This window comes from Leptodactylus fuscus, chromosome 9, assembly GCF_031893055.1.
Source record: "Leptodactylus fuscus isolate aLepFus1 chromosome 9, aLepFus1.hap2, whole genome shotgun sequence".
Lineage (NCBI taxonomy): Eukaryota > Metazoa > Chordata > Amphibia > Anura > Leptodactylidae > Leptodactylus > Leptodactylus fuscus.
Genome location: NC_134273.1, coordinates 49,610,231 through 49,712,384, shown reverse-complemented (window position 1 = coordinate 49,712,384; position 102,154 = coordinate 49,610,231). Strand labels below are relative to the sequence as shown.

The 102,154-nt window shown below is 44.3% G+C and overlaps 2 protein-coding genes across 2 annotated transcripts; both read left to right on the top strand.

Annotated features, from left to right (window-relative positions):
• Positions 1 to 8,856: 8,856 nt before the first annotated feature.
• Positions 8,857 to 53,451, top strand: SLC25A38 (solute carrier family 25 member 38). The gene is made up of 6 exons (XM_075286362.1): positions 8,857 to 9,169; positions 10,152 to 10,233; positions 24,174 to 24,353; positions 31,395 to 31,563; positions 37,209 to 37,375; positions 53,119 to 53,451. The coding sequence occupies exons 1-6, from the start codon at positions 8,970 to 8,972 to the stop codon at positions 53,239 to 53,241; spliced, it is 921 nt and encodes a 306-aa protein (XP_075142463.1). The 5' UTR covers positions 8,857 to 8,969; the 3' UTR covers positions 53,242 to 53,451.
• Positions 53,452 to 60,277: 6,826 nt separating this feature from the next.
• On the top strand, positions 60,278 to 77,091 carry FMC1 (formation of mitochondrial complex V assembly factor 1). Its single transcript, XM_075287697.1, has 2 exons — positions 60,278 to 60,498; positions 76,819 to 77,091. Exons 1-2 carry the CDS (start codon positions 60,367 to 60,369, stop codon positions 77,020 to 77,022), a joined length of 336 nt encoding a protein of 111 aa, XP_075143798.1. The 5' UTR covers positions 60,278 to 60,366; the 3' UTR covers positions 77,023 to 77,091.
• Positions 77,092 to 102,154: the final 25,063 nt, after the last annotated feature.

Here is a 102,154-nt window from a genome sequence, read left to right as displayed (position 1 = left end):
TTATTCGTTTCCCAGAATTCCTCTTAGAGGATTCATGGCATGTAAAACAAAGGAGTAAAGTTGTTGTGTTTTTTTTTTTTTGGTTTTTTTTTTGGGTCTAGTAACAAAGGTGAGTTGTCAATGTCCTAAAATAGCAATGGTAACCTCCAACTATAGATAAAGCCAATGATCCGCATGGAGTATAAGCTGTTGTATACTGGAACAGCTGATTGGCTGAAACATCTGATCATAAAGCCTTGTTCAGTTTGTCTTCAGGAATCATGGATGCTGGGACCATTCGGGTGCTTGAGGCGTGGTTGATTAGGTATTGTGATCAGGTGGGAGTAGCCCACTCTAGTGTATAAGCATAAGTGCTTATAGAATGCCAGTTCAGACAGCCAGTTGTCTAATGCAAACATGTTTAGCAAGAATGCTAATATTTATTATAGGAATACAAACGGGGAAGAATTTGTCCCTAAATGGGGTGAAGATGTTTATGTAGGGTCTGATAGCACAATAATGCACTACCTAGTCATAAATTATAAGGTGATGGTTAAATTGGATGAATAGATAATACATAATGAAGATGGTTAACTGATTAAGGACCACCAACCTATTGTAAAAATACGACTGGCCTTCAGAGACCCCCTTGATGGAGATAGGGAGCGGGTGTTAACTAACTCCTAACACCCGCCTTGATGACGTCCGGTCTGAGCTCAGCTCTGACCGGGAGTTTTAACCCCTTGGATCCCACCATCAAACAGTACCAATAAAAAGCACAGATTGTCCCGCAAGAAATAAGCCCTCAACCAACACTGTCAACTGAAAAATAAAAATGTTAAGCCTCTCAGAAGATGGTGATGCAAAAATCACTGATTTATGTCCCCAAAAGTGTCTGTTCTGCAGAATTAGTATCGCATAAAAATTGAGGTATCGTTGTAATCATACCGGCCCTGCAGAATAAAGGTCACATGTTACATAAACTGTACGCTGCATGGCAAAAAATTTAAAAGGAAAAATGCAATGCCAGTATTGGATTTCTTTCTTTCTTTTCTTACAAATCCAGCAGAAAAGTTAATAAAATGTATTCAATAGGTTGTAGGCAATCAACATGGTATCAGTACAAAATGCATCTCATCCTGCAACACGTCACCAGAAAAATAAAGAAAATAAAGCTTGGATGATGTGAAGACAACCCCCCCCCCCCCCCCCCAAATTCACCAAATCATTAGAACACATCTGGCTGCAGCAGGAAGGGAATGTTTAAGCTGTGTGAGCGTATATCAGGGGACTGATATCATAGCAGCTATTGGGGACATAGTAGGGAATTTGTGTACGCACCGCTTTGTATTTACATTTCACTATTTGCTGTGCAGTCCTGCGTGGGATACTAATGCTCATTACACCACCTGATGAATTCTGTGACTGGTGTAGTTTCCAAAATGGGGTCACTTTTTGTGGGTTTTCATTGTTTTGCTACTCTAGGGGCTTTGCAAATGAGACATGGCGCCTGAAAACTATTCCAGCAAATTCTTCTTTTCATACCCCCAGTTATACGCCTTCTCTTCAGTGCGCTGCAGTCTGCCCAAAAATCAGTTTACATGTGGGGTATTTCTGTGCCCGTGAGAAATTGTATAACAAACTATGAGATTCATTTTCTCCTTTAACCCTTTTTGTGAGTTCATTTTAGGCATAAAAGAATATATATTAGATAAAAATGAAATGTCGAAATTTCATCTCCATATTCTTTTAATTCCTGTGAAATGTTTAAAGGGTTAAGTCTTCTCAAATTCTGTTTTGAATTATTTGAGTGGTGCAGTTTAAAAAAAAAAAAAAAAATCTGGTGATTTTATGAGGGTATCTAATATATAGGCCTTTATAATCCTCTTTAGGCTTGGGCCCCACGGAACGTAAACGCCGCGATTTGCCAGTAGTGGAAACGCTGTGGGAAAAATCGTGGCGTTTTACAGTGTAAGCAAAGGGGATGGGATTCATGCGAAAGCCAGTGACTTTCCCGTAGATATGTTAACCCTTCCCGACATCCGCTGTTATAGTACGGCGCTGCCGGGAAGGACTTCCTGCAAACCTGCCGGGAAAGACTTCCTGCATGGTGCGCACACAGAACCTGTGTGTGCACCATGCTCTGTGAGTGTCAGCCGTATGTTATGACAATGCCCTGTAATACCCGTGGTCGGAACCGGGTCTGATCGCAGGTGTTAACCCCTGAGCTGCTGGCGGTCACACACAACCGCCGGCATCTCAGGGGTTTCGGTATATAATAGTGTCGATTTCAGGGGGTGTTGGTAGTGGGCAGCCCGAGGTCTGCCCCATCACTTCCCCCCCTTCACGTACCTGGTTGATCCTGCCAAAATGGAAGCTGTCAGCCCCGTGCGTGTGCACGGGGCTGAGAGCTTTCTGTACACTGCAATACACGTGTATTGCTGCGTACATCTAGTTAAGCAGAGATCAGAAGATCACTGCTTCAATCCCCCATGGGGGCAGAAAAGTGATTAAAAAAAAAAGTAAAGCTAAAGTTTGTTTTAAAATAAATTAGAAATAATGCCCCAAAAATCCCATATAAAATGTTTTATGTAAAATAAAGAAAAATAGAAAAAAAAAAAAACACTTGGTAACCTGAACAATAAAATTACATCATTTAACCCGAACGGTGAATATCATTATTAAAAAAAAAAAAAAGAGAAAACCGCACAAAATAAGTCAAAAAGTGCCATCGGTGGGAAGGGGTTAAGAGAAAGTCCGCAGAGGAAAACTCTGTAAACTTTCTCTTAAAAGCACTGCGGAAAGAACTGCAATGCGTTCACGCAGCGGCTCTTCACACAGCACTTTAGTGCTGCGGATACGGCCCGTGGGGCCTTAGCCTTAGAACTGAAGTCGTCCCTAAAAAATGAGTTTGGGAAATTTTCTTGTAAATCTGGAAAATCACTGTTACACTTCAAATCCTTCTAATATCCAAAATAAATTAAATGACGATTAAAAGATTATGCCAATGTAAAGCGCAGATATGGGAGATATTTATTCATGTTTTTGGGTGGTATGACTATCTGCCTGTAAAGCATAAAATTTCACATTTTGAAAATTATTTTTTTCCAAATTTTTTTAGAAATACAAAAATCAATGTTTACCACTAACATGAAGTACAATGTGTCATGATGAAACAATCTCAGAATCACTTGTGTAAGTTAAAGCATCTAAAAATTGTTGCCATTTAAAGTGATTACATGTCAGTTTTGAAAAATGAGGCCTGGTCCTTAACCGGTTAAAATGAATCAAACTGATTCAAACAGATGTATGTATATAACCTCATATATAAGGAGTAAGCTTGATTGTTCACATGTCCTTAATGTTGGTCCAATATAATTAATAAAAAAAAATAAAAAAAAAAATGGGACCCTATGGGGAGATCTATATAAGAATACCAATACCGCCCAAATCATTGATCATTTTACACAAAACTCCAAAAATGGGCCGGACAAAAGTATTGGCACCCTCAGCCTAATACTTGGTAGCACAACCTTTAGACAAAATAACTGTGAACAACCGCTTCCGGTAACCATCAATGAGTTTCTTACAATGCTCTGCTGGAATTTTAGACCATTCTTCTTTGGCAAACTGCTCCAGGTCCCTGAGATTTGAAGGGTGCCTTCTCCAAACTGCCATTTTGAGATCTCTCCACAGGTGTTCTATGGGATTCAGGTCTGGACTCATTGCTGGCCACTTTAGAAGTCTCCAGTGCTTTCTCTCAAACCATTTTCTAGTGCTTTTTGATGTGTGTTTTGGGTCATTGTCCTGCTGGAAGACCCATGACCTCTGAGGGAGACCCAGCTTTCTCGCACTGGGCCCTACATTATGCTGCCAAATTTGCCGGTAGTCTTCAAACTTCATAATGCCATGCACACGGTCAAGCAATCCAGTGCCAGAGGCAGCAAAGCAACCCCGAAACATCAGGGAACCTCCGCCATGTTTGACTGTAGGGACCCTGTTCTTTTCTTTGAAGGCCTCTTTTTTCCCCTGTAAACTCTAAGTTAATGCCTTTTTCCAAAAAGCTCTACTTTTGTCTCATCTGACCAGAGAACATTCTTCCAAAACATTTTTGGCTTTCTCAGGTAAGTTTTGGCAAACTCCGCCAGGCTTTATTTTGTCTCTGGGTAAGAAGTGGGGGTCTTCCTGGGTATCCTACCGTACAGTCCCTTTTCATTCAGACGCCGACGGATAGTACGGGTTGACACTGTTGTACCCTTGGACTGCAGGGCAGCTTGAACTTGTTTGGATGTTAGTCGAGGTTCTTTATCCACCATCCGCACAATCTTGCGTTGAAATCTCTCGTCAATTTTCCTTTTCCGTCCACATCTAGGGAGGTTAGCCACAGTGCCATGGGCTTTAAACTTCTTGATGACACTGCGCAGGTAGACACAGGAACATTCGGGTCTTTGGAGATGGACTTGTAGCCTTGAGATTGCTCATGCTTCCTCACAATTTTGCTTCTCAAGTCTTCAGACAGTTCTTTGGTCTTCTTTCTTTTCTCCATACTCAATGTGGGACACAGGACAGAGGTTGAGTCAACTTTAATCCATTTCAACTGGCTGCAAGTGTGATTTAGTTATTGCCACCACCTGTTAGGTGCTTCAGGTAAGTAACAGGTGCTGTTAATTACACAAATTAGAGAAGCATCTTTTTCAAACAGTGCCAATACTTTTGTCCACCCCCTTTTTTATGTTTGGTGTGGAATTATATCCAGTTTTGCTTTTTGACAATTCTTTTTGTGGTTTTCCATTAAAGACAAATTAAATGAAGATAATAATACCAAAGAATTTGTGATTGCAATCATTTTCTGGAAGAAAATGAGTATTATCTGACAGAATTGCAGGGGTGCCAATACTTTTGGCCAACACTGTATGTGTCACAAAATAAAAATGCAGAAATCAGTTGCATAACCAAAATGATAAAAATGTTATAGCTCTCAAACGGAACATACAAAAACCCGAAAATGTGTCTTGTCCTGAACCAGAAAATTGACCCATTATAGAAGTGGTTAACAGTTACAGCATTTCATTGCAATTAAATCAAAATTGAGGTAAAATTTCCACTTTTCAATTTCTATTGCTAATATATTAAAGTGGTTGTCTTAAGAAAAAAATTTCCCACTAAGCTAAACCCCCTCCCCCTGCCTAACTTCTAATTTTTTTTACATTTTTTGTTTACATATTTACCCATATGCCTGGAGGGGTCATGTGATCGCCCCAGGCACATTTTCTGATTTTCCAGTTACATTCCATTTCAGCGTTTCCAGAGACTGGAGGCCACCAGTACTCCACCCCCCAATCTCCTTCATACTAACCAACACTAACTTCCTCTGCTGCTTTTTTTTTTTTTTTTAATGTAGATTGTGAGCCCCATATAGGAATCACAATGTACATTTTTTTTCCTATCAGTATGTCTTTGTAGAAAGGGAGGAAATCCACGCAAACACGAGGAGCACATACAAACTCCTTGCAGATGTTGTTCCTGGTGGCATTCGAACCCAGGACCCCAGCACTGCAAGGCTGCAGTGCTAACTAGAGATGAGAGAGTACTGTTCGGATTAGCCGATCCGAACAGCACGCTCGCATATAAATGAATGGATGTAGCCGGCACGCGGGGGGTTAAGCGGCCGGCCGCCGTCAAAGCGGAAGTACCAGGTGCATCCATTCGTTTCATTTCGGATCGGCTGATCCGAACAGTACTCGCTCATCTCTAGTGCTAACCACTGAGCCACCGTGTTGCCCCGGCTTCCTCTGCTTCTAACGGACATCGCTTCCTTCACAAGGGAGCCGGACCTGTGCCACAGAACGTTGGCAAAAGCAAAAAGAAGCAGTGTTCTATTGCACAGGATCCCAGGTGTGCACAGAAGAGGGGACAGTGGCACCTCATCTCCAGGACATGAAGACTGGTAAGTATGTTAGGGTGGGGAGGGGGTTGGGGGTTGGGGGACTGAATTAGCTAGGTAGGTAGGGCTAGTAGCGGGCTAGCTAGGGGGGGTGGGGGGGATCTGAGTGAACGGCAACGCATCATGGTAGTTGTAGGCTAAGACAACAGGAAGCTACCCATATAAACAAATGCAGAGAACACTGGGAGCTCCCAGAGAAATCCAGAAATCACTCAAAATGCTGCTAAAGGTATTTGGGTGCACTTATTAACCCACTGATAACACTAACAGACCTTTTTATAAAATATTTTTTTTAGCCCAGAAAACCCCTTTAATTTAGCCCTAGAATTTACAGTCATAAGGGGTTAAAGAATAAAATACATTCCACAATCTATTATGCAATTTCTCCTGAACATGAAATGATCTAGTATGTGGAAGCAAACTAATGTAAACACACAGGAAGGTAAAAAACGGAAGTAGCGCTATTTGGATTTTGGAGGGAAGATATTGCTAGAATCTGTGTACCATGTTGCATTTGAGAGAGGGACTTTCTCTTTCAATAGCAACTGATTCTAACTGCTATTTGGTATTAAAAAAAACAAACAAACCCTGCACCAAAAAAAATTCGGCACAGGTACAATCAGTAACTTCGTCACTGACGAGAGTTCTGTGGCAAACATGATATGAACAAAATGATGGTTTGTGCCAGTAAAAAAATAAACAAAAAAAAACAACCTATGATGAACTATCCCCAACTTGTTCTGGTAGAACTCCTCGCCCAATCAGCGGCCACAGAAAAGGAACTGGGAATATTGCAGGAGACATATGTGACTGACGTCCTATGTCCTTTCCTTCGGTTCGTGATTGGCCCCAGCAGCCAAGTGCGGTGAGGACTTCCATCCGAACAAGCTCCCAGACAATCTTGGACATCGGAGTGCTGGGGATGGGAAAGTATGGTATTTTTATTTTTTTTACCTTTCTTGGCCTCCTGGGAGAAAAAAAAAATTAATTACTGGAAACCCATTTAAGCCTAAGGCCCCACGAGCTGGAACCGCCGTGCTAAAGTGCTGCAGGAACAACCGCGGCGTGAACGCATTGCGGTTCTTCCCGCAGCGTTTTGAGCAGAAAGTTCACAGTTTTCCACGACAAACTTTCCGTTACAATTATATCTATGGGAAAGCCGCTGGCGTTTCCGTAGATATAATTGACATGCTGCGATTTTCAAAACCACGACGATTTTGGAAATCACAGTGTGTCCGCACTGCGATTTTTTTCTGCAAAGTGGGCATGGGATTTGCATGAATCCCATCCACTTTGCAAGTACTGTACAAAGCTGCGATTTCCACCCCATGCGGCCTAAGGCTAAGGCCCCACGTTGCGGAAACGCACATTTTTTTGTTGCAGATTTTGCGGCAGTTTTTTGAGCCAAAGTTAGGAGTGAATTTAACAGAAGGGAAACATCTAAGAGCTTCGTTTATATCTTCCATTCCTTTTCAATCCACTCCAGACTTTGGCTCAAAAAGCCGCAGCAAAATCTGCAAAAAAAAAGCTGCGTTTCCGCAACGTGGGGCCTCAGCCTAAAGGAGTTGTTTGGGATAAATATAAATCCCTACACTGATCTAAACACCCTTCCCCCCTTTTACTGTCCATAGCCCTGTACTGTCAGGGGTGGTGTTCCTTACCACCCAGCCTGGTAAGCTGTGAAGAACGCCCCCGCTCCTGACTGTACTAGTCTATGGAAGGGTACAGTCAGGAGGGGCGCTCCTCACAGCCCAGCTAGACTGTCAGGAACACCCTTCTGACAGTGAAGAGACACTGGAGACGGCACTGATATCTCTTGCCCCAGGGCACATCACAGGAAAGCCAACAATGTGCTGAATTCAGTGCACTTTCGGCTTTCTAGTGGTACACAAAACCGCATGTGCCCGAGGATTTGAATGGTCCTCTATAAGCCCTCACACAGCTCTGAGTGGAAAATAAAAGTTTTTAAAAAGTTACAGCTTGGTAAGCAAAGATAAGCGCCTATTGAGTTTAATGGGCAAATTCTTCAAAAAGAATGGATAGGCGGTCTATTTTGCTCAGTTTTGTGAACCATGGAGCTCCATTAAAGCATGTAGATAAAAAAAAAAAAAAAGAATTCTTCACAGACCAAGAATTAACGATAACAAAAGTACTAAAAATTAAAAATAAAATCGCATGACTCCTTTATCAATATGTGATAACACTTTCTTATTTTCTAGGGCACTTAGGGCTAGTTCACACGTGAACTGCCCGCGCGGGTTTTGACACAGAGAGAGACGCAGCGAGCCGCGTCTCTCTCTTGTCAAAACCCGCCCACTGCGACCATCGCTGTCGCGGCTTAACCCACTGCTGTCGGCTCAAATGAATGAGCCGACATAGGAGGGAGCTGCGGGGGGCGGAAGCCGCGCGACTGAGACAGCGCGGCTTCCGCCTGAAGAAAGGACATGTCCTTTCTTTTCTCCGCTAGCAGCAGCTCGCCGCTAGCGGAGAACAGAAGCCCGGCAGTCTCCATAGACCACCATTATAAGGGGAGGTTTTGGACGCGAAATCCGCTGTCAAAAACCTCCCCTTATACTCACGTGTGAACTAGCCCTTAGAGCTTTTATTATGCCCTGTTGTAACCATCAGCCACAATCCTAGGCTATGACCAGTGCCGCAACTCCTCCAATGGCAAGTATTACACACATGCACAACAGCCCCTATGTGTACTAACATACATAACACATTCAACTGTACGAGTACCAGAAGACCGTTCCACAACCCCCTTCCCTAAACAGCACGGGACTACAGTATGGAGCACCATCAGCTCAACAGCGCATTCAACGTTTCACTGTATGTAACCAATAGCGCTCCAGGCACGCCAGGCCTGCGGGAAGAAAGGACTGAAAAGTCACGTGCCTGACGTGACTTTACGTCATCACGCTAACCAGGAACAATTCCATTCTACAAACGAGCGAGCGGTCGAAGCGATGCACGTTACTTAACATTAGGTGTTTGTATTAGCGCGCGTCACTGTCTCTCATGGAAGTCTGGTAATGACAAGCATATGAACCAAATGTGTAACGCTGAGGTAATGGCAGCGGATCCGTTGGTATCTAGTAACCGAGTCACGGCTCTGTCTCATATGCACCCAGTGATGAAAGCGTTTGTGTGCGGCTCATTGAGCGGAACCTGCTCTACTCTTCTCTTCCAACCTCTAGATCTTGTGAAAACGCGGTTACAAACGCAGCAGATCGTTTCCACGGGGTAAAGACTTTTTTAAAGCTTGTTTGTTGGTTACTGTGTTATAGACTGCAAAATTAAGTTTTGTTTTTATAGTTTTATGGCGGTAAAATATTTGGTACTATTCCGTTATCGGGCCAGCAGCAGCGCAGTTCAGCAGCAGCTTTCGGGACAGCAGTTCAGCAGCGGGAATTACAATGACATCCGAGGACTGCTGGCCCGATGCTTGTGCCCAGTAACCAGTACATCGATGACCCCCCTCCCCCATCCTTCTCCTCCTGCCAGTGCTGCCCCCCAGCTCTCCTTACATCTTCCCCGTACCCTCTCCCCGCCACACGACTAGGCCTCACCTCAGCGCTAGTACCGAGACCGAAAGGAAAGACACCGGGGCTCAATCCAGGCCCTGACAAGAAACACGCCGACTATAGGAACGGTGAGCTACAGCGAGCCGGAGGGACAAACTTTCTGCAGCGTCCGGCGGCTATCTAGTAGCATTCATTGCTCAAGATTTACGGTGAGGCCTATTACAGGGAGAGGGTACGGGGCAGATGTAAGAAGAGCTGGGGGGCAGCACTGGAAGGAAGAGGAGGATGAGGGCATCGATCGATGTACTGCCTACTACACACAAGCACGGCCTCTATCATCGGGCCAGCATCGGCTTAGTCATGTGGCGGGGAGAGGGTACGGGGTAGATGTAAGGAGAGCTGGGGGGCAGCACTGGAAGGAGGAGGAGATGGAGGGGGGGTCATTGATGTACTGGCTACTGGGCACAAGCATCGGGCCAGCAGTCCTCGGATGTCATTGTAATTCCCGCTGCTGAACTGAACTGCTGTCCCGAAAGCTGGTGCTGAAATGCGCTGCTGCTGGCCCGATAACGGAATAGTACCAAATATTTTTCTAGCTATTTTTAAAATAAGTAATAAGGCTTCACCAAGACTTAGGAGCTTCATCAAGACCACTCTAACAATAGATGTTTTGTCCACATCTATGTCTTGCCTCTCTACAGGAGCCGAGTAGGGATGTTAAAGCTTTTCCTAACAGTCATTCGCAATGAAAACTTCTTGGGACTGTGGAAAGGGGTGTCCCCGGTAAGTAACTTATTATACAGAGATCTTGTGACCAAGTTTCCTGTGACACGACTAGTACAGTGTCTGTGGTTAGTTCTGTTACCAAGGCTGTAGCTAGTGTGGGTTTAGAGGTTGTAATCACACCTTATTCCTGATGTCTGAGGTGGCCCAAAGACATCTGTGCTCTATAAGAAGACTCCAAGTAAATCGCATATGGTGGATGATTTTGAAGGGATTCTACCATTAAAAACTTTTTTTGAGGATAAGACGTTGGAATAGCCTTTAGGAAGGCTATTCGTCTCTTACCTTTAGACGTGGTCTCCACTGCGCATTCCTTAGAAATACCGCTTTTTACCGCTATGCAAATGAGTTCTCTCGCAGCGTTTGGGTTGTCCCCACCGCTGCCAGAGAAGTGTCTTCAAGCGCCGCCTCCTCCTTCGTCCGCAGCATCATCTTCAGTGTCTTCTTCTGACGCAGACTCGTAACTTCTAGGCCTTGGGCAGAGCAGGCGCGCAAGTCACGGGAAAATGGCCGCTTGCACAGTATTGTTAGTGGCCATTTTCCCATGGCCTGCGCAGTCTGCTCTGCTAGAAGTTACGAGCCTGCGCCGGAAGAAGACATTGAAGATGACACTGCGGACGAAGGAGGCGGCGGCGCTTGGAGACTCTTCTCTGGCAGCGGTGGGGACGCCCCCATCACTGCGAGAGAACTAATTTGCATACCAGAAATAAACAGGCATATGTGCTGTTTAAGGGGACATTCGCACTACCGTAGCTGTCCGTGGCTATTGTCTGTTATAGGATTTTATCAACAGACACTAGCTGAACCATAGAAATTTTCATTAATTTCAATGGGATTTTATCTTGTGTCCGTTTACACCCAAGTCTGTTTTTTTTTCCAGTGGACAAAAAAATCCTACATGCAGTACTTTTCTGTCTGTTAGAAAAAAAGACAGCAAGTGTCTTATTTTTTTAACATCAAAGTCTATGGCCAACGGACAGTAACTGATAGCCATCAGTTAGTGTCTGTTATGATAGGTGCCTGTTTTTTGTTTTGTTGTTTTTTGAATGGACACCTTCATAACGGAATTCAATGGTAGTGTGAACCCTACCAAATGTAAAAAAATAAAATAAAGGGATAAGCTTTATACGACTTGCGCAATACCACAATACAAAGTGATGCGATAGCTGCCTCATTCACCTGAGGTTTTTCATATTGTGACTGAAATAGGGGACTCATTTCTATACTTTGAGTCAATTTGAAAAATTAAAGGGAACCTCAGTACATATAACATCAAGTAACAACCTTTCCTATGGTACCCGTGATGCTAGGTTCACAATTTGTTTGGATTTTCGTTTAGGGAGGTCCCCAAGTGGACCCACTGAACGGAAACCTAATCCACTTAAAAAAGTGGTTACCATTGGAAACCTGCAGACCCCATAGATTATAATGGAGTCCATCTGGTTTCCGCTTGATAAAGGTGGAAAAATGCGTGTAGGACTCCTCTGTCCGTATTTTTAAATCTGAATGGGGAACGGAATTCCCGAGTGGAGACCAAGCTCTAGTTTGAACCTAAACTGGACAATACTGAAAAGCGGGGAGGAATACTCAGTATAAAAACATAAATTTTATTAGAAATTATTAAAAACTTGGGAAGGATAATTACCAACAGACAAGAAGGGAGTCTGCTCCTACACAGGCATAAAGGGAATGCAAAGGTAGCACAATGTTCATAAACATACAGAATTAGTATAATATATCGATCTATCTGCACCTCTGCCTATAGTTAATGAGTACAATATATACCAAGAGCTACTCAGTATGAATCAACATAAAAGTCACAAATGTAACTAGCTCAGGTAAAAAAATATGGTGATAGCAAATAGCAGAGATACCAGGTATAGTACAGTACATAAATATATATATATATATCTAATCTATACGATAATTGACTAGTACAGTATATAACCAGAGCTGCTCAGTTAATAAACATAAAGATGACAGAAGTAACTCAAAATAAGTGCTAGCAGTATGAAGTAATATCAAGTACAAATCCATACGATCAAATAAATGCTAGTAGTATAAATAGACATCATATACAAATTCATAAAATTGGAGTGTAAAGTAAATGGATATAGTATCAGAGCAGACACAGAAACAGAAAGTCTCAGAGATGTTCAGTAAAGAAGTGAAATAGACTGTATAATGAATAATCAAAGATATAACAGTGAACACATACCCATAGTAAAATTGTAGGGAGCAGATACCCAGAACCCCCGCTTTTCAGTTTTGTCCAGTTTATTTTGGCTATAGGAATACATTATTACGATGTGACCCATACAGAAGGAATATGGTATGTTCTGGTACTTTTGATGTTCCTTTGATGTCATGTTGGTTGTATAGTTTGAACCTAGCCTAACTAAGATTTCCATTGCTGCAAGTTATAAGTCAAGTTATAAGATTTTAGAACCCATTCACTAATGTTAGTGAATGGAGACACAAGTCACAATGTGATTTTATTCACTAACATTAATGAAGCAATTGCAGGGTGACCTGTTTGCCTCTGTTTGAGTGATGTGGGTTGCTGTGAAAATCACTGTGTAGCCCTAGCAAAGTTTCACCCTGTGAGGCCAGCAGTTAGATAGGGTATAATGCTAGTGAAAGCTAGGTTAGGGGCACCATTACAGGGTGATTACATGATGATATACTTGTTGGGGCCAGTATAGGGTGGATAAAAGACCTGGCAGGTTCCCTTCAAAGGGCTATTCCATATCATAGGTCATATTCATACAGTGGAATGTGGCTCTGAATTTGAGGCAAATTCTGCTTCAGAATCTACTCCAAATTCTGTCTGAAACCAGCCTTCATTGATTTAAATGTGAGGAAGGTTCTGAGTCTTACCTCCTAACTGATTTTTCATCTAATGGAGAAAAAAAAAAAAAAAAAAAAAAAAAATGTCATTCCAGAAGTGAGTGCAAGGCAGAAAATTCAAACTGGCAGATACAGAATTTGGTCAAATGGGAAAATATAGCTTTAACTTAAGAGTTTTTCAGCTAGGAAAAATTCCGCTGTGTGAACAGCCCCTGTTGATACTCTCCTAACATATAGTCCGCTTCCACTCTTTTCTAATATCTCCCTTCACCTCCCCTTGTAGACTGTAAGCCATCATGGCCAGGGTCTTCTCTCCCACCATACCAGTTCAGTTGTTTATGTACTATAGTTTTGTGTTTTATTTATTATGTGCCTTTGTACTATGTATTTGCAGTCTTTTTATATGTACAACACTATAATGTAGCTTTAACATGGCTTTACAGGACCCACAAGGAAAGGTACCCTACAGTGTACGTATGGAACCTACACCCATATCTTGACATCTTTGGGAACAGCACAATGGCGATATATCAAATTTATGGTTCCAGGGCATTGAACTGGTTACTAGACCAATTAGAGGGGGCAATTTTGACCGAAAGGTCCTGCAAAGGGAAGCACACTGGACCTTTGTCCTAGATACTGTGCATCCAAAGGGCTTGAATGAGGTCATTTCTTATAGTTGCTTCTTATGACTTGTCCTAGCCGTTCATAGTGCATTTGGGATCTTGACTGTCTTGATCCTATTGATTCAGGAGGGTTAACCCATTATATTCTCTTTATATTCCCCCAATATTTCATAGTCTTTTAGACCAATTTATGGGTGACAATTGAGCCTGTGTGGGGTGGAGGGTTTTAAATAGGAGGGAGTGACAACCACATTCCCTGCTAGTGTGTGTTTGGTCCTAATATCGGCCCAGCCCGATTGTATGCATGCCTGTCCTCTAGTATGTATGTATGCGTGTGTGTGTGTGGGGGGGGGGGTTGTGGGTGATTCATGAAATCAAATAACAAAACCAATTAGACCAGTAACCCAGCCTAAGGCTATATAGTCTGTCAGGTAGACTATATGGGTCGAATATAAAGGCCTTTTCCTGAGAGACTTGCATACCTAGGACGTAAATACCACTCCATTCCACTTTTATATATATCCTATTTTTGGTGGTAGTCAAATGGTGCCACTATTTTTGGGGCTTTTAAAAATACAGATACAGGTCAAGTTTTAGTGCATTTCACTTTTGGTTTGTTACTTATGACATCCACTCAATGTCTGTGAGCAGAGAAAACACTGTTTTAGCCCCTTAGATGCCACCATCAATAATAACAATGGAATCAATGGGGTCTGCAAATATATCAACAACAATAATAAATACTCACTATTACCTTGTGCAGCCTTTGTTATACTTTCTGCTGCTTGTATTGCTGTTATCTACATGCATTTAATACATGGGCAAACTACATTTTCCATGATTCATCTCCCTGCTCTCACTCTGTGTACCCCTCCCTTCTCTACTGTCCCCTGCATTGAAATCACAGGTAATGCATCACTCATACATCTGAGATCACATGCTGTTGCGATGTTTTGTTTGTAAGCTCACTCCACTCCCACCTCTTCTGTGAACAGCAGTTAGATGAATCATGGGAAATATAGTTTGCTGTATAAGAATACAAATAGCCAATATATATAAAAAATATTGCATATACTTTATCAAATATATAAAAAATTCATTGTGATCAGCAGATATAGATGGAACACCAGTAAATACACGGATGAAAACCAAGCAACGGACCAAGCATTCATAAGGGGAGGAAACAACTAAAAAATTGTCATATAAATAGATTAATTTACAATACAAATAAGATTGAAGACAATATTTGTTGTACCTCTACTCATCTGGATGTATGTATAAATATATTTTTTGCAGGGAAAAATAGGGGCAATCCAATATCATACAATGCAATGCATGTGTGGTCAGAACAATAATGTATTCCTATATACACACACACCGTGAATAGTATCAGAAAAATAGCAAAAACAACCAAGTGTAGTCACCAAATAATTGTATCACGGGGTGTGTAGAATGCCAATGAAAAAGAGTAAGAATTACCACACATACATATAGTAGCAAAAAGATGCAGGGATTATTAACCCCTATATTGAATAGATCCCATTACCTGTAGACATGACATCAGGCGAAACGCGTCGAGGCGGACACAACATGTCTACAGGTAATGGGATCTATTCAATATAGGGGTTAATAATCCCTGCATCTTTTTGCTACTATATGTATGTGTGGTAATTCTTACTCTTTTTCATTGGCATTCTACACACCCCGTGATACAATTATTTTTCTCCCCGAGGCGAGATGGAGGGGGTGCCGATATGTATCAACTGCAACCTGAGGTCTGGCCAAAAAATCATATGCACCCCAAAACAGCTGAAATTTACCTTATGAAATTTGCATTTCCTGGAGTCCAGAGGCAGTACACAAATGGGATATTTTTCCCCTAGGTACAGTCAGAAGAGAAAAAGTTAAGAAGCAGTTAAACCATCAAATGGACAATCAGGACCTGCCTTTAAGAGGCCCACTGAGTCCTTGTATAGTATAAAAGCAATAAAAAATAAGGAGGGTAAGCCAGTGGTGAACCTAGCCTCTCTGCTGCCTGTAGTACAAGGGGAAGCGGGGGCGGCAGTGAGCAGGTCCGGGGAGGTTTGTAAATAGGCCAGTACCTGCTGGGGATACTCCAGCAGGTGCTGGCCTATTACAAAAAAAAAAAAAGTTAATTTACTTACCGATCTCGCTGCTGCTACTGCTGCCGCCTCCTCTTCTCCCGGCAGTAAGACATTTGCGTCTCAACGTGATGACGCCACCTGTGCTGAGAAGCAGACGTCTAAACCAGTGCAGGAGAAGGCCGCTCGGGTTGTTTTAAGAGTGGCCTTCTCCTGCGTTAGTTTAGGTAAAAAAAATCGCCGGTGCTGCTCCCCTCCGGTCGCATCAGCTCGCCTCATTAGAGGTGCGGTGCTGGGGTAAGCTGTACTGCCTCTGGAATACAGAAAATGTAAATTTCAGCTTCCCTGTTCGTCCATCGGCAGTACACAAATGGGATTTATGAGGCAATACTCTCTGGGTGGGAATTCTATTGTCTACTTAAGTACCACTTTGAAAAAAGGCCATATCTTTTGAGACCATTATGCCCAACCTGTAGTACTTAAAAAACGTGATAATGGAAGACCATATTTCCACCATGCATATTTGGTGCAGTGGTACCCTGCCAATTCTGCCCTGATATTGAAATTGCTTCGGCAGAGTGCACCCTCACAGATTTTGGTGGGGGTTGTTTTGAGATGTCATAGCAGATCCTAGTGGAGTCTGATAAAAAAAAAAAAAAGAGGCTTGTAAGAAAGGCAGGATGGCCATTCTTGCATCCAATGCATGTACAAGCCCTTTGTTGGTCATTTTCAAGATGAGACCAGAACACAGGTAAGGGAGCGTTCACACTATCTTCGGTGTCCGACAGCTAGAGTCCGCTTCTAATGTCCGTTCAAAATCTTGTGCGGACATTAGCAGCGGACACTAGCTGTGTCTGTGACATTTTGCATTGATTTAAATGGACATCGTCATGGACAACTGTCCGCTTGAAAAGTCTTTCCGACTTTTCAAGCGGACAGCAAAAACCTACATGTCGGGTTTTGCTGTCCGCTTGAAAGGTCGGACATCTTTCGGAACGGACAGTTAAAGGGGCTCTATCAGCAAAATCATGTTGATAGAGCTCCACATATGCATGAATAGCCTTTATAAAGGCTATTCAGGCACCGTAAAAGTTATATTAAACTACCCCCCCCCCCCCCCCCCCCCCCCGTTTTAAAATAAAACCCTAAAAAAAGAATGTTATCTACTTACGCATCGTGCATGGTGGGCGGGCATCTAGGGTGTGTCTTCATCCACGCCTCTTCTTCCTCCGATGTCCTCCGGTCCCGTCCTCCGGCGCTCGCGAGCGGACACTGATATAAAAAAATGGCCTGGGCGCATGCGCAATAGCATGCAGCTTCTACTATGGCTACTGCGCAGGTGCCCAGGCCATTTTTTTTTTTTTTATCAGTGTCAGTGGGGCATATGTGGGGCTCTATCAGCATGATTAGCTTGTTTCCTGTTTGATGTTGTAAGTAGAAGAAATGAATTCTGGTAATATTCTCATGGTTACACAGTCATCCCGATTCCTAGATCTGAATCTCTAGAACAGAGAACTTGAAATTCACTAATGCTCTGGGCTGACCTAGTTGCAACCAAAAAGATTTTTAATGAGGTATCTTTTCAGCTTGCTTGATGAATGTTCATATTCTATTACATACTGAGAAAGTAGTGTGTCTTTGTGCAGATATACAAGAAGTTAATATAACCTGTATGAGTCAAAAATGTATATTTAGTTTTAATAGCTTCCTAGCCCAACTTCAGGCATCAGTTGTAGTCCGTGAACTTGCACATGAAAGATCCGTATGTGTAGAATAGATCTCTCTGGACTGGAAGCTTCCAGACTTTGACCCTTTGAAAGATATAATGTGAGAAAAACCCCTACCCGACCGGGTCTTTACAGCATGACTGCAGTTGCTTCTGCTCTTCTCGTCCTGCAATTTTCTCAGGACCTTTAAGATAAGAGACTGGAGGAACTACATAACTCGGATTACTGGGCCGGTTTATGGAGCCCTCATTTGCTACAGGGTTCTTATTTGGATAAAAGATCCCAAATCTGTTGATCCATGACACTAGTGTATCAATCTGGGGATGACCCATCTTCTGGGTTCAAACCTCCTTCTCCTGGGTTTAACCCATTTATGCCTAGAGTTCCATTATTGGAACTGAAAAATATATAACCTCCGTTATAAATGGGTTAAGACTTTTGACAGTTGTTGACTCCTGAAACCTCTTTGTAGGTTTATGTAGTAAACTGAATTGTACAGCACTGCGGAATATGTTGGCGCTATACAAATAAAAATTATTATTATTATTATTAAACTGAGGCTAGGTTGCCTGCTTGTACCAGGACCTTGCGGCTTGCCAGCAATGTTCAGTAACAATGCAATGTCAGCTTGATGGCTTTTCGTCCTCTTTTGTTGGTGGAGAGGGTCTTTACTGGATGACCATCACTGTGGAATAATTTCCAATCTGGGTTGCACTGAGGAGATAGAGAAACTCTTGTCCCGGTGGCGGACTTAATTTCCCATATTGTTACATTGTTTGTAAATCTCTTATGTGGCTTTTTCCCAGTGGACTGTAGCTGAGGTCAATAGACCTAACACTCTTATGTTGGTTCTTAAGGAACTCTTGTATACTTATTGTATTCAATATATTTCTGATCTCTCTCACTAGAGAGTTTCGCCTCTATGGAGTGAATTAACGAGAAGCCCCTGCTCCTTCAGAATGTTCAGAGTTATCCGAAGATTTAAAACAATACACTTGAGGGAAATATAGAAAGCCCATTGTCCAGGTATGGTCAGGGGTGAACCTGCCTTTTTTGCCGCCCGAGGCAGACGACAGAAAGGACCTGCTCTCTGCCTGAACGTGAGAGGAGGCCGCTGGAGCAGCGCTGCTCCAGCGGCCTCCCCAATCCACCGCTCGGTAAGCAAAAATGCCACCCTCCCCAGGGCCCTGGCATAGTGCCGCCTGAAGCGGTCGCTTCAGGTCGCCTCATGGGAGGTGCGGCGCTGGGTATGGTATAACTGCAATTCCCTATAGATGTAGGGCTGCTGTTAGGACTATAACAACCTTCATAAACACTGGTGGGGCTGAGATGATCCTAAATTGAAGATATCTGAACTGGAAAACTAGCATTCCTGCTCCCCTCTGTAAATTCTCAGAAATCTGCAATGAGCTTATCAATAGGAAATAATGAGAAGTTAATTGAGCACCATCGTCCTGCATCGGTCCGCTCTTCACAGCTGGCGTCACACTTATTGCTCTGGAATAGACTCTGTAAATCGTCCACTTTAGCTAGGGTCCTGGGTCCCTTAAGCTCCTTATTTGGGAACCCCATGTTTCCACCGTTTCTTGGGTTTCTGATGAAGTCTGCTTGGGTTCGCTGTCCGGCCCCTCCTCTTCCCTTCCTCCTTTCGACCAGTTGCAAGCTGCCTGCCCAGATTCCCCCCCCCCCTTTCTTGGTTGGAATATCCTTAATTAACCACCTTCTGGCGCAAGTTCTCCTTGCAGTCTCTGCTTTCCCCAGCTCAGACGGCCTTGGAGAGTTTGCTGGGACAGGCCGAGGCTCCTCCTCACGCCCTCTCCTTATTGAAAGCCGCTACCCAGGGCCTTCCTTCCTATGTTAGATCTTGGGAGTCTGACTTGGGGACTCACCTTTCTGCTGCTGATTGGGATCGCTGCTTCCTTCTTTTGCACAAATTGCCCTTACCCTGTAGTGCCCAGGAGAAAAATTTTAAAATACTTACCCGATGGTACCGCTGCTCGACCCTCCTTCATAAATTTTATCCTACAGTCTCCGACCTGCTTTGGCTCCACGGAGGGTACTTTTCTCCACATTTGGTGGGATTGTGGGGGAATTCAACCCTTCTGGTTAACTGTGTTCTCCCTGTACGAAAAGGTTACGGGTCGCCCTGCGCCCCCCTCCCCACAGGGAGCTCTCCTTTCCCTTATCCCTGGTAAACGTTCAAGGGTGAAGGGCGACCATCTGTACCACTTCCTCACGGCCACCAGGACGGTTATCCCTCGCCACTGGCGTAGCTCCACTTCTCCCTCCCTTCTGGAATGCTAAATTGGAAGCGTAGACAAGAAAAACCGCGCTTCTTCGGGATCTTTGACAAACAGATATATCTTCTGTCACTAGAGCATATACCTGTATATGCTTAGACTAATAAGTCGAGTTTGTTGGCAGCCTATTAACTAAGGTGACCTCAGGTCGATGAATGCAGCAGGTAGATTTTGGATATACTAAAAAAATTAGTTGATCGCGCTCACTCAGGGTTACAAAGATTGCTTCAATAAGGTACCGTATTTTGTGGACTATAAGGCGCATTACCCATGAGTGCCTTATAGTCCTGCCTAGGCTCATATATAAGGCGCAACGGACTATAAGGCGCAGCGCTGTCCGGTGCGCCTTATATGTGATTGAAAGCGGCGGCACGCAGACTTTGCCAGCGGCCGCTTAACCCCCCCCCCCCCCCCCCACTGCGTGCCAGCCGCTTCTATTCATTTCAATGGCACGCTTCCATTGAAATGAATGGAAGCGCTCGGCACGCGAGGAGTTAAAGGGATTCTACCATTAAAAGAAGTTCTTTCCTCTTGACCACGTCGGAATAGTCTTAAAAAAGGCTATTCGTCTCCTACCTTTTGCCATAGCCAGCGCCGCCTTCTTCCTCAGCTGCGTCCGCCCCTTCTGTGTCTTCTTTGGGCCTCATGGATGACGCATGTGCAGTCTGCATTAACAGGCTCTCGCAGCCAGAGCCGACTGCGCATGCGTCATCCATGAGGCCCAAAGAAGACAACACAGAAGGGGAGGACGCAGCTGAGGAAGAAGGCGGCGCTGGCTATGGCAAAAGGTAGGAGACAAATATCCTTTTTTAAGGCTATTCCGACGTGGTCAAGAGGAAAGAAGAATTTCTTTTAATGGTAGAATCCCTTTAAGCGACCGCCGCCGGCAAAGTCTGCCTGCCGCTTCCATACATAAGAAGTTACAATTGAAGTTAGAGATGAGCGAATACTATTTGAATAGCACGCTCCCATTGCAATGTATGGAAGCGGCAGGCAGACTTTGCCGGCGGCCGCCGCTTAACTCCTCGCGTGCCGCCGCTTCAATCCATATATAGGGCGCACCGGACTATAAGGCGCACTTTCGATTTCTGAGGAAATCGTAGGATTTTATGTACGCCTTATAGTCCGGAAAATACGGTAAGTATTCGGATGATGCGTTTCAGGGTATAGGATTCAAGACAACATACTCCACCCCTTCATCAAATCTAATCTAAAAATATACATAAAAAGGTTTCACTAGTACCTGCATTAGTTTAAAAATGTTAAAAAAAAAAATTAAATTAAAAAAAAAAATACATTGTATGCATAATTTCATATAGTTGTCAATATTAACAATCATTGTGTACATAAATTAACAATAAAGTACATAAAAACGTGAACAAGTAATTAGGAGATCAAATTGGAGTGTTTGGGGGGGGGGGGGCAAGAGGATAGGTCCCATACTGCATTTTTTTTTAATATACATTGGAATTACCCTATAGTTAAGTCATTGTAACCAAAAAGTAATGTCCCATTACACATGTAACCAATTATTCACAAACAAAATGCGCAGTACATATTTTGTAATATAATTAAAGTGGTTACCTTGGTTTTTCAGCTGAACAGCATGCAGTACTAACTGCACACTGTTCAGCGCCTTTTTAAAGGCAGAAAAAAACGCGAAGATAACGCCAGCATCGTGCCAAGCCTCGCTGCCACTGCGAGGTCGGCACTATGTACATGCGCAGTTCGCATATAAAAAAGAGACCAGCAGTGGCTCAGAGATGTATTCATGGCCGCTGTCTCTTTCCCACGCATGCGCAGCCTTTTTTTTTCTACGGTACGCATGTGCATCGGGGCTCCGATGCTATTACGGAGATACCCGATGGTTGTGCGAAGAATATGTCTGGCGGTCTGGAGATTTCTCTCGGCTGCCGCATTCTCCACGCGCATTCCTTCCTCTATACTGCGCATGCGTGTCGAAGTTACTATGGAGAGATCCGATGGCATGTGGGGACAGCGAAATTGTGTTAAAACACATAGGCAAATGATCGATTCTAGGCTACAGAATCAAGGTGAAAATATTAATATATAATATAAAAATTTATAAAAAAAAAAAGGGTTATATTTTGGCTATTGTTAGTTCATATTAAACCATACGGATATACTATTGACATATACTAATTATATCATATTGAGCATAAAATTAAAACCAGTACAGGATAACTCACTAAAATAAAATTAACATATAGATGTTTAGTGAGTTCTTTTGCTTCATTTAGTCCTCTAGGGGTGAGTGTATTTAGTTTAAATATCCAGAACATTTCCCTTCTCTTGAGTTTTTCAAACCGATTAAACTCAGACCTAGGGATCTGTTCAATTATGGAAACATGAAAATGTGCGAAATTGCAATTATGTATTTCATATGCATATTTAGATAAACTATGTTTCTGATAGCCCTTCTGTACATTATGTCTATGTAAATAAATCACCATAGACAGCCAAAATATAACCCATTTTTTTAGGAAATTATTATTATCTACAGTTTTAATACTGTTTTAATACTATTTTTCTGTCAGTTTCACCTTGTTTCTCTAGCCTAGAATCGATCATTTGCTTATGTGTTTTAACACAATTTCGTTGTCCCCACATGCCATCGGATCTCTCCATAGTAACTTCGGAACTTCGACACACATGCGCAGTATAGGGGAAGGACTGCGCGTGGAGAACGCGGCGGCTGAGAGAAATCTTCGGACCGCCAGACATATCCTTTGCACAACCATCGGGTATCTCCGTAATAGCATCGAGGCCCCGATGCACATGTGTACTGTAGAAGAAAGGCTGCGCATGCGTGGGAAGAGACAGTGGGCATCTCTGCCATTGTTGGTCTTTTTTTTTTTTTTTTGTAATAAATGCGAATTATGCATGTACATAGTGCCGACCTCGCAGTGGCAGTGAGGCTTGGCACGACGCTGGTGTTATCTTCGCGGTTTTTCTGCCTTTAAAAAGGTGCTGAAAGGTGTGCAGTTAGTACTGCATGCTGTTCAGCTGAAAAACCAAGGTAACCACTTTAATTATATTACAAAATATGTACTGTGCATATTGTTTGTGAATATCTGGTTACATGTTTAATGGGACATTATTTTTTGGTCACAATCACTTAACTATGGGGTAATTCCAATGTATATATGAAAAATGCAGTATGGGATCTATCTATCCTCCCCCCCCCCCCCCCCAAACACTCCAATTTGATCTCTTAATTACTTGTTCACACGTTTTTATGTACTTTATTGTTAATGTATGTACACAATGATTAATATTGACAACTATATGAAATTCTATATAATGTATTTTTAAGAACAATATATATAATTAAAAAAAAAAATGTTTTAACATTTTTAAAGTAATGCAGGTACTAGTGAAACCTTTTTATGTATATTTTTAGATTTGATGAAGGGGTGGAGTATGTTGTCTTGACTCCTATACCCTGAAACGCGTCATTCGAATGAATAAATAAATACTTACCTTATTGAAGCAATCTTTGAAGCCCTGAGTGAGCGCAATCAACTAATCAATTTTTGGTATATCCAAAATCTACCTGCTGCCTTCTGGAATGGCTACAAGAGTTTATCCTTATTCACAGAATGGAGAGCCTCGTGTCGGGGGACTCCCTTGATCCTTCAAAGTTTGAAACCCTCTGGCGGCCGTGGATGGTGTTTCGTGAGTCGTCTGAGTTGTCCTCCTTATTCGGGTGATTCCCCTCTTTCTACGGTCTAGGACCCTTTGGGCCTGACCTTTTTCTTCTTCTTGGCCTTGTTCATGACCTTTTTTTACCCTCTCCTGCACCTGTTGTTGTTTGTCCGGTCTTCCGTCCCCCACCTCTTGTTTCTTGTCTGTCTGATATTGTCTGTTATATAGCGCCAACATATCACTATTATGCCAAGTTCCCTTTTTTGTGTGACACTGAAAATATCTTAATATCTTGCGAAACATCAAGCATGGCATATGCATTATAATTCTGGTGGGTTTTTTTTTAATCTTCTCCAGTGTTTTATTTTGTCCCTGTTGCTTTTACTATACTTTAGGTTCACACCTGCGTTCAGGGTTCCGCTTAAAATCTATAATGGGGTCTGCCAGGTTTCTGCCTGATTTCCACACGAAAAAGGCGTAAAAGTGCGAGAGAAAAGGCCTGCTTGCATACCTTTTTTCTCCACATTAAGTGGATTTGGGGGACGGAAACCCCGAATGGAGACTGGGTGCAGGGGTGAACTTAGCCCTTACTATGTCGACAAGCAAATTTATTTTGTGTCACATAACTGTTTAGTTTAATTTTAATTTTAACAATTTATTCTACAGTCCTTCATGCGATGCATTCCTGGGGTTGGTCTCTACTTCAGCACACTATATTTCTTGAAGCAACATGTTTTATCGGGTCAAGAACTCAGTCCCCTAGAGTCGGTTCTTTTGGGTGCAGGATCCAGGACAGTAGCAGGAATATGTATGCTACCATTCACAGTAGTAAAGACTCGATATGAGGTAAGTCTTAATATATAAGTATATTTATTTATTTCTTACTATGAGACACTGAATACCTGGGACAGCAGCACAGTTCAACTGAAAAGCTGAAAAGTTTATCCACAGCCACGTATTTCCCCTACACTTCTGGCTAGACTGTAGTCATTGCCTCCCCCTTTCCTGGCCCCAGTAGGGGAGACTCCTTTATTTACCCCTTTTATTTTTCCACATAATGTTACATACAAGTCATAGCTATGAACAAGTCACAGCCACAGTTTTGGGACACTGATGGGCACCTTGCACTCATAGAACCCCTATTTTCCTGGGATCTAGTGTCACTTTCTCCTGGGCTCCAACTACTTCAATCAATCCATGTTCCAGCCAAAACTTACTTTAAATGTACAGTGGTGTGATGTATATTAATCTTTTGGGTGTTTGTCACACTTAAATTTTTCAGATCATAAAACAAATTTAAATATTAGGCGAACATAACACACACAAAATTCAGTTTTTAAATGAGGGTCTTTTTACTATTAAGGGAAAAAGTAATCAAAACCTACAGGGCCCTGTGTGAAAAATTAATTGCCCCCACCCACATTTAAGCATATATTAACTGAACTTGGCTTCCCAAAGATGTGAGAGAACACATTCTCTGTGCTGCCGTTCGGTATAAATCCCGGTTTCCGTCGGTATGCAAATGAGTTCTCTCGCAGCATTGGGGGCGGTCACCAGCATTCAAACAGCCCTGGGGGCATCCCCAATGCTGCGAGAGAACTCTGCAGCGCCACCTCCTTCTACAGGAACAGCCTCTTCATGCGTCTTTTTCCTGCGTTGGTGGACAAACTTCTAGGCCTTGGGCATGTGTATAGATTTGGCTCAGTCACAGCTCCAGAACATGCCTTTGAAGGCAAGGTTTCCTTTAGTGGCTCCATCTCAGCAGGATGATGATGGTGAAGCTTGGTTAAATCTGGTGTCGGAAGGAAAAGTGGTTTCTGATCTACATCTAAAGTACTGCAGCGTGTTGTTTGGACTATTAACACCTGATCAGAACCCTGTAGGGGAAATGTAGAGTCCGATATTAGAGGACCATTACCGCTAGTAGTGGCTGCAGCCAATTCTCTAGCTTTGCGGTCCTCTAAATAAAAGTTACCCCCAGGACTTGATGCCAAAAAGTTATCAATTTCCCAATCAAAATCAAGGTTAATGTCTGGGTCCTCAGTCCAATCCACTGCATCAATTCAACACAATGAGAGTGATGGTTCTGGAACCACTGTTTTAGGGGCAAAGAGTTTTAAAGGGGCTAACACTCTGCTGGTGCAAGCCTTTACTCACTCCAAGGGCCAAAAACACTGCTGGTGCAAGGCTCTACTCATGCCAAGGGCCTCAATCTCTGCTGGTAACTCAGCTTAAGGTCCTGTAACTTTGTTTGGAAGGACTCATGTTAAGGGCTAGAAAAGTGAATTTTGGAATTCACTTCACACACACACACATCTCCACAATGACAGTTCAGGGTGGGGACTGAAGGATTTTCCATTGCCTATTCCATCTGTGGTTGTCATGGGGAATGTGATTTAAAGGGGTGGTTGTTAATGTTTGTTGAGCTTAAATTGGAGTTTGTGTCCATCCATTTGGGGAGTAAAGAAGATTTCCAGGTATTTTCCCACTTTGATAGTTTTTTTTTTGAATGTGTAAAGTGTGTAGTTGTTAGGCTGTGATGTTGGGGTAATAGAGGGTCTTTGGTGTGTTAGATGCCCCCAGGCATGCTTCCCCTGCTGTTCCAGTTGCATTCCAGAGGTGTTGGCATCATTTCCTGTGGTGTCATAGTGGACTTGGTGACCCTCCTGAGACGGATTTGGGTTTCCCCCTTAACGAGTATATGTTCCCCATAGACTATAATGGGGTTCGAAACCCGTTCGAACACACGAACAGTGAGCGGCTGTTCGAATCGGATTTCGAACCTCGAACATTTTAGTGTTCGCTCATCTCTAGTGCTTTTTAATGCCACCATTTTGGGGTGCCTGTAACTTATTGACTACATTTTATTGACTCTTTCTGGGTGGCTTGTAAAAGGAAACCTCAATTCTAGCATTGCTTTTAGCTTTTTTTTTTCTTTTTCCCCGTGCAGAGTACAGCATAAGTAACATGTTATCTTTATTCTCCGGGTCAGTACGGTTACGGCGATACCTCATCTATATTTTCAAATTCAATTTGGGGGAAAAAAAAATCAATTATTTTTGCATCTCCATCTTCTGAAAGGCATAATGTTTTAATTTTTCGCTAGACAGAGCTGGTTGAGGGCTTATTTTTTGCGGGATGACCTCTGCTTTTTATTGGTACCATTTCTGGTTTTCATCTCACCATTTGATTAATTTTTATTTTTTGTAAGGCAGAGGTGGTGAATAATCGTTATTTTGTGCGGTTTCGTACGTTTTTTTTTAAATGATGTTCGCCGTTCGGGTTAAATAAATAATGTTTTAATTTTATTGTTCAGGTTATTACAGACGTGGTGATACCAAATATGTAACGTTTTTTCTATTTTTCTTTATTTTACATAAAGAAACATTTTATATGGGAAAATGGTATTTTTGGGACTTTATTTATTTCTAATTTATTTTAAACTTATTTAAACTTTTTTAAATTCTACTTTTTTAGCATTTTTTTTTTTTCTGTCCTCATGGGGGATTGAAGCAGTGATCTGCTTATCACTGCTTCACTAGATGTAGCTGCAATACACGTGTTACACGTGTATTGCAGAGCACAGGAAGCAGTCATCCTGTGCAGACTCACGGGATGACAGCTTCCATTCCTGGCAGGATCAACCAGGTACGTGGAGGGGAGGGCATGGGGCAGACCCGGGGTCACTGATCAGACCCCAGGCTGCCCATTTGCAACACCAGAACCCCCCAAAACCGTCGCGGGGGTGCCGATCGGCACCATTGTGTTTGACCGCCGGCATCTCAAGGGTTAACACCCACGATCAGACCCGGTTCCGACCGCGGTTGTTACAGGGCATTGTCAGCCGTATGTTACGGCTGACACCCGCAGGGCATGGTGCGCACACAGTTTCTGTGTGCGCACCATGCAGCCTACGGCGGTTTCCAGGAAGTCCTTCTCGGCAGCGCCGTACTATTACAGTGGATGTCGGGAAGGGGTTAAAAGAGGTTGTCCATAAACTGTAGTGATCACTGTGCTGCCCACCAGGGAGGTGTAAAAAAAACCAAAAAAAAAAAAAACCTTCTCACCTGTCCCCTGCACCCCGTTGTTCCCCACCTCTATTTGTTTGGTCTTATGGTGGCGCCTCATTTCTGGAAATCTTGTACCTAATTGGTCTTAGCAGTCACATGAGGTTCAGGACTCCCAGCAAGAAGGCGACAGCACAAGACTGGCGGTGGATTTTACATCTCCTGCCTGGCACATGGGTTGCTCCAGTTCCTGGACAACCACTTTAAAGGATTTATCCATCTTTCTAAGGGCTAGTTCACACGGGGACATGGAGGAGGATTTTGACAGCGGAATCCACGTCATAATCCACCTCCATACAATGTTCGTCTATGTAGACTGCTAGCTTTTTTTTTTTTTTTTCTGCTAGCAGAGAAAAAGAAGCGACATGACCTGCCTGAAGAAAGCAATAGAAGTGAATGAGAAGCGTTTTTTACCGCACATTTTTTTTTTTTTTGCAAGAAACCACGTCGTGTTATTGTACAAAAAAAAGCGCGGTAAAAAATGTGACACATTTTTTGCGGCCCAATCTTTTAAAACGCTCCACAGGAAGCATGCCAAGGTCAAAAAAACACTTCCTAATTAGGAAGTGTTTTTTTCCGGTGCCAAAATAAGCCACACGTTATTTACGTGTGAACTAAGGCTTATATTGATGGCCTGTCCTTAGGATAGGCCATCAATATTTCATTTGTGGAGATATAACAGCCAGGACCTATGCAGATCAGTTTCCAGGCCAGCGTGGCTACAGGTAATGGTAACATTTCTAGGAGCCACGCTGTTCACTTGCCATACAGGGTGTAGCAGTGGGTTTAGGTAGTGCAGTGGTGCACATTGTATCGCGGGTGACAGCATGGCTCCCGACATGTTATTACCTTTAGCTGCCGTGTCTTGGTACCGCTGATCTGCAGGGTCCTGGCAGTGGGCCCCTAGAAACAATTCCACTGGTGGGCCCTAGACACCCCAGTCCGACACTGGCTGTGACACTTGCTAACTGCAGTGCATGAGACTTTCTAAGACACTAGAAAAATGTTTGCTCTTATTGAAGTGGAAGTTAACCTAATTATTAGAGATGAGCAAATACTATTCGAAACTGTCATTTTAGATAGCACGCTCCCATAGGAATGAATGGATGCAGCCGGCATCTGGCCGATTTAACCCCCTGTGCGCCGTCTGCGTCCATTCATTCCTATGGGAACGTGCTATTTGAAACGGCCGTTCGCTCTACTAATTATAGAAGAATTAGTACCCGAAGACTCAACCTGTAAAATTATTCCCTACTTTCCCTAACGATTCCGTTATGTTTGTCTCCATGTATTGTGTATAAGGGAATGAGTGTCCGAACTTAATTGTTGAGTGTCCTCTGGAATATTTTAATATATTGTATCAGTAAGTATTTACACAAAGCAAGTGATGCAGATTATATGTACCCTGTACAACTGCACATATTAGGCTACTTTCATGTTACCATTAATTATGTCATTTGCTATCGTTCGTCATAGGATGTCATTAACCGACTTCAACAGTGTAAGGCTAGGTGTACATCTGCGCCTTTAATTACTCATTCCACTTGAAGAATGCAAGTAGCGCTTTTCTCTCCACATTTTTCACCCTTTTTGGGTGGAAACCCAGTAGACCTCATTATAGTCTAGACTCTAAAGGGTCCACAACTAACCACCTTTTTAAATGGATTTGGCCCTCCCGAACAGAAACCTGAACGCAGGTGTAAACCTAGCGTAAAGGACACAGACTGAGCTCCCCTCCTTCTGTGTTATTTTCCTTTGACTCTAATGTAAAAAAACATGACTAACACTGTTTTCCGCCATGTTTGTTTACTTAATGCATGCAGTGGCTTTTTATTCCATCGAAAGAGTGAAAAACATGACAGAAGAAAGTTTCATATTTTTTACATTTGTAGTGAATGTAGATAGACACCTGATGGAGGGGACTCTGTGTGCATCTGTCACTGTCATTTAACCACTTCCGGACCGCCCATAGACTATATACATCCGGAAGGTGGTTGCCTAGTTCTGCCAGGACGTACCTGTACGTCCAGCAGAAGTTGCTCTACTGCGCCTCCCCCATCGTACTGAGCTCTGAGTTCCCGCTGTCAATAGACAGTGGAGACCTCAGAGCTTCACCCAGGGACCACTCTGTGTGGTCTCCAGGTACGTGATCCCTGTGACACACAGTCACAGGATCACAACGACAGTCGGCACATCAGCAGATTGCTCCGCTGTGCCTCCACCCCCCTCCTGTACTTTGCTATGAGGTCCTGCTGTCTATTGACAGTGGAAACCTCATAGCTTTGCCCAGAGACCAGCTTCTGTGGTTTCTAGGCATACGATCATCGCTGTGACAGCCTGTCACAGCGATCAGATCGTATGGTGCATGAGCAGAATATACTCCTCTGCTCCACTGCACCTCCCCCTCCTTCCCTCCACCCCCCTTGCACACAGCTCCGAAGTCTCCACTGAACAGCGGAGACTTCAGAGCTTATCCGGAGACCAGCCTGTGTGGGTGTGTGATAGCTGTGACAGCCAATCACAGCGATCACAAGGAAGTTTGTCACAGAGACAAACTTCAATGGCTGAACGCTGATCTCCCTCTCCTTTAGCTTATCAGAGAGGGAGATCAGCACTTCTGCCTCCACCCCCAGCAATGCTCCGTGGTCAGCTGTCAGAAGACAGCCTGCCACAGTGCTCACATAAAGTAATAAAAGTATATAAAGTGGCTACCAATCTCCCTCTCCTCAGATCCTGACAGAGAGGGCAATTGGTAAATAAAAATCACTACACATACACACACTCCCCCCCCACCCTTTAGTGCCCCCCACTCTATTCTATCTATCTGTCTATCTATGCTTTTTTATCTATCTCTCTATTTTTATACATAAATTCATATTTTTTGTGACCCATAAATAAAGATTATTATTACACTTTGAGGCTAAAACCCCACGGGCCGTATACGCAGCACTGAAGCGCTGCAGGAAGATTTGAAGAGAAAGTTCACAGAGTTTTCCTCTGCGGACTTTCTCTTCCCATTATATCTACGGGAAAGCAGCCGGCGTTTCCTTACATATAATTGACATGCTGCGATTTCCAAAACCGCAAAAGATTTGCAAATCGCGGCGTGTCCGCGCTGCGATCTTTTCCGCAAAGTGGGCATGGGATTCGCATGAATCCCATCCACTTTGCCAGCACTGTACTACGCCGCCAACACTGTGCAACGCCTTGGCCTCAGGGTGCAGAAACACAGCGGTTTGCACACCATTCATTGCAGGCTCTTCTGTAGGCCCAAATAATGGATAAAATACTCAAATGTGGTATTAATACAAACAGCAGAAATAAAATATATTTTAGAATCTATATATTTATTGCATATTTTTTTTTTAGGCTATTGTGTATAAATGTAGGGAAAAGCATTTTTTTTTTACACATTTTTTACCCTTTTCCCTCTATTTTTTTTCTAAAAGGTTAAATTTATCACTTATTTTGTTATAAAACGTGAAAGCCCATTATGTTCCGAGAAAAAGGAGACCAAATACATATAGGTTGGCAAAGTAATAGAAAAACAATTTGCAGTTAAACTGGAACATGGCTAAAACCTGAAAATGTGCCTGGTCTGGAAGGGGGGTAAAGGATCTGGTATGGAAGTGGTTAATGTCCGTTGCTTTCATACCGTCATGAGAGCAACAAACATTGACAGTAGTGGGAACCTACCATTATTTTGTATAGTTTTCTGTTAGAGAAGAAAAAAAACATAAAAATCATATAGCTTTGTGTTTAAAATATCAAATTCAGTAATTTGTTTCCTTAGCTTAAATCCCTTCAATATGTCTTTCAGAGTGGTAAATTTCGCTATAGTGGTGTGTTTCGAGCAATGGGGAACATATACAAAACTGAAGGTACCCGTGGTCTTTTCAGCGGTCTAGCTGCTACCTTGCTACGTGATGCTCCCTTTTCAGGAATATACCTGATGTTTTATACGCAAGCCAAGAGGTTCACCCAGCCTTGTAAGTAGGTTTTCTTATTATTATTATTTATTATTATTATTATTATTATTATTATTTTATTTTTATTTTTTTGTACAAATTAAGAATAGAATTGTTTAAAGTTATATTAGGACTATGACTCTCAATCACACCCAGGGTCAGAGTGGCCCACCAAGGAATCGTTGAATCCACTGGTGGCCCCTACCGGACCCCAACTGTTTTTTTTTTTTTTTTAATAGGCCGGGGCACCACGGTACCGGGATAGCAATTGGGATTAGCCTGACTGCTAATACATCTTATTAATAGAAAGGGTCCCAGGGTTATGTCGGACCTTTTCCAATGGTGCTATTATTATACACCCCAGAGTATAATAACTGAAAGCCCAGGGGAGGTGATTACATATAACAATTATATTCATCTCTCCTGCGACTCCAACAGCTGTCAGCATCTTATTTAGGGCTCTTCCAGCCTATGACTGAGATAATGATTGTGGTCATAATCACGTGACCACTGAGGTCCAATCTTAGGCCCCAGCAGTGACGTCTGTGTGACCACAGTTGCAGACAGAAGATGAACCAAGAGGATGCTGGAGACCACTGGATGGAGCAGGGATGTCCAGGAGAGGTGAGGTAATAATTGGAGGCCCAGGGGAATTGATGAAAAATAAACCCTTATACTCACCTTACCTGAGGCTACCCCAGTGTATAATAATAGCACTAAAGCTACTCGGAGTGCTGAACCTCACAAATATTTGTCTAATTTCATGAGATTCACCTTAAGCAGCTTAAGGGGGGAATCTTAGGAGTATTTTGTACTGAGTGGGGCCACTATGGAGCATATTATACTATGTGGAGACCACTGTGAAGCATATTATACTGTGTGGGGCATCCATTGAGCATATTATACTGTGTAAAAGCTACATTGAAGCATATTATGCTGTGTGGGGTCCCATCATTATTTACATTACATTTCATCTATTTTATAGCAGACGTGATATCACAGACTTTAATTACATTGCATGGTCACTCTAAATCAGATCTGTGCAATTATATAAAGTGAAGGTGTTTGCAAAAGCATGATGATCTCTTCAACAGCTGATCAGCAGGTGCCCTGGGCATTAGATCCCCTGATCTCTTACACTGTAAGAACACTGTATAACAATGTCAAAGAGACAGAAGCACCGTAAAAATTAAAAAAAAAAAAAAAAAAAAAAAAAAAGCTTTATTAAATTAAATATATTCGTAAAAGTGATTGACATTTATAGACCTATATAAACATGTAAGACCAGGGGAACAATCCTTCAATATTAATATTGGTGGTGGTGTAAATGATAGAATAGGGCAGGGGTGGGCAATTAATTTTCCCATGGGGCCACATGAGAAATTATAACTGTTCTAGAGGGCCATACGCGCCGCTGCAAATTTAGCTCCACCCACTTATCAGCTGACTCCGCCCATTCTCAATCATTTTTCTATGTGCCCCACAAAGTAAAATCTCCTACAGGCACCTTACATTATATATCCCCACATTATAACGTTTCCCTCCAAATGTCCCACAAAAAAATCAAAATTTTAATTATTTTGTAAATCCACTTTTTGGCTTTCAACAGTGCTTGAATATTTCTGGGCATGCTCTTTATCAGATTCAAACATGTCTCGACCAAAATCCAATCTCAAGTCTATTCTTCATATTCCCAATGTTGGTGCATACTGGTCCACTCAGGCCTCATTCATATCTGCGTTGGTAATCTGTTCGGGATGCCCCCCCCCAACAGAATACCAAATGCACTGGTAAGCGGTGTGCAGTGAAAGCACATGGACCCCATAGACCAGGGATAGGGAACCTACAACTCCCATCATGCTCCATTCACTTCCATGGGAGTTCCAAGAACAGCAGAGCAAGTATGCATGCTGGGAATTGTAGTTTTGCAATATCTGGAGAGCCATACGTTCCCTACCCCTGCCATAGACTATAATGGAGTCCATGTGCTGTCCGCGCGGTGTCAGCACGGAACATGCGGCCAGAAAAGGCTTTTAATTATCTGCCTGGACCTATCTTGCTTATGTTCTGCGGTTTATGGTCATAACTAGTCACTCACTGGCGAGCCCCCCATGATTTCTTTACTCCGACCCCGTCAAATACTTGAAACTTCTGACGGATTCTCTGATAACCATCTGTAGTGGTTCCAAGGCTGTCCTTTGTCTCCTGGGTCTTCTCTTGCTATAGAGCCACTAGCAATTGCCATGAGCCCTAACCATGACATTAAGGCCTCTTGCACATGGGCGAGGGTTGGCTGCTGACTGTGATTGAAAGGGACTGGCAGCACACAGTTGTTATCTGTGTGCCATCCGTGCTTTGGCGGTCCCAGTCATTCAATGATTAGGAGCCATGCATGCACAGCTGCAAAAAAGGAATAGGACCTGCCCTTAGTTTTGCGGCCCATACTGTTGGCCTGTGCACGGAACTGTGTAATACACAGTCATGTGTGTTGGCTGAAATTAATGGGTTATTTGTGCTATCCGAAAAAAAAACCAGATAGCACACTGAACTCACCCACAGCCGACTGCTAGGAGCATAAGGGAGGTTTGGGAATCATGATCATAAATGTAGCCTCTTTGTGGATGACATGCTGCTAACTATCACGGGCTCTCTGGGCTCGCTCCCCAATCTGATCTATACAATCTCACAATTTGCTGTCGAGCCGTAGACTCAACATTTACAAAGCCGAAATTATTATTATACAGTATATATAAGGGGAACAAGGGAAATATTATTATAATTGTGATTATTATTCCTTACTGTAAACCCTGACACACTCAGTGTTTTTGGCCATTCTGTATTTGAACAAACTATTAATTTTGAATAAAAAGCTGCTTTAGTCCGGGGCCCCACGAGACGTAAATGCCATGATTTCTGCTGTGGGAAAAATCACTTCGTTTTACAGTCAGGGCAAAGTGTATGGGATTCTAGGGAATCCCATGCCCACTTTGTGGTAAAAAAAACTGCGGTGTGGACAAACCGTGATTTCCAAAACTTAGGCTGAGGCCCCACATTTCAGAAACACAGCTTTTTTTTTTTAGTTGTTGCAGATTTTGCTGCAGTTTTTTGAGCCAAGAATGGCTACAACATGAATGGAAAATATATAGGAAACTCCAACTCTTTTTTGCTCAATCCACTGGTTTTGGTTCAAAAAACTGCAACATAGAGTCTTAGTCTTAAAATATTTTCCTTATCAACCACTGAGTAGTAAATTCAGTTTTTTATGTTGATTATAGGTATTGTCAGGGGTGTTCTCAATGGGACCACTTAAGTATATTGGATGATAGTCAAATTTAAAGATAGAGACTCGAGTCAGTGATGCGTTCAACACAGAGACAAATTGAACCTGGGTAGAAGCATACCTTTATTGCATGCATCATGTCTTCTTATACCAATTCTCAGTAGGCGTATATGGGTGTATTATAGAGTAATCATTAACTTGGTAGGCGTATATGGGTGTGTCATTGAGTAATCATTAACGGTTAGGATTCAGCAATTTCCATGCATAAGTATTACAAGAATATCCCTCCCCTAATATGAATATTCTATGAATATTGTAACTATTCCTCTTACTCACGCTAGATGACCAGAGGTTATGTCAGTTCGTGGCCATCTTTACTGTGTGGCATACCAAAGTCTATTTTGACATGGGTTTTTCCATTATTCTCATCTTAAGCTATTTTAATAACCATCTTATCACTTTATTATGATCTGGTTTATTATGGGGTGCAGCATTCTGTCTGCACGTGTTCTGATTAATATGGAAGATGGGTCAGATTGACCCAGAGAGATGCATGCTACAAGCTTAAGTATTATTGAAAGAGTGTATACACATAGGGAAAAGAATACATTCTATATATTTCCTATGTCAGTATTATTTTGAAAGTGACTGTCACCTGCACAATGCTTGACAGGGAGTTTTATCAGGTGCTCAATACTTCCTCAATCAATAATAGTTTAATACTATCATCTGCCCGCGACTTCGTCTGCAGGTTGGCGGTGCTGCAGACCCGCTTATATGTACACAAACACTGGCGCTTCTGATTGGCGGTGCGCACACGTGCCAAGCTCTGCACGCCCCGGCCCCCATTGCCCCTCACTGGGCACCGCGGTCTCTGTACCTACCTATACATCCCAACTTGCGAAGAGCCAAAAGAGGGACAAAATATGCGCCGTGAGAAACGTATGGCCGCCCACTTTTATGTGGAGTCTGCTTATTGTCATGCATTTTTTATGTGCCCCCACACAGTGTAATCCTGCTACAGTCACCTGTAAATTATATTCCACCCCTCCATCTCTCCACCAGTTTATATAGAAATTCTGAAATTTCCCCAACGTGGGACTATTAAAGGATTAAAGGATTATCTTATATAGCTCCTTCATCTGTCCCCAGTTTCATGTTCATCTGCCACCAGTGTCATAGGCCCCCTACATTATGTTCCCCTCAACACAAATACTTCTACTCGCCTTCCAACGCTCCCCCGCCGCTGTCTCCGCTCTCACTCCACTGACCTAGTTGTCGGGCCAATGGTTGGGAGGTATGCCTAGCAGCTGAGTGTGGCCCCCTCCCGCCGTTCCCCCACACACTTGACCCCTGCGATTCCAGAGGCTGAGGCACCTTCCTCCTCTGGCGCCCCTGTCCCCGCTCTGTCTCGCATGGGCCGGGCCTCTCCCACCGCAGCAGCCCCGTGCCGACCCCAACCGCGCAGGCCCCTCTGTCTCTCCTGCTGCACCCCGGCTGTCGCTCACCAGCCCCTCTCTCCTGCAGCACCCCACTGATTATCCCGTGGCGTCCACCCGTTTGCCACCCTTAAACCCCCCTCTGAAGCGATCCTCCCTTCCCCCCTACCCGTACGCTAGTGTCCCGTAGTACTTAACGCTCTGGCCGAGCCGATGCAAGCGGTGTCTGGTGGTGAGTGCCGCTGCGCAGGGAGGCTGCACACTTGCTGCCGCCGTGGAGAGTGGTGTGGCTAGGCAGAGCAGGCAGCATGGCTGCGGCGCTCCGAGTAGGCGCCACGCTGGCTGGGCTGGAGAGCGGCCCACCCACACACTGCCTTGGACGTATCGGGCTGCGCCGCTTCTCCACAGGCCCGCCCAGAGCCTGTCGCACACCAATGGGAGCGGACAGACCAGCGAGGACGCCATCAGAGGCCATACAGCGGAGCTGGAGTACTGTTTCGCCAGTCCCGTCGGGGTTGTAGGGGGAGTGCGCGCCTCGGGAGGTGGCCTATCTTTCCTTCCGGCAAATTATCTAGGTATGTGCGAAATCTCAGCCAAATCCGTACAGGCTGTGATAGTGGAACAAACATCCAAACACACAAACCTACAAACATTCAAACACACAAACTTTCACATTTATAATATTAGTAGGATATTGGCTTATTTTCATATCATATATTGATCATTTCAGCATTGTTTCATCACTTTGTGGCCACAAAAGTAGCTTCTGCTCCTATTGTTTTAATTTTAATTAGCTTCCTCTCCTATTAAAGGCCCTCTTAAAACACTATTATTGCTTTGGGATTTATTTTGAAGACTCCCTTCAAATTTATTTCATAGTATAATAATTACAAGTACAATAATGTAGTATTTTTAAACCTGAATTTGATTAATTTGTTTCCCTGCAGATAATATGGACTCCACATTCATCCCTCTTCTAAATTTTTCGTGTGGGATTATAGCTGGTCTTCTGGCATCTATATCTACTCAGCCTGCTGATGTCATCAAAACTCATATGCAACTTTCTCCTGAAAAGTACAGATGGACTGGTCAGACCGCCCACTATATTTATCAGGTATTAGATTATTGCTACAAATGATAGTAAGGATTAGGCCCCACATTTCAGAAACACGGCTTTTTTTGTTGCAGATTTTACTGCAGTTATTTGAGCCAAAATGCAAGAATGACTACAAAAGGAATATAAAAAAACTTAAACATTTTTTAATGGCTAACTCATAATGATGACAGAATATGACGTTTCGAAGCTTACTCTGGGCCTCTTCAGAAATATCTAAAAACACTTTCTGCAGGTTGGATATTTATGCACAACTGGACACATAGGGATAAGATTACAGGAGGGGGGGAGAGGCTTATTACTATATACATATAAAAACAAATAATCAATTCCCACTTCCCAGGTTCTTTATCATTATGGCTTAGTTCAGTGATTTGTATAAAATGACATGAACCCACGTGATGTATTCATTCCATTATCCAGAGTCTTAAATAATGGGATGAATACATCACGTGAGTTCATGTCATTTTATACAAATCACTGAACTAAGACAGCCATAAAGATAAATAAACTGGGAATTATTTGTTTTTATATGTATATAGTAATAAGCCTCTTCCCCCCCCCCCCCCGTAATCCTATCCCTATGTGTCCAGTTGTGCATAAATATCCAACCTGCAGAAAGTATTTTTAGATATTTATGAAGAAGAAGCCCAGAGTAAGCTTCGAAACGTCATATTCTGTCATCATTATGAGTTAGCCTTTAAAAAAGGTATCACCCACTGAAGACTTGCAAGTTTTTTGTTTTTTTTTTTAGATTTCATAACCACTGGCTAACACGGTACGAGAACAAACATTTTCCTTATACAAAAGGAATGGGAAATATATAGAAAACACTTCCTACTTTCTGTTGACTGTGGATCAAAAAAACGCAGCAAAATCTGCAACCAAAAATCTGTCTCTCCACAATGTGGGGCCCCAGTCTAGGAGCCTTCTTGCAAGGGCCATGGATTAGTTGACCATTTATTTCCTAATGTTGCTGTTATGCCCAGTGGTCATCTGTCAAATAACAAACACAAAGTCTTGATGATCACATTTTCTTTTAATGCAGATTTAATAATGGTTGCTTGTCTTCTCCACATTCCCTGTTATCATGGGAAGATGTGTACTATAGTAAGGTTATTCTCCTACCTTACTTTTTCTGATCTGCGTCGCCGTTTCTGAAAATTTTCTGTTTCTGTATAACAAAGGAGTCTTCAGAAAGAATGGACATTCCCCCTGTGCTCAGAAACCACAGGGGGTGTCCCCTCTGTTCAACGAAGATGCTCCAGCGCCGCCTCTTTCTTCTTCTGCTGACGCCTCCGTCATGTCATCAGTCATCATTCTGTGTTCGGAATTCAAATCCCATGCATGCTCAGTCAGCTCTGCCATGTCACGTTGGGAAGAGCCAACTGCGCATGGCCGAACAGACATGCGCAGTCGTCTCTGTCCAACGCAACATGGCAGAGCCGACTGAGCATGCGGTAGAGAAGCGTCGGCAGAAGAAAGAGGTGGTGCTGAGTGTCTTCATTGAGCACAGGGGACAGCCTCCTGTGCTTTCTGTAGACTCAGTTGCATAAAGAATAAAAAATAAAATTTTCAGAAACTGTGGTGTATCAGAAAAATAAAGGTAGGAGAAGAATAGCCTTTCTAAAGGCTATTCCAATGTGGTGTTTGTAGAAAAAGGGAATGATAGAATTCCTTTAATAAAGTGAAATGTCTTTAATATAGCACCTGATGACCTGTAAAATTTGTTTTGCCATTTTTCCAGCAATGTGAAATTTAAAGACTTAACCTCTTAACGACCGGCCCATAGTAAAATTACGTTGGCACTGACAGGTCCTTCCTGACTGCCCTATAGTAAAATTATGTCGGGCAGTCAGGGAAGGTCTTCCCTGTCAGTGCCGACATAAAGAAGCTGGTGTTAGTTGTTAGTGACAGCCAACACCTGCTCTATAAGCCCCCATCGGAGATCAGCTCCGATGTTTTTTTTTTTTTTTTTAACCCCTTAGATGCAGAGATCAAATACGATCGCTGCATCCAACGGGATGCGCAATCATTCTTCCCCCAGGCACCCCCCGCAGAGTGATCAGGCAGCCCTGAGCCCCACATACCTTGGCTTGTGACGTGACTGTGATGTCATCAAAGGTCCTGTAGCCACTGGTATGTAACATCTGCAGATAAGGGTCTAAATCCTAGTAGCTCCACCCACACCAGAGTCCGATCACATGGTCATGACGTCATCAGAGGTCCTTTAGCACACTAGGATTTAGCATCTACCCTGCAGATGAGTCCCCAGGATTCATTGTGTCTTATGGAAGATGTCTGTTGTATGGAGGAGAGGAAGCTACAGTAAAGTGAAACACACAGGTACCTTCCTTTAGTTACTCTGCTTATTAAAGTCAGGCATTTGGGGTTATTAATTTAGTTTCAGTAACTCCCATGTGCATCACATTAATAACAGTTAACCCCATCATGTCCCTCATATTAACCCCTGTGCCCCATATAAGTGTTACTAATATGTGAGACACATGATGGTATTAATGAAGGATCTTAATTATGAAGATACCTAACTATTACCTCCATATGTCCCACATATCAGTAACTCATATGTGAGGCACACAGGGGGTTAATGTGAGGGACATGATGGGGTTAACTGCTATTACTATGATCCCCATGGAGTTACTAAGCTGTAATGCACATGACCAGACTTTTTTTCTGCAATGGTGGATTTCCCCCCCCTCGGCTTATACTCGAATCAATAAGTTTTCCTAGTATTTGTGGTAAAATTAGGGGGTCTCAGCTTATATTCGGGTCGGCTTATACTTGAGTATATACAGTATGTTAATCGCCTGACTTCCTGTATAGGCTGTGAGACACTGAATGCTGTGTCTCATAGCCTATATATTAATAATGAAATCATTGCTGAATCAAGTGTCCTAAAGGGACATATGAAAAAGTAAGTAAATTGTTTGAAAATAATTAATAAATTTATAAAGCCCCAAAAATTCCCTTTTTTCTAAAGAAAATTAATTATATAAAAAACCACCTAAAAAATTAATAAAAACAATGCATATTTGGTATCGTCGCGTCCGTAACAATCTGTACAATAAAATTGAAACAACATTTAATGTGAACTCCGGAAGTAGTGTTATTTCACCATCTGTTCGGATGTTTGGCGGTCAATCACGCAAAACCCGCTCCACCGATTTGGCTGAAATTTTCCACAAACATAGTTAATACACCCACATAGGGATAGGCTACTTAGGGCACATAGGGCACAATAGGCTACTTTTCAACACAGTAACCCACATACGTTTTCCACACAAATCCCACAAAAAAGAAACTGACATCACCATCTCTGCAATCTCACACACTTTGGACCATAGCAAGCCCCTAAACTTCACATTACCCCATACAGCCTAGCCCCTAACCCCACACACTCACATATACTTTCCCACTTTCACCCTCACCTTTACCATCCTGCAGGAGCCTACCTCTGTCACTCTCCGGACCAGCCATATTTGACGACCCCCACCGCTGGGCGGATCCGCGGCACCGCCTACCACACTTCTCCACTAGCTTCACAGGAGCATGCGCACTTTGCACACATAAACAACGTGTTACTAGCACGCCACCATTTTGCGCCTCCACCTTAGGCCGCAGCACACGAAATCCTGCCTCCAGCTCGCAACAGTACCCGACGCCGCTATCACCTCCCTGCTGTTTCCTCTGCACAATCCATCCACCAGTTCGACACTGGTTAAGTTCACGTACGCCATAGCCCTTCCCTTACACAATCGCGCATACACTGCGCTACCCCCGTCATGTCTCCGGTTCCTGCCAACTTTGCGTCCTCTGCCGCCTTCTCTTACCTGTCCCGCAGCTCCCGTCTGTCCGTTGCTGCGCAGAGGCATCCTCCTGCTCATCTCCACCGCCTACACAGGGCTAGGCTGCCGCCGTGAAGGTCCCTATAGCAGCCGCTAGCTCTCTCACGCAGCTCAGTGTGTCCAGGCTGCTGCAGGCTATGCTACGTACCCTGCAATAGCACTGGCACGATTATGCAATACATTACGATTGCAATGCATTGCATTGTTCAGGACACCCCCTGCTGGTGTACAACGGTATTGTTTTGCAATTCAGGACACCCCCTGCTGGTGTACAACGGTATTGTTTTGCAAGCTGCTGGATGCAGCCTGCAAATCTCATTAGCATTAAAATAAAAAATAAAAAAATACTGTGAAACACACACATTACCTATCCCCGCCTCCGAAATCCCCCACTCTACTAACTGAACTAAACATTACGCCTGCATACACTCACACTATTAGGCAATGCATTGCAATACATTACTATTGCAATGCATTGCATTATTCAGCGCACCCCCTTCTCTCCTTCACACCCACTAAACGCCCATGTATTTGCTGAAAATACACGTCTACAAATACACGTGTAAGGGTCCATTCACACGGCGTAACGCGGTGCTAATTTGGTGCTTATTTTTTACGCTGAGCGCCGCGTTACGGGAGCGTTTGCGCCGCGCTATTTACAGTGCGCGTTTATGGTCGCGTGTACGCGGCGTTAATGCCGCGTAAACCCGATCGTAAAATTTCACCCACGACACTATTTACACACTTCTACAATCACCGCAGACGAAGTCGCGGGTAGCAGCTAGTATGCTATAAAAAGTGATCAAAAAGTCATATGTACCCCACAACAGTACCAGTAAAAAGCACAAGTTGTCCCGCAAAAAATAAGCCCTCAACCATAACTGTCAACTGAAAAATAAAAATGTTACGCCTCTCAGAAGATGGTGATGCAAAAAAAACCCCATTGATTTATGTCCCCAAATGTGTTTTTATTCTGCAGAATTATCACATTAAAAAAATAATATAAATGCGGTATTGCCGTAACCATACCGACCCACAGAATAAAGGTAACATGTTACCTATACTGTACGCTGCATGGCGAAAAATTTGAAAGGTAAAACACAATGTCAGAATTGATTTTATTTATTTAAATCCAGCAAAAAAAAAATAAAAGTTAATAAAATGTATTCCATAAGTTGTAGGCACCCAAAAATGGTGTCATTACAAAATACATCATATCCCACAAACAACAAGCCCTTATATGGCCACGTCACCAGAAAAATAAAGAAAATACAGCATCTAGAAATGTGAAGCCAAAACCGCCAAATCATTAGAACACAACTGGCTGCGGCAGGAAGGGAATATATAAGCTGTACGAGCGTATATCAAGGGACACCCAAGATTTAGAGCTTATGAGGGAAAAGACATCAGAAGTGACCCCCAGAGTGTTCCAGTAGCTCCTATGATTGGGGGAGTCATAGTAGGCAATTTGGTGTTTGCAATGTACTACGTATAGCTTACGTATTCCCTCTTCACTATCCACTGTGCATTCGCGTCTGGGATACTACACTCACTACACCCACTGAAAATTTTTTGAGGGGTGCTGTTTTCAAAATGAGGTCACTCCTTTGGGGAATCCATTTTCTGGTATCTTACAGGCTCTACAAACATGACTTGGCATTCAGATACCAAATACAGTGTTGGCTAAAAGTATTGGCACCCCTGCAATTCTGTCAGATAATACTAATTTTCTTCCAGAAAATGATTGCAAACACAAACTCTGGTATTAATATCTTCATTTATTTTGCTTGCAATGAAAAAAACACAAAAGAGAATGAAAAAAAAAAAAAAAGTCAAATCATTGATCATTTTACACAAAACTCAAAAAATGGGCCGGACAAAAGTATTGGTACCCTCAGCCTAATACTTGGTAGCACAACCTTTAGACAAAATAACTGCGAACAACCGCTTCCAGTAACCATCAATGAGTTTCTTACAATGCTCTGCTGGAATGTTAGACCATTCTTCTTTGGCAAACTGCTCCAGGTCCCTGAGATTTGAAGGGTGCCTTCTCCAAACTGCCATTTTGAGATCGCTCCACAGGTGTTCTATGGGATTCGGGTCTGTACTCATTGCTGGCCACTTTACAAGTCTCCAGTGCTTTCTCTCAAACCATTTTCTAGTGCTTTTTGAAGTGTGTTTTGGGTCATTGTCCTGCTGGAAGACCCATGACCTCTGAGGGAGACCCAGCTTTCTCACACTGGGCCCTACATTATGCTGCAAAATTTGTTGGTAGTCTTCAGACTTCATAATGCCATGCACACGGTCAAGCAGTCCAGTGCCAGAGGCAGCAAAGCAACCCCAAAACATCAGGGAACCCTTGCCATGTTTGGCTGTAGGGACCGTGTTCTTTTCTTTGAAGTCCTCTTCTTCTTTTTTTTTTCTTTTTTTTTTTTTCCTGCAAACTCTATGTTGATGCCTTTTCCCAAAAGCTCTACTTTTGTCTCATCTGACCAGAGAACATTCTTCCAAAACGTTTTTGGTTTTCCCAGGTAAGTTTTGGCAAACTCCAGTCTGGCTTTTTTATGTCTCTGGGTAAGAAGTGGGGTCTTCCTGGGTATCCTACCATACAGTCCCTTTTCATTCAGACGCCGACGGATAGTACGGGTTGACACTGTTGTAGCCTCAGACTGCAGGGCAACTTGAACTTGTTTGGATGTTAGTCGAGGTTCTTTATCCACCACCGCACAATCTTGTGTTGAAATCTCTCGTCAATTTTTCTTTTCCGTCTACATCTAGGGAGGTTAGCCACAGTGCCATGGGCTTTAAACTTCTTGGTGACACTGCGCACGGTAGACACAGGAACATTCAGGTCTTTGGAGATGGACTTGTAGCCTTGAGATTGCTCATGCTTCATCACAATTTTGCTTCTCAAGTCCTCAGACTTTGGTCTTCTTTCTTTTCTCCATGCTCAATGTGGTACACACAAGGACACAGGACAGAGGTTAAGTCAACTTTAATCCATTTCAACTGGCTGCAAGTGTGATTTAGTTATTGCCACCACCTGTTAGGTGCCTCAGGTAAGAAACAGGTGCTGTTAATTACACAAATTAGAGAAGCATCACATGATTTTTCAAACAGTGCCAATACTTTTGTCCACCCCCTTTTTTATGTTTGCTGTGGAATTATATCCAATTTGGCTTTTTGACAATTCTTTTTGTGGTTTTCCATTGAAGACAAATTAAATGAAGATAACAATACCAAATAATTTGTGATTGCAATAAGTTTTGGAAGAAAATTAGTATTATCTGACAGAATTGCAGGGTGCCAATACTTTTGGCCAACACTGTATCTAAATCTGCGCTCCAAAAGCCACATCACACTCCTTCCCTTCTGTGCTCTGCTGTGTTCCCAAACTGCAGTTTATGCCACGTTTGACACTGGTGTACCCAGGATAAGGAATGTAATGTCATATGTGGGTATAAACTGATATTAGTACACAGCCAGACACAGAAGGGAAGAAGGGTTATTTGGAGCACAGACTTGGTTTGGTTTTTGAATGCCATGACACTTTTGCAGAACTGAAACACCAGTAAAGTGGAATTCCCCGATATGTGACCTTATTTTGGAAACTACACCCCTGAATGATTTGTCCAGGGCTACAGAGACCATTTTTTACTCCCAAGTGTTGCTATAACTTATTATCCATAAATGAATACGAAGCTGATTGTGAAAGGTGAAAATTACAACTTTTCCAGGAATATGTCATTTTAGTGCATAATATGTTGTGCCTGACTTGTATGAGAGATGAACGCTCTAAGGGCCCCTTCACACGGCGTAAGCGCGCCACTCCTTTAGACACGTGTCCGAGTGTGGCGCTTCAAAACAGAGCCCATTGATTTCAATGGGAAGCGCGTGTATATCGGCATATACGTGCGCTTCCCATTGAAATCAATGGGCTCTGTTTTGAAGCGCCGCACTCGGACACGTGTATACATGTCTAAAGGAGCGACGCGCTTAAGCCGTGTGAAGGGGCTCTAAAAGCTGTTGTGCCCGAGATACCCGCTTACCAGTTTTTGCAGTGTGTCTCTCTGCTGACATAAGTTGAGCACAACCTATCGGGCACTGAAGTGGCGAATATCTGGAAAAATTTCATTTTTAACTTCTCATTATTAGCTGCGCATTCATTCCTGGAAACTAAAGAAATGCAACACTCAAGGGTTAAAAATGCTTGCTACGCAATAAATCCCATCAGTGGGCTAGTGTCCAAAATGGGGTGACATGTCTGCAGATTCCACTTTATTGGCAATTCAGGGGCTTTGCAAACGTGGCATGACATCCGAAAACCAAAATAGCGCTTCTTCCCTTCTGTCTGTGCCCAAACAGCCGTATGTACCCAGTACGTTATCTGGGGTACACCAGTGTCATACATGTGGGCATACACTGCCATTTGGGTACACAGCAGGGCGCAGATGTGGAGGAGCGATATGTGGTTTTTGGAGTGCAGATTTAGATTGTTTGTTTTTGGACACCATGTCACATTTGCAGAAATTACCCCTACAAAATGGGGTCACTTCTTGGGGAATTCCAGTTTACTGGTACCTCCAGGGCTCTGCAAAAACAACATGGCGCCCAGAAAGTCCCTCTAAATCTGTACCTCAAAAGTGCAGTGCTCCTTCCCTTCTGAGCCCTGCTGTGTGCCCAAGCAGCAGTTTACACCCACATACAGTACAGACCAAAAGTTTAGACACACCTTCTCATTCAAAGAGTTTTCTGTATTTTCATAACTATGAAAATTGTAGATTTACACTGAAGGCATCAAAACCTATGAAATAACACATTTGGAATTATATACTTAACAAAAAAGTGTGAAACAACTGAAAATATGTCTTATATTCTAGCTTCTTCAAAGTAGCCACCTTTTGCTTTCATTCCTGCTTTGCACACTCTTTGCATTCTCTTGATGAGCTTCAGGAGGTAGTCACCGGAAATGGTTTTCACTTCACAGCTGTGCCCTGTCAGGTTTAAGAAGTGGGATTTCTTGCCTTATAAATGGGGTTGGGATCATCAGTTGTGCTGTGCAGAAGTCAGGTGGATACACAGCTGATAGTCCTACTGCATAGATTAGCTGCTTTTTGTTCTTGCCATAATACAAATTCTAAGTAAAGAAATACAAGTGGCCATCATTACTGTAAGAAATGAAGGTTAGTCAGTCCGAAAAATTGGGAAAACTTTGAAAGTGTCCTCAAGTGCAATTGCAAAAACCATCAAGCTCTACAAAGAAACTGGCGCACATGAGGACCGCCCCAGGTAAGGAAGACCAAGAGTCACTTTTGCTGTGGAGGATAAGTTCATCCGAGTCACCAGCCTCAGAAATCGCAGGTTAACAGCAGCTCAGATTAGAGACCAGGTCAATGCCACACAGAGCTCTAGCAGAAGACACAGCTCTGCAACAACTGTTAAGAGGAGACTTTGTGCAACATGCCTTCATGGTAAAATAGCTGCTAGAAAACTACTGCTAAGGACAGGCAACAAGCAGAAGAGACTTGTTTGGGCTAAAGAACACAAGGAATGGACATTAGACCAGTGGAAATCTGTGCTTTGGTCTGATGACTCTAAATCTTTGGTTCCAACCACTGTGTCTTTGTGCGACGCAGAAAAGGTGAACGTATGGACTCTACATGCCTGGTTCCCACTGTGAAGCATGGAGGGGGAGGTGTGGAGGTGCCTGACTGGTGACACTGTTGGGGATTTATTCAAAATTAAAGGCATACTGAACCAGCATGACTACCACAGCATCTTGCAGGGGAATGCTATTCCATCCGGTTTGCGTTTAGTTGGACCATCATTTATTTTTCAACACGACAATTACACTAAACCCACCTCCAGGCTGTGTAAGGGCTATTTGACCAAGAAGGAGAGTGATGGGGTGCTACGCCAGATGACCTGGCCTCCACAGTCACCAGACCTGAACCCAATCGAGATGGTTTGGGGTGAGCTGGACCGCAGAGTGAAGGCAAAAGGGCCAACAAGTTTTAAGCATCTCTAGGAACTCCCTCAAGACTGTTGGTAGACCATTTCAGGAGACTACCTCTTGAAGCTCATCAAGAGTGTGCAAAGCCTATCAGGGGTTACTGCTCATGGCTAGGGGTTGCTGCTAATTGCCTAGGGGCTATTAGGGGTAAATGCTCATTGCTAGGGACTACTGCTCGTTGCCTAGAGGTTAATGCTCATTGTTTAGGGGCTATTGGGCTAGAGAGATAATTCAAAGTGCCCCAGAGTCTGTGCAGCTGTGCCTGTAACATGGTGCAGAAAACTGCACACGCTTGGGGTGATGAAAGGTCCTCTTTAAAATGAGATTTTGCAGTGTAAGCTCACCCGGCTTGTGTAGGTGGGACATCAACAACCTGAAAGTGGAAGCTGTGAAATAGGGTACTAGGTCACAGTCCTTGCATGGCACAATAAGCATCCCAAGGGAACCAAATAGAGTTGAAAGCATCCCAAGTGTTGTTGAGGCTAGCCGTCAAGGATTCAAGGACATCCTTAATGCGTGCCAAGAGTTCTGTGACAGAGGGGGGTGTAGAGCTTCTCCAGTGCTTGGCAATAAGGGTCTTAGCGGACGTGCAGAGATGAAGGAACAATCTGGAAGTCTTACTGCTGAGATGCCTGGGAGGGAGGTTCACAATTTATGTAAGGGGATCTAAGGAGACTCCTTGCAAAAAGGAGTCAGTTAAAGCTCTGACCTTCTGCCAAAACAAAGTATAAGGGCGCAAGTCCAAAATATGTGGTACAACGTACCCACGGCAGAATGACAACGCCAACACTGCATAGAAAGAACACGTCAAGGGGAAAGAAGGAGAAGGGAAAACATAGCCCACTGATCCAAGTTAAATCAAAAAGGATTAAAAAAAAACTTACATTCCTCAGTATGTAGGTGGATTGCACGGATAATTACTCCTCGGCCAGGAGCACTTCAGCAGTAGAAAAAAAACTTTCAAGAAAGGTATCCATCAATCAATGGTTAAAGATGATATAAAATCCAAGTTTTTATTTCAGGCTACGACTAAGGAACATTTGTACTGAAACGTGTCAGCCCAGACGCTCCTTTTATCTTGTAATTTGTGAGTCAAATATGGCCATACACAATATGGCATTTTTGTAAACTTTTTTTAATGAAGCAAAAATAAAAACTTGGATTTTATATAATCTTTAACCATTGATTACTGCATAGGAAGGGCAGGGTTCAAAGCATGGAGGAGGGCCGGTGTATGGTACCAGTGCATCAGAAGTTTAAATTGTGTTTCCCTAAGGGTTATGCACTGGGAAGATTTCTGAGTTTCGCGACCAGACAATCTGCCACTGTCCCTGAGAGATAGAAACACCCAGCGCCTCCTCCCATTTAGACATATAGCGATGTCTAATGGGGGAGCGAAGTGACTGACAAGAGAGAAGCTGATATACTGATGAGATAAAGCCCTTGGTGGAGGTACCTGCATGGCAGATCCTCTGAAAGGCTGTGGGAAGAGAGACTTTGGAGGATCCATGGAGAAAGCGTACGAAGTGAGCGGAACCATTCGGTTCTAGGGAGGTCTACATTGTCTACAAAATAAGCAAAGCACCAACAACACCCGGTCTATCAACCTGATGCTCCCCACATCTCTCCCCCACATTAAACAATGCACCCCACATCTTTCCTCCCACACACACTACAACCTGCACCCTACAACTCTTACCCTATAGTGTTAATCAGCACTCCACAGCTCAGAACACCCCAAACAAGTTTCATACAGCTCCCCATGTGTCTTTTAAGGCTGAAGCCCAATGTGGTGGTAACACCACAGCAAAAACTGCAGCGTATTCCTGTCCCTGCAAAATGGACAGTGAATACCATCCACGCATTGCAGAAAAATTCCTTCAGCGGAAATTTTACGATTTTTCAAAACACTTGCGTTTTGGAAAATGGTAGCATGTCAATTATACCTATGGAAATACCAGCGGTTTCCCTATAGGTATAATGGAAACAGAAAGTCTGCAGAGGAAAACTCTGCAAACTTTATGTGAAAAGTACTGCGATAAATCACTATGCATTCCCACAGTGTTTTTCCCCACAAGGCTTTTTGGCTGCATCCAGCTACTTGGGGCCTTAGCATAAAGCATATTATCAGGGACCCATGCATCGCCTCTCATGCGAACCCAACACAAATATAAAAGATTCCTCCATTCTTCATGAGCCTCTTGTGCATTGCCAAAAACCCCTGAATGTACCTTTAGTGCATGGAGCACACACAAGCACCCCCCAGCTCTCCACATGCCCCCCCCCCACCATGCACCCAACAGTACACTGTGCACCCCACATCTCTCCACCCCCACACTACACCATGCACCCTACAACTCTCCCCCATAGTACACCATGCACCCCACAGAAAGCTCCTTACTGATTATAGTATTTAGTGATAGACCAGGTAGGAACGCAGAGCAGGCACACACACGTGACATGGTCGATGCTGTGTCACATGTTCCTTATTGTCACACACTCAGTGGTCAGAGGAGGTGTATCAGGGAGCAGGCAGAGCCAGGTCAGTGGGGGGTGTGGCTTCAAAAATAAAGAGACAGAAGTAGAAATGAAAGTGAGAGTCTCTGAGTAAGTTTATTATTTATCTTTGTGCTACATACTACAAACTGTTAGCTTTAAAGTGGCCAACCCCTCTAAAGTGCAACCATTTGTAAAACTGCTGTCATAACAAAATATGGTACAGTAACACTTTTTTTGTTTGTTTTTATTTCTTCAGTTATCATTGTTAGTATGCCCTCTTTGGTCCCCATTTTATCTATCTATTTTATGGTCATGTGGTGGGCACACAGGTGCACAGCTATAGTCACAGCACCGTAATCAGATGTCTACCTAGTAACAAGCTGTGTATCTATCACATGACCATGGCCTTTTTAAAGGCTATTCAGGCATATGTGGGGCTCATACAACATAATTTTGCTGATAGAGCCCCTTTAAGGTGCCCAGGTGTAATTGACAGAGTCCTGCCTGTTGTTAGTAGTTGTTCCTAGCTTCTCCATATATCTAACACGACTCAGGGCCTCTCAGGCTGTAGGCAGCCTTTTTGCCGTAAAAACGTTTTTTTTTTTCTGCATGGACACAAAGTCAAACATGCAGGACTTTGTGTCTATGAAAAAAAAAGCAGTTTCATGGCAGAGAGGCTGCAGAAGGACATCAGCGGTTTGCTTTAAAAACACATTAAAATGAATCAGTTTTTAAACTTACTGTATGCAAGCCTTCTCCAAGCTGTTTTTCCTGCAATTTTGGCAGAATCACGGCGGGCATACAGCGGCACAAGTGTGAACGCCACCTTACTTGTTTTAGTTATGCCTAAAAAGTATTTTTTTTTAATAAAAAATAAAGTTCTACATGCCAGGGCCTGTGAAAACACTGCACTCATAATGTCACATGAGAACGATCCTGGCAGATACACAGTCCAGTCACATTAATGTGACCACCTGTCAAAATCTAGAATAACCACCTTTTGCAGAGCGGACCTCTGCAAGACGTGCAGGAAGAGAGGGAATGTTGTGATGATGTTCACTGGTATATTGAGCCATGCCGTGTCCAGCTGTGTACGCGGTTGAGCATCCATGGCGCGAACAACCCGATCGAGGTGGTCCCACAGATTCTCGATTGGGTTCAAGTCCGGGGAATTTGCTGGCCAAGGGAGTACGGTAAACTCATGCTGGTGCTCCTCAAACCACGCACGTACACTGCGAGCTTTATGACACGTCACATTGTCCTGCTGGTAGATGCCATCATCCTGAGGAAAAACTATTCGCATGTAGGGGTGAACATGGTCCGGAAGGATAGATGCATACTTGTGTTGATCTATCGTGCCTTCCACAATGATGAGTACACCCAGATGACTGATGACAAACGCCTTCTGCGATTGGTTAACGTTGACGTCAAAAGTAGCCGATGGTCACACTAATATGATTGGACTGTGTATATTGCACTATAGTTTGAAGTTCTAATGAACATTTTGATAGAATGGCTGTTGCATGGGGACGATAACCACACCAACTTTTACAAGAAAATGTGAGCTTACCAATAATGTTGGGAAGGAAAGAACAAACTTGGTAAGTTTTTTGTTTTTTTATGTTATATATACACATATACTGACAACCGAAAAGATAGCAACTACCGGTAGTTAGGTTATTATAGTTTTTATGTAATTTGTCCTTAGAATTTTTCCAGGCAAAAAAAAATAACTTTTCAAAAAGAAGTCTTTTAGTGCTATTAATAGGTTAAAGAGGACCTTTCATGGTCCGGGGCACAGGACGTTCTATATACTGAATTTGGCGCACTGTCGGCTTTCCTGATCTGTGCCCCGGGTAAAGCGCTATCGGTCCCGGTACCGTAGCACTTTACAGTCAGAAGGGCGTTTCTGACAGTTAGTCAGGGACGCCCTTCTGCCCAGCAGCGCATATTGCGCTGTAGAGTGTGAGCGGGGAGGAACGCCCCCTCCCTCTGCTCACAGTGCTCGTCCATAGACGAGTATTATCAGGAGGGGAGGGTGCGTTCCTCCCCGCTCACACTGTGCAGCGCGATAGGCGCTGCTGGGCAGAAGGGCATCCCTGGCTGTCAGAAACACCCTTCTGACTGTAAAGAGCTAGGTACCGGGACCGATAGCGCTTTACCCGGGGCACAGATCGGGAAAGCAGACAGTGCGCTGAATTCAGCGCACTGTCAGCTTTCCAGCAGTGTATAGAACTGCCTGTGCCCAATCTGATGAAAGGTCCTCTTTAATAAGTGCACCCAAATACCCTTTAGTAGTTTTTTGAGTTATTGCTGGATTTCTTTGTGCGCTCCTTGCATCTTCTGCATTTGTTCTGTCTTCCCACAACTACCATGATGAGTATGATTATCCCCTGATCCTGGTCTATAGTCTCTCACTCTGCCAAACTAGTATTCCTACGCTATGCTGAGGAGATCCAACAGATCAAAACAGCGCTGTCCATAGCTGGGAATCTGTTCCTTTTGGAATAGAAGTACTAGTTTGGCAATAATCCCCGCATTATGTTATTAGGCTCACTAAACGCGTCATGCATGATGTTAAGGGTAGATTGCCTCAGCCCTTTTAAAATTCATCAAGCATTTTTTTTACTTGGTTTCTAATAACTTTCCATCCAAACTCTTCATTAGGAGTATTCATGTAGGACTATCTTGTTTGCAAGTAAGTCTAAGTTCACACAGAGTTTTTTGGTCAGGGTTTTGCCATTGTCAAAACCGGACCGGAAAACGTGTGAGGAGTTCCCTGAGGTGTTTTTTGCCATTTGAAGCGGGGGGGGGGGGGGGGGGTTTAGGTGTTTTTCGAGTAGTTTCCTGACTGGATGTGTTCATGAATTATATTTTTAAAAAAAACAAAAAACGCCTGGCATTTCCTGATCAGGGAAAGCCGGAAAATGCTCATAGCTTTAAAAAGAATGGACATCTCGCTTCTTTTTTGCCGCTAGTGGAAAAGACTCAGAAGCGTTTTGTATATTTTAAATGGTGAGGCGTTTTTAGGTTCAGGGTTTAGAGGCAGATTTCTGCCAAAACCCTGACCAAAAAACTCCATGTGAACTTAGCCTAAAGGCTGCGTTCACACAGAGTTTTTTGGTCAGGAAACTGATTCAAATTCCTTCTCCTAAAAACGCCTCACCATAGGACTGTATGGTGAGGCATTTTTGGAGAAGGAATTTGAGTCAGTTTCCTGACCAAATTCCTGACCAAAAAGACTCTGTATGAACGCAGCCGCCAGCAACGATACAAATGTGTCTGCATCTATCAAAAAGTTTGACATAGAATCTAGTGCTGTTTGCATTATAATAGAATAACATTTTTTTTATGTTCTGTTCTAGAATCATGGATTGCCTGGATTTTTCCGTGGAGGCATACCTCGAGCCTTACGCAGAACTCTGATGGCAGCAATGGCATGGACAGTATATGAACAAATGATGAACAAAATGGGACTTAAATCTTGAACAAGCACTGAGACCAGCATTACCCAAAAGAGAGTACAATTAACTGGATATTTGGATTATAACCAGACCACATACTTGAAGGATATGAACATAAGCTGGGAAATAAAGATGGTTTTCAACAATCATTACAATAAAACCTATGGTAATGCCAGAAGTGATAGACTCTAACTTTCCTTTTATCATATAAAAAATAAACATTATTTTATTGCCTTGTCTGTGAAAATTCTAATTATTAAATCTCATGTTACTTGCACATGGTGAATTCTAAAAAAAAAAGGGGGGGTATAAAATTGCTTTTTTGGTCACTTCTTTTCCAAAGAAAAGGTGATCAAAAACTAATGTGTACCCTAAAATGGTACCCATAAAAATGAGTTTGTCCCACAACAAAAACAACAGGACTTCGCACAGGTCAATTGGGAATTAAGGAAAAAAAAAAAAAAAAGTAATGACTCTCAGAATATAAAGCTCAAAGCAAATAAAGAAATGATTTAACATAAACAATATACAGTAAACTGCAGTTTAAAATCCAGAAACCAAAAAGTCATTATCCCTAGTTCTAGAGATACAACATCAACAGTATGCTAGAGTACAGAACAAATATCACTGAGAAAAGTATCAGCATACCATATATACCCGAGTATAAGCCGACTTTTCCAGCACATTTTTCTTGCTGAAAAAGCTCTCCTTGGCTTATACATGAGTCAGGGTCCACGGAGCACAGAAAACTGGAAGGGGGAGGTCCTTTAGTGCTACTGCTCTGTGGGTGGCTTGTCATGAGGTCACGTGACTGTGATGTCATCAAAGGTCCTGTAGCCACTGGTATGTAACATCTGCAGATAAGGTTGAGACTAAATCCTAGTAGCTCCTCCCACACCAGAGTCCGACCACATGGTCATGACGTCATCAGAGGTCCTTTAGCACACTAGGATTTAGCATCTACCCTACAGATGAGTCGCCAGGATTCATTGTGTCTTATGGAAGATGTCTGTTGTATGGAGGAGAGGAAGCTCGAGTAACGTGACACACACAAGGACCTTCCTTTAGTTACTCTGCCTATTCAATGTCAGGCATTTAGGGTTATTAATTTAGTTTCAGTAACTTCATGTGCCTCATATTAATAACAGTTAACCCCATCATGTCCCTAATATTAACCCCTGTGTGCCCCATATAAGGGTTACTAATATGTGAGACACATGATGGTACTAATGAAGGACCTTAATTATGAAGATATCTAATTATTACCTCCATATGTCCCACACATCAGTAACTCTTATGTGAGGCACAAGAGGGGTTAATGTGAGGGACATGATGGGGTCAATTGCTATTACTATGAGGCACGACCAGGCTTTTTATCTTAAATGGAGGATTCCCCCCTCGGCTTATACTCAAGTCAATCAGTTTTCCCATTTTTTTGCGGTAAAATTAGGAGTCTCGGCTTATATTTGGGTCGGCTTATACTCAAGTATGACGCTGGGTTCACACCTGCGTTCATGTCTCCGTACTATGGTTTCCGTCTTCTGCATGGCAGAAGACGGAAACCATAGACCGGGTCTGGCCGTGCGCGGCGGTGAGCGTTTTAGGCTCTCCGCCACGAAACCGGATTTTTTTTATCCGGACACAGAGTAGTGCATGTCCGACTCTGTGTCCGGATTATAAAACCCGGTTTCGCGGCGGAGAGCGCAAAACGCTCACTGCCGCGCACGGCCGGACAGCTTTCTCACCCATTCAAATGAATGGGTGAGAAAGTCTCCTGCAGGTTTCCGTCTCCTGCCTCTGTTTTATGCAGGAAACGGAAACCTGCAATAAGGACCGAACAACGCAGATGTGAACGAGCCCTATACGGTATATTGAAAATGTAAAAGACTTTCCAGTATCTGTGGTGTCCTATATCAGAGCCTACATATTTTTGAACATTACATTCAATATTATGTCCCATGATAAATCTACTTCATCTACAAAAAAAAATTCTCGTTGTGTAACATGTCCTGTGTTTTTTTTTTAAATTTATATTAGACCTGAATATTTTTACCATTTTGATCCATTACAATTCTTTTACATGTTTTATGAGGGCTACTAGGGAAAGTGTGATACTGCTATGGATTACCTGGACATCAGAACCTTACCTAAATTGCTTAATCTGGGACCATGTATACATCTGTTATTGGGAACAAGCTTCAGAACAGTGAATTGTCCCAGATTAATTTTTGGGTATCATTTGTACAAGGTCTTTTGTACATTACACGTAGAGGCCGCTGTAGGTTATTATACGATCAGGGATCTATGGCATGAATGGAGAGGGGGACACGCTTTCTGAACAAGGTACCATCAATCCTCCCCAGTTACCCAGTGGTTCAAGCTTACTACATTGCTTCTTAAAGTATGTCATTGGTCAATGGGGATGTATGAAGAGTTCTCTTCATACACGGCGGATGCCAGCTGTATAATACCACCACGACCAGCTGGGATCGGTGCAGACATCGTAGTTTTGAATACTTTAGATGCCATGGTTAAACGAAACCGCAGCATCTAAAGTCCACAGGAGCTATGGGCATAGCTATCTTTTATCGACTGCCACCCTCCAGAACGTCATCGGAAGGGTAGGGATCGGTTGCCATAATAGCCGGGAGCCTGAAGACTCCCAGGCTCGTCACTGCCATAGGCATTGAAGGGGCCATTCTACTACTGAGTTTAGGGGCACGGAGGTGGCCATTGCATAACTGTTAGCGAATGCTGAAAACAAAGCATTATTTTATAGACCTTTATATCCACCTTATTGCAACAGTGAACAATGCCTCACATATTTCACCCCTTCCCACCGCAGGCATTTTCATTTTTCACTCTCCTCCTTCTAAACCCCATAACTTTATTTTTTCGCTCTCAAAGCCATATGAGGTCTTAATGTTTGCGGGACAATTTTTTCTGCATATTGCTACCATTTATTATTCTGTATTAGCTGGAAAAAAAATTCTGAATGGGGTGGGTTTGAAGAAAAAGTGCATTTGTGTGACTTTCTTCCAGGTTTCATTTTTACGGTGTTCACTGAGCAGCCAAAATGACATCACCTATAGTCTATGTTTCGGCACGATTCTGAGGATACCAAATTTATATGGTATATTTTAAACCCTTAACAAAAATCCAAAACTTTTTTTCTAAAAGTCGCCATATTCTGACACCTGTAACTTTATGTACAGGGATGTATAGGGTGTCTTTTTTTGCGGGACCAGGTATACTTTTCAGTTATACTATTTTGGGGAATTGCTATTGCTTTAATCACTTTTTATTCAAATTTTTATCAGTGAAAAAATGGCGGTTTGGCTGACTTTTTTTTTCCCACTACAGTGTTTACCGTACAAGAAAAATATTTTTATAGATTTGGAGAGCTGGTCTTTTTGGACATGTGTTTCACAGTATTTAAGTACGTTTATATATGTTTTAGAGAAAGGAGGTGATTTGAATTTTTAATCCTTTTTAGTTTTTTGGGTTTTAGTTTTTTTTCATATGCATTTATTACACCCCAGGGGGTCTGATCACTAATGCAATGCATTAAAATGCATATAGTAATTCTATTGCAGGCTACAGAGCAGCCTGCAACAGAAAGTGTAGAATGACAGGGCGGCACAAGGCTCCCGGCTGTCATAGAAATGGGACACAAGCTTCGGAGTTTGCTCCGGGTGCTTGTGATCCCCGAGGAAATGGCGGAGCCCAGGCGCCGCCAGTAAAATGGTGCCTCGGTCAGCTTTCACCGAGGCGCCAGAGAGGGGTCAATGCCCATAATTGGTGTGGGCATTAATTGCAGGCATTAGTGCCCGGTGTCTACTGTACAAAACAGCAGACCACCAGTGGCTATGGCGGCCGCCATCTTTAGATACCCGGTATCTAGTACGGCAGATGTCGGGAAGGGGTTAAAGGGAGTCTATCATTAGAAAATCACCTTTTGAACTAATGGCACATTGGAATAGCCTTTAAAGAGGCTATTCTACTCCTACCTTCCATTCTCTACTTCTCCCTGCCATTTCTGTAAAAATCTGTTTATTGCGATATGCAACTTACACTCACAGTGCACTGGGGTTTTCCTCCTGTGCTCTAACTACCCCCGAGTCATAACCTCTCACCCACCACTTAGTTACTTCTGTTAACACCCCTCCATCTTCTCCCGATCGTCAGCCTTGCGTAGGCATCTGACGCCATGCCATACGCCGATCGCACATGCTCTGCCAACATTTTCCAGTGGTCTGTTACATGCTCATGCAACAGACTGCCACAAAATGGCGCCCTCACATACAGCCAGCACCCCCACTCCTCCAGCGTCCTCACATACAGCCAGCACCCCCCACTCCTCCAGCGTCCTCGCATACAGCCAGCACTCCTCCAGCATCCTCACATACAGTCAGCACCCCCCCACTCCTCCAGCGTCCTCACATACAGCCAGCACCCCCCACTCCTCCAGCGTCCTCACATACAGCCAGCACCCCCACTCCTCCAGCATCCTCACATACAGCCAGCACCCCCCACTCCTCCAGCGTCCTCGCATACAGCCAGCACCTCCACTCCTCACATACAGCCAGCACCCCCACTCCTCCAGCATCCTCACATACAGCCAGCACCCCCCACTCCTCCAGCGTCCTCGCATACAGCCAGCACCCCCCACTCCTCCAGCGTCCTCACATACAGCCAGCATCCTCACTCCTCCAGCGTCCTCACATACAGCCAGCACCCCCACTCCTCCAGCGTCCTCACATACAGCCTTCACCCCCTTGCCACTCCTCCAGCGTCCTCGCATACAGCCAGCACCCCACTCCTCCAGCGTCCTCACATACAGCCAGCACCCCCACTCCTCCAGCGTCCTCACATACAGCCAGCACCCCCACTCCTCCAGCGTCCTCACATACAGCCAGCACCCCCACTCCTCCAGCGCCCTCACATACAGCCAGCACCCCCACTCCTCCAGCGCCCTCACATACAGCCAGCACCCCCACTCCTCCAGCGCCCTCACATACAGCCAGCACCCCCCACTCCTCCAGCGTCCTCACATACAGCCAGCACCCCCACTCCTCCAGCGCCCTCACATACAGCCAGCACCCCCCACTCCTCCAGCGTCCTCACATACAGCCAGCACCCCCCACTCCTCCAGCGTCCTCACATACAGCCAGCACCCCCCACTCCTCCAGCGTCCTCGCATACAGCCAGCACCCCCCACTCCTCCAGAATCCTCACATACAGCCAGCACCCCCCCCACACTCCTCCAGCGTCCTCGCATACAGCCAGCACCCCCCACTCCTCCAGCGTCCTCGCATACAGCCAGCACCCCCACTCCTCCAGCATCCTCACATACAGTCAGCACCCCCACTCCTCCAGCGTCCTCGCATACAGCCAGCACTCCTCCAGCATCCTCACATACAGTCAGCACCCCCCCACTCCTCCAGCGTCCTCACATACAGCCAGCACCCCCACTCCTCCAGTGTCCTCGCATACAGCCAGCACCCCCACTCCTCCAGCGTCCTCACATACAGCCAGCACCCCCCACTCCTCCAGCGTCCTCACATACAGCCAGCACCCCCCACTCCTCCAGCGTCCTCACATACAGCCAGCACCCCCACTCCTCCAGTGTCCTCGCATACAGCCAGCACCCCCACTCCTCCAGCGTCCTCACATACAGCCAGCACCCCCCACTCCTCCAGCGTCCTCACATACAGCCAGCACCCCCACTCCTCCAGTGTCCTCGCATACAGCCAGCACCCCCACTCCTCCAGCGTCCTCACATACAGCCAGCACCCCCCACTCCTCCAGCGTCCTCACATACAGCCAGCACCCCCCACTCCTCCAGCGTCCTCACATACAGCCAGCACCCCCACTCCTCCAGCGCCCTCACATACAGCCAGCACCCCCCACTCCTCCAGAGTCCTCACATACAGCCAGCACCCCCACTCCTCCATTGTCCTCGCATACAGCCAGCACCCCCACTCCTCCAGCGTCCTCGCATACAGCCAGCACCCCCACTCCTCCAGCGTCCTCACATACAGCCAGCACCCCCACTCCTCCAGCGTCCTCACATACAGCCAGCACCCCCACTCCTCCAGCGTCCTCACATACAGCCAGCACCCCCACTCCTCCAGCGTCCTCACATACAGCCAGCACTCCCACTCCTTCAGCGCCCTCACATACAGCCAGCACCCCCACTCCTCCAGCGTCCTCACATACAGCCAGGACCCCCACTCCTCCAGCACCCTCACATACAGCCAGCACCCCCACTCCTCCAGCGTCCTCACATACAGCCAGGACCCCCACTCCTCCAGCGCCCTCACATACAGCCAGCACCCCCACTCCTCCAGCGTCCTCACATACAGCCAGCACCCCCACTCCTCCAGCGTCCTCACATACAGCCAGCACCCCCACTCCTCCAGCGCCCTCACATACAGCCAGCACCCCCCACTCCTCCAGAGTCCTCACATACAGCCAGCACCCCCACTCCTCCAGTGTCCTCGCATACAGCCAGGACCCCCACTCCTCCAGTGCCCTCACATACAGCCAGCACCCCCACTCCTCCAGCGTCCTCACATACAGCCAGCACCCCCACTCCTCCAGTGTCCTCACATACAGCCAGCACCCCCACTCCTCACATACAGCCAGCACCCCCACTCCTCCAGTGTCCTCACATACAGCCAGCACCCCCACTCCTCCAGTGTCCTCACATACAGCCAGCACCCCCACTCCTCGCATACAGCCAGCACTCCCACTCCTCCAGCGTCCTCGCATACAGCCAGCACCCCCACTCCTCCAGCGTCCTCGCATACAGCCAGCACCCCCACTCCTCCAGCGTCCTCACATACAGCCAGCACCCCCACTCCTCCAGCGTCCTCGCATACAGCCAGCACCCCCACTCCGCCCTTTGCTCACACACAACCTGTCCCCCATGTCCCCCTCTTACTCTCTTCTCTACTGCTCACCTTCTATCAGTCTCCGCACCAACAATTGGCTTTCCCTGTGAAACACTACACTGTCCTGAATCATCCAGAATAGCTCCGCCCACAAGTCTGATCACATGGTCATGACGTCATCGAGAGTCCTTTCACTCGGAAGCAGCATCTAGTGTCGTCACGACCTCACTTGTATCCTCTACCGTGTAAAATGACCTCTCTAGGAAAGCCCTTACACACGTTCCGCAGAATTTTGCAAGAGTTGCGTCTGAATTGCGGTGCGGATCGTTACAGAAAGACAATGGTATGCAAATATGTACGGGAGCAGTTCAGGAAGAACCAGGTAATCTACACAAATCTGAGTTTACAAGATGTTAATCATAATCTTTTATGTGGAGGAAAATATGTTACAAACATGCACCAAGGTGTCGTACATGCATAACCGGGCGATATATACACTTTTTCTTTCCTTTTACCAAGCTTCACTAGGTGGTATATGATTATGGGCTAGTCACTTCAGTACCGGGCCAATTTCTGATCCAGGACCAGACACATTTTAGGTTTTCTTTGAATATGTTCAAAAAAGTGGATGGTGAGGTCCTTTCCAGTGAGTTTAGTATTTAGCCATCTCACACTGTATCCATGTATGCTATAAGATAGTATATAGTCAGTGTATGAAGAGATCTGTGAGGAAAGAGAACATGTTGTATTGTTTGACGGTCCGTGACCCGGATATGTGAATCCCCTCATTGAATGTAAGGCTGCCATATAATGACATGACCATTATTCAGTGTGGTGTGAATGTAGGCTTATAATATGAGTACCGTATTCTACTTATATATAGTAGCCGCACTGCTTGTAACATCGGCAGCAGTTTTGTGAGTGAAGCCGCTGTTTTCCGGTAATATCCAGCATTCACTATATAATTGTATAGTAAACTGTGCTGAATGTATGTTAGGGCGGGTTCACACCTGCGCCCGGTCTCCGCTTTGCGGGTTTCCGTCTTCTGTCCAGTTTCTTGGGCAGAAGACGAAAACCGGCAGTCACTTTTCAAACCCATTCATTTGAATGGTTTTGCAAAGTGTCTGCCCATGAGCGTCTTCTAGTCTCTGTGGCTAATCCGTTTTTTTAACTGGACACAAAGTGAGACATGCAGGACTTGTGTCCGGTTAAAAAAAAAAAACTGCTTCGCTGCGGACACTGAATGCCAGGTTTCCATCAGGGTTTCTCAGGCACAAGACGGAAACTCACAAAGCAGAGACCAGGCGCAGGTGTGAACCCGCCCGTAGATCAGTCCTATTTTGTGTGGCCTCAGCCTAGAGTTACATGAAGGTATTAATTAAAGGGATTACAGGGACTATGATATTGATTGCTGTGATCTCTTCTGTGCTTACCAAACACAGCGCCATACACTGTATAGAGGCCGTGCTTAGTGTTGCAGCTCATCCCCATTCATTTCAATTAGATTGAACTGCAGCATGGCCATGTGACATACAGATTCTACCTGTGTAGAAGTGGAGCTCAACAGCATATTCCTAGAATACCCTTTAGGCCGGTGCCCCACGGAACGGAAACGCAGCGATTTGCCAGCAGCGGAAACGCTGCGGGAAAATTGCGGCGTTTTACAGTGCAAGTGAAGGGGATGGGATTCATGCGAAACCCATGCCCACTTTGCATAAAAAACCGTAGCATGGACATACTGCGATTTTCAAAACCGTTGCGTTTTTGAAAATCGCAGCATGTCAGTTTTATCTACGGAAACACCAACAGCTTTCCCGTAGATATAATGGAAACAGAAAGTCCGTGGAGGAAAACTCTGCAAACTTCCTGTTGAAAGCGCTGCGGAAAGAACCGCAGTGCGTTCACGTGGTGGTTCTTTCCGCAGAATTTTTGCGCTGCAGAAACGCAATGTGGGGCCTTTGTTGCAGTTTTTTGAGCCAAAGCCAGAAGTGGATTGTGCAAAAGGTAGAAGTATAACAACTTCCTATAAATTTCCCATTCCTCTTGTAGCCATTCTTGGCTTTGGCTCAAAAAACTGCAACAAAATCTGCAACAAAAAAAGATAAGATCCTTTAATAGTCCCACAGTGGGGAAATTTCAGCATGTTACAGCAGCATAGTAGTACATCTGCTTCTCCCTCAGTAGCCCTGGCTGTATCTACAGGATAATACACAGTAATATATTACAGACGTAGGCACACATATGCTGAAAAGAGAAGATATACTAGGAGTCCATAGCAGCTAAGGAACAGAAGCAGAAAGAAGGAAGACTTCATAATCATTATTTTTCTGTACGGAATGATCTTCACTTGGACTGATGTAGATTATACAGCCTGGTCGCGGTTGGAAGGAAGGACCTGCGATAGCGCTCCTTCTCACACTTGGGGTGGAGCAGACGGTCACTTACAGTGCTGCCAAGTCCCATCAAGGTCCCATACATGGGGTGGGATTTGTTCTCCCGCATGGAGGTCACCACGGACAGTATCCTTCTGTTACCCACCACCTGTACTGGGTCCAGGGGGCTCCCCAGGACAGAGCTGGCCCTTCTGATCAGCCTGTCAAGTCTATTTCTGTCCCTGGTTGATATACTGCTCCCCCAGCAGGCCACACCGAAAAAGATGGCTGAAGCAACCACAGAGTTTAAGAAGGCCCTAAGAAGTGGCCCCTGGACTCTGAAGGCCCTCAGCCTCCTGAGCAGGTAGAGTCTGTTGTGACCCTTTCTGTGCAGCGCCTCCAGGTGATCAGCCCAGTCTAGTTTATTGTTGAGGAGCACACCCAGATACTTATAGGTCCTGACTATCTCAATACATGTCCCTTGGATCTCCACCGGGGTCAGAGCACTTCTCCGTTTACTAGTCCACCACCATCTCCTTGGTCTTCCCAGCATTAATCCTGAGCTGGTTCCGCTGGCACCATTCAACAAAATCCCGGTTTAAGTCTCTGTATTCCCTATCGTCGCCATCAGTGATGAGGCCTACTATAGCAGAGTCATCGGAGTACTTCTGTAAGTAACAGCTGGATGAGTTGTGCCTAAAATCAGCAGTGTACAGTGTGAAGAGAAATGTACCTTGTGGTGCCCCCGTACTACAGATCAAAGTGTCAGACACACAGTCCTGGACTCTCACATACTGAGGGCGGTTTGTCAGGTAGTCTATGATCCAGTTGGACAGGTGATGGCCCACACCACCAAGGTTCAGCTTCTCCCTCAGTAGCCCTGGCTGAATGATGTTGAAAGCAATGGAGAAGTCAAAGAACATTATTCTCACAGTGTTCCCGGGTTTCTCTGTGTGAGAGAGAGCTCTATGAAGAAGGTGGATGATGGCGTCATCCACCCCAATGCCTGGCGATATATCGGCAAACTGGAGGGGGTCCAGAGCGGAGCTCACTAGGGGGCGTAGGTGTGTCAGGACCAGTCTCTCTAGGACCTTCATCATATGGGATGTCCGTGCTACAGGACGGTAGTCATTGTAGCCCATCGGGTTGGGTTTCTTTGGGACTGGTACCACACAAGATGTTTTCAACAGTTGAGGTACCCCTCCCAACTTTAGACTCATATTGTACATGTGCGTAATAATACCACCCAGCTGGTCACTGCACATTTTAAGAACTCTTGCGCTTATTCCATCAGGTCCTCCAGCTTTGTCTGCTTTAATCCTCTCGATTTCCCTACACACCTGAGACTCCTGGAGGATCAGATAGTCAGATTGTAGTTGACTGCAGGTCGGTGCGGGTTAGGGTCTTGGTGTGTGAGGGGAGGGGGGTTGACTGACATGCTGGTGAAGGGACCGTAGGCTTGGAGTCAAATCTATTGAAGAATAGATGAAGCTCGTTACCTTCTATCTGGTGAGCTGCCGTTTGTTTGTGTCCAGATATAGCCTTAAGACTGTCCCACACCTTCTACCCTTCCCCATTTCCCCCAGACCTAAAAATTCGCTTTTTTTTCCTTGAGAAGAGTTTTAATCTCAGAGTTGATCCATGGTTTGTTATTGGAGAAACACCTCACCTTTCTAGTTGGTACCGTGCTGTCCACGCAGAAATTAATGTAGTCTGTTATGCAGTGTGCATTTCCGCAGCCTTAAGGATCTCCATAGTGGAGTTACTTAATTACTAGAGATGAGCAAACACTATTCTCTATTCAGTAATTAATAGACATGAGCAAACACTATTCGAAACAGCCGTTTCGAATAGCACACTCCCATAGAACTGAATGGACGTAGCATGCGGGGGGCTAAGCGGCCGGCTGCCGGCAAAGTCTGCATGCCGGCCGCTTCCATTCATTTCTATGGGAGCTTGCTATTCGAAACGGCTGTTTCGAATAGTGTTCGCTCATCTCTATTAATTACTGCCTCCAGACACCTCACATATTAGTAACCCTTAGGCCAGCTTCACACATACATTACAGTATGGGACACTGAAGCTGCGAGGAAGCAGGGACTCCTAAAATCATATACAGCTGGCATCCAAATGTGTCCATGTGAAACTGGCCTTAGGGTGCCATTACATATGTGGTCTTTATTCACATTAGCGCATGTGCTGTTGTTTCTACTTTGATCAAAAACACACCTATGTAATAGCAGCCCTTGTTAATGTCCGTTGATGGATGACAGCAACGAACATTAAAGGGATTCTACCACGAAAACGCAGTTTTTTCTGCTTTAGACATCGGAATAGCCTTTAGAAAGGCTATTTGTCTCTTACCTTTAGAAGTGGTCTCCGCCGCGCCGCTCCTTAGAAATACCGTTTTTTACCGGTATGCTAATGAGTTCTCCGCAACAATGAGGGTGGGCTCCAGCGCTCAAACGGCGATGGGGGCGTCCCCACTGCTGCTCAAGACCCTCTCTCCAGCTACGCCTTCTTCTTCACCTGCATCCTCCCCTTCTCTGTCGTCTTCCTTCTTTGTCAGCTCTGACACCTGCGCAATCTTGCCCTTGTGGCCTCGAAAATATGGCTGCCGGCATGCGCAGTGTCTCGCTTGCAGAGCCAACTGCGCAGGCGTTAGAGCTGACGAAAAAGGAAGACAACAGAGAAGGGGAGGATGCAGGTGAAGAAGAAGGCATTCGGTATGCAAATGAGTTCCGTATTAGGTCCAAATGAATGGGCCTAGTCGGGAGGAGGTAGTGTCTTCAAGGTGGATGTCGCGAGGTGACTCCGCCTGAAGACTGAGCATGTCTGTTATTTTTTCTGGGAGCCGGAACAAACGGCTCCCTGAAAATAGAACTGACCGGCTCCCATTGATTTCAATGGGAGCAGTTTTTTTGGTCAGGATTTTGAGGCAGATATGGCCTCAAAATCCTGCCCAAAAACCCTGTGTGAACTTACCCTAAATACACCAAGCATCAACCATAGCTTGCCATCCCCTAAAGTAACACAGCTCTAAATCCCCCCCAATTCACCAAGCACCCCACAACTCCCCCCCGCACAGTTCATCATGCACCCCACGTCTCCCCCCACAGTTCACCCTGCATCTCTACCTCCACCAGTATACCATGCACCCAGCATCTATCCTCCCACAGAACACCATGCACCCAGCAACTTCCCCCCAAAGTCAATCGTGCACCCCACATATCTCTCCTCCGACAGTCCATCGTGCACCCCGTATCTCTCACTCCATAGAACATAGTGCACCCTGCAACTCTCCCTCCACAGTACACCCTGCATCTCCCCCAACAGTCCACTATGAACCCTTCATCTCTCTCTTCCCACCGGTTCGTCCTCCCCACACTACACCCTGCACCCCACATTGTTCTCACAACACATTACACCCTGCACCCCACATATCTCCCCCAACACTCCACCCCGCACCCCACCTATCTACCCCCAACACTACATCCTGCACCTCACATCTCCTCCCCCCACACTACACCCTGCACCTTACATCTCTCCCCCACACAGTAAACCTTTACCCCACATCTCTCCCCCACACAGTAAACCTTCACACTACACCCTGCACCCCACATCTCCCTGCAAACTACACCCTGCACCCCACATCTCTCCCCCTTCATTCCACCCTGCACCCCACATCTCTACCCCAACACTACTCTGCACCCCACATCTCTCCCTCCCACACCCCACATCTCTCCCCTCAAACCCCACATCTCTTCCCCCAAATCTCTCCTTCTGGAGGAGGATATTAAACCATGGGGGGTAGCTGGAGGGGGACATGTCTGGCTCTAGTTGCCACCAGTTTAATGTCCCCCTCCAGCTGCCCCAGTTTAATTTCCCCCACCAGGAGAGGGACTTTATACTGTGGGACATTTGGAGGGAAACATTATAATGTGGAGGTGTATAATGTTAGGGTGACTGTAGGAGGATTTTACTTTGTGGGGCACATTGAAAAATGATTGAGAATGGGCAGAGTCAGCGGATAAGTGGGTGGAGCTAAATTTGCCACGGCGCGCATGGTCCTCTAGAACCATTACAATTTCTCATGTGGCCCCATGGGAAAATTAATTGCCCACCCGTTTTTGAATGTATTTAATTTTTTTTTATATCTGGGAAAATATAGACAAAATAGGAGGGAAATTGTAGCGTTCACCTTGCGTTTTTTATTTAAGGACACAAAGTGCTTTATAAAATAGTTTTTCCTCTCTGTTACGGTAGTTTTCATTTTGTATGGTGTCGTCGGGGGTGGGGCTATAACCTTTAGTAACGGCATTTTATTGCTGTATTATTTTATATTTTTTTTAAAACTTTTCTCATTTTTATTTTCATTTTTTTCAAATTGTGTCCCCATAAGGTCACAATAGACCTTTGGGGACATCTGATCACTTTTTTTGTTGTATTGGACAACAGCCCCTACAACAGGGGCTGTTACATTTAGCTCCAATTGCAGGAAGAATGCAGCCTTCTGCACGGTTGTATATACATCTTATAAAGCTGCTCTGGGTCCTGTAGGACCCAACAGCTCTTGTAAGACGCTGAGTCCGGCGGATCACGTGACCGACTGGTCAGACGCACCCATAGCTGTGTATACACAGCGATCAAGGAGGCAGGGAAAACCTGAGGAAATGTAGGGAGGTGCAGCATTATGGAGAGCCTTGTGGATGAAGGTGATAACTTTAGATTTTATTCTACAATGAACAGGAAGCCAGTGTAGTGACTGGCACAGGGCAGAGGCATCGCTGTAGCATCTGGACTGATAGATGAGCCTGGCTGCTGCATTCAGAATAGATTGTAGAGGGGAGAGTTTAGTAAGGGGAAGACCGATTAGTAAGGTCAAGGTGAAAATGACAATAATCAATTTTTATTGAGAATTTTTTCAAACAAGAAATAACAAACATATAAACAAAAGGGTTAAACAAGTGATGAGGGTATAACAAGCCCAAAAGGCAACAGGGGGGCCACACAGGGCCGCAGTGTAAAGTAGGCACTAGGGGGAAACCCCTTTAGGCTAAACATAGTCCTCATGGAGACAACATAAACCTAACAAGTCAAATAAAGACAAAACAAGAAAACGGGATGGAAAAAAGAGTGAGAGAAAAGAAAAAAAAGGGGAGAGAAAGATAGACAAAGCAAGACCCACGTACTAGGGACGAACACAAGTATGAAGGGGGGGGAAACAAGGGTAAGGTACAGACACAGGCGGACAGGCATCAGAGAGCAGGGAGCAGATATGGTAAGGAGATCAGGCAAATAGGGTGGAGAATAACGAGGATTCCTGAAACACCACCCACGGCCGCCAGAGGGTTTCGGACTTGGAGGAGTCGGGCAGATCCATCGCCACCAGATACTCCATTCTATGAATAAGGATAAGCTCCTGTAACCATTCCAACAGAGAGGGAGGGGTGGAGCTGTGCCAGTGGCGGGGGATAACCATTCTGGCAGCCGTGAGGAAGTGGCGCAGGAGATCGCCCTTAAGACTAGAAAGTTTGCCAGGGATAAGGGAGAGGAGAGCCAGAGTGGCCAGAAACCTTCTCGTACAGGGAGAACATAGACATCCAGAAGGGCTGAATCTCTCCACAATCCCACAAAATATGCAAGATAAAACCCTCGGCAGCACCACAGCGCCATCACCGGTCAGAGACCGCAGGGTAAATTTTATGGAGGAGGGTGGGGCAGCGATACCATCGGGTCAGTAGTTTAAATTTTTTCTCCTGAGCACTACAGGATAAGAGCAGCTTGTGCTAGAGCAGAAAACAGCGATCCCAATTAGCGGCAGACAGATCCGTTCCTAAGTCAGACTCCCAAGCTCTAATATAAGGGGGGTGGGCCCGGGCCAGCAGCAGTCAGCAGGATATCGCAGAGAAGGGAGAGAGCACGAGGGGGGGAGTAGTCCCCTTCAACAGATTCTCCAGGGACGTGAGGGGAGAGGAGAGGACATAGTGTAACGAGTATTTGCGCCAGAAATCAGAGAGCTGATGATATTCAAGCCAAGAAAGAGTGAAGTCCGGGCTAACAGATTGCAATTGGGTGAACGAAGGGAGAGAGGGGGAGAAGCCCGTAATGGAACCAAGGCAGACATACCCAGAAGCATACCAACCCAGAAAGCGACGGGCGGAAACACCCGGCAGAAACATGGGATTTCTAAACAACGGGCTCAGGGGACCTGGGACCCTCGCCAACGCGGCTGAACGGCAAAGGCCAAAACGATAGAAAGTGAGAAGCCAACTGGGAGGAGCAGATGGAAGCTAGGCGCAGATGTGAAGGTATCCAAGGGACGGAAGGAAGGTGGGAGGAAGTAAGAGAAGCCTTCAGGGAAACCCATTGCTTATAACTATATCTATAGCGCCAGTCCAGGTGGCGAAGGAGAACCATCGCACGAAAATAAAGGAAGGGATCCGGTATAGGATCCCATAAGAGCCGTGGGTGGGAGAGTGGTATGTATAGTCCCGACCTTGGGGATTAAGGACTCTCCAGACATCTACCAAGCGATGGGAGAGCAGTGAGGCCTTAAGCTTTCGGAGTTGGGCAGGGGCATTGGGGGAGGGAGTCATCCGATGGGTCAAGAACAAAGTTAGTCACCCCCCAGGACCACCACCCCCTCACAAAAGTCCGCCAGTTTGTTCAGAAGGGAACTACAGTAAACTATCTGCCGCTGGTTGGGAAGGTAGCACCCCACTACAGTTAAAACAGAGCTGCCAATACATAGCTTCAAGAAAACGTACCTGCCCTCCGGATCAATAACCGAACCCATTACTTCACATTGGAGAGAGCGATGAATGGCTATGGAGACCCCCTTTGATTTAGCGGACAGGTTGGCGCTGTGGTACCATGTCGGATAATAGCGGTTGCGGATCGCAGGGATATGGTCCTTCCGGAAGTGCGTCTCCTGTAAAATCAAAATGAGAGAATGAGACTGGTAGAGGATTTGGTTTCTCTTCTGGGGTGTGTTGAGACCCCTAGCGTTAAGGGAGCAAAAAGTGACCGAGGCCATCCTAGGACAGGTCTCAGAAGAGGGGACAGAGGGAAACAGACAAACGGGGGAGACAGAAACAAAAGGAGAACCTAACACGAGGTCGAGAAACAGCAAACAGAAGAAGAGATAGAGATAAAAAGTGAGAGGAAAGAACATGCAAAACAAATACCACTAGGTGGGGGAGGAGAGACCTCCCTGGAAAAAGTGGGGAGCGGTGACAAACTCACCAGAAATCGCGCTACACACGCGAGGACCCCGGGGGGAGAAAAGCCAAGCAAAAAAGAAGGTGGCTCCCCCCGAAGACCCCGTGCCACAGAAGACCATTAAATAATCATCAGTACAACGCACCAACAACTGGCCAGGTCTAGAGTGAGGAGGAAGAAAATAATTGTGAAGACATTAGTAGACCAGACAATAATAAACCAAACAAACGAACCAGTAGGGCCAGTTCAAGGTGGGGGGCCTCTCGCCTGGAGGTACACGGATCTGGGAACCTGGAACGGGGCACTGGAGGGGTTGGGTTCTCCGCGGCAGAACTGGACGCGGGTAGGTAGCAGAGGCGCCGGCCAACTGGGAATGTCCACGGGAGGTAGGTGGAGGGCCAACATGAAGGCCGGGATCTCGTCCGGATGGTGCAGAGTGAGAAGGCAGCCATCTCTCCGAACTTGCAGGCGGAACGGGAAGCTCCAGGAATAAGAAATGTTGTTACGCACCAGGACATCAAGGAGAGGTTTCAAGGCCTTCCGCTTAGCCAGCGTAATACGGGAAAGGTCAGGCAGGAGCTGGATCGGGCGGTCTTGGAAGAGAACCTGGTCTGAGTCTCTGGCCTTTCGCATAATCCGCTCCTTAAGTTGGTAGCGATGGACTCGACAGATAACATCACGCGGATTGCCCAGGGCCCTATGGGCATAGTCTAATTCCAGGGGAGAGTCCGGCGGGACGCCCAGCAGGGAGTTGAAGATAGAACAAAGGGTCAAATCCAGATGCCTCGGGTCAACTGATTCCGGGAGGACCTGACTCGGATATTGTTACGCCTGTTGCGATTTTCCAAGTCATCCAAAGCATCAGAGGTGTTGTAAGCCCATCACGAGCCTGCAGGACCTTGGCGTGAGAGTCCAATACAACAGAGGTGGAAGAGGACGAGGCCTCGACCGCAGACACACAGTGTTCCAGGCGCTTGACAGAGGAGGAAACAGCAGCTAATTCGGCTTTATATGATTGCTCCAGTCTCAGTACGTAAGATTCCATGTCAGCCTTGGTCGGGATAGCACTGATAGTAGAACTGAGGCGACGTAATTCACTAAGGGCATCACCCAGAGGAGCCACAGGGCCGGAAGAGTCCAGGATAGCATGACGGGAGGTTGGAGAAGAACCCAGGGGCTGACTGCCAGGGGGAGCAACAGGGGGGCCCAAGGAGCATGCAGGCAAGGGGACGGGGTTAAAATAAAGGTTGAAAAAGGTGCACTAAAATATAACTTTTATTGGTAAACTTAAAAGCCTAATAACCACACGATAAAATGGTCAAACATATATAGGGCAATTAGGATCTGTGTGTGAATGCTGTCTGAATTGCTCAAACAAACAAACTGGTGTGAATCCCTGATTGGTTAGGTTGGGTCCCTCCGGACTTCTATCTCAATATTAATTCTATTTGCAGAACCTAAACTGAGGGGAACCCCTACACCTCCTTTATAGGATTCTCACACAAAAAACAAAGCATTCCTATACTGGATCCTAATTGCCCTATATATGTTTGACCATTTTATCGTGTGGTTATTAGGCTTTTAAGTTTACCAATAAAAGTTATATTTTAGTGCACCTTTTTCAACCTTTATTTTGATTCACTTTGGTGCATAACTTCATACAAAACAAAAAAAAATTTTTTCAAGGGGACGGGGTTAGTAGCAGGCCATGACAAGGAAGACCGTGGGGGTTGCACAGGTGGGGTGTCCAGGGAAGTAGAAGACTGGGCCAGGGGAACAGGGGAGCTCAGGTCCCTATGAGATGGAGCCAGTATGGGAGAGGCAGAGAGAGAGGGCCAGTTCATGTCTGAGGCCAGGATAGGGGCCTGATGAAAGGGAGAGGCAGACCCCAGATCCCTGCTGCTAGTACCTGGAGGAGAGGCTGTCGGCGGAGTGCACAGGAGGGAGGCTTGCTGGGCCGGCAGGAGCGGGCTGGAGGCCAGGGAGCTTGATGAAGAGCCGTCCAGGGGCCCCTGCTGTGAGGAGGCTGAAGCAGCATCGCTGTTATGTGAGCCCTGTTGGTCCGGACACGTGGCGGGCGCCATCTTGGATGGCCCGTCAGCAGCAGCAGCGGAGCCGAAAAGTCTATGTAGCGCCACTCCCGGAGTCAGGGGAGACGGTGTGGACGAGGAGCGGGCAGGACCCTTCCTGGATCTGCCCATGGAACTCGTGTTTGGCAGCCGGTCAGTGCGGCAAGAGGCACGGGGAAGCTGTCGGGTGGGAGCCGAGGTGAAGTGCGGCTGCACAGAAACATTGCCAGGCCATGCCTGTTAGGAGTATTTAGGTTCATTGCTTTCTATTTTTTTTACCTGGGGAGTTTTTGGCTGCGCGGTGTCCGGGGTGGCATTCTGGCGCTGCGGGGTTGTCCTGTCGTGGGTATTGGTGCACACCTTCTGACTTGCACGCGCGCACTGTTGGTAGGCAGCTTTATTTCCTGGTTGATTAGTCTGTTCTCCCATTTGCACCTGGGAGGAGTGGTCTCTACTCTGTATTTAAACCCATGCCTCCCATGGTTCTGTGCTGAGTGCCTCTTTTACAGTGCTAGGCCTTAGCAGGAGGTTATCTGAGATATAGGAAGTTCTGTGGTTGGTTTTTGGGAGGATTGGGTTAACTAGTTGGTGTGTTAGTTTTCCCTTCTGTGTTCACCAATCCTACCTCTGTGTGTAATTGACTGTGTGAGTGAATTGCCTTATCCTTTGATTTCTACTCCATTTTCCTGTGTTTGTTTCCTAGTGTAAGGTACCTTCCCATATTGGTGTAGGGGAATCCGTTCCCACATTTTTCCTGTGTGCTGCTTGTGTTGTTAGTCAGCGCACACCCTTGTCCGTCCGTGTCAGTAGCAGCTTCCCTTCTTCGTTAGGGGTGACCCCCTTTAGTCTCCAGTCCCTAGAGATCTTATAGGGCATTCCTTCTCCCACTTCCATCTAGGCCTACGGTTTCAGTGAGAGAGGAGCCGTCGGGGTCAGGCTTAGCCTGAGAACAGCCGACCCACACCCGTGAGGCAGGGACCGGGATAGCTAGATGGAGTAGTGCAGGGCGAGATTCCCTACTGCTGTTCCTTAGCCCCGTTGCAGCTACCTGGACTGACATAACAACGCCCCCCAATAAGTGTCTTTAATGTATCTCTGGTAAGGAAAGAGCGTATTCTGGAGATGTTTTTGAGGTGGAGGTGACATGAGCGTGCGAGGGATTCAATATGGGGGGTGAAGGAAAGGTCTGAGTCAAATATAACTCCGAGACAGCTTGCATGCTGCTTAGGAGTTATAGTAAGGCCTGAGACTGAAAAAGAGGACCACTGAGGACCCAGAACATCACAGCTGGAAAAGAAGAGAGTTGAGCAGCAAGACATTGGAGCATCGGGGACAGACCAGTATGGTTTTTCGTTTCTTTTTTGTTTTTTAATTTTTTTCTCCTCCCCTGACCTAGTTAAAAATATTATTTTAGCATGGACAACCTCCATAAGCTTCATGCATTTGCTATTTCAGTGTGCTATCCTGGTATTTCCTGGATGGCACGTTTACCCATTAATTTAAATGGGTCCAATGGGTCTACTGTGTACCACGGGTCCTTGTGTGGGCCTAGAATCTGCGCCACAAAACTCAGAACATGTTCTATTCTGCTGTGTGTTTGCGGCACAGACACAGTTATAGCCATACAGACACAGAAAACAATGGACGTCACACGGATATAATGCAAGTGATGTTCGTATTTGCAAAACAGCTACTTAGCCACCCAATGGTTTTTTGTTTGTTTGGGGTTTTTTTGCTGATCCACAAATACAGATGAAAGACTGGTGCAATGACAGGTTTTGCGGAAATACATCAATGTGAAGACACATTGATGACACATGGACCTGAAAAATTGAACATTTAGCCATATTTTGTGGACCACAAATTACTTGCAGTTGTGTGCATGATGTCTGATGCTACATTCACACTAATGAAGCATGTTCTTTACTTTGGTCAGCAGTTACACACTGAGCCCGGACGACCCCATTGACTATAATGGGAGTCAGTCGGTTGTCCGTTGTTTTTAAACTAAAACTGGCAGAGGAAAAAGTCTTCCATTCAGGACCTTTGGTGATTTTTGATGGAGTCTCAAACGTAGACTCTGGCGCGGATGTAAATGAAGCATGCCTGACTGCTTCTCCATTCAGACTCTTCCTAGTCGCGGTTTTGTGGTTGGAAGCAGTGGGGTACTTCACTGGGGTAGGATTAAGTTTCTGGTAATTGGTGGGAGCCCAACTGAAATTAGTGCACGAGGAAGGGGACATATCTCCTAAAATTGTCAAGTGACAAGGTGCAGTAGTAGGTGCAGTGTTGTCCTTATGTGCTTGGATTTGAAACTAATAAAAGATGAGCACTTACAGGGGTTTTTCTATGATGCATTGCCACTCTTACTGCTCACCCCTTCTCTCTTGCTAAATATTGGCCAAGTACTCTTATACAGTTGCACAGATGATAAATGGAAGTACAGTTATAGCCATATCTTCCTAATTTTATTTTTTTGAGGCTGAAAAACTAGCCAAAAACTGTGTGACCATAGAATTGAAATTCTATGTTGGCATGTTAAAGGGTACTTGAGTTTTCATGACAAGTTGAAATATGTGCAGAGTCGGAGCAGACCGTTTTATATAAAGCTGGATTCACACGTGTTGGAGACTCCTTGCAGAAAAGTTCTGCAAGGAGGACTTTGTTTTCACTGAACAAGTGGAGAAAATGTCTGTGGGGTCCGTGGTATCTAGGGGTAACTAGTTTTTAAGCAGACCAAAATGACGAAAATCTGATTACTAATGTGAAACTAATATAAGCCTTCATGCATCATGTCCTACCAGTTTTTCTGCTGGTAATAATCACATTATGTCTGACACACATTTTACATTTCTCTGTCAGGCAGGGGTCATGTGCAGTAAAGAGCAATCTGCCCCTCTGCCTAATGTAATCAGTTCTGCATTCTGCCATGAGTAAACTTTACAACTAGCCGAGAAAATCCCAAGTAGTCATAATATAGGAGATCTAGGAACACTAGACTGTACGTAAAGGGCAAATACATGCAGCAAAGCAGCTAAAACACTAGAAAAAATAACAATCTGAGCAAGTCAGTAAAGCCACTTGCTGTTTACAGATGGGATATTAGTCATACACAAGCAGCCAGAAGTAGATACAAGTAAGCTTTGCAGAATCTTCATTCCGTTGCACAGAGTAACAGTTTACTAGGTATGCAGGCTGTATGGAGAACCAACCACTCCACTCACTGTGATTCTTCTTGTTTCTGTTATATGTAAAGACGTAATTCCCTGGTAACAAAGGAAGAAGGGAGACACCTAGAGGCAGGAACTTTGAGAGAGGTTTTTCACTCATATAGCAGCAACATTTTTAATCAAAGTGCATTACGTTTTGGTTCAAAATTACATGACCTATGAAATGAGATTAACTTGTCTGAAACATTAGTGATCAAATACTAATGTCTGCATGATTTAAAACTGGTGTTTACCTGCAAAATGTATTATTTTATAATATTTAGATACTGTGCCATAATGTGTGTGTCTGTAGAACTAGACCAGATCCTAAAATCAGCACAGACTCAAAATAAATAAAAATAAAAACCCCTGGCCCCCTAACAAAGTACAAACCTCTTACCCCAAAATAAATACAGACGAGAAAATACCTACAAACTACATACAGAGTGTAAGTAGACACTGAAAAATAGATCCAGCATGCAGGACAAATGCAGCAGACTGTGCATCATAAGAGCACATACTGAGAATTCCATCAAGTACTGTAGTACTGTACCATGTCTATATTCAGGGCATTAGTAGTAGAACTACAATGTCTATATACACTATATGGACTAAGTACCAGTATTAGGACGCACCGCTAAACAATCCATCAGGTACCTATGCATAGTCATAAGGGCTTAGGCTTCCAAAATCATAGATGAGCAGCTGACTGTACCCACTTCTTGGTGTATGGTGCTGCTTAGGTCATCTATCGTGGCCTGCCCTTTTTTACTGCCTGTTTTGATTTAATAATGCTACTGCCCCAGAGACAGTGGAGGATACAAAGAATTGGTGCTATGGTGGTGGGGAGGCGGTAACATAATCATAGAAGCTGTGTTTTGTTAGGCTCCGATTCAAAGGAGTAACGGGCCGTTCATTCTGACACGTAAACACGTGTCAGAGTGAGCGCTGTAAAACAGAATCCCATTGGCTTCAATGGGTGCCGTCTTACGCTCGCTACACATTGAAATCAATGGGAGGCTTTTTAACCCATTGATTTCAATGTGTAGCATGCGTAAGACGGCACCCATTAAAGTCAATGGGATTTTGTTTTACAGCGCTCACTCTGACACGTGTTTACATGTCAGAATGAGCGGCGCGTTACTCCGTGGAAACGGAACCTTAGTGATCTGGTTTTATGGCCTTGATAGTCTGTTCTCTGCAGCTAAGCTAAAAGGTAACTGAATCTGCTTTTGTTGCACAATCTGGCCCTGCTTAGTAGAGCTTGTTCAACTGGTAAGTCTAACTTCTGATGCCTCCATTTTGTCACATACCACCAACTCCTGAACCTCCTCCGACTCTTTCACAAAAGACTGACAGCCTCAGTCATCTAGAAGCAGTAAACACCTATAATTCATTAAAAAGGCAGTGATTGAAATCCTATTAAAGTGTTCGTATGAAAGAAACAAGAGCAGATACTGAGAATTGCAACCGGCAAACAGAACAAGAGAAATAGTACTATTGAATAGTTGCGTTTCATATATATATATATATATATATATATATATATGAATATACCATGGCTATATTCAGGGCAGTAGACTGGTTGTCACATCTAATTGATTATACAAAGGTAACCGTATAAAAGTGTTAAAAATAGTTATTTTTATTTTGAAGCCAGAGTTAGTAACCTTTTCCAACTTTAGCCAAAATTGGTCTTAACGCCAACTTCTTAGCCCTGTTTCTCACATGAGAGAGAGATATAGGATTATATGCATAGGATTGAAGTATGGTGTAAGTTTTGCACATTTGAATTTTGTTATTTAAATATTGTAATATGCCTTCGCAGGTAACCAGTGAAAAGCTGTGCTTAGCCCACCAAGAGCTACATTTCCAAGCATCTACATATTTATGTCTTCTGCAAAGCGTGAGGAACCATGTTATCTTTCACGCAGAATATCATGGCAAAGGAGAACGTTCTGTTGAAGAGGCGGCTGGACTTGTGGGTCTTATGGTACCACAACAACCTGGTGGAAAGGGCTGGGAGAGGTGAATTGCTGTTAGCGAGAAACTCTTTCAAATCATAAACTGTAGCCAAATTGTTCTTATTAGCTAAATAAAAGATCTTTCTATTTCAGTGTTTCTTTTTTATTTTTTATTTTTTTTTTTTTTTTTTTTAATAGTACTTACTGCTATGGGTTATCCAGGTAAAAAAAAAAAAAATTTTAATCAGGCTGCAGGAGGTAAAAAAAACAAACAAACAAAAAACCTCACTTTTCCCTGGTGGCGTTTTGATAAGCATTTGATCGGCTCTGTTGTTGTCTTCTGGCGTTTTCTACTGCAGACTTTCTGCTTCAATCCTATTAATATTATAAATGTGAAATGTTTGTGGGTTTGGATGTTCGGATGTTTGGCGGTCAATCACACAAAACTCACTCCACCGATTTGGCTCAAATTTTCCACAAACATAGTTAATACACCCGATTGCGCAATAGGCTACTTTTCAATACAATAACCCACATACATTTTCCACACGACCCCCGCAAAAAACAAACTGACATCACCATCTCTGCAATCTCACACACTTTGGACCATAGCAAGCCCCTAAACTTCACATTACCCTCTACAGCAGGGGTCTCAAACTCAACTCAGCATGTGGGCCGCAGAGCAAGATCCCAGCCAGTCGGCGGGCCGCACCGCGGCAAATTTAGCTCCACCCACTTTTATGTTGACTCCGCCCATTCATTTTTCATGTGCCCCCACACTGTATAATCCTCCTACAGTCACCCGTAAACTATATGTCCCCCCTCCATCTTTCCCCCAGTTACATATACACCCTTCATCTGCCCCAAGATTCATGTCCCCCCATCTCTGCCCTCAGATTCATGTCCCCCCATCTCTGCCCCCAGATTCATGTCCCCCCATCTCTGCCCCCAGATTCATGTCCCTCCATTTCTGCCCCAGTGTCATGCCGTTCTCCCCCCTCCCTTTGTCTGCCCCCAGTGTCATGAGCCCCTTCATTCCACCTCAATGTTTAAAGAGGACCTTCCACCATTTTGCCCACAGGCAGTTCTATATACTGCCGGAAAGCTGACAGTGCGCTGAGTTCAGCACACTGTCGGCTTTCCCGATGTGGGCCCAGTGTGAAGAGCTTACGGTCCGGTACCGTAGCTCTTCTATGGTCAGAAAAGCGTCTCTGACGCTCAGTCAGAGACGTCCTTCTTCACAGCACAGCCAATCGCGCTGTGCTGTGAGAGCCGGGAGGAACGCCCCCTCCCTCTGCTCGCAGTACTCGTCCATAGACGAGCATTATCAAGGAGGGAAGGGGCGTTCCTCCCGGCTCTCACAGCACAGCGCGATTGGCTGTGCTGTGAAGAAGGACGTCTCTGACTGAGTGTCAGAGACGCTCTTCTGACCATAGAAGAGCTACGGTACCGGACCGTAAGCTCTTCACACTGGGCCCACATCGGGAAAGCCGACAGTGTGCTGAACTCAGCGCACTGTCAGCTTTCCGGCAGTATATAAAACTGCCTGTGGGCGAAATGGTGAAACGTCCGGATTCAACTTGGATCCGGCGTCCCTAGGCTTGTGCGGGCCGCACAAAATTGTTCGGGGGGCCGCGAGTTTGAGACCCCTGCTCTACAGTCTAGCCCCTAACCCCACACACCCACATTCACCTATACTTTCCCACTTTCACCCTCACCTTCACCATACTGCAGGAGCCTACCTCTGTCACTCTCCGGATCAGCCATCTTTGCTGACCTCCACCGCCAGGAGGATCCGCGGCACCGCCCACCACACTACTACATTATCTTGACAGGAGCATGCGCACTTTGCACACATAAACAACGTGTTACCAGCACACCACCATTTTGCCACTCCACCTTAGGCCGCAGCACCCGAAAGACTGGCTCCAGACCGCTACAGTACCCGACGCCACTATCACCTTCCTGCTGTTTCCTCTGCAGGATCCATCCACCAGACCGACACTGGTAAGTTCACGTACCATTCTTCCACTGCCAGGACCTCTGCCCTCTCTACTCCGCTGTACCAACACCTGACGCTCCATAATAACCTTACCCCTCTCCCTCAATGCCCTATCCTTCCACTCACTTGCACCTCACTTCACCCCCCCTTGCTACGGCCCATGCCGCTGATGTTCGTATGCCAACCGCCCGCCATAGCCGCTTATTTGCATACCAACGGTCACTTCACTTACACAGCCTCTGCTCCCTGCTGGCATACCCCCTTGTACTAAAAACAAACCCTTCCCTTCCACAATCGTGCATACACTGCGCTACCCCCGTCATGTCTCCAGTTCGTGCCCACATTATCTATTCTGCGGCATTCTCTTACCTGTCCCGCGGCTCCGGTCTGTCCCTCGCTGCGCGTAGGCCCTCTGCCTCGCTGCGCGTAGGCCCTCTGCCTCGCTGCGCGTAGGCCCTCTGCCTCGCTGCGCGTAGGCCCTCTGCCTCGCTGCGCATAGGCCCTCTCCCACTCAGCTGACTGTGTCCAGGCTGCTGCAGGCTATGCGACGTAGCCTGCAATAGCACTGGCACTATTATGCAATACATTAGGATTACAATGCATTGCATTCTTTTGTACAAGCGTATTGTTTTGCAAGTTGCTGGATTCAGCCTATAAAACTCATTACCATTAAAATAAAAATAAAATACTGTGAAACACACACATTACCGAAGTGTATTAACTTGAAAGACCTCAGTCCCAAACCCTCTATGTACACTTTTGGAAAACAACGTATAGCAACTCAAATAAAAACCATGTTAAACAAAAAAGCCTAACGTATTCTCTCAATTACCCAACATTCATATCCCATACCTTTTACACACTACTAAAATTTCAACCGCAACTCTATTTGCACACTTCTACAATCACCGCAGACGAAGTCGCAGGTACCAGTTAGTTACACATATATGGGAAACACCAAATTTTTTTAAAATTCCTTAGAAAGGTGTTGCATTGGTATTTTCTTCTGCACCTAATATAAAGTGCCATCATATTCTGCAGCACTTTACAGAGATATAGTCATCACTGTCCCTATGTCCCACGCAAACACAGGGAGAACATACAAACTCTTTGCAGATGTTGTCCTTGGCTGGATTTTCTAATTAATGCCAGATGGGCAGTCCCTGTCTGTCTGCTTCAATCCATTATAGAACCTATTTAGCATATGGGAATACAGTCAATACTGCTGAAACAAATAGCACAACTTACATTGGAATAGTGGTTGCTAGAGAAAAAAATCCTAGCTGCATTGGAATTCGTAGAGCAGCACCTATTGAAGGATGTAAAGAATTGGAGATGGTGGCGTGATAAAAGATTCTCATTTAGGCTGCAGAAATCCAGCTTTTTTATTGTAGATTTTACTCCATTTTTATGAGCTAAAGCCAGGACTGAAGTGAGCAGAAGTACGTATAAGTATAAGTACTTTCCCATTCCTTTTGTAGCAATTCTTGGTTTTGGCTTAAGAAAATAAAGCAAAATCACTGCGTTTCCACAATTGTGGGGCCTAAGGGTTGGTTCATATCTGTGTTTGGTAGTCCGTTTGGGGCATCTGCATGGGGACTCCCCGAACGGACTAGCAAACACATTTTGCAATCGCTATGCAGTAAAAGCACATGGACACCATAGACTATAATGGGGTCTGTGTGCTTGCTGCGCGCTGTCCGCACAAATCATGCTGACAGGAAAGTAGATTGTAAACTACTTTCCTGTCCGCATGTTCCCTGCGGAGATCTGGCAGTAAGCATACGGACCCCAAACGTAAAGCACCATGGAATTAATGGTGCTATATAAATAAATAATAATAAAAATTATAATGGGGTCCGTATGCTTTTACTGCACGGCGCTTGCAAATGCGTCCCCATGCGGACTCCCCGAACGGGCTACCAAACAAAGATGTGAACCAACCCTTTAGGCTAACAGGGTTTTCCCATGAACATAACCATATTTAAATTTGTAGACAAAGTTAAACATTGGAAATATAAATAAATTTTTGCTGAGTTTTAAAGGTTTTCTCTAACCCAGAGGTTGCACTACATTTTTTTTCTAGAAGAGTAAAAATACTCATCTTATTTCTGAGGAGTACTTCATTCCAAAGATAAACTCTGACAGTCTTATTAATGTGATATGGGTGAGTGCGTCGGTTTCAGAAATTATCCATAGATAGACTGATCAGTAATGATCAGTCTATCTATGGATAATTTCTGAAACTGATCAGTTACTAAACATTCCTTTAATTTCTTGTTCTCCCATAAATGCTCATGCTATAACCAGATAACCAGACAATATACATCCAAGGAAACTCCCCCCCCCCCCCCCTATAGAACTCTATGGTTAATTGTGCTAGTCCACTTCATCTGGGACCAGGTGTCCAACCCCCTCTATAGGCCATCAAGTGAATTGGATGTATTTTATTGCACAACCATAGCTAAGTATTATCTCTCCATTTATTAAACACCTTTTATTTTAACCCCTTAATGCAAAATTACGTACCGGTACATCATGGGAATAAGTGCCTTATGGCAAAATGACATTCTTATTTTGAGCTGGTGACATCAAGAGCGGGTGTCAGTTGAAAGCAAAAGCTGACACCCGCGCGTAACACCCGTGGCCGGAGCTAGATGCCGCAGTCAAACATGACATGACCCCAGGCTGTTAGGACCCCCAAGTACCTTGTTGATCCCGCCGATAACTGAGGAAGTCAGCCATATAAGATGATGGGGGAACAAAACACCGGAAGTAATGATTTTTTTGCCATTTCACCTTACAATATATGCTATAAAAAGTTATCAAAAAGGCATATGTAACCCAAAACAGTATCAATAAAAAGCACAGGTTGTCCCGCAAAAACAAACAAAAAAAAGCCCTCAGCCAACTCTGTAAACCGAATAATAAAAATGTTACGTCTCTCAGAAGATGTCGATTAAAAAATAATAGATTTTTCCCCAAATCGGTTTTTGTTCTGTAAAATTAGTAAAGTCATAAAAAAAACAATACAAATGAGGTATCGCTGTAATCATACTGAATTGAAAAATAAAGGTAATATGTTACCTATGTATGGCAAAATTTTTTAAAGATACCGTATTTTTCGGACTATAAGACGCACTGGACTATAAGACGCACCCAGGTTTTAGAGGAGGAAAATAGGGAAAAAAAATTTTGAAGCAAAAACTGGTAAAATATTTAATATATGGGAGTTGTAGTTTTGCAACAGCTGCAAGGCCACATTGACAGGTGACCCTGCAGCTGTACGAGGACGCATAGAGTGTTTTTTTTTGCGGGTCCAGAAGTACTTTTTAGTTATACCATTTTGGGGAATATCTATTGCTTAGATCACCTTTTATTGAAAAAAAAAACCTGGTGGTTTATTATATATGATTTTCTACTTTTATATATATATTCTAGGGACAGGAGGTGATTTATAACTTTTATTTATTTCATATTTTTATTTTATTTTATTTTTAAACTATTTTATTCCCCCCCCCCCCGGGGCTTGAACCTGCGGTCACTTGATTGCAAGTCCCATAGACGGCAATACAACTGTATTGCCGTCTATGGGACATTCTGTGTATTAGTATTACGGCTGGTCATAGAGACCAGCCGCAATACTAATACAGCAGTGACAGGCCTGGGAGCCTCATTAGGCTCCCGGCTGTCACCCGAACAGGTCGGCTCCTGCGATACCGCCGCGCAGGAGCCGGCCTGCAACTCTACAGGTACGGGGCCGGTGGGGACCGGCCCCGGGGGAGAAGAGGCCGCTGATACAGACTGCAGACCCGGCATCCGCTGTACTAGAGAGGCGGATGCCGGGGAGGGATAGACGCCGGGGCCTGAGACATCGCTGCCCTGCCCTGCATGAAGCCAGCGGCGGGGGGACGGAGGAGCTGCTGCTGGCTTCATTCAGGGCAGAGGAGCGCAGCGATGTCGCAGGCCCCGGCACCTGTAATGGCGTCTATCACTTGCCGGCTTCCGCCTCTCTATTACAGCGGGTGCCAGGCGCCACATTCGGCCTATAAGACGCACCCTTCTTTTCCCCCCAAATTTGGGGAAAAAAAAGTGCGTCTTATAGTCCGAAAAATACGGTAAATGCCATGCCAGAATTGATATTTTTTTTGTAATCCACTAAAAAAAAGTTGATAAAATGTATTCATTAAGTTATAGGCACCCAAAAATGTTGTCATAACAAAATGCATCTCATCTTGAAAAAAAAAACAAAAAAAAAAAACAGCCCTCATATGGCTACATCAACAAAAAATTTAAAAAAAAATATAGCTTGTACAATGTGAAGACAAAAACCTTAAAAACAAAACAAATCATTAAAAAATTACTTGCTGCAGCAGGAAGGAAATGTATAAACTGTGCCCAGGTCTAGAGCTTACAAGGAAAACCAGACACCAGAAGTGACCCCCATATCGACTCCCCTATCATAGGAACTACTGGGGAAATAGGAGGGAATTTGGTGTTTACAATTCACTATGCACTGCTTACATATTCACTCTTCACCATCCTTTGTGTATTCACATCTGGGATAATAATACTCACTACGCCCCTTGATTAATTCTTTGAGGGGTGCAGTTTTCACAATGGGGTCACTCTTTAAGGTATTCCACTTTTCTGACAACTTAGAGGCTCTGCAAACATGACATAGCATCCATCTAAAACATCTAAATCTGTACTCCAAAATTCATATAGCGCTCCTTCACATCTGCACCCTGCTGTGTACCCAATGTCATATCTGGGTATAAACTGGTATTTGGGCCCAAGTGTTGCTGTAATTTAATTTACAGAAATGAATATGCAGCTGATGGTGAAAGATGAAAATTACAATTTTTCTAGGAATACATCATTTCAGAGACAAATGCTCCAAAAGCTGTTGTTGGAGTGTGTTTCTCTGCTGACACAAATTGAGCACAACATATTGTGTACCGAAGTGGCATATCTCTGGAAAAATTGCAATTTTCACTTTTCATTATCAGCTGCGTATTCATTTCTGGAAATTAAGTTAATGCAATGCTCAATGGTTAAAAATTGTTGCTACCCCACTTGATAAATCCCATGAGGGGTGTAGTTTTCAAAGTGGGGTCGCATTTCTGTGGAATCAACTTTACTGGCAATTCAATGGCTCTTCAAAAGTGGTATGACATTCAAAAACCTTTATAGCTGTGCCCAAAAAGCAGTTTATACCCACATATCACATTACAGGAAGTCCGTGAAGAAAATCCAGCTCCACTCCGAGGTCTTTTAAATAAAACTTTAACGAGACTCTCTCTTAACGAGAAGATATGCCAGTGAGTCGACCAAATTCTTCAACCTCTGGTTGTCAGGAATCCCGGGTATCTCAAGGATACCAAGGAGGTACTTAAAATCTTTGACAAGTTTAAGTGGAGGAGGGGGCACACCTGGGTCTCTTGTGACATTGTGTCGTTGTATTCGTCAATACCGCATGACATAACGGTGAAAGCTGTTGTTGACTTCCTCTCTAAATATTCGGATTTATTGCCTAATCAATGTGAATTCGTCATCATGGTAATTGAATATTTATTGAATCATAATTATTTTTTGTTCAAAAAACAATTTTACCTACAAACCTGTGGTGCACCCATGGGTGCCAAATTCTCGCCGTCCTTAGCCAATATCGTTGTTGCGTGGTGGGAGGAACAGTATATCTTTTGCGACAATAACCCTTTTAAAAAAAGCCTTGAATGGTATGGTCGTTTTATTGACGACACCCTCATCGTTTGGTCTGGGTCTGAGGACGACATACATAGATTTGTGCAGTATATCAACATCAATCCATACAATTTGAAGTTTTCATACCAGATTGAGAAACGGAGCATCAATTTCCTCGACATTACCCTTACAGGGAATGAAATAGATGGCACTGTAACAACGTGTGCATATCGTAAGGAAATGTCGGGAAACCTTTTACTCCATGCGAGCAGTTCTCACCCCAAACATATAGCTAAATCTTTACCTTTGGGGGAGTTTACAAGAATCAAGCGTGCTTGTACTAGTAACGACACCTATGAGAAACAAGCGGATGATATCTCCTCTAGGCTGAAACAATGGGGATATCCACATTGGATGGTTAGTAGAGGAAGGAATTTAGTTTAGAAAAAAGACAGAAAAAGTTTGCTTTATTCAGATAGAGTACAAAAAACTTCAAATTCTAGTATTTATTTTACAACTAAATATAGTAGTCAATATAAGACCATTGTAAATATTATGCGCAAAAATCTTTCCATTCTCAGTCAAGATGAAGTCTTACATAATATCATTTCTGAAGGTTGTAACTTTGTGGCCAAACGGGGACAGTCATTGGGTAATTTTTTATCCCCAAGTATGTATTTGGAAGAACCAGTCCATCAATCTAATACTTGGTTACAAATAACAGGATTTTTCAAGTGTGCAGGTGTCAGGTGTGTAGATTTGCTCAAAAAAGTTCTACATTCAATAATTCTACACAAACCCAGAAATATAACATCAGAGGCTTTTCCAACTGTTCAACGGTTGGAGTAGTTTATATGATATCTTGTAACATGTGCAGGATCGACTACGTTGGTTGCACTTCTAGAGCAACCAAGGTAAGGATCTCGGAACATTTACAGAGCATCCGTAACCCCAACTCCCAAAAAAGTACAGGTGTTTCGAGACATTTTCTTGAGAAGCATGAGGGGGATTTATCCTCCTTTTGCTTCAAGGTTATTGAGAAGGTGGATAAACCCATAAGAGGGGGGGATTGGGGTCGTAAAATCAAAATCAGGGAGGCTCATTGGATTTTAAAGCTAGATGTACGTTTTCCCCGGGGTCTCAATCGCCGTAATGATTTGGCTTATATATATTGATTTATTATTTCCATGCAGGCAATTCTTTGAAAACTATATTGCAAAATCTTATCATGAAATCAATATTTATTGAGAATTGGTAGATAAACATGTCATTTTCGGTTTACAAGGTTCATGTATATATTACAGTTCTGAGGACATTCTTTCATTTATATGCACATAGAATGATATGTCTGCATACTTACCGTTAGACAGTTGTGGATATCTTTCGTGACGGTTGTGGATGGAGATTACTTATTGTGGTGAATAGAATCAATCTTTGGGGAGCTTTTTTAAGTGCATAGTTCCTTGTTTTGTATCTATGATGTATCGTTGTGTGGATTTGGTTACAATAGGGATAATATCCATATTACAGCGATTCGGACCTTGACATACACACGCGTGCGCAGGTTATCCAACACGCATGCGCATATTATTCCTTGAGATGGGGATTGATATGGAGGTTTTGACATAAGTGTCCTTAGATATACGCATGCGCAAGTTACTTGGTACGCATGCGCAGAATCGCTGGTTTAAAAATGCGGGTATGTTTTCTTATTTATCGTATCGGCCATATTTGAAACTGGCAATAGTCATCTTTGACCACATCTTCCAGCTCCGTTGTAGGGATTCCATGGAGCAACATTTTTGGAGATATTGGGGTATTAAAACACGGAAGGTCAACTTCCAAATGGAGATACTTCTCTAAGGTATAGTGTTTATTCACATGTTTTTCTTTTCTTTGATTTTCTTTTTTTATTTATATATTTTCCTTACAGTGGTGGTAATTGTGCTTGAATGTAGTTCTTTTGAATTATATGTATATTATTATTGTCCTTTGCATTGTTTCTTATTGTTTTTAAATGTGTGTGGTAGTGAAAAGGTTAATTTGTTCTTAGAAAGGTTGTTCCCTTGTGGATACAACAGGTGTTTTTTAATTTGATTGAAACATATATATATCCTACTAGGAGGTAGAAAATTAGGCTACGACTAAGAGGAACAATCCTCGAAACGCGTCAGTTGCGTCTTTTGAAACAATGGATATGGAAACACCGTAATGGTGTTCATGTTTCATTAACTTGATTGGATTTTACACAGTGTATAATAAATGTTAAGTTTTATTTAAAAGACCTCGGAGTGGAGCTGGATTTTCTTCACGGATTTCCTGTATTTGTGTCGGAGCTTCCTCCGATCTTCAATGTTGAAACTGCATCACCGTGGAAAGATCTTTCAAGCAATTAAAGGTCAAGTAAGTGGGCTGTGTTTCCCCCTTCCCATTTCCCTTATTTTTGCCACATATCACATTATCCTGGGTACAACAGAGACCTATGAATGAATGAGACCTATGTCCTTTTGGACTGCTAATATAGAATTTTGCTTTTTGGATACCGTGTAACGTTTGCAAATACCCTAACGTTGCACTATAAAATGGGGTAACTTCTTGGGGAATTCCAGTTTACTGGCACCTCTGGGGGCTCTGCAAAAATAAATATAATAATAAACTTTATTTATATAGCGCCAACATATTCTGTAGCACTTTACAAATCAGAGGCAACATAGACAATATGAGACATGTTTATTTCTTTGCCACATTGTAATATCAAACAATAGGAGTGAGGGCCCTGCAGAAAAGGTTGTGTAGCTGAAGCTGCATGAGCACGTCACCAGCCAGTATCTGTGAATAAATACTAAATGCAAGGAGTGCAGTGTAACTTCTAGATGGAGAGGACAGGATCTGAGGAACAGAGGAGGAAGGATAAAAAGAGTTAATGTTCTACACCTCCGCACACTAATCGGTGATCACGTCATGTGATAAGCCTGACCAAACATGATTTTAAGGCAATTTTGAAGCTGCTGTAGTTGGGGATTAATTTGATTGTCTGAGGTAAAGCGTTCCAGAGCAGTGGTGTAGCTCGAGAAAAGTCTTGGATGGGAGTGGAATTTTCGGATAACAGAGGATGCAAGCCTAAGATCATTGGCAGACCGGAGAGGACAGTGACGTGAGAGGAGATAAAGGGGAGCAGTGCTATGGATGGATTTGTGGGTCAGAGTGATAATTTTATATTGTATTCTGTGATGGATGGGCAACCAATACATTGACTGACAATAGGTAGATGTGTCTGTGTACCAGTGTGACAGAAAAAGGAGACTGGCGGTTGCATTCAGGACAGATTGTAGTGGGGAGAGTTTAGTAAGAGAAAGCCCAATTAGAAGAGAATTGCAATAGTGAAGATGAGAAAGTATCAGAACAACAGTGAGGGTTTTTTATGTTTCCACAGTGAGAAAAGGGAACATTCTAGAGATGTTTTTGAGTTTCAGGTGGCAAGTGTCTAAAGGTGTGGGGTAAAGGTGAGATTTAAATTAAATACAACCCCAAGCCAAATAGTGCTCTGATTCACTGTATGGCCTTCTAAGGCTGTTGCTACCTCCAAATTATATCAATTTGCCACTCTGTAGCCTACTTACGCTGCCACCTCCACACTCTGCCACTGGGTAGTCATATGGGCTCATAATGCTACTGCCACCACCCCATTCTGCAGCAGCATGAAGAGGTCATACTCAGTGGCAATCTACACAGTCTGCCACTGCGTCACTGTTTGGCTTCATAAGGCTGCTGCACTCAGTGGCAGAGTGTGTAGCTCTGCCACTGAGTCACTTCATGGTTTCAAAAAGCTGCTGCCACACACGAGTCGGCAAGACACCTGTGGACCTGTGATTTTTCAAGCAGCATCGCCAAAAAAAGCTGAAAAGCTCAGCTTATACTCGAGTATATATGGAATAAGAGGGAGAATTTATAAAAAAAGGAAATATTAATAGTAAATGCAGTGGAAGAACTATTATAAATATATGCCCCTGTTTCTTAGTAATAATGACCTTTTATTTCTCATAATAAAGCTTTTACTCACCCATCCATACTCCCCCGCTGAGTCCTAAAGCTGAAGTCTCTCCATGCTTGTAGAAGTGCAGGTCCGGTGACATCATCGCGCCCAGTCTTCTAACTAGTCATCTATGTCAGAGCATAGGACTTAGCTCCTTGCTCTGACATAGATGTCCATAGTATTGGCGTGCATAGCATCTTGATACCCTTGTTATCAGGTCTGCCCCAATGCGGGTTACCAGATCAAACGTCTGATGCTACAGATCCTGGGGCCCCTTAGGAGATGGGGGCCCTGAGAATTTGCCCAGTTTGCCCCCTTCCAAAGCTGGCCCTGCATATTGGACTGTAACTTTATATGTCCAGGCACCATCTGCACATTAAAGTACTGGTGACTGCTCATACAACTTTATATATGTGTAATGACAGTAATCTCCATCACAAAAATTTCTGGACCACTGTATAAGCAATGCTATCTCTTATGCTGCCCCTGCTACCTCTTGTGTCACCCCCTCTACCTCTTAGATTATAAACTCTTGCGAGCAGGGCCCTCAGTTACATTACAGGTAAATAGTCAATTTCCACAATTAATCTTTTTCTCTGTACTTGAACCCTACATTTTGTGTGTGGAAAATGTTGGCGCCATATAAATGAAATGTATTAATATTATTACAAATGTATTACAAATGTAGTTACATTTGCCTGTACTATTTATTTATGCAGTGACCATTTAATTTGAGCTTCAATAAAAGTGTTCTCTGAGAATGGATATTGATGTAGTGGGGGAACTATTATAAATATGTGCCCCTGTTTCTTAGTAATAATTAGAGATGAGCGAACAGTGTTCTATCGAACACATCTTCGATCGGATATCAGGCTGTTCGATGTGTTCGATTCGAATCGAACATCACGTGGCAAACTCCAAAAGAATTTGATTCCCCTCCCACCTTCCCTGGCGCTTTTTTTGCACCAATAACAGCGCAGGGGAGGTGGGACAGGAACTACGACACCGGAGGCATCGAAAAAAATCGGAAAAAGTCATTGGCTGCCGAAATCAGGTGACCTCCATTTTAGACGAATAGTGGATTTCAAATCCGGGTCATATGAGAATGTGAACTTTGTGACTATGAGACAGGGATAGCTGTACAGGCAGGGATAGCTAGGGATAACCTTTATTTAGGTAGGAATGTTATTAAAAATAACTTTTTGGGGCTCTATCGGGTGTGTAATTGTGATTTTTGTGACAAACTTTTTCCCATAGGAATGCATTGGACAGCGCTGATTGGCCAGAGTATGGAATTCGACCAATCAGCGCTGGCTCTGCTGGAGGAGGCGGAGTCTAAGATCGCTCCACACCAGTCTCCATTCAGGTCCGACCTTAGACTCCGCCTCCTCCGGTAGAGCCAGCGCTGATTGGCCGAAGGCTGGCCAATGCATTCCTAAGGGAATGCAGAGACTTAGCAGTGCTGAGCCAGTTCTGCTCAACTACACCGTGTGCCGGTCAGCCCATCTGATATAGCAGAGCCGAGTGTGCACACTCGGCTCTGCTATATCAGATGGGCTGACCGGCACACGGTGTAGTTGAGCAGAACTGGCTCAGCACTGCTAAGTCTCTGCATTCCCATAGGAATGCATTGGCCAGCGCTGATTGGCCAGAGTACGGAACTCGACCAATCAGCGCTGGCTCTGCTGGAGGAGGCGGAGTCTAAGATCGCTCCACACCAGTCTCCATTCAGGTCCGACCTTAGACTCCGCCTCCTCCGGCAGAGCCAGCGCTGATTGGCCGAAGGCTGGCCAATGCATTCCTATGGGAATGCAGAGACTTAGCAGTGCTGAGCCAGTTTTGCTCAACTACACCGTGTGCCGGTCAGCCCATCTGATATAGCAGAGCCGAGTGTGCATAAGGGTTCTAGTGTACCCTCGGCTCTGTTACATCTGATGTAGCAGAGCCGAGTGTGCACACTCGGCACACGGTGTAGTTGAGCAGAACTGGCTCAGCACTGCTAAGTCTCTGCATTCCCATAGGAATGCATTGGCCAGCCTTCGGCCAATCAGCGCTGGCTCTGCCGGAGGAGGCGGAGTCTAAGTTCGGACCTGAATGGAGATTGGTGTGGAGCGATCTTAGACTCCGCCTCCTCCAGCAGAGCCAGCGCTGATTGGTCAAATTCCGTACTCTGGCCAATCAGCGCTGGCCAATGCATTCCTATGGGGAAAAGTTAGCTTGCGAAAATCGCAAGCTGACAGGGATTTCCATGAAATAAAGTGACTTTTATGCCCCCAGACATGCTTCCCCTGCTGTCCCAGTGTCATTCCAGGGTGTTGGTATCATTTCCTGGGGTGTCATAGTGGACTTGGTGACCCTCCAGACACGGATTTGGGTTTCCCCCTTAACGAGTATATGTTCTTTTTTTCTTTTTTTTAATTCAAACTTTATTAATTTTTTCAAAGTACAGAGAACAACAATGTTCCCCATAGACTATAATGGGGTTCGAAACCCGTTCGAACACTCGAACAGTGAGCGGCTGTTCGAATCGAATTTCGAACCTCGAACATTTTAGTGTTCGCTCATCTCTAGTAATAATGCCCTTTTATTACTCGTAAAATATTAAATAGTAGATATTATTACTCACCCATCCATGCTCCCCTACTGAGTCCTGAGGCTGAAGTCTCTCCATGCTTGTAGAATCCAGTGCAGGTGCGGCGCATAGGACACGATGCAGTGATGTCATCATGCCCTGTCTTCTACATAGTCATCTATGTCAGAGCAGGGACTTAGATGACTATGGACTATTCAAATCTATAAGCAGCAGACTGCACTAAGCATTGCCACTGCCACTAGGCCAGTGGTTCTCAACCTTTCTAATGCCGTGACCCCGCAATACAGTTCCTCATGTTGCGGTGAGCCCATTCAGTTTGGAACACGCGTCCATAACGGCGTGCGTTCCAGCTGAATAGCGCTGCTGCAGACAGTAGCGCAGCTTCTCAGTGGCTAAAGCCATCAGAAATATGTATTTTCTGATGGCTTTAGGCATACTTCCCAACTTTTGAAGATTAGCAAGAGGGACAAACTATGCGGTGCACGCAGCGAATTTAGCTCCGCCTACTTTTATGTTGACTCCGCCCATTCTCATTCATTTTTCATGTGCTCCCACACAGTATAATCCTCCTACAGTCACATTATATGTCCCCCCGTCATCTCTCCCCCAGTTTCATGTCCCCCCCTCCATCTCTGCCCCCAGTTTCATGTCCCCCATCTCTTCCCCAGTTTCATGTCCCCCCATCTCTGCCTCCAGTGTCAAGCCGTACCCCCTTCATCTGCCCACAGTTTCATGTCCCCCATCTCTTCCCCGTTTCATGTTCCCCCATCTCTGCCCAGAGCTTCATGTCCCTCCATCTCTGCCCCCAGTGTCATGCCCCCCCTTCATCTGCCCACGGTTTCATGTCCCTCCATCTTTGCCCCCAGTGTCATGCCGTCCCCCCCTTCATCTGCCCACAGTTTCATGTCCCTCCATCTCTGTCCCGTGTCATGCCCCCTTTCATCTGCCCACAGTTTCATGTCCCTCCATGTCTGCCCCCATTGTCATGCCGTCCCCCTCTTCATCTGCCCACAGTTTCATGTCCCTCCATCTCTGTCCCCAGTGTCATGCCATCCCCCCCTTCATCTGCCCCTTCATTATGTTCCACCTTAATGTTTAAAACAAAAAAAAAAAACACTTACACTCACCTTCCAACGCTCCACGCTCCCCCACCGCCCGCTCAGTCTCTCTCACTCATATAGTTGTAGCCGCGATGTGACGTCATCACATCGCGGCTACACATACAGAAGCTGCAGCACAGCGTTAAAGCAGGAGCTGGCTGTGTCAGCTCCTGCTTTAATCGCCTGTGCTTTCAACTCATTGGCGTCCTCCGGGCAAAAATGTTAAAGGGATTCTACCATTAAACTACTTTTTTTTCTAATTACCACGTCGGAATAGCCTTAAGAAAGGCTATTCGTCTCCTACCTTTAGACGTGGTCTCCGCCACGCCGTTCCGTAGAAATACCGGTTTTAACCGGTATGCAAATGAGCTCTCCACAGCAATGAGGGCGGGCCCCAGCGCTGAAAGGCCGATGAGTGCATCCCCATTGCTGCCCGAGAGCTCTTTCCTGCGCTGCCTCGTTCTCCTGCAGCAACTCCGCCTCTTCTGGCTTCTCTTGCTCTTGTAGTTCTATACAGGAGCATAGAGAGGCCACCCCAAAATGGCCGCCGGCCGGCTCCTGTATTGAACTGCAAGAGCGGCTACCCAAAAATGGCCGCAAAGATCTCTTGGGCAGCAATGGGGATGCGCTCATCGGCCTTTTAGCGCTGGGGCCCGCCCTCATTGCTGCGGAGAGTTCATTTGCATACCGGTTAAAACTGGTATTTCTACGGAACGGCGCGGCGGAGACCACGTCTAAAGGTAGGAGACGAATAGCCTTTCTTAAGGCTATTCCGACGTGTTCATTAGAAAAAAAAGGTAGTTTAATGGTAGAATCCCATTAAACATTTTTAAATTTGTAGATTAAAAGTTAATGTTCCCAGGAATACCCCTTTAAGCAAATTATAACTTTTTCCAATTTAACAAACAAATCCTTGTTCCCAAATCTACTACATTGTACAAGCCATTTCCGACATCTGAATGCCTAGGCAATTGACTGTCATCAGGGTAGGACTGTATTTTACTGATACAGATAGACCATTTCACTCGTCTTCTGCAACTGTAAACTCTATCCAATGTCAAATGGATTGCCTGGACGTGATTGACCCCAGTACATACTACAGTATTTACCCAAAAGTAGGACACCCCCGAAAGTAAGGCACGCGGGATGGGTGGGGGGGTTTCTGTTGAATTGCCTAATATAGGGCACCCCCTGAAACTAAGGCATGCCCATAGTGGTGGGCGGGGTTTAGTGGTCCCCACTTCACTGACACAGCAGCCGTGCTCTGTGCTCCGTTTGCACAGTAAAGCCGGCTGCTGCCTCTGCTGTTGTGTCCACCCAGCTCATCCCAGAGGCAGCAGCCAGCTTTCCTGTGCACGCGGAGCACAGAGCACGGTTGCTGTGTCAGTGAAGTGGGGATCGCTAAGCCCCGCCCACCACCACTGGGACGAACAGTAGCACCAGTGCTGCTAGGAAGATGGGAAAGGTAAGTAGAATACCACCATCCGGATATAATCGCCTCCCTTTTTGGGGATTTCTATATTAAGTTGAATAATCTCCACCCCCCTGAGTCTCGGAATCCTGAACAGAGATCTCGTGACTTAGAGGATTCTTTGGCAGCTTGTGATCTCCCCAAACTACCAGCCTCGGCTTTGGAGACCCTTAATGCCCAGGTTTCTGCTGAGGAGGTTGCTGATATACTAAAAGGTCTGCCCAGTGGTAAGGCTCCTGGCCCTCATGGCTTGTATTATAAGATTTTCCGGGAGGAGCTTGTGCCCCATTTATGTAACCTGTTTAATGGCTTTTTGGAGAGTGCCCCAATCCCTCCCACCATGCTTCAATCTCATTTATCTTTAGTCCCTAAACCAAGCAAGGACCTTCAGGAGTGCTCCAATTATCGACCGATCGCCTTGTTTAATACTGATCTTAAACTGTTTACCAAGATCTTAGGGCTAGTTCACACGTGAGTATAAGGGGAGGTTTTTGACTGCAGATTTCGCGTCCAAAACCTCCCCTTATAATGGTGGTCTATGGAGACCGCCGGGCTTCTGTTCTCTGCTAGCGGCGAGCTGCTGCTAGCGGAGAAAAGAAAGGACATGCCCTTTCTTCAAGCGGAAGCCGCGCAGGCTCAGCCGCGCGGCTTCCGCCCCCGGCAGCTCCCTCCTATGTCGGCTCATTCATTTGAGCCGACAGCAGAGGGTTAAGCCGCGACAGCGATGGTCGCGGCGGGCGGGTTTTAACAAGAGAGAGACGCGTCTCGCCGCGTCTCTCTCTGTGTCAAAACCCGTGCGGGCAGTTCACGTGTGAACTAGCCCTTAGCCAATAGGCTTAGCAGTTGGCTGCCCTCACTCATTCACAAGGACCAGGTGGGTTTCGTCCCTTGTAGGCAGGGTGGAGACAATACCAGAAGGGCTGTGTATTTGATTGATGTTGCTAACCGCTCGTCTATTCCTACCCTGGTGCTGAGTCTTGATGCAGAAAAGGCATTTGACCGACTCGATTGGTCCTTTATGTTTGCCACTCTTAAACGGTTTGGTCTTTCTGGAGCATTCCTAACTGCAATCCATTCCTTATACTCAGTCCCTTCCGCTGCTTCCAAATGCAGCCTCTCGTACCTTTCCCATACAAAATGGGACTCGGCAGGGTTGCCCCCTTTCCCCTTTAATTTTTGCCCTGTATATAGTACTGTTAGCTGCCAGAATTAGGTCAAATTCAGATATTGCTGGGGTCAAGCTGCGTAATAGGGAATTTAAGATCTCCTTGTTTGCGGACAATTTTCTTCTTACTCTGACTTCCCTCGACACTACCCTCCCAAATTTATTGACTATTCTAACGGAGTTTGGGGGTCTTTCTGGCTACAAAGTGAATCCTACTAAAAACTAAGCTCTCCCTATTAATATCCCCGCCGCCTCCCTGCAACTACTCAAGAGCAATTATGAATTTCAGTGGCGTGTTACATCCCTTAGGTATCTGGGTGTACACTCTCTTCCTCCTATGCTGGTTTATACTCTGCTAATTACCCGCATTTATTTGATGAGCTTCGCTCGATGCTAGATAGGTGGCGCCCTCTTCATATTTCCCTTATGGGGAGAATCTCGGCAGTTAAGATGTCCCTCCTCCCCAAGTTCCTTTATTATTTTGAGACCCTTCCTGTTGCAGTGCCTAGAGGCGAGTTGCAGTCTCTCCAGAAAAGTATGTTTCGTTTTATTTGGAATGCTAAAGGTCACCGCATCCCCAGATCCGTGATGCTTGCTGGCAAGGGAGAGGGTGGACTGGCTCTTCCGCATTTTCTATTTTATTACAGGGCTAACCCATCTTCGGGTTATACCGTTCTGGTATAACCTCAAAGGCTTACACCAAGTGGGTGGAAGGCTGAACTAAAAGGGCCTAAACTCTGCTGGTGAAAGGCTGAATTCACCTCAAGGGCCTCAATCTCTGCTGGTAGCTCAGCTTAAGGGCCTCTAACTTAATTTGGAAGGGCTCACGTTAAGGGCACACACATATACAATGACAGTTAAGGGTGGGTACTGTTGGATTTCCCATTGCCGATTCCATCTGTGGTTGTCATGGGCAACGTGATTTAAAGAGGTGCTTGGTAATGTTTCTTTAGCTTAAAATTTGGGTTTCTGTCCATCCAATTGGGGAGGAAAGAAGGTTTCCAGGTATTTTTCCACTGTCATAGTGTTTTTTTTTGAGTGTGGAAAGTGTGTGGTTGATAGGCTGTGATGGTGGGGTAAAACTGTGACTTGGGCTTGTTAGATGCACCCAGGCATGCTTCCCCTGCTGTCCCAGTTACATTGCAGAGGTGTTGTCATCATTTGCTGAGGTGTCATAGTGGACTTGGTGACCCTTATGAGTCGAATTTGGGTTTTCCCTGAAACGAACGGTTTTTCCCCATAGACTATAATGGGGTTCAATATTCGTTCAAATAGCCAAATATTGAGGGGCTATTCAAAACGAATATTTCACTGTTCGCTCATCTCTAATGCTTATTGTATTACTCATGGTTTTTGATTCCTTGTTCTTTCTTAATACTTGCCTGTACACCCTGTTCCCCTGTGTCTTGTCTCTTTTTTTCCTTTATATCCCGTTGATTTTTCGATGCGGTCTCAGTGGCCGTAGTTGATTTCAGTTATTTTTATATGTTGTTGCTGTTTTGCGTGCCTGTTTTTTCTCTTTGTTGTAAACCTTCTTGAAAAATTTTATAAAAATTGCAGTTAAAAAAAAAAATATGAAGAATTAAATCAGGTTCCTGCTCAATTTTAAAAGAGTTTCCCTAATTTCCCATGGAAATGAATGGAACATGTTGAGAGTCGTAGTTTCACAGCAGCTGGGGTGCCGAAGGTTGCTATGTCCTGTTCTATAAAGACTTATACTTGGTGACCCTACATAAAGTTAATCTACCCAAGCTTTCAGCACTGCAAAGAGATGCCCTCAACTCCCCAATAACTAAATAGGAAATCCTACAGGCTATTGAATCATTCAAGCTAAATAAATCCACAGACCCAGATGGTTTTTCTATTACTATCATTTACATACCTTATTTAATGACAGTTACTAAAAGTATTCTTAACAGGTTTAATGAGACTTGTATTTCACTGCTCTTAAGAAAAAAAAAACCTGGAGAGTATTACCCTTACAGACCCATCTCGTCATTCAAGCGTTACTAAGGATTTTAGCAACATATTTGCAATTACTTTTCCCAAACGTATTGGCTTTGTTCATGGTAAATTGGTCCCTAGTGTTAGTAGGGCTAAATGGGCCATTGTCTCAATTCATTCACAGAAATACGATCGCGTAACCTGGTCACATACCTTAAAATTTAGGCATTTTGGGAGGGATTTTATTAATTTATTTTTACCGCGCTCTTTATCAGAATGCAACTTCCATGATATTGATAAAATTGATTTTCTAATCCTTCCCTATATGTAAATAAATTTGTCAGGGATCTGCTTTACTCTTCAAAACACCTTTATTCTGAGTTTACACTGAGTTTTTTTTAGAATGGATTTTGATGTAGGAATCTGCCTCAGAATCCGCTCCAAAAAATGCCTCCTGTTTTGTCTATTGATCAAAGCAATAGACATTCCCAAAAAATGGTGTAACTAAAAAGTACACCTGGCCCCGCAAAAAAACAGACGTCCTATGCAACCCCGTACACGGAAATATAAAATGTTATAGGTGTCAGAATTGGTCATGGACTTTGCAAAGTTTTGGATTTTTGAATGAAAAAGTTAAGGATATTAAAAAAGGTAAAGGGATTTGGAGGGCAGGGAGTTAAATATGAAAATGGCTAAAAAGCGGGAAGGTGATAACATTAGCAAATTCCACTTCAGGGCCACCTGTCAATGTGGTCTTGCAGCTGTTGCTAAACTACACCTCCTATGTGTTATTTATGTTAAATATTTTACCAAATTCTTTTTTTCCTATTTTCCTACTCTAGAACCTAGGTGCGTCTTATAATCCTAAAAATACGAGGTTTTAGATTGATTTCAGTGATCCAAAGAGCCCTGGGACACTATACCATCCACCGTATATACTCGAGTATAAGCCGACCCCCCTAATTTTACCACAAAAAAACTGGGAAAACTCATTGACTCGAGTATAGGCCTAGAGGGGAAATATAGCAGCTACTGGAAAATTTCAAAAATTAAAATGTTTTTGGGTGCAGTAGTTGCTGGGTGCTGGGAAAGGGGAGGGGGTGTTTTGGTTGTCTGTCTGCCCCTTCCCGGTGCTTGAGGACTGTTTCCCCCCCCCACGGGAAATTCAGCCTGGCTGCAGTGCTCCTTAACCCCTTCCTGACAGAAGAGGAGCACTGCAGATCCTATATTCAGTAGACTGGGCACTTTCAGACACAGGGATACCTAATGTGTATGTGTTTCACAGTAATTTTCTACTTTTATATGTATTCTAGGGAAAGGAGGGATTTCAAACCTATTTTATTTTTTTTCGATATTTTTTAAAGCTTCTTTTTTTTTGCTATTTTATGGGAGATTTTATATACTACTATATAATTACTATTGCTTGACTCGAGTATAAGCCGAGAGGGGCTTTTTCAGCACAAAAACTGTGCTTAGAAATTCGGTTTATACGGTAATTGAAAAACAAAAAAAATTAAAATGTTTGAAACGTAAATCCAATTTGCATAATAATTTGGAACACAGTGTAAGTTATTTACATTTGCTCACAGATCCTTTCTTAGCACAGAACAGGCATTTTTTAAAATAACTACAGCTTGTGTGCTAACCTCTAAGTGGTATTTATAGGACCATTAGAACTAGTATTGACTGGCCCAAGAAGTTGACAGGAGCTACCAGGTGGCTGTCACAACTAATATCTTTTATAACTAAAGTCTTGTTAGACACTAAAATTAAGTTAAACATTTCAGTCAGCACTTGCATGGCCTTATTAATTTTCCATGGAGCATATCTATATAGAAAACTATTACATATTCTTATGCCACATGTCAACCACCAAATTGATATAATTTTTGGAGTTATCCCCATCACAAGGTTTATGAACTTGATACATAATCATCTTACTAATAATTTTAACATTTGTGTGAACTTGACTCCTGAATGAGCAATCTTTAACATCCTATCTGGGAAAGACAGGAGCTGCTACTCTCTGATAGGTCTATCGTGGACATATGGGCTAGTTCCACACGAAAGTATCCTTCAACACTTCGCAAAACGGCTCTGATCCTTTCCACTCTAGTACTCTAGTTTATATGGACTGGTTGAAAAAAATTGTCATATTAACGTGTCTTTTATTCAAGGTTGTATTCAATCTTGAGGCTTATTCATAATCCTGCATATTACAAAATATTTGTAAGGTTGTTTTAAATTTACAGCAATAAAGTAAAAACATGGCAGACAACAAATGCTACAATGTTACAGAGGGATGAGTTGGAGATAGGGTCTCATTGTGTTTGGGTTTTTTCCCCCCATCTTTTACATTATGTTATACAGTTTATATTTGTACTGATTCAAGTGTATTCAATGTATATTTTATGCATAAACAAGATTCCGAAAAACAACTTTGAAGCATTAAAGAGTTAAATAAGGCTCCATCTTTTTTTTTTCTCTCCTCATTCCAGGTATCCACCATAGCTCGCCCCTAATTCCTGGTCCTCAGCATGGTACAAGTAATTTGGAGGGGGGGGGGGGGGGTAGGTGGTGGAGAAGGAAATAGCATTAAAGAAGGGGAGGTACTTCTCAAAGGAGTGGTTGGTCTTCTGGAGAGGTTTCACTATATATATTGACGAGATGACGCTAGCATCTCTTTGACAACACAAAATTTGATTCACCAAGATCCATTAGTTTTCTACCCCAGAAGTTTTGCAGCATGTACAGAATAATTTAATACTACCCATGTTGTCCTTGTTAAACTACAGTAATCAGCAGTAGATTGTGTTAATTTACTGCAGCTTGGTCACACCATGACAATGTAGCCTTTATTAGGGGGCCATTTGATATAATTCCCAATTTAGTTTGGTTACATGTATTTCAGGCCCACAAATAAATCAATACTTCAATAATACAGAATGGTTGTATATTGGGGGGGAGGGGGGAAAGCTTCATTTAACAGGTTAACATAAGCTACATACACTCACCGGCCACTTTATTAGGTACACCTGTCCAACTGCTCGTTAACACTTAATTTCTAATCAGCCAATCACATGGCGGCAACTCAGTGCATTTAGGCATGTAGACATGGTCAAGACAATCTCCTGCAGTTCAAACCGAGCATCAGTATGGGGAAGAAAGGTGATTTGAGTGCCTTTGAACGTGGCATGGTTGTTGGTGCCAGAAGGGCTGGTCTGAGTATTTCAGAAACTGCTGATCTACTGGGATTTTCACGCACAACCATCTCTAGGGTTTACAGAGAATGGTCCGAAAAAGAAAAAACATCCAGTGAGCGGCAGTTCTGTGGGCGGAAATGCGTTGTTGATGCCAGAGGTCAGAGGAGAATGGCCAGACTGGTTCGAGCTGATAGAAAGGCAACAGTGACTCAAATAGCCACCCGTTACAACCAAGGTAGCCAGAAGAGCATCTCTGAACGCACAGTACGTCGAACTTTGAGGCAGATGGGCTACAGCGGCAGAAGACCACACCGGGTGCCACTCCTTTCAGCTAAGAACAGGAAACTGAGGCTACAATTTGCACAAGCTCATCGAAATTGGACAATTGAAGATTGGAAAAACGTTGCCTGGTCTGATGAGTCTCGATTTCTGCTGCGACATTCGGATGGTAGGGTCAGAATTTGGCATCAACAACATGAAAGCATGGATCCATCCTGCCTTGTATCAACGGTTCAGGCTGGTGGTGTCATGGTGTGGGGAATATTTTCTTGGCACTCTTTGGGCCCCTTGGTACCAATTGAGCATTGTTGCAACGCCAAAGCCTACCTGAGTATTGTTGCTGACCATGTCCATCCCTTTATGACCACAATGTACCCAACATCTGATGGCTACTTTCAGCAGGATAATGCGCCATGTCATAAAGCTGGAATAATCTCAGACTGGTTTCTTGAACATGACAATGAGTTCACTGTACTCCAATGGCCTCCACAGTCACCAGATCTCAATCCAATAGAGCATCTTTGGGATGTGGTGGAACGGGAGATTCGCATCATGGATGTGCAGCCGACAAATCTGCGGCAACTGTGTGATGCCATCATGTCAATATGGACCAAAATCTCTGAGGAATGCTTCCAGCACCTTGTTGAATCTATGCCACGAAGAATTGAGGCAGTTCTGAAGGCAAAAGGGGGTCCAACCCGTTGTAGCATGGTGTACCTAATAAAGTGGCCGGTGAGTGTATATATATAATTGTATAGATATTATATGTAGCTTGAGACTTACTAAAACTGCAGAGAAGGCAATTTTATAGCAAATGAATACAAAAAAAAATTGTTAACATTACATTTATTTTATAACAGTTCTTACAAAACACCAAAACTTACAGAAAAACAAAAACAGGCTCTCTTTATGGATAGTGTCCCTTTAAGAAAAACATTTTTCTTATTAAATTTTCAGCTTGATAGTTTCATGTAGAACAAAAATTGCACTTATGTACATTATATAGTTTGAAAATGCACATTTTCCAGCCCTTTAAGAATATGAACCATTAACAAAAAAAACACACTTCAGATAACTTCTAATTCAGTGATCAAAATTCTAGTCCATGTTGCAAATTCAAACAGGATATGAGGAATCATGATGAGGCTTGTTCAGAACAGACTGCATCTTGGGAGAATGAAAGCAAAGCTCAAGCAGTTTTTATAACCGCACTCTCTGGCATTTAGTTTTTTTTTTTTTTTAAACAATTTCTAAAAAGCCAAAACCACCAACACTGACAATTCCCATGATCGTATCCTCCTAAACTGCAGTGTAACAAATGATAAATTTGGCAACATGCAGATAATTACATTACCTTTTGAATTGTGTTTGCATGGCTCAGCTGTTTTCCTCTTGGGTTCACATTATTACATTTCACCATTAATTTCCTTTTACCTCAGTCCAGAACCAAATAGGGCCATGTGAAAGGTTCCATTTAATTAACCCAATATTGGCTACAGCATAGGGAAACATCCTGTAGCACACTGTATATGGCCAACATTAGGGGACATGGATTTTAGATGGCAAGCGTATTGTTCCACAAGTCATTTGAAAATTTGTACCATAAAAAAAAAAAAAAATCTAAAACTGAAACCCTTTAGACCATTTTCACCCATAGAAGCAATATGCTGCAAAACCGCCTGCGGAAAACCCGCAGTTTTACAA

Excerpts from the sequence above, each read along its gene's own strand:
- SLC25A38 (XM_075286362.1), top strand. The coding sequence starts at position 8,970 with ATGAACCAAATGTGTAACGCTGAGGTAATGGCAGCGGATCCGTTGGTA. Across the intron at positions 24,354-31,394 it reads TAGTAAAGACTCGATATGAG|AGTGGTAAATTTCGCTATAG; the intron begins GTAAGTCTTAAT and ends TATGTCTTTCAG. Across the intron at positions 31,564-37,208 it reads CAAGAGGTTCACCCAGCCTT|ATAATATGGACTCCACATTC; the intron begins GTAAGTAGGTTT and ends GTTTCCCTGCAG.
- FMC1 (XM_075287697.1), top strand. The coding sequence starts at position 60,367 with ATGACCTCTCTAGGAAAGCCCTTACACACGTTCCGCAGAATTTTGCAA. Across the intron at positions 60,499-76,818 it reads AGCAGTTCAGGAAGAACCAG|GTAACCAGTGAAAAGCTGTG; the intron begins GTAATCTACACA and ends ATGCCTTCGCAG.